The following is a 140,909-nucleotide window of genomic DNA, read 5'->3' as shown; positions in this document are numbered from 1 at the left end:
CGCCTCACGCAACAGCACCTGATCAATGCAGATCGGAACACCGACCGAGACGCATTAACATTCTGTAAAAACTCAATTCTTTACGCCACGCCAACACAAAGTTAGACGCTACCAGCTTGCCCCTACAAGCGGACAGCTCAGGAAGCAGTAAGCTTCCCTATAAATATCCTCTCGGTCATCAAAAAGAGGGGGGGAGACATACACACAAAAAATACTTCTTCATCTGAAACCGCCTTCACATCTGCTAACTTGATTGTCGGAGGGGTCGGGCCGAGCGCCTCGGCTCTACCTTTGTGCAAATGCGAAGCCGAAGGTCCCCTCCAGAGGCGCGGGCGAGGAGTTCCTGCCCAGAGGAGACAGCTACATCGTCCCGATCGGACACCGCATCCGATCGCCTCAGCGGGCTCGAGAAACGCCCCAGGGAGATCCCCGGCGTCCAGACCCGAACCGAGCCGCGTCGACCCCGAGGCCACAGCTCAAAGTTGTTTCACACATGTTACGTACAACTATTTTTAACAGAGATGGATTGATGTGATGAAGTATTTATATTAAAAACAGTTCGTTCTTTCTTCTCTGATATTCTGACCTTCGTGATTTGATTCAAGTAGAAGTTTCCTGAAAACAAATTAAGGAGATACCAGTCCCTATTAATTCGGAGTTCATTAGATCTGACAGAGAAGTAAATTATTAGTACTCTGACTGCACATTTATCTGCTACTGCGAATTAAAGCTGGCATGTCCTATAGTCTATCCATAACCACAGTGCTACAGGTTGATCATCAGCGGCACAAGGAGTATCCTTAAGCTTCTGTTCTCAGAGAAAGGCTGTGAGAGTTTTAAGGGTAAATCCAGTAAGTTTTGGATGATGGAAATGAGAACTTATGCAGGGAAGACCCCTCTCTTTCTGCTCCTGTAGTCCAAGATCTGATACAAGAAAGCTGAGACGACACCACCAAGAGGCAACACAGGTAGGTGACTTCATAATTCAAACATTTAAGGAGGCGTCACGCTGTCTTCATTAACTCCCGATTGATGGCGCATACGGTGACACAGATACTGAAATTAAATGGCCACACGGCATTCTGTTCGCCATCGAAAGCTGGGTATAAATGTAGCAATGTCTTTGTAAGAGAAGATGTTGTTCCCAAGCCAAATCCTGTTCGCAACAATGTGTTTGGGTGCTTAAATGCACTCTGCTGCACTGCACCAACTATCCGCTATTCTCATCTGACTGTATTCATTTCCATAGGCGATGCTACATTCTCCTGTGTATAAATGGGCACTCGAGCCTCCTCCTACTCGCCACTGTGATTTCGTTGGAGCTGGGTTCAGTAGAGCATGGGGAGCGAGAAGAAAATGAAGGCTCTTGTGATGTGGTTTCTATTGATATGGTATGTTTCTCAGCAAGCTGTCATCACTCCGGCAATGAATAGGAGCCTCGAAGGTGGCACAGCTGACGAGAAGAACTACTACCCTCCTGACCCTCACGGAGGGAGTAAGCGTCTCTTTCGCATGTTGTACGAATCCATGGAAGCTATGTCTTGCATGCTACATCAAACGCTTGTTGATTTGCGTGGTGCAGATTCGAATGGGACTCCATGCACGACGCCGCCGTCGACGCATGGTTCGCCGCCGTCGACGCATGGTACGCCACTACCTCCGTCTCCTGGTGGTGGTGGTGGTGGTGGTGGTGGTCACTACAACCCACCTTCCACACCGGCCATCACCACCCCTCTCTCTCCTCCGGTGCCTCTCGCCCCGCCTGCACCGCCATACCAAGTGATCCCCACTCCTCCGGCGACGCCCATGGACCCCGATCCCAACACCCCACCCTTCTCTTGCGAGTACGCCGTCGATACCTCACCCTAGTCGCTTTAGCACACATTTTACTCTCGGACTTCTTCCATCATGTTGTCTCACCTGCTGTGCAGCTACTGGAGAACTCATCCTACAGCGATCTGGGCTTTGCTCGGGTTCTGGTGCCCTCTCAGCCAAATCTTCGGCATGCCGGCCGCCTCATTCTTCGGGAGCAACCCCAGTTTAGTAGAGGCAATGTCGGACGCACGCTCCGACGGGATCGGAGCTCTGTACCGAGAGGGGACGGCGTCGTTCCTCAACTCGCTGGTGGACAGAGACTTCTTCTTCACCACGCAGCAAGTGAGGGATGCAGTCAACGCCGCGGTTGTCTCAGACGAGGCCGCCCCCGCCCAAGCCGAGCTCTTCAAGAAGGCCAACAAGGGCCACCTCAAGCACCATTAGACTACTCGCATCACGTTCCATGGTCTCATTTGTGTACTAGTTAGTCATCTTCCTCGTTGTTTCATGTGCGCCTGCAATTTTCGTCTTTCTCGTTCGTTGCAGTAATCTTTGGTTATGAGTTCTTCAGGTTTACCATGTCATGCCTGTGTTTCTTCACGGAGTTAATCTCTACTTATTATTAAGTGCAACTATTTGTGATGGCTAAAGTTTGACCATATAAATCCGGTCAGCGTCCTGTGTGATCTACGAGTACGCACTTGGGCTTGTCAATTGAATCCAAGCGGTGCCCACCGTATCAAGTAATAATGAACGGTCCTTGTTGTGTCACGCATTCAATTCCACGAGTCAGATCGTACAATCGATGTTCTTAAGACTGAACCGGAATCGAACCGGATCGACACCATAAAACAATGCAGGAAAAATCTAGTAGGGCAGAACAATACATAAGACTTTTCGTATCCATTTCCCTCAAAGTCTTCACGAAGACTTTCGATGATGCCTTTGTCCCTTCAGCTTCCGTCAACACCTTATCCGCTAATTTTGAGATGCTTCGGGCCGTCCCCACAGAATCTTAGTGGTCTCTGATTTCTGCATGAATTATGAGTTTGGATTATCTGTTTCTTTTAGCATTGGAGGAGTAGATTCGTAGAAACGTTCAAACTACGAACTCGAATTGTGACTGCACGTAGATCAACAAGTCAGGCTGAGCAATTACTTCCATACGGAACAAGTAACGTTACAGCCGAATCCCATGGGGGAAAAGAGATTGTATGAAGTCAAACCTTGTGAAGGATATTCGAAACTGCTTAGAGAAGAGTATACCATATGTCATCTTAGCTTTGTCTCAGTCCGCATTCTGAAACTTATCTGATTCATTAGCAAATTATTACTGCTGCATCATCGCTGTTAGATTCTTTGACTCGGTCTAGATTTCATCATGTCCACGACACCCAAACCGGAAGCCGTAGGCTTCCCTGATAAGATTTAGACGAATAAACATGTGACCAAAATATTAAACTCTTTTAGATCACGACAATATCCATAACTGTGACCTGGAGCTGAGTGTAGCAGATGACGTATTACTCGACCCGTGTGGTGCCGACGCAGCGTTTGCAGTGGTTTCTTAAGTTTGCCGATGACTTCGATTCATCTGTCGCGTGCGGTAAACGAGTCCATTGTTTGTGAACGAAGATAATTTACTTGGTGGACGCGATCGTTAGCTTTAGAACTCATGAACCGCATGCTCGCATCAGTACGTCCATCCTCCAAAGTTTTCACATATAATGCAAGAGCACCTGATCAGAGTTTTCCTTCAAAAGACGCATCACCTGCAATCCGGCACACAATCTTGTGGACTATGAACAACATACGTGGTTTCGTGTCAAAATCTCATGTTGCACTTGCTCACGATTCTGCATGACAATCCTCAAAGTCAACTCTCTCTCTCTCTTTCTCTCTGGCTTTTTCTGAGGGTTATAATATATCTAAACAATTTTGAAGTAATAAACAAATCCTAGGAAGAACAAGCTCGGCTCGGTGTAATCACAGAATGAAGGGAGGAAAAAAGAGCTTCTTGATCAGACATGTATCATCTCTCCAGGAATCCAGTCATCCGCAGGATGGAGTTCCGGACTTGGCTGAGATCCCGTCCCTTGAGCGTCCTGCCGATGCCGACGCACATCGAGAAGGCCATCTTATCCGCAACCCTCCGGGCCACAATGAGGTGTGGCGGAATCGTATCGCTTTTCCTGCCGCCCTCGTTATCATCACTATCGTCGTCGTCGTCGTCACAGTTTGCAGCGTAGGCGAAGCCCGGCGTCCAAGAATGAACAGCTCGAGGCCTGGAAGGGATCCTGACGGGGCTGGACGCCTTCCGGTGAGCTCCGAGTCCGGCGTGCCACTCCTCGGTATCCTCGTCTCCGTCTCGATCGCGGTCGGGCCACAATACATCAGCCTCTTGGAATTCTTCCATCCGCTCTATCGGTGAATTCTTGGGAGACGAAGCTGCAGAGACTCTCTTATAGAAAGAGGGAAGGATTTAGCGTAGGGAGTCCGCAGCTGGTGCACTGCCGCGTGGCTCCAGCTAGACCATGCGGACCCACCACCACGTTAAAATTGTTGAACTCGCTAGGAATCTTACCATTGGACGTCTTCGACAAAGAAAGCTGCTATTATTGGCTTGGCATGATGTGCGAACTTGAAGTCATGGCTTCAATGTACGTGGGTGTGGATTAGGTTTGGTGGCCGTCATGGAATTAGGTTGAAAACCACGTTCAGCTGAACTCGTCGATCCGGATGACGATGACGCCCGGTGGTTTTGTTTATATCACTACACTCCAATTCCGAGGCATACTTTTGGATGCTAAAAAGAACAAGTCTTCTTTCTACAGAAGAAAGCGTACAAAATAGCAGGTGATCTACCGGCCACGACCTCCCGTAACAATATAAGCCGAGAGCTTGCACTTCAAGGTAGACCAGCATGAACTCTTCTGCAATTATATGAACATCAAGAATCTGCAGCTGACCGCTAATTACTTTAATATTTGTTGTGAGATTATTTTTCTCTCTTTTGCTTCCAATTGCAACTGGATGAGCGCTTGTGTGCATGAAGAAATCTCTCAGATGTGGGGGACAAGGAATCTTGATCCGCGTTTCCCTCACTCCCAACCATGGCCTGTTTGATCTCACATCTAGCAATCCAAGCAACGGCAAGTCACAGTTCTTTTCCCTCTCTGAACGCCTCCATGAAGCCCGTCGATGAAACCTTGCACGGTGGCAGTCTGTAGCCTGCAAAACGCCAGCTGCCTGTTTCTTGTCTCCTCGTCATTCCCTCGAGCAAGGTCTTGACATTCGAGATACTGCATGCCTGCACGCACACGCCATTAAGCTTACAAGGAAAGAGACCTCGTTCACAATCATTGAGTTCTGGAGGGAGGGAATAACTTGGAATGTACTACGACATTCTCGGTTTTGGATCACAAAGACGATTGCATCTTTTGACTTCTAGAGAGAGATTTTTGTAGTAGCAGATGGTGATACCTTCAACCCGACTCATAAATAGGTGGAGACAGTGTGATCAGCCCTACTTAATTCATGGACGTTCCGTCATTGTCGATCGATTGTCGGACAAGTTATTTAGGGTTTGTCCATCTTCAATCAAGCGTTCCATTTCTCTACAAGCCACTCCTCGGGGGAAAAAGACACATCTGGCATCAAGCTGATGCTAAGGGAAAAGTCATAATAAGACACAGGTAAGTCATTTCGTTTGACTTTTTGGAGACACATTAGTCAATATGCATTCGATGTTCTTTAAATTTGTATTCTACTGCTTCTTTGTTTTCTGGAACAAATTTGTCTTTTAGGGTAATCATCTTAAATTAAATGTACACATAATGCCTTTTTATTATGCATATATTCTTATGAAGTATCAGAGAGAGAGAGAGTACATGAAATTGGTGCAACGATTTCAATGAATATTCTGATGTCGCATCTCATCGAGCGATCTGATACTTGCAGGAGTACTGCTCCAACAGCAGAGAAGATTACAAGAAGATAAACATGCAATGTACAATAAGGGAAACCGGTCGTTGACGAAACCATAATGCTATTCCGTCATTTTCAACACCTTTTATGAGGATAACCTCAGCTGGTTTTGGACTTTATTACTGAAGAAAGAAAAACAAGGAGAAAGAGAGACACAGAGAAAGATAGAAAGAAAGGGATAGTTATGAACTTCGCTGACCGTCCTGAGATGAGGTGAGACCATATCCTCTTTCTTTTCCATCTGGATAAGCTGCTTAGATTCTGCCGATCCAATGGTTTCGTTTCCTCTCATGATTGTTGATCATACCAAAATCAAACACGACTACGCCGAATTGACTTCAGCATTAATGTTAAAAAGTTGAAAAGGGACATTTGCAAGTCATTATCGAGTTCAAGAGAGATCTCCGTGTACGTGACACCAATCCATCACGAACAGCTGCAGCGAAGAAAGATCAAGCAAGGGACACCACGATTGGGCTTCGGACGACGTGGGTCCCGTCGGACCACGTATACGAACCAGCTACGTAGTCTCCGCTTGGTTTGTCCCTCCTCCCTCGCACCTTGAGCGTCACCGAGAAGCGCCTCCTCTCACCCGATCTCTTGAACCTCAATTTTTGTGGTGAGATGTGGACCGAGACACCGGTCGGCTCGGTGGCGGTAACTCGGTACCGGGCCGGGCATCGGCCCACATTGGTCACGGTTCTACGGACGGTGACGGAGCCGTTGAGATTGGAGACGGCGATCGACGGATAGTTGAGATCGGAAGTAGGTGGCGGGGTCTCAGGGCAGGGGAAGGAGGGGTCCATCTTTGCACCGATGCTGGAGCATGCAAAGAGCAGGTAGTCTTCGTAGCCGGCGTCGTAGACGAGGCCCGGGTCCGACGCATGGGTGGGTCGGATGTGACCCGAACCGTAGTCCATCGGCCCCGCAACTCGCCCTGATGCATCCGTCAGCGCCTCTCCTCGGGCGTTTTCCACAGTGGCTGCGAAGAAGGAAAGCCGATGGCTTAAATGAGAAGACAGGAAGAACGAGATCGCATGCGCGTGTACCAGTGGTCATCATGGCCGATCTAATGGCCGCCGAACTCCAATCGGGGTGCAGGGACTTGATCAGGGCCGCCACGGCCGACACATGGGGACACGACATCGACGTCCCCGAGGAAAGATCATACTTGACGCGACGGTGATCGTCCTCGAGCTTGGTGGGCGACGACGACTCACTCCATGCAGCCAGGATGTTCAACCCCGGCGCCGTGATGTCGGGCTGCGCGAGTCGCAAAGCTTTACTCGTTGCCCTCGATCATAACATCTCGAGCTCAATCGAAATTACCTTGAGAATGTTGGGCTCGACTCGATTCGGACCGCGGGACGAGAAGGCGGCCATGGCGGGCGCCGGCGTGACGCTCAAAACGGTCCTAGCCGAGCCTACCTTTGCGCTCGGCCTGCGGGTTGCGTCGATGTACTTAAGGATGGCTATTGCGTCGTCGGATGACACAGCGGTCCCCGGGAGGACGTGGGCGTCCACAGGGATCTCGTTGCCATTGGCGACCGCATTCCCCAGTATGATGGCCGCGCCACCCGCCCGCTTCACCTCCAATCCTTTGGCCACCCTTGACCCGCTCCCTCTCAAGCACAATACTACCTTTCCTCTCACCTTATCGCCATCAAGAGAATTGGGTAAACATTGCCTGTTCGATGTCAAGAATAAATTCAGTATAGAAGCTAACACATAGCTATATAAGGAAGCAAAAGACGTACCCAGAAATATTGCTCGGAGTGCCAGGAAGTACAGCATCGCGGGCATAAACGAAGGGGTAGAAGTCCGAGCTATTTAGCACATACGGCGTCACGGTTTGGCCCTGACGCAAGTTTATAAGCAGAGTGAGATCTCGATCTATGTCGCTCTGGATTGGTAGCAGGCGTGTATGAGCTGTATACCTTGATGGTCACTCCGTTCCCGAGTAGCACCAGCGAATCGAAAGCGCGGTCGATGCTGCTAGCGCCGACGGTGATCGTCCATGGCGCAAGGTTCGTCACGGTGGCCGGCCCCGGGCCATCGTTACCGGCGCTGCATACCACGACAATATCACGCTTCGCCGCGTGCAACGCGCCGATGGCCATGCTGTCCTGCGAGTAATCGGGCTGCTCTCCGGTCGCACCGATCGACATGCTGATCACGTGGACGCCGTCGGCGATGGCGTCGTCGAAGGCCGCGAGCATGTCGGCGTCGAAGCAGGTGTTCTCGATGTTGGGGTTGGGCCCGGGGATGGGCCAGCAGACTTTGTAGATGGCGAGGCGGGCGAGCGGGGCGCCGCCGGTGGCCGTTCCCCAAGCGAAACCGCCGAGGGCGGAGACGTTGCGGACCACCCGTCCGGCGACTGTGGAGGCGGTGTGCGTGCCGTGGCCGTCGTTGTCTCGTGGGGAGCGGTAGGCATAGGTTCTGTTCAGAGGTCCGTAGTAGTACTCATAGGACTTCACGTAGTACCGAGCTCCGATTATTTTGCTGCCATTAACGATATGCAACAGTAAAGATCATGACACGCATTATGGTGTACATGAATTCAGAAAGTAGATGACGACTAAATGATCGTAGGCATTTTATGCTTCTTTTAAGCGGAAATATTGACAGGCAAAGTCAAAACTCATCTCCAGAGAGAGAGAGAGAGAGAGAGAGAGATGAAAGAACTCACTTGTTGCAATGGGAAGAGTTGAAGGCATCTCCTTCTTGACAGATGCCCTTCCACCGTTTGGGGAAATGTCTTATCCCTCTGTCACTGAAACTTTGGGACTCCGGCCATATCCCTACCAAACCAAGCAGATCTTTCCATTGAGATCGTTACCATCTCATCGGATACGCAGTTAAGCCATCCGAACCCAATATGTAACGCATTATTGACTTTGATCATATAAGCAAGCAAAATTTGTGTTCCATATGACGAGAAAGTAAGAAAGCAAACCGGAATCCAACATGCCGACGATCACATTCTTCCCGCACTTTGCTTTCGAGCCTATTAAGTTCTTCTCCGAACCCTTCGATCCTTCTTCCTGCGTTATGAACTTCCATGACCTCGTCGTATGTGGAGACGACCTTCCTTCACTTGGGAAGGCTGAGACCACTTCATCCATCTCTGATGAACACGGTGAAGGTGAGAGACAAAGAAAACGAACGAACGATGAAAGGAAAATATATTACTGTACTCGTCGGCTCCTACTTACGGGACAGCTTTGTTGCTTCCTCCTCGGTGAGCAGTGCAGCAAAGCCATTGATGCTGTGCTTGTAGCTGTATAGTATAGCACCCGATGCCTCTTCTTCGCTGGTCAACCTCGAGAAGAGTTGAAATCCATCAAAGATTGAGATAGCAAGTGAAACAGCAGGAAATCATCAACCTGCAGATGCTACCATAAGTGGTTACCTGTTCTTGACAGAGAACAACAAGGAGTGGTGGCCCTCTAGGATTTCTTGAGGGGATTTAAGCCCCTTGTGCTCTCCTAGATACACAATGTAGATCTGTTCCATGGAAACAAACACGCGGCTTTGTTAAATCTCATCCAATTCCGATTTCTCGTATGCGTCATCATGAAACTATGAAGATAACAAAGATCCAAGAGAAATAAACAACGATCAAATCTCACCCGGCGTTGCTCATTGCAATAAGCAGTGAAGCAAAAGACACAGAAGAAGATAGGTAGAAGAATACTGCGAGATGCCGTCCTCATTCTTGTTCTCTCTTTCTCTCTCTCTCTCTCTCTCTCTCTCTCTCTCTCTATCTCTCTCTCTCTTGGAGTACGCTGGTGTGTCATATATAAGAGGGAGGGAATCGAGATGGGATGTTGTTGATCTCTGCTGGAATAAGCTACTTTTCTCTATGTATGGAAAAGGAAGAAGAAACAAAGCTGGCGCAGTATGTGTCGATGGCTAATATTAAAGCTACTTTTCTCTATACATAGAAATGGTAGGTGGAAAAACATGATCGTTCTTCTTCTTCGTCTTCTTCTAATCTCTCCAGTTGAGTGGAGAAATGTTTGCGTATATGAAGAGGAAAATTAATATTAACCTCCCTCAAAGGAGGAATTATATCAACAGTAATGAAATGTGGATGCTCACATTTCTGAACAAGATCCTAAAATCAGCATCATGTGTGTTTACTAGAGATCTTCTTCTAATTTGTTTTGATTTCTTAAGAATCACTGATATATTTGTTTCCTTGAGAAACTTCATTCCTAATATTAATTAGTCGTAAATCTTGTCATTCTTGCCTTTTTACTCATTAATCATGGTTGGAGTGATCACTCGTATCTCTTGCTTCTAACATATCCTATCCCAAATGAAGATAATGGTTACCTCTGACTGCTTACGCAAAAGCTGGAAGGTAGTATCGAGATATGTGTTAGAATTTTTAGCGTCATGTATAATTAAATATATTAAGTCATTATTTTTATTAGTCAACATTAAAGTAATCTAATTAAAGTAAAAATTATTTGACTAACATAATTACTATAAAAATTAATTATGTGAATATCATCATTAATATTTCTAACTCGGAAAGACAAGTTAGAAACATTAAATATCTTAGGGCATAACTGTAAATACAGTTCTCAATATAAATAGTATTACGGTCACCGATTGTAGTATTAAATTCAGATTTCTCATAATCCATCAAAGAGAAACCAAAAGGTTCTTAAGGATACTCTGCAGAAAAACTAATTTGCTGATTAATTTAAAAAAAATACTCCATTGAATTTATATTCCGTATTAATGTGTTTCTTAATTATTATAGGATTTCATGTATATTATTATGGATTTAATAAATTTTATGAAAATATTCTAAAATTTAATTTTGGATCTATAAAGATCCATATTTGTTATATTAAATTACCAACTCTTGGTATGAAGCCATCCTATAATGATTACTAAACATCTAGGCTTATTTTTCATGCATTTTAATGATTTATTTAGTATTTTGGTGTGATTCGGTTTTATCATTATCGAGGAAGATGATGGTTTTATATAATCACACTATAGCATGCTTTCATGCCTTCGTGCTGCATAAACCTCCTCGCTACAACGTGTCCTCTAGTTTATTTTTTAAAATGTTTCTTCTTCTTTGATATAGCGGCATAACTACTCACTACAGTGCCTTTGGATTTTATGTAATTAATTAAATTCATATAAATTTAATTAATAATAGTTGGTTTACACATAATATTGATTCTATAAAATTGTTTGTTGACACAAATTGAATCAACAAATTAAGGTCAAGCTAATTTGACTAATATATTTCAAATTTAATTAGTGATTATATAGTTGTTTAATATTAGATTGAGTAATTTGATGCGTGAAGTTGTCCAAGTTATCTCTTATGTATAACATTTCTTATGAAAATATTAAATGTAGTGTATATTTACATCCATGCGGTAATTACTCGGTCCAAAAGAAGGTTAATGGATGGTAGAATTTTATACACACCTATAATGGTAAACATGTGATAATTATAAAATTAGGTAAATTAATCTAAAAATGGGTTTATCATTTTACATGCCTTGTTATTAGTGTTTGATCATTATAATAAGACTATAATTAGTAATTAATATTGAAGTCCAAAGATAACATATTAATGTTACACTTGGTATTTTGAGATGTATTATATCATTATTTTAATTTACTTAAGTTTATGATAATATATATGAGCATAATTTATGGTTATCTATTATTCTTTTATTTAGGTTATCTTGTTACAATATCTGTTAACCTCAGTTTAGTACCGGTCCTAAATGAAACCAATTTTAAGGATTTAAAGAAGAACATTCTGATTGTTTTGGGCTACATGGATCTAGACCTTGCATTAAGAGAAGACCAACTCTCTTCTCTTATGGAAACTAGTACTTTTGATGAAAGGAGATCATATGAGAAGTATGATAGGTCTAATCGCATGAGTCTCGTAATCATTAAGCATTACATTCTGGAAGCCTTTAGGGGTACAGTATTCGAAGGGATTACCAAGGCTAAAGATTTCCTTACCAAAATACAAAAGTATTTTCTTAAAAATGATAAGGCAAAAATAAATACTGTGCTTCAGAGCTTGATTTCCATGAGGTACGATAAAGGAAATATAAGGGAGTACATCATGGAGATGTCTAAACTTGTTTTAAAGCTTAAAGCATTAAAACTTGACTTATCAGAAGACTTACTTATCCATTTAGTTCTGATATCTCTCCCTACATAATTTAGTTAGTCTAAGGTCAATTATAATTGTCAAAAGGATAAATAGTCTCTTAATAAGCTCATTTCATATTGTGTGTGGAAGGTTGAAGTAAGAAAAAACTGAAAGTGCCAACTTTGTAGAATGAGGCTGATAAGGGTCCAACATAGAAGAAACAAAATAAAGACGATACTTATTTTTTCTATAAAAAATATGGGCAATTGGATGATTGTGCCAAATATCATGCTTGGCGTCCAAATAGCAACCCCTAGGGCTAGGGTTTGAAGTCCTATATAAGTATGTAGCCTCCATCTATTTGAGAACAAGATTTATCTACAATTGTAGCTATATGGTCAACTTCTAACTAAAGCAACTGTAAAAACACCTTATAAGCAAACTTTGGACTAGGAGAAAACCTAGTCTAAGGCACTTTCATGTATAGGGTTGTCCAACTAAGGCAAAGCCTTATAAGCCTAATGAAAAGAAATTGGAAGCTCGAACAGTGAGCAGTTACTTTATTGATTATTTTAAGTGATCTAAGAGGTATAAATTTTATGATCTTAAATCAAGAAATCTTTTTGAGATGGGTATTGTTGCATTCTTTGAGAATATTGATTTTGGAGGGAGAAATAAGATTAAAGACTTTACCTTTGAGGATAATTTATTTAGTATAATCTAATTCATATAGTTGCCACTTATGTGGCAAACTCAGTATCTCAAAAGAATATAGTCATTTCAACTCGCATATAGTATGAGGAAATTATTTATGAGGAACAAACTTAACATCCTCAAGAACCCAGGCCACAAGAGCTAGCACCTTTGCAACGATCCACTAGGGAAAGGAGGAGTGCCATTTCAGATAATTATATAGTATTTTTTTAAGAACATAAAGAAAGTAGTAGTATGATGGAAGATGATCTAATAAGTAAATTCCAGTTTGAATAAGTGGATTGAAGTAATGAATCAAGAGTATAAGTTTATGCAAGACAATAAAGTTTAGAAACTTATCTCAAAGGTATAAAACTCATTTATTGTAAATAGATTTTTAAAACCAAAAGATATTCTGATAGTAATATGGAGAGGTATAAGGTACGTCTTATAGAAAATAGCTATACTCAAAAGGAAGGGACTGACTTTAAAGAGATGTTCTCTCCGATTTCAATGAAATATTCTTTTAGGACAATTATGGCTCTAGCTACATTTTTTGATTTGAAGCTTCGTTAGATGGATGTCAAAACAACGTATTTTAATAGAAACATTGATGAAATAATTTATATAGTACAATCATAATACTTTATGTCAGGAGACCGAAAGAAAATAGTTTGTAAATTGATAAAATCCATGTATGGTTTAAAACACGCATCTCATCAATAGTATTATAAATTTCACTAAGTAATTTACTCATTTGGTTTTAAGTTGAATGATGTTGATGATAGCGTGTATCATAAGTTCAATGGGAGCAAATTTATTTTTCTAATATTATATGTTGATGATATTATGCTTGCACAAATGATATAGGCATATTGTACGAAACCAAGGGATTTCTATTAAGAAATTTTGAGATGAAATATCTTAATAACATTTCTTTTGTATTAAGAATCCAGATACACTGGGATAGATCTCGATATATTCTAGGATTATCACAAATGGGCTATATCGATAAGGTACTCAAAAGGTTTGGCATGCAAGATTACAAACCAAGAGACACCCCTATTGCAAAGGGAGACAGGTTCAGTCTCAATTAGTGCCCTAAAGGAAATATAGAAACTTAAGAAACATAGAAGATTTCCTATGTATCATCTATAGGGAATCTAATGTATGCATATGTTTATACGCATCCGAATATAATATATATTATTGAAGTATTAGGCATATACTTAAGAAATCCTAAAATGGATTAATGGATGTCAATCAAGGTGATATTTAAAAAGGATAAAAGATTATATGCTCATATATAGGATATTAGTCCATTTGGAGATCATTAGATATTCTGACTCTGATTTTGCCGGATGCCAAGACCGTAGGAATTTCATTTCGGACTATATTTATATGTTGGCTAGTAGGGCGATTTCTTGGCGTAGTGCCAAGCAATCTCTTATTACTTCTTCTACCGTGGTAGCGAAATTTATAGCATGTTTGGAGGTGTCCAGTCATGGAATTTGATTGAGAAATTTTGTCACAAGACTACAAAAAGTACAAAGGATTAAAAGACTACTAAACATATACTGTGGTAATAAATCAGTTCTTTTATAATCCAACTATAATAGGAGCTTGATGAAGTCAAATCACATTAACATCAAGTTCCTAGTTGTGAAAGAAAGGGATAAACTTTATGTTCACATATCTTTTCATAAAAGGTGTATCACCCAAGGTCTTTCATAAGTATATTTCTCATATGCGTATATTAGAATTTGATAAAACTTCAGTTTAGTGAGAGTTTGTTATATGTTTATTGTATATTCTATGTTAGATTTTATATATGTATAGATATTTTCTGATGAGAAATAAAGCTTCAATTTATTATAGTTTGTACATTATAACTATAGTTATTAATAATCTCATAAAGATAAAGTTGGACTAGTTAAAAATTAACATGCGTAGATCACATTCATGTAATTTTTAAACTACACATTTCATGATTGATCTATCTCATGAAATTAGTGATCATTAATGGATTTAGCTATAATTGATATAGTAAAGATCGTTTTGGTCTTATACTAATATGATCAATGGATGACAATAGTTATAAGCTCATAAAGTATAGCATATTTATAAGGATATGATCCTGTGGAAAATTTTTAGAATATTTAGGATTACTGTTAGTGCAAACAACTTTATGCCGTGGCCTTGGGGTCGACGCGGCTTGGTTTGGGTCCGAATGCGCGGGGATCTTGCGCGGCGTTCCTCGGGACAACTGAGGTGGCTGGTTACGATGGTCCGGGCGGGATGTTGCGTGGGGAGTAAAACTTTTCCGTGGCGCTGGGAAGCTACAACCTCGCCCTTGTCCCTGCACAAAGGTCGGGTCGGAAGCTCGGCCCGACCCCTCCGACGATCAAGTTAGATCATGTGGAAGGAGTTTTTTCTTAGTGAAGAAGTGTCCCCCCCCCCTCTATTTAGCACTCGGGGGTATTTATAGGGTGATTTAATATTACCTGACGTGCCTGCCTACGGGGGGCAGGATCGTACCTCTGATTGCATCTGACATCGTCATTGACGTTGCGTGGGGAACCGAACTGCCGCAGGGTATGAGCGTGCCTCGGTGGTCTTTCTCCTTTGCCTCGGTGGAGCGCGTTGGGTCAGACAACGATGGAGTCTTCGTCTGAGAGCGGGTGACGTCAGTGCCCATCGTGTCGGCATTATTGCCCTCTTCCAGGCAGAGTGTCATCTAATCGTGGCTGACGTCATGGCGCGTCATGTTGCCATTATTACCCTCATCATATTCCCCCCCGGAAGAAGCTATGCGTCGGTCACTGCGATAGGGGGGAGTTCGAGGCATGGCTTTGTCCTTCGGTGCCGCAGGAGTCTCAAGCGACGTGGGGTCGAGCTCGCCTCGGGCGGGCAGGCTACGGCGAGGGAGGTGGTCTCGGGGAATAAGGAGCCGAGGAGCGCGACGCAGGAGGACTGACCGCGCAGGTGTGTCTCGGGGAGCATAGAGCCGAGGAGCACGACACAGGCGGGCTGACCGCGCAGGTGTGTCCCGGGGAGTATGGGCCGAGGAGCACGACGCAGGCAGGCTGACCGCGCAGGTGTGTCTCGGGGAGCATAGAGCTGAGGAGCACGACGCAAGCGGGCTGGCCGCGCAGGTGTGTCTCGGGAACATGGGGCCAAGGAGCACGACGCAGGCAGACAGGCCGCACAGGTGTGTCTCGGGGAGCATGGGGCCGAGGAGCACGACGCAGGTGGGCTGGCCGCGCAGGTGTGGTCTCGGGCATCATGCAGCCGAGGAGCACGATGCAGGCGGGCAGACCGTGCAGGCGTGGTCACGAGGGTCATGCGGCCGAGTAGCACGATGCAGGCAGGCAAGCTACGCAGGTGTGGTCTCGGGCATCACGCGGTCGAGTAGCACGACGTAGGCGGGCAAGCCGCGCAGGTGTGGTCTCAGGCATCATGCGACCGAGCAGCATGACACGGTCTGGTGGCCCGAGAAGCCACTTGTGTTTCTTTCCCTCCTTGCCTACTTAGTGGTAGCGGGAGTCGAAAAGCTGCCGTATTTGATTTCCTTTCTGAGGGGACTAGTTACTTTTGCCGCAAGCTTTCGAGCATTGAGATCGAGGCATCAGGGCGTTGCCGCTTTAGCGGGGCTGCCACGTTAGGCTTTCATTAAGGCGGGCCGTCTTTTGGCGTTTCTGACGTGACGTGATGGTCATGCACGTGCGTGGGTGGGTTGCCGCCGATTCTTAGGAGACGAAGGGGCACTGGTTCTGGCGGGATATCCCCTTTAAGTAGCGAACGCCTAGCTTCGCTTTTATCTTTCACCGTCGAGTTCTCTTTCTTCGGATCTTGCCATCTTCCTCATCCTCCTCGCCTCCTGCGTTGCCCTTCCTTTTCCGTAGCACCCTCAGTCAAGGTCAATGAGGATGACATCCTCTCCTTCCTCCTCTTCTACCCCTTCCTACGGAGCTAGGGAGGGACATCCCCCTCTGTCCCCTATTGAATCCTCTGATGGGGAAGCGGCGCGGGCCCTCGAGGCCTTGATGTGGCCGCATGACCTAGACTCCTCCATGAGTGGGTCATCGCTGGGGGGACTCCGGGAGCGTTATGGTATCCCGAAGGATTATATCCTTAGCGCGCCTGAATCGGGACAACGGGCGTATGACCCGGTCCCGAAGGGTTTCACCTTGACTCTAGACGCCCTGGAGGCGGGTTTGCGTTTTCCCCTTCACCCCCTCATTGTGTCCTGTATCTCCCTCTGGCGGATTTCGCCATCCCAGGTGGCGCCGAACTCTTAGCGCTACCTAGTGGTGTTTCTAGGGGAATGCCATCATTTCAACATCACCCCCACCCTCAATCTGTTCCGTTCCTGTTACCGTCTCTCCAAGGGGCCGGGGGGTTATTTTTATCTGCCCGGGCAGGCTTCCGAGTCGGGGGGGCCCCTTCCAACAACAAAGGGTGGAAGGGGAGGTTTTTTTTTTTTATATCAGCCGTGCAAGGGATTGGGGCTTCGGAGTCCGGTGGTCCGCGAGGAGGGTCGATAACACCGTCCCGAGACTGAGCGAAGCAGAGCGCCGGGATCTGCGAAGACTTAGAGAGGTTCTCCCCAACTCCCAGGCCCTTCGGAATATGACCGAGCGATGGCTCGTCGAGGCGGGTCTCAGCCCGATGCCTCCGGGTACGTCAGTAACGCTAGGTTCGGACATTGCGTGGGTCAATTATGGTACTAATGCTTTTCCTATTCCTTGCAGAGATGGTAAAGCTTCGATCGCTCCTGGGCGGTCAGGCGTCGTAGGCCCCCCTTCCAGCACCGTTGGCCGATTCGCAGCCCGACTCGAAGGATGCACCGTTGGAGGTCGAGGCTGAGCGTCCTCGGAAAAAGGCGAAGGCAACACCTTCAAAGGGGGCTGAAGTGGGCCCTCGATGGGGCGAGGCCGGGCCTAGTCGGCGGGCGGCTGGGAAGGGCCCGCGCCCCCCCTTCGTGCGCCACCTATGCCGGCTGCTTGCTGGGGACGAGGAGTCATTTCTGACGCGACTGGTGGGTGAGATCCCGACCGGGGAGGCAAGCGACCCCCTGGTCGCCCGTTGGGGAGGCCTGTCCCGAGGGGACAAGGTGTGGGCCGGAGGGGACTCCTCCGCGTCGTTCCTTCGAGGCGCACTTCATCCCGACATTACTCGGGATTTGTATACCCTGCCCTCGGAGGCTTTGCTTGGCAAATCTGCCAAGTCCTTGACCTGGGTAAGTGCTTTTCCTTCTTCCCGTTTGGGGTTGTTTTCCCGACGCTGTTCTTCCTAACCTGTCTTTCTTCTTGTAGGGCCTTCACTACGCGAAGGCCCTAATGGATAGGGTGCGTGACGCTGGCCGGGTCATTGGGGGCCTCGGCAGTCGCAATGCCGAACTCCGCCGCCAGGTCGAGGAGGCCCGAGCCAGGGCCGGTCCGGAGGCAATAGCGGCCGCCGAGAAGCGCGCAGCGGACTTTGAGGCGGAGGCGGCTCACCTCAGGTCAGAGCTTGAGGCCTCCAGGAAGTCGAACGAGGAGCTCCAGAAAACAATAAAGTTGGAGTGGACCGAGCTCCGCCTATCGAAGACGGAGGCGAGCACCCTTAGCAAAAAGCTGGAGGAGGCGAAGGCCGAGATGAGAGCGGCCTCGGAAGCGCTGGCGGAGGAGGTCCATCTCCGACCCGTCAAGGATAAGGAGCTCCTCGAGGCGTATAAAAAGTCCGAGGGGTTCGAACTTGGGCTGACGTGGATGGGACGGGTGTCCTTTGAATCGCCACGTCCCGCTTCCACGCTCGTCATCATGGCCTCGAGGTGGAGGAGGATCCCTTCACTCCCCACCCCGAGGATCTGGAGGTAGACATGCCTGAGGACGTCCCCTTTGACGACTGCCTGGACGTCCCATTGTAAGCGACACATCGATGTGATAGGAAAGCTTCTTCTCGTGTATTGCTCAGTTTCTTTTTTAGCGCAAGCGAACAACTTCTTCTTCCCTCAAGCGGAAAGCTTCTTCTTCCTTGGAGGAGAAACTTCCTCTTTCCTAGACGAAAAGCTTCTTTTTCCTCAGACGAAAAAACTTTTTCTTTCATTATGCCAAAGAAAGAAACTCCTTCAAAGAAACTCCTTTCTCAAACGAAAAATTTCTTAAGGTTCTGGACGTTCCAAGTTCTCGGTAAAGGAGAACCATTCATTGTCGCGAGTCGGCATGTACCCGGTCGGATTACCTCGACGACCCGATAAGGTCCCTCCCATTTGGGGGCCAGCTTCACCCTCGCTCGGGTCAGGTCGCTGACCTCTGTCTTGCGCACGACTAGGTCGCTCAACTTAATTGGTCGGGGTTGTACCTTCCTATTGTAGACCCTTGCGACGGCTCTCTTATAAGAGAGGGCCTTCAAGTGCGCGTCGGCACGTCGCTCCTCGAGCACGTCGAGGCTGGCTCGAAGTCCTTCGTTCGAGACTTTCTCGTCATAACTTCTAGTTCGAAGGGTGGCAATGGCTACCTTGGGCGGCAGGACAGCTTCGGTTCTGAACGCGAGGCTGTAGGTGGACTCTCCAGTCGCGGTCTTTGGGGTGGTGCGTAGTGACCATAAGACGCTCGGGAGTTCGTCCGCCCAGACTGATCGGGCTACGGACACTCTTCTTCTGAGCCCATCTAGGATGGATCGATTGGTTACCTCCGCTAGCCCGTTCGTATGAGGGTAAGCTACCGAGCTGAACCTTAGCTGGATGCCGTGGCTGGCACAAAACTCTCGGAATCTTCTACCGGTGAACTGAGGCCCGTTATCTGTAATGATGGTTTTGGGCAAACCGAACCGAGTTACTAGGTTCCTCCACACGAATCTTTTAATTTAATGCTCCGTGATTGTCGCCAAGGGCTCGGCCTCAACCCACTTTGTGAAATAATCCACCCCCACGATGATATACTTCCGCTGTCCCGAGGCTGGCGGGAAGGGTCCGAGTAGGTCCAAACCCCACTGCGCGAATGGCCATGCGCAATCGATGGGGGTGAGCGGGACCGCGGGCTGCCGGGGCGTGCAGGCGTATTCTTGGCACGAACTGCACCGCTGTACATAAGCCTTCGCGTCCCGGCACATGGTCGGCCAGTAGTAACCTTGGCGAAGTATTTTGTGCGCTAGGGTTCGCCCGCCGATATGTTCCCCGCAGACTCCCTCGTGAACCTCGGCCAGAACCATCTGAGCTTCGTCGGGCTCCAAACACCATAGGAGGGGGTATGTGAAGGACCGCTTATAGAACCGTCCGCTCACCTCGGAGTACCACGCATGCGTACGACGCAGGCGCCGAGCCGCAACCTCATCGGGAGGAAGGATCTCGTCCCGCTTAAAGCATAGCAACTCCTGTACCCATGTGGTCGACGCACTTCCCGAGGCCGCAGCTGCGATTTTGATGGCACGAGCAGGGAGCTCCTCGAACTCGGGCCGGGCTTCGGGGGCTGGCCTTGACGCCAGCTTGGCTAGCGTGTCGGCTCGCTCGTTCTCTTCCCTCGAAACATTAGATAATGTAAAATGAGGGAATTTGGTGGTCAAGTTCCTTACCTGTGCTAGGTACTTTGCCATGGTTGGGTCCTGAGCCTCGTATCCGCCGTTGAATTGCTCGGCTACCAGTTGCGAGTCGGTGAGGACGTGTATGGCAGCCACTTGCATTTCGAGGGCCAACCTGAGTCCTGCTAAGAGCGCCTCGTATTCCGCCTCATTATTAGTGGCTTGGAACCCGAAGCGGAGGGAACGCTCGAACGAGCATCCATTAGGAGCTAGTAGAACCAACCCTGCGCAGGCGCCCTTTGAGTTAGTCGATCCGTCCACGTGTAGGACCCATGCTTCGGGAGGTTGCTCGAGATCCCCGTCCGCGATCTGGGTTAGTTCTGCGATGAAGTCGGCCACGGACTGGGCTTTGATGGCGGTCCTGGGTACGTATTGGATGTCATGCTCACCGAGCTCCACCGCCCACTTGAGAAGGCGTCCTGCAACATCAAATTTAGACAAGATCTGCCGAAGTGGTTGGTCGGTGATGACCTCCACTGGGTGAGCCTGGAAGTAAGGGCGTAGTTTCCGGGCGGACAGGACGAGCGCGAGTGCCAATTTTTCAATCAGTGGGTATCGCTCCTCGGGCCCGTTCAGGACGTGGCTGACATAGTAGACCGAATGCTGTTCGCCGGAGTTTTCTTTGACCAGGACGGAATTGACTGCGTGCTGGGAGGCAGCCAGGTAGAGGCATAGCCTCTCCCTAGGAGAGACTGAGGCAAGGCGGGGGAGGCTGGCCAAGTGTTGCTTCATTTGTTTGAAAGCTTCCTCGCATTTGGTCGTCCATCGAAAATTTTCGGGTTCTTCAGCGCCCTGAAGAAGGGGAGGCAACGATCACCTGATCGGGCAAGGAAACGAGAAATGGCGACAAGCCTCCCGTTAAGGCGTTGTAGGTCTTTGATCATCTTAGGCGACTGCATGTTGATTATTGCCTGGACCTTTTCCGGGTTGGCGTCAATTCCTCTTTTGTGTATGACGAACCCAAGGAACTTTCTCGAGGTGACGCCGAAAGCACACTTCACGGGGTTGAGTCGCATGCCGAACTTGCGCAGGGTGGTGAATGCCTCGGCCAGGTCGGCAAGGTGAGCTCCTGCTTCTTGGCTTTTTACGATCATGTCGTCCATGTAAACTTCCATGTTCCGCCCGATCTGGTGGGCGAACATCTTGTTCATCGTTCTCTGGTATGTAGCCCCAGTGTTTTTTAATCCGAAAGGCATGACCTTATAAAAATATACCCCTTGATCGGTGAGAAAGGCCGTATGCTCTTGGTCTTTGGGCGCCATTCTGATCTGGTTGTATCCCGAGAAGGCGTCCATAAAAGAGTCGGGCGTATCCGGTCGTTGCGTCGACCAACTGGTCGACCTTCGGGAGGGGGTATCAATCTTTTGGGCATGCATTGTTGAGACTGGTGTAATCAACGCACATCCTCTAGCTTCCATTGGGTTTTCTTACGAGGACTACATTGAATAGCTATCGCGGGTATCTGACTTCTTCTATGAAGCCTGCCGCTAAAAGTCAACCCACTTCTTCTCGTACGACGAGTTGCCGATCAGGGGCCTGCCATCTGGGTTTTTGGTTTATCGGGCGAGCGTCGGGCGAAATGTTGAGGTGATGTTGTGCGACCTTCGGATCGACGCCCATCATGTCAGATGGCGACCAAGCGAAGACGTCGGTATTTTCCTGTAGGAGACCGACAAGCTACCTTCGTTTTTGCTCGGGTAGCTCCGATCCGATCTTGACCGTCTGGTCTGGCTGACCCTCTAGTAGTGGCAAGTCGATGGTGGACCCTCTCGGCTCAGGATGGGGGGCTGGCTTCTTCGCCTCCCGGGGGTCCGCCAATGGTGGCTCGACCCTAGCTTTCTGGTGTAACGAAACGGCGGTCAGGTAGCAGCGCCTGGATTCTCGGGGGCTTCCCGTGACCTCTCCAGTTCCGGCGTGGGTCGGGAACTTCACGGTTTGGTAGTAAGTTGAGACGACGGCTCTAACTTTGTTGAGGGTCGGCCGGCCGAGAATGGCGTTGAATGCAGCGGGGAGGTCGATCACTAAGAAGGTAGTCATTACTGTCTTCGACCTTGGTGGGGCTCCCAAAGTCAAGGGCAAAGTGATTGCCCCCAGTGGTGAGATCGAATCACCGGTGAATCCAGTGAGTGCCGAGAATATCGGCTTCATGTTGTCTCCGGACAAGCCGAGCTTTTGGAAGGCGTTGAAGTAGAGTATGTCGACCGAGCTCCTGGTATCGACCATGATCCTTCTTACTTGCGCATTGGCGATCCTGGCCGATATCACGAGCGCATCGTCGTGCTCGGATTGGTCAGATGCTCCGACCGGGAAAGTAACCTTGGGCTCGGGTCCATGCTTAGGAGCTTCGGCCAGGGCGGCTCGGGCGTATGCCTTTCTTCTGGTCATGGAATCCCCGCCAGATGCGGGGCCGCTAGCTATCACATCGATGTATCGTTCGATGGGACCTTCCGGGCGCGGAGAAAGTTCCTTGTCCGGCTGAAGGTACTGGCCGAGATGTCCTCTACGAATGAGATCCTCGATCTGCCTTTTCAACTCCCGACACTGCTCAGTGTCATGCCCATGCTGCCGGTGGAAGCGACAGTACTTCGATCGGTCCGCTAGCTCCCGCGGACTCCTCATCGGGTAGGGCTCTTTGAGCAGTCCCTTCTCCCTTATGTAGAGAAATATTTCTGTTCAGGACGAGTTCAAGGCGGGGAGAGGGGGCCTCGGTGCCGGCGGGTCGGATCTGTCCAACCTACGCCGAGACAAGGCGGATTGTTGCTGCCGGGGCGGCTCTAGCTTGACCCTCTTGTGCTCTTCGTGCCTCCCGGCCATCCATGTCTCTGCGGCGACGAACTGGCTCGCTCGCTGGAGCATCTCGGGTACCGTCGTGGGGGGTCGCTCCACCAGAGATCAGAAGAACCTGGAAGGCCGCAGGCCTATCATGAACGCTTGCATCAACGGAGAGGGGTGAGCGTCTGAGAGCCCTCAGATCTGCGTCGTAAAACAGTTCACAAAATGGGAGAGGGGCTCATCCTCCCTTTGGTTGAGTCCGAGGAGCAACGCCACAGACGGCTTCGGTTGAGCATAGGTTAGGAAGTTAAGCTCAAAGTCTTTGGCGAGCTGATCGAAGGAAGTGATGGTCCCGGTCTTCAGGCCGCTGTACCATGCGCGGGCCGACCCCCTCAAAGTCGTTGGGAATGCCCTGCACATCAAGGCGTCAGAAGTCCCATATAGCGTCATTTGGGTGCGAAATGTGGCTACGTGGTCCGCGGGGTCAGTAGCGCCGTCATAGGCATCCAGCGAGGGGAGCCGGAAGTGTGGTGGAATCACTTGATCTTGTATTTCGGGTGTGAATGGGGACCCTTGGTGCCCGTCCGCTTCGAGCTCTCCTTTTGACATGCGAACCTCCTATTGTACTTCGTCGAGGCGTTGACTAACGAGGCGCAATTGGGCTCGCAAGGCGTTCGTCGAGTCCGTGGATAGCGCCTCAGGCTCTGGGTGACTCGACGTGCCTTCCGCCTCTTGGTTCCCGGGCTGGGCTGTTCGGTTTCGAGGCGAAGTAGGGAGCTCGGGAAGTGGTGCATGAGTCCGAGTAGGGGGCTCCCGCTGTTGCAGAGGCTTAGTTACATGTGGGGGCGTCGGGTGGGAGACGAGCGGGATGATAGTCTGCACCGCGTCCGCTAGTGCTCGAACCTGATGAGCGAGGTCGTGGAAGGCTTCGGCCGACGGGGGCGTCGGGTGGCGACAAACCCGGGTCGTTGAACAGCCGCCAGTAGCGCTCCGATGTCATAGCAGGGCGTTCGTCTCGAGGTTCCTCACGCAGGAGATGTTCTTCTGGGGTGTTGACCGGATGCAACCCCGTAGCTGCGGGTTCGCCATAGTGGATCTGCTGATCACTCGACATTCGGGGCCCTCCTTCTAGCGCCAAAAATGTTAGTGCAAACAACTTTATGCCGTGGCCTCGGGGCCGACGCGACTTGGTTTGGGTCCGAATGCACGGGGATCTTGCGCGGCGTTCCTCGGGACAACTGAGGTGGCTGGTTACAATGGTCCGGGCAGGATGTTGCGTGGGGAGTAAAGCTTTTTCGCAGCGCTAGGAAGCTACAACCTCGCCCTTGTCCCTACACAAAGGTCGGGTCGGAAGCTCGGCCCGACCCCTCCGACGATTAAGTTAGATCATGTTGAAGGAGTTTTTTCTTAGTGAAGAAGTGTCCCCCCCCCCCCCCCCCCCCTCTCTGTTTAGCACTCGACGGTATTTATAGGGCGATTTAATGTTACCTGACGTGCCTGCCTGCGGGGGGTAGGATCGTACCTCTGATGGCATCTGACATTGTCATTGATGTTGCGTGGGGAACCGAACTACCGTAGGGTATGGGCGTGCCTCGGTGGTCGTTCTCCTCTGCCTCGGTGGAGCGCGTTGGGTCAGACAACGATGGAGTCTTCGTCTGAGAGCGGGTGACGTCAGCGCCCATCGTGTCGGCATTATTGCCCTCTTCCAAGCAAAGTGCCGTCTAGTCGTGGCTGACGTCGTGGCGCGTCATGTCGCCATTATTATCCTCATCAATTACACACATATAATTAAATATATTAAATCATTATTTTGATTAGTCAAAATTAAAATGATATAATTAAAATAAAATTATTTGGCTAAGGGACATAATTGTCATGAAAATTAATTATATGGATACCATTAGTAAAATTCGAGATAAATTAGAAATATTAAACATGCTAAGCATAACTATAAATATAATTATGAATATAAATAGGGTTATAGTAGTAATATCAAATTCAGATTTTTCTTCACCAAGAAACCAAAAGATTCTTAAAGATACTCCGAAAGATTAATTCATCGATTAATAAAAAAAAATACTTCGATTAATTCATCGTGTTAATGTTTCTTAATTATTATACGATTTGATGTATATTATTATGAATTTAATAAGTTTTATGGAACATTGTTTTGGGTCTATAAAACTATGTTTGATCCTTCAAATTACCGACGAGAATGAACTCTTTATGAACCGCACAAACGACACACTTGTTGTTGCTTTATTCGACGTTGCTCTTTGACCTGCGGTGTGCATTAGGAGAGCACAGGAGGAAGCAAAACAGGGCAAAGAGATCAAGCGACGGAAACCACGATCGGGCTTCGGACGACGTGTGCCCCATCGGACCACGTATAGGAACCCGCCACGTACACCTTGCTTGGTGTGTCCCTCGCTTTGAGCGTCACCGTGAAGCTCTTCTTCTGGCCTACTCTCTTGAAGCTCAACACTCCCGGTGAAATGCGCACCGAGACACCGGTCGGCTCGGTGACGGTGACTCGGTATCGGGCTGGGCCGCGGCCCACATTGGTCACGGTTCTACGGACGGTAACGGAGCCGTTGAGATCGGAGACGGCGATCGATGGATAGTTGAGGTCGGAAGGAGACGGTGAGGTCTCGGGGCAGGGGAAGGAAGGGTCCATCTGTGCTCCGATGCTGGAGCATGCAAAGAGCAGGTAGTCTTCGTAGGAGGCGTCGTAGACGAGCCCCGGGTCCGATGCATGGTTGGGTCGTACGTGACCCGACCCGAACTCCAGCGGCCCGGCAGCTTGGCCTGCCGCATCCGTTAGCGGCCCTCCTCGGGTGTTCACCACAGCAGCTGAGAAGGAAGAAAGCCAATGGCTTGCATGAGAAGACGGGCAGAACGAGTGTTCTAAGCCGTGCAAGCATGAGGGTGTACCGGTGGTCATCATGGCCGATCTAATGGCCGCCGAACTCCAAGAGGGGTGCAGGGACTTGAGCAGGGCCGCCACGGCCGACACATGGGGGCACGACATCGACGTCCCCGAGTAAAGATTGTACTTGACGCTACGGTGATCGTCCTCGAGCTTGGTGGGTGACGACGATTCACTCCATGCAGCCAGGATGTTCAACCCTGGTGCCGTGATGTCGGGCTGCGCGAGTCGCAAAGCTTTAATCGTTACCCTGGATCATCTCGAGTTCAATCGAAATTACCTTGAGAATGTTGGGTTCGACGCGGTTGGGACCGCGGGACGAGAAGGCGGCCATGACGGGCGCCGGCGTGACGCCCAAAACGGTCCGAGCCGAGCCTATCTTTGCGCTCGGCCTGCGGGCTGCTTCGATGTACTTTAGGATGGCTATTGCGTCATCGGACGACACAGCGGTCCCCGGGAGGACGTGGGCGTCCACAGGGATCTCGTTGCCATTGGCCACCGCATTCCCCAGTATGATAGCCGCGCCACCCGCCCGCTTTACCTCCAATCCTTTGGCCACTCTGAGCCCACTCCCTCTCAGGCAAACCACTATCTTCCCTCTCACCTTCTTGGCATCCAGAGAATTGGGCAGGCACTGCCTGTTGGATGGATATCAACGTCGAAGACTTGAAATCATCATCGAGCAATTGATCATTATATAGGAAGCGGAAAATGTACCCAGAGACATTGCCGGGAGTGCCAGGAACCACAGCGTCGCCTGCATAAACTAGAGGGTAGAACTCCGAACTCTTCAACACAGATGGTGTCACGGTTTGGCCCTGACGCAGATCAGTAGGTAGAGTGAGGAGGCCATTTATTTGGCAGCTTCGCTAGTCGCAGGTGATGCATGCACGAGTCTTCGTACCTTGATGGTCACTCCATTACCGAGTAGGACCAGAGAATCGAAAGCGCGGTCGATGCTGCTGGCGCCGACGGTGATCATCCATGGCGCGAGGTTCGACACTGTGGCCGGCGCCGGGCCGTCGTTCCCGGCGCTACATGCCACGACGATATCATGCTTCGCGGCGTGGAGCGCGCCGATCGCGATGCCGTCGTTCGAGTACTTGGGAGGCACTCCGGTCGCACCGATCGACACGCTGAGCACGTGGACGCCATCGCCGATGGCGTCGTCGAAGGCCGCGAGCATGTCGGCGTCGAAGCAGGTGTTCTCGATGTTGGGGTTGGGGCCGGGAATCGGCCAGCAGACCTTATATATGGCGAGACGGGCGAGCGGGACGCCGCCGGCGGCCGTCCCCCTGGCGAAGCCGCCCAGGGCGGAGACGCCGGGGACCACCCGTCCGGCGACGGTGGAGGCGGTGTGGGTACCGTGGCCGTCGTGATCGCGTGGGGAGAGGTAAGCGTATGTTCGATTGAGGGAGCCGTAGTACGCCTCGTAGCCCTTAAGGTAGTAGCGAGCTCCAATTATTTTTCTGCCATGCACCACCAGAAAGTCAACATGTTGAGTCAAACAAATAGTAGAACGGAACAGAATATATAGGAATCAAGAGACAATACGTCATTATTAACAAAGTGGAAGGCACCGTATTATCTCACGATAGTAATTATGATAAGATTCAGCTAACGTTAGATGACGCCTCACGCAACAGCACCTGATCAATGCAGATCGAAACGTCGACCGAGACGCTCAATTCTTCACGCCACCCCAACACAAAGTTAGACGTTACCAGCCTGCCCCCTACAAGCGGGCAGCTCAAGAAGCAGTATGCTTTCTTATAAATACCCTCTCGTTCATTAAAAGAGGGGGGAGAGACAGACACACAAAAATACTTCTTCATCTGAAACCCACTCCACATCTGCTAACTCGATCGTCGGAGGGGTCGGGCCGAGCACCTCGGCCCGACCTTTGTGCAGGTGCGAAGCCGAAGGTCCCCTCCGGACGCGCAGGCGAGGAGTTCCTGCCCGGAGGAGACGGCTACACCGTCCCGATCGGACACCGCACTCGACCGCCTCAGCGGGCTCGAGGAACGCCCCAGGGAGATCCCCGTCGTCCGGACCCGAACCGAGCCGCGTCGGCCCCGAGGCCACGGCTCAAAGTTGTTTCCCACAACACATTAAATCAAGATTTAAAACATCAAAGAGATATTATATATATATATATATATATATTTGCATGGACCAGTTGGATGGCCATTGATTCCCGAGAAGATGCCAGGCTCGAACAGCCACAAGAGTCCGGCGCTCGCAGTTGGACAAACAAAGCTGTCCTATCAGCAGGAAGCCGCCGAGCTGTGGCAAATAATTTAGATGGTCAGCCAGCCTATCATGTCTGTTCTATTCATGTAGTTTCGATCCAGAGTTTTCTTTCATTTTCCTCTTGGACGTCAGTGAGGAAGGTGATCATCTTGTGTGTGTCCCGTGCAGGGGTTCACGGGTGCTTCTTCTCCGTAGAGAAATCACACCTTGGTTGTTTGTTTTGGGAAGGGTCTCTTTCTACTAGCAAGTCAAGAGAGAATCTTTCTGATCCTAAGAAGAAGTAAAACCCTTTTCCAGCTCCTACTTCACCTCCATCTTCTCCGAGATAAGAGAAATTGATTTGATTTGACGGTGCTCTTTTAAGGAATCTTTTAGGAGTGCTCCTCTCATATTTCTCTTCAAGACAAAAAGAATTGATGCAATTGCTACTCTCCTAATCTAATGGTCCAATCTATGCAAAGAGAACGTAATATCAAATTGAACTTTATGATTAGATGGAATCTTAGTTTAAGAGTCAAATAACGATGCTATAGTGAGAATAAGGAACACAAATGTTGCCAACCGACATTTTTATAAGAGAAAGGGAGAGAGAGAGAGAGAGAGTGGGGAGAGATTCAATTGAAGTCGAATGTATTATCTTCTTGAGAGAGACTTACTTATTGCAATTAGAAAAGTTGAAGATATTACCAAAGAGAGAGAGACTCATTTATTATAATTAGAGGAATTGAGTGCATCATCTTTTTGATAGAGAGAGAGAGGAGGAGAAATTCAATTATTGTAATTGGAGAAGTCGAAGATATTACTTTCTTGAGAGAGAGAGAGAGAAGAGGAGAGGAGACTCACTTATTACAATCCAAGGAGTCAAATGCATCACCTTCTTGACACAAAAAGAAAGAGGAAGAGAGAGAATGTGGGAGAGAGAGATTCACTTATTGTAATTGGAAAAGTCGAAGATATCACCTTCTTGAGAGAGAGAGAGAGAGAGAGAGAGAGAGAGAGAGGTAGGGGTGGGGGCGATTCACTTATTGTAATTGGAGGAGTCAAAGGCATCATCTTCTTGACACAGAGAGAGAGAAAGAAAGAGGGGGGGGGAGGAAGAGATTTACTTATTGTAATTAAAGGAGTCGAAGGCATCACCTTCTTGAGAGAGAGAGAGAGAGAGAGAGAAAAAAAAAAGGGGGGAGAGGCTCATTATAATTGGAGGAATCGAAGGCATCACCTTCTTGACAGACAGAGGGGGGGCGGGGGCGAGACTTACTTATTACAATAGAAGGAATCGAATATATCACCTTCTTGACACAAAGAGAGAGGGGCGGGGGGGAGACTTACTTATTACAATAGAAGGAATCGAATACATCACCTTCTTGACACAAAGAGAGAGGGGTGGGGGGAGGGGAGAGATTCACTTATTGTAATTGAAGGAGTCGAAGACATCATCTTCTTGACACAGAGAGAGAAAGAGAGAGGGGGGGATGGGGGAGACTCACTTATTACAATTGGAGGAGTCAAATACATCATCTTCTTGAGTGAGAGAGAAAGAGAGAGGTGGGGGATAGAGAGATTCACTTATTGTAATTGGAGGAGTCGGAGACATCACCTTCTTGGCAGAGAGAGAGAAAGAAAGAAGGTGGAGACTCACTTATTACAATTGGAGGAGTCAAAGACATCACATTCTTGAGAGAGAGAGAGAGAGAGAGAGAGGGGTGGGGGAGATTCACTTATTGTAATTAGAGAAGTTGAAAGCATCACCTTCTTGAGAGAGAAAGAGAGATAGAGGGGAGGGAGAGCGAGAGACTCACTTATTGCAATTAGAAAAGTCAAAGGTATCACCTTCGTGACATAGAGAGAGAGAGAGAGAGAGAGAGAGAGAGAGAGAGAGAGAGAGGAGGAGGGGGGGGGAGGAGATTTACCTATTACAATTAGAGGAGTCGAAGGAATCACTTTCTTGACAAAGAGAGAAATAGAGAGAAAGAGGGGGGAAAGACTCACTTATTGTAATTGGAGGAGTCGAAGATATCACCTTCTTGACAGAGAAAGAGAGGTACTAGGATGAGAGATTCACTTGTTGTAATTGAAGGAGTTGAAAACAGTACCTTCTTAACACATATAGAGAGAGGGGGGAGGGGAGATTCACTTTTTACAATTGAAGGAGTCGAAGATATCACCTTCTTGAGAGAGAGAGAAGGGGGGGGAGAGATTCACTTATTGTAATTTGAAGAGTCAAATATATTTTCTTGAAGTAGAAAAAAAGAAACAGAAGAAAGAGATTCAGAGTCGAAGATATCATATTTTTTATTAAAAAAAAGAGAGAGAGAGAAGGAGAGAGATCTATTTATTATAATTAGAGGAGCAGAAGACGTCACCTTATTGAGATATATATATATATATATATATATATATATATATATATAGAGAGAGAGAGAGAGAGAGAGAGAGACACACACACACACACACTTATGGAAGAGTCGAATATATCATTTTCTCGACATAAAAAGAGAGAAGAGAGGAGAGAAACTCACTTATTGCAATTGAGTGAGTCGAAGGCATCACCTTCTTCGCAGATGCCTTTCCACCGTTCTGGGATGGGACCCATCCCTGCGTCACTGAAGCTTTGGGACTCCGGCCACACACCTGTAAAGCCAAGCAAAGCAAAGCCTTTGCATTGAGAACTCGGCCCTCTCAGCTCTCCTACGGGAGAGACATGCAGATGTGCCGTCCAAGCCAACATGTACTATTCTGACTTGAATCCTAAAGTAAGCAATCATGGAAAGTTGCAGAGCATGCGGTTCCTCCTCTCGGACGAGAGAGTGAGACATCAAATCATTAATCGAGCGAACCTGAATCCACCACGCCCACGATGACCTCCTTCCCAAGCTTCGCTTTTGAGGTCATCCACTCCATCTCCCAACCTCGGAGTCCCTCTTCCTGCATGATGAACTCCCAAGACCTCGTGGTGTGTGGAGACCACCTCGCTTCACCTGGAAAGGCAGAAACCACCTCCTCCATCGCTGGTGACAAAAAGCCAAGGTTACATACAGGAAGACGAAGCTGGAGACATGACTGAGACAAAGCACTCACCGGATAGCTTCGCTGCTTCCTCTTCAGTAAGCAATGCAGCAAAGCCATTGATGCTGTGCTTGTAGCTGTACACCAAGGAATTCAGCGCCTCTTCTTCGCTGCTCAATGTTGACGAGAGTCGAAACGAATCAGAGACTCGGGTAGTAGAAGGAAGAAGAAGAAGAAGAAGAAGAAGAAGAAGAAGAAAGGATGAGGTTGACTTCGAATCGGTGCACCTGTTCTTAACAGAACGCAACAGGGAATGGTGGTCTTCTAGGATTTCCTGGCCGGTTCTAAGTCCCTTGTGCTGTCCTAAGTACACAATATACACCTGCCCAAGAAATGGTATGAATACATTACCGTGCTTAAACTAAGCCAATCCAAGGAAGAAACCATCCTAATTACCCGGCGTTGCTCGCTGCAGGAAGCGGTGAAGCAAAAGATGAGGAAAAAGACAGGTAGAACAAGATAGGGAGAAGGCCCTCTCATCGTTCTTCTTCTTCTTCTTCTTCTTTCTCACGTTCTTGGTCTCCCTTGGACTAGACTGGTGCTCTATATATAGGAGGGAGAAGATGGGGACAGAGTGTGGAAAGCATCAACAACTCACGCTGAAACGAATCGGTATCTTCGACAGTTTTGGAAGGAGTAAATGGAGAAGGCCGTCAGCAGCGGTCGATCATTGGCTTTGAGATCAAACCTTTTGGTACAACCATCTGTATTACTATTACTTGCCGCTGTGCTCATCATCCTTCATATTTACTTGAGACAGTACCGATCATGGAGTACGTGTGCCAGCAACTCGGGGATTAGCGTTATGGTATCAACAACGGACAAGGCTCCACTGTCTCTGCTGTTCCGTACCTCAGGAACACACTGCCGTAATTCTGCACAGGAACTGAAACCTATTGCAACGTTACTTAGCTGAGTCGCCTTAGAGAATCGATTTAGCTCGATCTCGATGGTGACTCCTCAAGTTGGCACAAGTCGTAGGGCGACGGGACGAGTACTGATTTGACTACGGTTTGAGGATCTATTTCCTTGTCAGTTCTGGGAACTTGATTCCGTTTTGTGCGGGGAGGGTGAGTGGAGCAGCAGCGGAAGGTGAAGGGATCCTCTTTGGTCAAGTTGTTCCTTTCGAGTTTCTGAAAGCGTCCAAGAAGAAGCAGCTCTTGCAACTACCGAGAAGCAAACATAAAAAAGCCACCGCCATCTGCCGGGCGGAGCAGGGTGCGCATGCCCGCGATGGATACGACGTCCCATCCCGGCCATGAGATCCGACGCGGACATCCACTAGCTCTCCGTCTCTCCATCTTAGAAGAATTGAGTACTTGTGCCATACTAATTTGTACATGTTTTCTTTGTCTTATTGATTTGTACTGTTCGAGTCAACTTCTAGACTCCACCCAGCGTCAAATGGCAATCCATATCAAGGAGGAGCCTTGGTGGGTGAAGGCGAAGGTGAAGCTCTGACAAAGAATGTGATTGAGACGAATCTAAGGTCTGGCTTAGGTACCACTAAGTTGGAAAGATCAATTATTATATGCGGGAAAGGTCAATGACTCCCAGTTGTGTCTCCTGTGCTTTCGCTTGAATAATCTTCCCAGCCGGTCGGTCCCTCTAGTGCAATAAGCTCCATCATGTATTATGTCAGGACCATTTAAACGACGGTCCTTCTTAATGATGGACGATCATCAATCATTCTCTCTCTGGTATCGCGACTTGGTACCTACGAGAGGCAAATGGCACGGCCTAATTGTATGTTTCGCCCGTCTTTCACCAGGTAGTGCAGTTATCTATCGTCCCCCATGGACCATCCATCGTCTATGTTGGTGGTTCCTTTCGAGCTTGCGAATACCTTTTTACACGTCCCTCCCTTGATCATGCATGCCTCCCGGTTCAACTCTTTAAGGAATTCAACTCTGTTCCGTATGCATCTTTCCTTATCTTGCGTCATGCACACTGTTAAAGATTGTGCAGACTGGTCTGGTTGGGTGACGGGTGCTTCCTAAACCAGATTCTCCACCTTTGCAAAGAGAGGAGCCGCAGTTGGATGTCGTTGTCACTGCTCTGCTAGTATGATGGTGGTACCACTGTTTATGGGGGCGGAGGAGCCCTTTAGTTCAGTAAACCTGTTTCAGCGTTACTACAATCAAGGTAATGATTACCGAAACCAATCTGCCGATCTTGAGAATTACAACTACTGTTGAGGTGCGAGAGATTTGCTTGAATCATCAGCCTTTTTTCCAAATTAGCTGCATCACCGGAGAGCACAACAGGGCCTCACTATGATGGATGATATCATGTACAGGTGCGCTCTTATGATGTTCAATTAGCATCTAACAAACGTCAGATATAAAAGAAACCCGTATAGACACGTGAGAGAGAGAGAGAGAGAGAACAACAGGGCCTCACTATCCTAACTCTCCTGGATTGATGACTATGATGGATGATATCATGTACAGGTACGCTCTTATGATGTTCAATTAGCATCTAACAAACGTCAGATATAAAAGAAACCTTGGTTAAAATAATGCAGCAAGAGAACCTTGACAAGCTGCCTCAGCCATCTCTCTGAGGAAGACCACTACATCATCAGATGTATTTAGCAGATACCTTGCATTTGAACGCTTCCGCCCGACAGCACAAGAGAAGTAGTTGTCACCCTTGAGATCAAGCACCGATGACCCTTCACGCCATGACATGGTCTCTTGCGGAGATCGCCATCCGGTCAGGATGTTATGATTTGCTGGCATCCTCCTTTCAGATCCAACTGGAGCCCTTTGAGGCCTAACATGTGACATCCTTGAGTTGTTCCTAATGTTTGATGATCTTCCAGTAGACCTCTTGTCAGGAGATGCTTTACTGGTCTCAGATATTTTCATTCTGGTGGAACTTGCAGGCTCGGCTGGAAGCTCTGGCTCAAAGAAAGTATAGATATCCTCGTCCTGCAAGAGAGAACTATCTTCCTATTAAATAACAATTTCCAAAATTGTGCTGTCCACGTGCAAAAAATGAGAGGAGTAAATTAGAAAACTATGCACAAGTGTCAAGTCATATTCAGGGATGGATCTATAGGATTAAAAGCCTCCAAACATAACAGCCAAAAATGTATAAATTTCATATTCCGAAGACGTTTGCCACTAACCTACTAGTGTGACATCATACCCTGAAGTTTCAGAAGCATCACCATGCAATATGATTGAGCCTATAATTTAAAGTCTCACCACTAGTGGAGAATCATCATTAGTTAGTGATCCCAAATGCAGCACTGGCAACTTGATGTCCTGTTATTGTCTAGATAACAGAAAATGAACATTACCTCTATGTTATCTAAAATTTGTATCAGGTGGCAAGAAGAGTCCTTTAGAAATACTGTATTCTTTTTTTCTTTCTCAAGATGTTCACCATGCAAAGACAAAACTAGTAACAACGACTATATGCAACACCAAACTTAGTTACCAGTCCAAACATGTCGACTTCAGCAGCCAGAAAAGACGCAAGACATAATTAAATATCAAGTACAATAAAGTTTAAATTTAGAATGTTGGTTCCCCATAGCTTTAGTTTATCTGTAATGATCCCTGAATATGACTTGACACTTGTGCATAGTTTTCTAATTTACTCTCATAGTTTTCTAATTTTCTCCAACATAGTACAAACAACTGGAGAAAAATGCCTTTCTCTATTTCTAGGGGAGTCAAATGTACTTAGATAGGATTCTAAGCAATAGCAAGAAAAACAGGGTGAATAGGGTAAGCCTATCATCAGAAAAGAAATACATTTACATTTTTTCAATAACTATACAATCTTATATTATATTGAAAATATCTTGTAAAGATTAGACTAACCATACTATCAAAAAGATAAGATTAACCTATTTACTACATTACACTTCTTTTATAGAGATCTCATGTTCAGTGCTGAGATACAGTATTATACAACATAACTGATATGTGTCTATGTACATGCTAACATCACATCAGACATTGGATGTCAGATCCAACACTCATAATAGAAACAACCCCTATAGAACATGGATTTTGTTACACTCTAACTAACCACAGGCCACGTTCCACCCTAGGATTGTCAATGAATTGGAAGCAAACCAATCTGATCCCTTCAGAAAATGATATAGATTTTTATGATGTAGTGACTCAAATGGAAAGATAATCCAGTATCAGATGATTAACTTGATTAGATGGAGATCAAACCTAGACGGAAAAGGATCCAATTTTCTTATAAGCACAGAAAACCATTGTATCACTCTATCATACACCAATAGTTAGGAAGTCGATAACTAAATACTACAAGGTAACCTGTTATTAATCTTGGATAGGAGCCACTTAGCTTCTAAACACATGAAGTACATGGAGGAAAGATCTTTTCACAACCTTGTTCCCACCTGAATATCTAATTAATTCAGAGACTACAAAAGCAGGAGAAATGGAAAGTTAAGCTTGACAAACGCCAAAAAATGGAGGCCCTGCACAGAGTTGATTGGTTTTGCAAGGAGAATGGCTTTGCTAACCCAAGAAATTAAGATGAAAGGCCGAAAAGGGTGCCTATTCTTATCACTTATAAACCACATTTGCCTTCACAAAACCCAATGATTACTAATGCTAACTGACACATTGATCACAACAAAGCAATTTGGTGCAAAACGTTCCATATAACTTCTATTCTTTCTTTCTTAATGTATCAAAAACCTTTTTGTTCTACTATTCTAAGTATAATCAGGCAGATATGGAACAATAAGAAAAAGACAACAATAAAAGCAAATCTTTGTCCAAACATCATTCTGCAATCTCAACTATTTAAGAATGAGTTACCTTCCCCAGAAAATGGCCAACACATAAAACATAATCAATTGGTGTAACCATGCTTTTGCTATGAACTATTTCTCCCAATATACGATCAATTGCAGCACCCTGCACAAGTACATAAAAGAATCAAATAAAAAATTATGACCTTTACAGGTTTAGAGCTTTTTTGATCCCCTAGCTAATACCTACATATTGATGTTACACAACCATACTCATGTGCCAAGTTAACATTGTTTTGCAGCAATAACTTCTACAACAATCCTAAATGATGCAAAGTGAATTAGAAAATGCTGCATCTTCTGTAGTTTATCATTGGTACAAGTGAATATACAACCAGTTATGGTTTTCTGTAACCTATTTGACACATGATCAGCCTCACATGAATGCATGCTATTTTACTTTGCAATACCAACAGCAGGTAAAATATCAAACCCAGAAGTGCTGACTAATTTTCAGCACATGTATTCTTTCATGAAAAGAACCAGACATTCGTCTAAAACCAATATGTACCAACTAATCCAATACAAAAAATATTGTGAAATTTTTATCAAAGAAAACATAATTTTCTTCCATGTCACCTTTGTAACACCAACAGATCGAACCTCAACTGATCTGCTACCTTGGACCACGTCAACTGCAGTATTTGAAATTGGACCTGTCCACAAATGCTGCAACATATCTCGTGCCTGAAGCCTCCCAAACTCCACATCTGCCAAAAAAAATTGAGTAAAGAAAGAGAAATAACACAAACAAAACTGTGAGCAGGTAACTTTTTTTAGGCAAGTGACCAGTTGAACATGTTATGATACTCTACCTGCATACTTGTAGTTCCAAACAAGTGATGTCTCACGATGCTCAAAATGAGACCTAGGTGTTCTCTCAGTGAAATACTCAAACACATGCTGCAAAGTTCCAGTCAGTTACAAATCTAGTTCATCAAACAATGTGAGGAAAGAAATGGAAGCCTCAACAGTATAAATACCTTTACACTGTCAACCCAATCCATATTTAGATGCTCTGGCATTGTTGTCATCCAGTCTCCACCTGTGTGACGCAAAAACATTCCATTTTCTGCAGCAAGCCACATACTGTACTCTCCAAAGTTCTGTGAAAGAATAATGATGTTATCTAGATAGATAGATAATAAACATCAAACAACCATAATGAGGAAATACATCATCCAAGACACTTCTGTCACTTCCACTGAGAACAACTACTGTTGTCTGTGCATCATTGCAAAGAGTTGTCAAAGGCACTTTCAGCTCTGGATGCAACTTAAGCTCCATTTCTTTAATTTGATCACCTCCTCTTCTTCCAGAAGACTCAACAGATTCAGTCAATGTTGCATTGAAACCCTAAAATTAGACAACAAACATTACAAAAACTATTAGTCATGTTTGAGAAGTTAGACATCAAAAGAGTACGCATGTAAAATTTCTACCATGGAAACAAAAAAAAAAGTTACTGATAATTGTGCTATAATAAACTTATAGAACTAGAGAGCAAGCAATTTTTAGCCAATAGCCATATGACAGGTTACTTCTATTTATTATTAAACTTTAAGCTAGATTAAGATTCGAATAAATGGCTCCCTTATCTTGCATTACAGACAGTTAAAAACAAAAACTGAACTGATCTATTACCATAATACTTGGCAGTACTAATTGTTGTAGACATTAGGTTAAATCGAAGACATTAGGTATAATCATTAGGCTAATCACATGAAATTATGAAAAAACAAACACGCATAAGTAAATTGCTTAAATCAAAGACAACTTCCATCCGATCTCGAGATTCCCAGTTTCTTTAATCCAAATCACCCTCCACTAATTGCAATTTGAAATCAAAAGAGAGAGAAAGAGGGTGAGAAGTGAGAAAGAGTGGGTGAGAGTTAGAGGGGGAGAGGAGGCAGCCAAGAAGGGGGTTAAATAACAACCCCCTAAAAGTGGGCCAGTAGTCAATTTTGGTCAAATTTGACCATTGGCACTTGGCACTGGTTGAAATTCGACTGTCACCACCAGTACAGGAAGAGAGAAATAAGAGTGAGAAAGAGTGTGTGAGAGAGAGTGACTGAATGAGAATGGGAGAGGAGAAAGCCAAGAGGGGGTTAAATAACCCCCAAAAGTGGGAAATGGTCAAATTTGACTGTTGGAACTTGGTACTGGTAGAAACTGGACCAGTACCGGCCGGTAACCGTCAAATCTGCCTGTACCAACAGGAACAGTAGGAAACTAGGCATACCAGCTGGTACACCTTATACCACAGTGATTTAGCCCAAAATTGACTGGTACCCTACTGTTTTGGATGAAATTGCAGTCCTTACTTGGTATAGAGATGAATAAAATCGTAGGTTATGAGATGTCAACAACAGGAATTGTAACAGAAAAATCGATAGGGTGCTCCAGTTGAATAGATCAGAAGAATAAAATTTATGTTTCTTGTATTAAAATTCACAATTTATATTAAAGATCAGATGATGTTGGCAATCGAACAACTTGGCAATTCACAATTTAACTGCTGGTATGAACAACTTGGCAATCGATTAGAGCAATGTACATCTAGGAAGCTCTGATTGCTTTTTAGAAATGTTCACACTATAAGAGCTTAGAAGTCAGCATCTACATAAGCAGAATATTTCAGAAACTACCAAGGGAATTATGATTTCTATCCATAAAATAAGTTGGAGACAAGAAAAGCCAGGGCAAGCAGCTTATCAGTTTATCATTTATTCCAAGAAAGCTCCAAATACAAGAAGAAGAAGAATACCAGTATAAGCAATCGATTCATGGATTGCAAGTACCGCTCAATGGCTATATTGGTAGGAAGTAGTGGTGGAACTTGTCTTGTTCTAAGCTGAGCTTCAACAACAGTATCATTAAGTTCACTATAGTAAGAAAAGAAAATGGTCAAAAATCAAAATAATCCAAAATAAGTACAAGATAAAAGGTTTAATTAGTTCACTCTAACTCAAGAAGCAAAAAGAACATGCCTTTATGTATAGGTTACAAAGGAGATGTAAATGTTCTGAACAAAGAGATTTACAATTTATAGAAACATGAAAGAAACTACAAAGAACTGATGATAACTTGATCAAACAAAAAGGCAAATATGTTCCTCAAATTAGGTCCCTAACAGACAATATATTGTTATTTTGAAAAAAAACAACATAGTAAATGATAGTTGTTTTGCTATAAGCATGCAGCATGACATGAAAAATGCTAAGATAACTCAAATATAAAGCAAGAACCATTTAGTCTAAAGAAAAAAATTACAGGTTATAAGCTTATAGTTAATAGTAGACTTCAGAAGAACTACTATGTTGTAATCGACTAAAAGGTTTCTGCAGTAATTAAAAATCGTATGCAGTAATTAAATGATTAAAGAAATTAGTCTTTGTAAAGTCAACCAAAACCACAAAAGAATCCTGTTGGACAGGATATTGAATGCCAATACAGATGAGTTCATGGACCACCATTGCAACAGGTCATAAACAGGCTCACAAAAGATGACCTTATATAAATTTATCATAACTAAAAGACACTCCATTAGACATTTAAAACAGGACTCAGCCAATTATTTACAACACACTGAGCTAAAATTTACCATCATATTATATTGGTTTGCTTATAATTTTTATCTTTTGCCAGGGTTCGTCGTACCACGGTATAATGCCAAGTATGTGTGGTACATATAGGGCCGATAGGGAATCGATACATGGACCACCTTGTATTTACCAAACGACTCTGTATCGCCTATTACGGGCGTATATCACTCAATAATAGTCGAAATCTATCTGTTACTGACCTGTACCTATCGATAACGATCATATTTCGATCGTTACCGACGGATGGCTTGGATTTGGCCCTTTCTAGTGATTAAATCCATTTGGAAGGGTTTTTCGATCATATCCATAGACACATGCTTGAATAAGGTATATTCAATCATACTTACCTCAGGAGTCGCCTTGGACACATGGTTCACGATAATCAAACTATGACCATCATCACATTGATGCACAATGGCATATGATGGATCAGTATACTATGTTGTAGGATCAATTTCAGGATTGGGTCCGACAAACACATCAAATTGATATGTTCATCGTTGAGTTTCGTCATTCTTTTTAGTGGTGGAACAAGGTATATCCATAGATTGATTACTTAGTTCATTTGAATCTTGAAGTTTAAATTGTTTAACAAATAACCTAATGATTCAAATAATTTCTTTGTAGATAATTCAATATCAACAAAAGGATAGTCTGAAACGTATTATGAAGTTACTCCTCAAAGTTTTAAAAAAATATATGTTACTATTCTTTCCTAATTTAGAATATTTTTGCTAAAATTATACTAAATTTATATTTATTTTTAACTTAAAAATCCTAATCTTATTTTTTTTATTTTAAAAGAATTTTTGGAGCTATTTTTTATCATGTTTTTTTGTGTCATTTATCGCCCATCGTACCAACTCATGGTACGTTGGTACGGAGTGGTACGTATCATATCGTCAGCCGACCGATACACCGGTTCCAACTGGTAAGGTGAACCTTGACTTCTACATCTAGCGACAAGCCCCTTAAGTAGTTTCAAGTGAGAAAATTCTTCATGATGAAACATAGACACAATTATAAGATACTAACATGAAATAAGTAATTACATATCTAACAAAAAAGTACTTCCAAGAATATAGAAAGGATGCTAAGAACTTGTGACAAACAGCATGACACAATTATTTTAATTTCATTAATCAAAATTTAATGCTCACTATAAATCACAAAGACTAATCAAATAATATAGTATAAATATCAAAAATAAAAAGAACAAAATTCTAGATAACCAAAGTTCCCCTAAGTAGTATTTGTGAAGTATCAATCTTTCTAACAATTATTCAAAATGTCAAATATTTAGATAAATTTTGGATACTAAACCGAATATAAGCATCCAACATGGATTCATGAATTACCTTCAACGATGAATACAATTCTAAGATACGAGGTGTCAACAACAGAAATTGCAACAGAAAAGACAATCGGTAGATTCTAGATGAGTAGAACCGAAAAATATAATCTATATTTTGCTATAAAATGCTAATATCTATTGCTATTAAATGCTAGTATCTATTAGATAATTCTGATAACTAGAACAACAAAACAGATGCTAAACACGATTATCGCTATCATGGATATACACAAAAATATTTTTTGGTTACTTCATTATGGAAAATATATGCATACATTAATGATTTGCATAAATCACAGAAATAGCTGTAAAAATTGTGGGTATGCCAGCCTAATAACAAGTTTGAGCTCTGTTGTTATATTGTGTGACATCCTTTATGTTAACACAAGATAGAGAAGTTTCAAAGTTAGGCCAACCCACACCTCACAAAGGTTTCTGCCCAGTCTTGGGCAGTGTGTGTAGTCACATGGGCGTAGTTATGCCTGTGCCTCTTCTCTCTCTCATCAGGAGACATGTCCAATGCATAACCTATAGAAGCAGCAACTTCTGTAATGTTCCAAGGGTTTACTAAAAGTGCACCAGCCCCTAGGGATTGTGCTGCTCCTGCAAACTAGATTAGGGGGACAAAAAAAGATGCATAAGTCAACTTCACATAAGATAAAGTAGATGGAAAGAGAATTGCTAAATTAGCAAGTGGAACACATTGAACCCAAGGAAAATAACTGATGATTCCGAGAGTTGCAAGATACAATAATGGGTAAGACAAATAATAGCACAATTTCCCTGTTTCTTTGTTTCCTACACTTGGAAACTCTAGAAGTAATGAAATACAAAGGGCATCCAAAATTCAAAACTCCATTTCATTTACCTTTCTCATCACCTCCCTTCCATAAAATGGCACTTATGAATATGGCCAAGTACTTCTCCAACTGTTTTCCCAGATGGACCTAGCAACACAATTCACTCTGCAGAGAGTTTCTGTCTTCAACTTTTCACCATGCATAAATGGACCCAAGGAAACTGGAACTCGAACTTTTTTATTTTAACATTTGTTTCAACACTAATTAATATTGGAAAACAATATCAATTGTAGAAAATCCACAGATTATTGTTGAAATTCCCAATAACTATGTATAGGAAATATCTAATGGGATTTTTCACTCAGATTTTCTGGGATAATGCTCATAGTGTTCTGTCAATACCAAGCTCTCTTATTTGCAATTCATAGCCTTGATAGATATTATGCATAAGCAGCCATTAAAAACTGGATGTAGATTAGTTCTGTAAAGTAACATCTGAAACAAAATCTTCAAAAAAAATGATAACACCATAAAAGAGGCCATGGCAGCCTCATTAATGCATGAGGAACTTATTCCATAGAAGTATGCAACAAGCGACAAAAGGAACCTGCCATTAGAACAGTAAATGCAGTTGAATTTGCAACTAGGATGTAAGAATAGAAACTAAGATCACTGAATGCTAGAAAATCAAAAAAACTTTAGATAACAAGATTCAAGATTTACTTCACTTAAAATGAGAACTCCTTTTTTTGAGCCCTGGCATGCTACAAACTCATAGCTTACAAGATTCATCCCATCTCTCAATGATGTTACTAAAGCCACATCTGAAAAAAAATGGAAAATGTAAACTTGTTAAATGGAATTGAATGATGAACAAAAGCAATTGAAAGTGAAATAAAGAGAACTAGAGTAAATATGTTATATTAAGTTAAAATAAGGCAGCAGTCAAGCCAAAACAATATGCACAAGCTATGAACTTCTATAAATGTGGAACTTCAATGCAAGAACTCAAAGAAAAGAATAAGATGAAATATTAACCAAAATACTACATCACAGGTAAAGGAAATGCCAGTCTAAGATTTTCAGGCCACTAAATTGTGCATAAGAATAATTAATATTTACATGTTACATACAGATAAAGATGTGTGTAGCCAAAAGGAATCATTGTCGTTTCCTTATTTATCCTCCATAAACTACCATGAAAAGAAATGCATTGCATAATCAACTGAAAGCAAATTCCAAGGGTGTAAACAATCACCTGTAACTGCGTATAGAGCACATAATGCATGGAAGTCAAGAGAACGATCCTGCAGGAAAGTAAAATCTCCATTAGGAGACACAAGTCATTTCAAGATACAAACAAGCTAATTAATAAGAATAAAGTAACAAAAATGTCAGAATTCAAGAGTTGTGCCGGAGCATTGCCGAGAGTTCGTCGGAAGTACGCCGAAAGCGTGCAAGATTAACTACGATAGTAATAAGACATAAAGCAGGTGTTGTGCCGGAGTCAAGATTGAGATCACGTTGGGAGTTCGAGAGTTCGCCGAAAGTTTTGTCGGAACCAACCGAGAAGTCCACAAGCTTGCCAAGAAGATCGTCGTAAAGTCCAGGAGCTTGCCGGGAGTCCGCCGGAGCATTACCGAGAGTTCGTCGAATGTTTGCTGGAAGTATGCCGAAAGCTCGCCGGAAGAGCAATTGACGCATCGGAACAAGAAGTGTAGTAAACATGTCTTAATTGTCATAGTTAGAGCGTAAATTAAGTTAGGATTGGGAGGTAATCCCGCTAACTTAATTAGGGGCCAATTGGGCCCTTAACAGGGCTGAATTGGGCCGAATTGAGCACCCAATTCAGCCCCTGAATTCTTGGCTGGCGATGGCACCAGGCCGGTGGTGGCACCGCCTGGAAAGCAGTGCCCCAAGAAATATGGGTGGTGGTACCGCCGGCAGTTATTATTGCCAGAGGTGGTACCGCCCAGACTGAGCGATAGTACTGCCCAGTGTCAGGTGTCAAGCGATGGTACTGCCCAGTAATGGCGGTGGTATCGCCAGGACCCTGAAAATTCGGGATTAAACAATTTTTGGCTCCATTTTTGAAGCCATTGGAGCCTATAAAAACCCCACCCTTTTCTGCATGAAAAGGCACGAAAACATTGAGATAATCTTGAGTTGTTGGGGTGTAAAAGTGTTGTAAACAAGTGCTAGAGTTCTCCTCCTCCCTTTCTAAGTTTTGAGATCATTCAAGAGAGGTGTGAGACTTGTAAGGGTTCTCTCCTAAACCCGTGAAAAGGAGAAAGCGTTGTAAAAGAGGTGGTTGGTATTCACCTATTGAAGTAAGGCCTTTAGTGGACGCTGGTGACCTCGTTGTCGGAGGAATCCGAAAGTGGATGTAGGTCACATTGACCGAACCACTCTAAAACTCGATTTGCATTTACTTTGAGCAATTTACTTTTATATCAAACTGCCTCTCCTCCTTACTGTGCTTTTACTACGCCTACGTCTTATATACGCTTTCAAGTAAACACCTTGTGAGATCGTTTTTAATCGTACGAAGATTTAATGAAACCGACGCTTTTCATTTGTGCAATTTGCATTACTACAAATCTCTTTAATCTTCTTCTACACTTTTACGAAAAGCTTTCAAGTTCAAATTCTCTCCAAAACGGATTGAATCAAAACCATTTTCGTCGGAATCGATTTTAATCGAAACAAAGTCTTTTGAATTCGAAAAGTTTTCCGCTGCACTAATTCACCCCCCTTCTTAGTACCGCTCTTGATCCTAACATAATCATGATATCAATAACAAATTTTTTAAATAACAAAAAGAATGAATATTAAAAATAAATAGAGGAGGGTGGAAGGATAGGATGAAATTAGGGATTTTGGAACACAACGGTCCACCAGGAAGAACTTATAATGTCAATTTCCATAAGTGTCTTTTGCAATACAGTAATAAGTGGATTTGGAAATCCTTGCATAGATATATTCCATCAGCCATCCTAACATGCATGCTTTTGTAATTTGGTGTCTTCAATTTTTGGTCGATAACTTGGAAGTTTCAGTTGACATTCATTAACAAGGCTTAAATGTCTAAATTATAATTTACAATATGTCAACCTAATTTTGTATTTTCTTTTTCATATATTTGCTGGGTTATAAATTTCAAGCATGACAACTTTCTAGGACATAATCCACCAATAATTATATCCTTAAAGTATGTACATCTCTGATAGTCAAATTCAATAAATTATCTATATTTACCTAAACAGTTTCTCATGTTATAATTCATTAACTGTTTATACTTTATAGCTACCTCCCTTGTTGCTCAAATATTAATAAGAGGAAGTCAAATGCAAAAATGAGGAACAAGATAATCTTAAAACAATATCGTGGCTTCATTAAGAAATAAGCAAACATTTGTCAAATAGTTTACTCAAAAGTTAAGCAATGATTTTCAAAAGCGCTCAGGCGCTCGGGTGAGGCGAGGCGAGGCCCAAGCGCCCCGTTTACTATCCAGGCGATGCACTTCAAAGAGGCACCGCATGGGCGCTCACTCGAGCCCAAGCATCGGGCGCTGCGGCGAGCGCCCGGGTTAAATCAGGCGACCAAACCAGCGTGTTAGGTTTGGTTCGGTCGCATTTGCGTTAGTTGGTTCAATCGAACCAACTAAAGCACCGATATCAGCCTCTCTCTGCAGCCCCTCACGACTTCCCCAACCCTAACCAGACTCTCGTTGTCGATTACATTTTCTTTCTACTGTCGCTACCGCTGCCGTTGTCGCTACTCTCTGCTCTGCCTCTCTCTACTACTGCTGCCGCTACTCTTCGCTGTCGTTGCTCTTCGCCCTGCCTCTCTCCGCTATCGCTGCTCACCGTTGCTCTCAGTCAGCAGTCTCTGCTATCAGTCAACAGTCTCGGTCTCTTCTCTTCTTACACTAATAGTATATTGTTAACAGTATACTATTAACAAGATTTTTTATTTATCAGATTAATAATATATTATTTTGATTTTAATACTGCTAACTTTATTTATTGTTTTGAATTTTGAGACTTTGTTAATATGACATTGTAACTTTATACTTAAGATTTTCTTAATTTAATACCATATTTTTATTTAAATAATTATATTTATTGATTATATTATATATTTTTTATATTTTAACGTCTCACTTCACTCGGGCAAGTGCCTAACGCTTCGGGCGTTTTGGAACCTTGGCGCCTTTTGACACCCAGCGCTTTTTAAAATCATTGTAGTTAAGTAGTTACTGAGCTCTCAAGCTTGAACATTATGCGCAAATTCTCCATCAAAAGTATCAAGAACCAATTTATGAGCAGGATTTAAGTTGCAAATTCATAAAAAAATTCTCAACCATATTAAATTATCCCGAACAATGATGGAAACAAATAAATCTCCAAAAAAGTACATCAAATTTAAAACTCCAATCGGAACAATTTGGTGAACATTTCTCAGTAACAAGAATCAGGAACCACATGATCTTGATACAAATGAGCTATGTAGAGATTAACAAAATTCTTGTCCTGTCTGGTTGTTTTAGTGAAAAGAGTGCATTTTTGTTAACATGCAACTACAACTACTAGCAGATGATCAACATCAATGTTCTAGGGACTTAAAGCATATAATGGCCAGAACACTTTAGTAGACAAGAGTAGATATAGATCTTACCAAGTATGTTTCATCCAGGATAAGCTTATATAGTAAATCCATCATTAATATAAAAAATGTAAGCTGTTTAACGATCATAGAGTGATTCTAAATGTCAAATGAGGCAATCCATCTTAAGTTTCTAAGTAACTAAAGACCTTTCAGGTCAATAATTATCAATATTTGTCTTCAAATATGTACATATTTATTGTTAAGAATGTTTTGTATTGCTAATGATAATTAACTCAATATCCCTTTAGTACAGAAGCTCTATCAAGTTTGTATCTTGCTTGGGTTGGTAAAAAAGGGCCACACAATATGGATCTAGGGTCACTAAAAGAGGGTCACATTGCTTTTCCAGGAACTACTCAACGTATTACAGGGGATTTCAGACATACAAGAAAACACAGATGTCATTAAATTTCTCACCGACTAACATACATGCTTAAAGCATATATGCCAATGTGATATCATTCAAATTTCAAACAACTGATCTATGTAGTTCTTCAAAATTTTAACAAGTTGCATTGGAGCTGAGCTAACATCTTTTCTGTGGGAAAATAAGCAAGCTACCCTAATAAAAAAAATCAATGTCTGCAAGTCATGATTAAAAGCAATTCCTGGTATGTCTATTGTAAGATTTTATCAGGAAAATGACATTATAATTACTATAGACCTGAGCAACAGCAGTAACAACAGTAACAGATATTTTGTGTTAATATAGAACAGTTGCTACAAGTAGTAATGCCAACGAAGCATATCGGACTCTCTTCCAGTGTACAACTAAATGAATAGATAGAAGTGATGAGATATTAAAACCATAAGAATAGTGGTTGAAACAAACCAGATGATGTATCGGAACAGCAGTAAGTGTTCCAAATCGACCATTTATACGACCCACAATTTCATGAACCTGGCTAGTAAGCTTTTGATCTGTTTCACAAAAAGGAGCAATTTAGAATACAGTTACTTAGAACCAAAAATCAGTGAAGTAATGTTGTTTATTGCCATAAATTTCCTATACAAGTTGCTCTTGCATAGGAAATTTCAAGTTCCTCTCTTTCCTTCCTCCTTCCTCCTCGTCTTCCTACACCGCTATGCACTACCTTTGTCATGCACAGCCACACACCTCAGTGATGCACAGCCACACACCTCCGCATCGAGCTCATCGTAGACATCAACCCCACACAGATGCCTACTGGTATGCCTCTTCCTCCTTCCTCTTCCTCCTTCACCATCTCCTCTCTTTCCTTTCACCTTCCTCTTCCTACAGGTATGCCTACAGGTATACCGATACTGAGTGGTATGTACTGGTCTAACTATATCACCGAAATGGGTTCGATACTCGAAATGACAATCCTTGCTAAATACTAAAGTATAACGATTAGAATTTACCAAAAGATTAAAAATGACAGATAAAACATATGAATATAACATGTCTAATAAGAAAAAGTAGCAATTAGAAACTAAGATATGATACAAAATCTAATATTTCAAAAGAATAAACATGAAGAGCTAGTGAACATAATATACTGTTTGTACTATACCAAGAGCTAGCAAACATAATATAATGGTTTTCAATTTCAAATTGTGTGCATGGTTGATTCAAACTAAATAAGTATGTAAGAAAGAAGTATACGAGCCATTTGTCAAGTTTCTTAACTTAAAACATCTACCTGGTGCCTAATTTAAATTGTGATTCAATGAATGGTCAGTTTAGGACTAATGAATGTGTACATTAGCCTTTCCCATACATCCACATAAAAGGCATCTATTAACTCTCCTCTTACGTGACAAGTTATGGTAAAATGTAATAAAAAGTATAGAGAATGTTGAGGATACACACACAAGCATCTCCCGACGAATGACAAAGTAGCATGGCGAGAGGTCATATGCCAAGATCCATCCAACGACACAATCTTGTGTCATATAAGTCGGCAAGCTCATTTGCCAGCTGACCTAGGCCAAAAGTTGGCCGAGCCATGCATCACCTCCATCCCAATCCACCATATACAGAAGCCCCTCCAGCACAAATACATTCCAAGTTGTGTTCATCGGCATCACAATCCTTAGTTGACATAGTTAATTCCCAAGGAAAACCAGGTAAAACTGATTTTCCATAAAATCTAACAGTAAGTTCTGGGGTTGCCATGGGAAATGGAGACCTTATAAGAAATGTAAATCATAGTATTGGTACCAAAGACAAATGGCTCGAGAGAACTGTGCTATTATGTAGAACCAAACAAATTAGTTAGAAGAAAAGACACATACATTCAGGGACATCAGTTCTTGTCGGCACAGCAATTTGCAGCAGAACTACTTTATCACGCCAAGATGGATTCTCTTCTAGGAACTTCTCAAATGCCAAAATTTTCTGTGGAATCCCCTTAATCATGTCAAGACGATCAACACCCAGCATTACCTACCAATAAATAGTTGATTTACTGATAATACAAAGTAACTGGAATATGACAAAATTTAGGGCTACGATCAAGAGATTAAACTAACAATTAAAGGGAAAACAAGTACTAAATCATCACTAATGACTCAACATTAGAAAAATACAAAGAACATGTGAGAACCTTTGAAGGCAAGGTTTCTGAAAGAATAACAATGATCATCATTAAATATTCACAATCCTGATAAAGAAAACAGAAATGAACCTTAGACCAAGAATTCAAGCTTAGTTAATTATTCCACTGAATCTATGTAATAGGCCTCACAAATCAAAGTATCAAAGCATAATCTATTGAGACATAGATACATTGTATTTTGCTATATCCACATTAGACGTATGCAAGATAATACTTTTTAATAATAGTTCTATAAAATGTCATACTTAAGGACACCTAGATATACTTCATAGATACCTTCTGCCAGATACTCTTTAAAAAAAAAAAGGTAATCCTTTAAGATACCTAGGAATACTTCATTGCTACCTTCTGGCTGAACCATTAAATGTTTGTTCAGACAAACTGATTATAATTATACTAAGAATAAATTTACAACTGATGAAATTAAAAGGATGATCCTGATACATTCGTCAAATGTTTTTGCTATCTTTTCTACCTCATTACGGTATCACTTAACATAATTTCTTTAATTATGGGTATGAGACTGCTAGTTAATTATTCGTTATTATATATCATGTTACATATCTTTATATTCCAACACTGCAAGTAAATTTTATATAATGAAATATTTCAATTTTCAAATCTTTCTATCCAGGCATCCAAATTATGTCGTAACAATATAAAGTAACTATATCCACACTTCATAAAGTATAAGTTGAAATTATAAGAAAAACAATTTTCAGATAATTGAGCCAGAAGCATAGGCTTACAATGTGAAAAAAATTTGCTCATTCAAGCCCCTGTTTTACTCCTCCAGAACCAAGGTCAACATCCCAACATCTGTAAATAATTTAAGTTTTACTGGAATGATTGTAAGGAAAACCTTGATAAGAACAGATACTTGATTGTCACTTTTCTTTATTTAAGTTCCTTAGAGCTTAGGAATATATGCTTTGCACAAAATTTTCCTTCACCAAGGTGACAATTACTAACAAAACAAAACAGTCAAAACTAAGCTCTACCTTTGAATTTTACTGCTATTCATGGAAACGTAGCACTTGGGACCCTTTGAGCTGGAGGTTGATATTGCGCAACTCCAACATAGTAATGAATATGTAAACAACATCAAGAATAAAGGAACGAATTTTGAGGGATAAGGCTTTAATATAGAAAGCCAGAAACCTGAATGGTCATAGAATACTTAAATATATGCTACGAAATTTTGAGAGAGATGAGAATTCATGTTGCTCTTATCAAATGACCACAAGGCAGAAGTGAGTGGGCCTAATTTGTGATTGCTGAGAAACAATTAATTTGTCACAATAAACAAATTCCAATTGTGACAAATTTCAGAAAATGCCAAGTGCATTTGACGGAAAACGATGCAAAATCACCAGTGAAGTAGATCCATTACACCCAAAAAAAAGGTGCAAATTTTTACAAGGTTTTGATAACCAGAAGTTTGTAAGAGAAAACAGAGATGAGAAGGCTCACAACAAAGTTACCCCAGTAATTGCATTCAATCCCTTAATACAACTAGATCTAGCACATGAGATGCATGTGAATTTATCCAAACATAGAGTGGTCTGGATGTCCAAATCTTATAATCTGATAGGCAGTTATCATAATTGTTATTGATTGTGCAAAACTTAGAATGTAGTTTTTACATGTTTGGCTCAATAAATAGGGTTTACCAATTGGATTAATCCCATGAAGTGTTGTCATATTGCATTGTTTCAAACTATAAAATGCTTCCGACTTCACACATGTTATTCAAATCAACAAATTAATCTCAGATTGCTTTGTTCTCATGAATCATGGCAGATGTTAGACTGCATTCCTAATCAAATCATTTTTTTACTATTGCACTCTAATTGCAATTGAACATTTTTCTTGTCAGTTCATTTTCGTGCTAGTTCAATATGAAGATGGTCATTTGCTCTAATTAGATTTATTGCACTAGGGAACTCTCTAATTTAACTAAAGCCACAGTATATCTGGAGTACTTCTCACCAGGGTCCCCCTCATACTTTGACTCGGACACACATAATTGGACTGTACTAGTCCTAGAACTATCCAAAGGCAATATAACAAAACAAAAAAGGGTCATAAAGTAGGGCATGTTTTCACTTTAAAAATTTTTTTGCCAAAAATGTAAGATCATAACAAGAAAAAGTAACCTTGGCAATCTTAAAATGAGTGGTCCAGAAGAATTGGCAAGTTTGTGATTCAAACTAATTTTACAATGTCACTGGCTTGTCATGTCAAGCATCTAACTAACAACATTGGTGAGATTGCATTGGCTATTTGAAAATCCTGCTCGCTGGGACCTATAAAATTTAATAAATTATGTAGGTTGCGGAGATAAATGATCCTGCTGCTTACCTTTCGACCTGCAAATCTGTGTGTCAGCTCGTTGATGTGCTCTTTGACAGCTGGAAGCTCAAGTGCTCGTTTAAACCGGTCGGAGTCTATTCCAATTGGAAACTGAGGTTTCAAAATAAAAATTAGAAGGAAAAAAAACACCAACTCGAGCAATTATTTGTAACCAAAACTATCAATGCATTTGTTTTTTCCTTGGTTGAAACCTAGCCAACAAACAAAGTAATGATACGTCACACTTTGGAATACTGATGGAAGAGTCAAATGCCATCAGAAATTAAGCAATTCAACTATACCGCAGCCACCCTAGTCAGCCGTCCTTGATCTTCCACCCCTTCAGGTGTGCCCTCCAGCCCAAGAATGCGAGTGCAAGCACTAACAAAATGCCTAGCATAATCATATGTGTGGAACCTGCAGTAACAATTTACATGATGAAACCACTGGCTGGTGAAAAAAGCTCATGAGGCAGGCACTGAACAATAATGACCTTCAACCCTGGCCAAAACAAATGCAAGGGAAAGAATAAAATTCTAATTGAACTCCTGAAGAAAAGAAAATAAACAAAAGTGAAACTCATGGCTTATCTGGTAAGATGTCATGCAGTGTTAGTAATACAAATATACATATAAAATGAGCCAAAATCAAAGGCAGCGGTTGTATGCCTTTAATCATTAGTCTATTAATCTCCTGAAAAATTCCAATGCCACAGAGAACACATTCCTTATCTGGAAACAAACAATCACCATCAACCATGCCATCGATGAATCAGAAGAGAACCACAGAACTCTGTACAGTACATGTAAAGCACAAGTACTCTAATAGCAAATTTGTCAAATGAAAATTTCTGCACGATGTTAGCACCATTATTAATCAAAATTTGTCACATCATAACACAGTAAGATTTATGCAAATTTTTGGTCTGAAGAAAGGACAAAATTGTATGCATATGATGCAGAATGTCATATGCATCTCAATTCAAAACCAAAATAATCTGTCACAGAGGCAAGAGAATAAGTCAGGAAACAGCAGAGGTGACTTTCTCATTCATTCAAAAACAAAAATTTTGAAGTGATGTTTGGAAATTCATACATTCAATAAACTACATGTAGATCGCTAGTTCTATGAGAGAAAAGCAAAAGTGATCCTTTCTTCTGCTCACGCAATTAAGATTTAGTCATACACAAAAAACAAATTAGTTTCTTCCAACTATCAAACAAGCATTATAAAATTGCAGAAGTAATCCAAAGATCTAGAATTCTTGCTGCAGTTAGCAAGAGCTGCACAAGTTAAATCTAATTGAAACAAACCAAGAAAAGATCAATCACTAAAGGGGCAAGGATGCCACCATTTGCAAGTTGCAACCATCAATCTTAATCTAAATGTTAGCCAAAAAAAACTGTCTAACATTGGCCATAACTATGTATATGCCATTTTCTGTAAAAACAAAAAAAAGACTACAATCTTCACAAATGCAAGTTAATACAATGATGACAAAAGAGAGAGATTATTAATCTCATGCTGCACTATAATGAATGATAGATAAATCCATGATCCTTTTACGTGCAAGAGTTCAATAAGACATTATATATTAACTTTGGTTTTAAACTTTTCAACACAAAAGAATCATGTTATTTTTTGAAAAAAAAATTGAAAGATACTTTAAGCTCTAAATCATCATCAACACTTTCAGCCTAATCAATTATCACTTTATCCACACTCAGCTCATTAACTTTCCTCAAGTCATGTGTTATCCTTTTAGACTCTATCCTCTTCGCCTTCTCCTTTAAAACAGAGGGATCTATGCATGTGCATGTCAGTTGCATTGAAGTGCCAGATAATTCATCCATTAGGTTATTCATTGGCAATTGAAAAAAAAAATTATATGTAATTTGGCCCATATGAATCTATGGATAACTATTCTAATCATTACTCTCAAGAAGAGCAAATCCAATGAGCAAAAGATTTTATCGTATATTCTCCTAAGGGAGAAAAACATCCTCCAACAAAATGTTAGATAACAATGGTAATCAAAAGTTACCTGCTATAAATAATTAGTAAAATAAGACAAAAAGTCTCCATAACAATAAAAATGAAGAAATGAAACCAAAAAGATGAGAAGGAAGCTGCTTTAAATTCTGGAGCAGAATTTAGTTTTCCAAATACCACTCGTTTGTCAGAATGTTAACTGACAACAATCCTCACCATGAACTAGTGCTAGTTTTCCTTCATTCCGAATCATGTTACACCAAATCCATTGAATCTAAACCTTAATAGAGCAAAATAAACCAGAAAAGACAATACACATAACTGCACTAACATCACAAGCATGAGACGAAGACTGCATTCCTAGCATTCCAAAATTGGGAGTGCATGGAAATTCAATGTTATAACATTATACGAAGTGCATCAAGATGGAAAATGCCTGCTTACCCGACCAGATCAGCTGCAAGAACTGATCTTAGTAACTCAGACCGAGACGGCAGGGTTCTGTGGATTTCTGAGGAAGGGAAAGGAGTGTGAAGAAACCAACCCACTTTCATCTTGCTATTGTATTCCTTAAGACACTTAGGAAGAAACATGAGATGATAATCATGGCACCAAACAACATCCCCTTCTTGGTAATGCTTGTTCACAACATCAGCAAACATCTGGTTTGCCCGCTTATAAGCATCAAACTGAGATTGGAAACTACGAGTGGTCGCTAGACGATCTTCTTGTGGAAGCCCAAGGTAATGAAAGAGAGGCCAAAGTATGTTGTTGCAGTAGCCATTGTAATACTGATGTACTATTTCTTCATCAAGAAAAACTGGAATGCATCTCTGCTTGAAATAAACAACTCGTTATAGTAATGATTTTGTAGCCCTTTATCAGGAAAACTAACAGGCATCTATGCTCAAAAGAAAAGCATAGGCCACCTGAGTGAAATCCGATTATTTTGTATGGTTTCAGGGGCAGAATCATCAAAATCTAAAACAGGAGAGGCAGATACTCAAGTTTAGACAGGACCTTTTCAGCCAATGCCTTTGTGAGTGCTCTCTGCCCAACTTCATCTGGCACACTGACACCGGCCCATCCAATCCACTTAGCATCAACATCCTTTACACCTACGATGTTGAAGAAACAAGAAAAATAAGCTTTCCCTTTTCTGAAGAACATGCATTATGTCAAACGGAGCACCTGATAACCATGTCAATTGTGCTCTTCTTTGCATGCATGAACAAGACAAATATGTGAACAAGATGGAGTATCTCATATGCACGAGTTCCAAAAAAACATGCAAAAAAATTGTGTGGCTTTAACCTAAATTCATATACAAAAACAATATCTCGTTCTACAATCGTTATTTTCTTCAAAGAAAAGGGATTCCAAGGTGCAGCGGCAACAGCAGAAAACTAACGATCGATATAGTGCACCTATCATACATCCCAGAGAGCATTTGGAAACTGAGAGAGCAGACTTACCGAGCAGAGCGCTGACAAGTCCACCGGCACTGATCTCCAACGACCAGGAATCCTCCCCTCGCCGGACCGCAGAGACGGGCAGCCTATTTGCCACAACCAGCAGCCGCTGCTTCATGGGTCTTCCCCCGCTCCTCCTACCTCCCTGTCCCGTTGTGATCACCGGCGCCAAGGACCCATCGACAATCTCTTCATCGGGCTCACCCCCGACCTCCCTTCCACAATCCTCCGGCAGATGCTCAGAGGACTCAGCCTCCCGGCCACCGTTGCCGCCAGCCTCGTCTTGCTGGAACGCTCTATTTATCTTCCTAAGCTCTCTGTCGCGCAGCAGCCGCTCGACCCGCGTGGGGTTCCGGCTGCCGCCGTACTTGGACCCCTGCATGCCCCGCTGCTCGTCCGGCGGCTGCCCGGATGCCGGCCTCATTCAAGCAGATGCCGGCCGCCCTGCATTCGGACAGGGATGAGCGCCGTTAGCCGCTGTCCAGCACACGCGACAGACACAAACAAATTCGTCATCGACAAAGGAAGCCCGGGGAGTTCTATCCGTCGACGGCAGGCGGCTCGGCGAAGGTGCCCTTCGGTGGCCACATTACTAACTCTCTGTGCGGATGTCGATGATCTATTGTCTTCTCAAGTGTCCGCTTCCTCCTCCTCTCGGTACGGACTAATCCTAGTCCAGGTTATGTGATCGTCGAGGAACGTGACAAAGAACGAGGGGAATCGGGATGGGGTCGGTTACGGGAGGGAGTGGTGCGGAAGCGGTGGTCCCGCTACGGGTCTCTTGAGGCCCACCCTCCCATCTCACCTGTTCCATTCGACGAACACGCGAGTTGCTCGAAATCAATCAATGGCGATTCAAAGAGATCAAGAACCACGAGACCAACCGCCGTAGACCCACAACTCAAACCCAAGAAGCAAGAAAGAACACGGAGAAAACCCTACGGCGATGAGAAGGATCGATCGCAAACACAGGTAAAAGAAAGAAGGACCAGCGCACAAGGATCAGAGAGAAGCCAATCCCGCCTCGATCTGCACCAAAACAAGGGGCGAAACAAAAAATCTTGGCCAAGTCAGGGTAGGGTGGATTCAAGAAGTGGGTTCTTGACGGATTCGCAAGCTAAGGCCGAGCGGTTCGACGCAAGATGGAGGAAAACGAAAGCGAGGGAGAGGAGAGAAGAAACGAGGGTCGGAAGGATTTCTCGTACCACCTGATCTCCTATTTCCTCCTCCGAACCGCGAGGGATGCGACGGGGAAGCGAGGCGGGGTTGGGGGTTGGGGTGGGGGGAGAGGTGCTGCGGGATGCAATGTCTCTCCGGTAATCTGCCCCCCTTTTATACCTGTCAGTGAGTGGTGTAATGGCATGCAGGCGAGGACACCACTTCGCACGCCCGTCAAAAGTGTATCCATACATACGGTACAGCGCACAGCGACCATGGCCGCACCGACTTCTGTATGTACGTGCGTGTGTGAGGAACACATTTGAGATGGCGACCGGCAAGTCAACAGAAGCGAGGTAGTTACGATGATAAGAATCATGAGTACACGTGGACGGTTAAGAGTCAGCTGTAATCCGCGTTGGTGACTTGGGGGTGTCACGCACGAGAAGGAAGCCGCTACGGAAAGCAATCAATTGACTGGGCGTTTTGTTGTATTGGGTGATCGATGTGGTGAGCGGGAGGGGAGGTGGCGTTGCTGTTGAGCCCCACAAACGTGGACGGTTCGGTTGGGGGTTGGAAGGAGGGCGAGCGAGTCAGGGGCTGCTCGTGACGTTGGTTTTGATCCACGGGGACGACAGCTCGACACTCGCTCCCCAACCTACCCAGGATTATATCTGCTGCAATACCTCTCTCAGGCTGCAGGTTCTGATGGGGATTACGTGTCTCATATATATATCATGTTAGAATTCGTTAGTCTATCAAATCTGGATAGTAACATTACACCCAAAACAAGATTAGGATCGAATATAATTATTATATATTTGATCATATATTAAAATTATACTTATATTTTTATATTAACTTGAAAAGGAGTGAAATATCTTTTATTTCTCGATTTTTTTGGAGAAATAATTGACATCATGTTTTTACCAATGATGACGTCAGAGGAGCTCTACGTATCAAATTTGAGTAGTGACATGAAAGTTGCGGACGTGCTTGAAAAATATAAATGAAATTGATGAGAGTCCGACAAATCGGTGCAGTAAGGAAGGCTCCGTGAGCCGTCTTGGGACTGTCTGTTTAATGATGTTTGAATGGTTGTCTAAAAGTAGGCAAGCTTTGTAGAATGAAGTAATTGGAGGAAAACTTGGAAGCAACTCTTAAAGTCCGATCATGCTTTTCTGACAAATATAGTCCAAAGAAAAGACCTCATTAAATTGTTGACTGATACAAAAAGATAGCGATTGAATCGGTCAATTTCATATTGCATTTTTAAGTTACATTGTGAAAAATGCCTACATTTTCGTGATTTCAAGGATAGGCAACTTTGACTTGTCATGATCATTTATGTATGTATGTATATATATAGATAGATAAAGCAAGAAAAGAGATTATACGAAGTTTTTGTAGTACCGTAAAGAAGCAAGAAACAATGATTAGTTACAGCTTGGTATAATAATTAAGTATGAAATATATTAAAAAATAATTAGATTTCAATTAAAATTATGACAAATAGGGAAGTTTATATCGTAGAAAATTTGGAAGATAACATTCTAGTAATTATATTTTTGAACATTCTTATCTACATCATGACAGAATGATAGTAACTTCTCAGGATATCTCACGAAGAGAGTGAAGTAGAAAGAGAACATAAGGGTTTAGCTTTTTGATCTACGACATAGTGTTTTTTTAATATCCAAAGTTTCCTATTGATTATAATACTTGAAGATTTAGCATTAAAGTTTTTTTTCTATTAAAATAATTACTTCAAATGTTTTCTTTTATTATCGTACAATAATAATTCATGGTGTTAAACGTTCACTGATAAGTAGAGAGAGAGAGAGAGAGAGAGAGAGAGATTAAGGAGGTATAGATAATATTGACAGTGGCTAAAAAGAAGAATATTGTTTTCGAGAGGTCATCTGCTGAATATGATGAGATAATGATGAATGTTTTCCTTTCTGAATAGCATTCGTCAAAAGCAAAATGAATGGTCACCTTCCATCGGTGATGCTCTGTCTGTGCTGCAAATGGATGGATTGGCATCTAAAACACTAGGAGATGGAGGTAAAGCGTGTTCGTCACATACGTGCAACTTTATCGCCTCCCTTAGGCCTTTCTTTACACATCTTTATTGACTGCGAGAGGAATATGTACATGCATATATACATATTTATACCCACACACACGCCTTGAAAGGCTAAGGATAGAGCATGGAAAGGGAATTCCCCAGCTGACGACGACATTCACAAATCCAGATTTGGGATCACAAGCTGGAGCTGTCAAACCAAAGCCAAAAAGGTAGGAATGTGATGCCCAATTGATAATAGTAGAGATTCATTTTTATTCCTTGCTTTTGGCTGCATCCAAGCGATGGACGCTTTCGGACCATTCCTTTTCCTTGGAGATTAGGAGGGTCCTGGCGATAGAAATATCTCGCGAGCTTCACCATTCTTTCCATTCTTATCGTGAGATCGATCAAGGCTAAAATTAACCTTCGATCCAACTAGAGCCTCACGTCTAAAGGAGCAGCTTTCGTTTGGACGATAACGTCGGCCCCCGAAGCAATCATGCAAACATGAAAAGCTGCTCGAGAGAGCTTTGCAGGCTGAAAGCCAAGCCACATGCTGTTGCTGGGAGTGGGAGTGGGATACAGGGTTGCTTCTTTGTTGACTCCGTTCGCACTCCAAGAACAAGACGAACTGGTGAGGTCCACGCAATGGAGAGTCAACTGGGAGTCCAAAGCAAGCTCACCCAAGAGCCTGATGGTGGCTTTGTTGCCTTTGTTATCTCCAATATATGATCCAGTCATGCTTTGTTGTACCATGCTGTTGAGAGAGAGAGAGAGAGAGAGAGGTAGTGCTTCTTCCCGAAGCAAGAAGCGGATTCTTCATGTCAGCGTTGCCAAACAAAAGGTGCAAAGCTGGAGATCTCATTCCTTCTATGTTTTGGTCCACAATGTCTTTTTCTTTCACTATGTATTGGGTTCTAAAGATGCTCATCTCACTGACTACCACAAAGTAGCACTGTGGCAAGAGAATCCTGGAGGCGCTGCACATCCATATCATGACAGCCATTTCTGGAGCCCCCCACAAGTGGCTTTTGCCTCTCTCAGAGGTTCTTCTCCCACGCTGCAAACTTGTGGTTGATTAGGCCACTCTTGAACCTAATTACTGGGGAATGCAAAAGAAGAAGGTCAACTTTCCCATGAAATTTTAGTTGATGTGCATGAATTTATGAGCACGCACAGCAACATAGAAACGGTGGAGACTGCAAAGCCTTTGCTCGGAGGCTAAGGCAGCAGTAGCTGATGATGATTGATGATGGATTAAGAGGCAAAGGAGGGCATTTTTGCGTGCGTGCGTGCATGGGCCATGCACGAAGGCGGTGGCGCCACTTTAAAAAGCGCACAAAGTTGGCGCATTGCTGCCATCCACTTTGGCCAGAAGGCTCTGATGCCCCTCTCCGACCCCTTTTCTCGACACCATACTATCACCAGAGAGCCATCCATGGATGCTGCCACCATCTCTCTCTCCACAAAGCTTGATTGATTGGGTCGGTACTCTCGATGAATCCGGACTTCACTCGTGGGGTAAATCAACTAAGATCGTCGATTGATGTGGTCAATTAAGTTACCATGAGCATGACATCCGAACAATAATAGTTCTTTCTTATGGCCAATTATTACCGCATTTATCGACACCTCCTGATTAAAAGCTTCTGAAACACTCTAAAAACCTTCTCGGTACTTTGTTACCCAACTCGAACAAACGCTGCCTTAAGCATTAGAAGGTCATTTATGTTAGAAAAATATTCATGTACGAGATGAAAATAAAAAAGAGAGAGACAAGCTTTTAACTTTTTAGGTTGGATCGGCATCAATTTTGCACAATTTGATTTATTATTATTATTTGAATTTTAAAAATATATGTATGTTAATAGTAAACGGTTTGATTCATCTCATCGTTATTTGATTTTTAAGAAATATTAACATAATTGTATATGCATGGGGAGGGGTTTGAAATTTAATTAGGTTTCTTTTAGCTTTAAGCATACTTAGAGATTACGATTCCATGTGATAAATTATGATGGTGTAAAAATGTTTTTATTTTTTATTTTTTTTATCTCCATGGATGCTTTGACTAGAAGATAAACACTAATTTATTTAGATTTGTGATGTTGCACTCATGACCTGATCGACAAAGAGAATATAATTTTTTTGACCTTCAACGAACACAAAGTCAACTTTATATTTGAAACGAAATGATCTTCCTCTCTAAAGGAAGAAAGCACCAAAAGCCAACACTTTGACTAATAATAACAATAAAAAGTTTGTCTTTACGCTAAAATATTAAGTGAATCAAAGTGCCATTAAACAATAGAGCTAACCACTGATTGCTTAAAGTGCATCATCATCATCATCATCATCATCATCATGTGTTTACGAAGATGTTATCTAGCTGAGTCGATAAAAATCTTGACTGAGAAGGAATAACAAGTGAAGTATAAATTTGATGGCCAAAAAAGCTTGTGTTAATGAACGTGAAGTTAGGTCTAAACTTGGACGAAGGGATTCTATGTTTGCTTAAGGAGATCGATGTTCCCTATTTCCAATCTCAAATTGACTTCCAAGATGTGGTCAAAGTATTCCACAAAAGGCCTCCAAATCCACGCGTCCGGTGGAATGCAAGTAAATTAGTGGCGAACACAAGATGGAGGAGAGCTTCGCCAGGCACAACTCCAACACGAGGCCACCAAACAGCGTTACATGCTCCAACATGTTCTCCGTATGCTCACCACCTCCATCCATGCATGCATGCATGAATCACGGGTTAGCAACAATTTTCTTCGTCGTCGTCGTCTTCTTCTTCTTGTCTGAATTCTATTCATGCAAAGACCACTGTACAAAGCGAGAGGAATCAGACGTTCCTTTTCAACAAAGTGCGCGTGCCTTCTTTTCTCGAGGGATGAAAAATCGCTACAGATTACGTGACCCGGCTTTTGGGCAGAGAATAAAGCGGTGGCTGTTAGTGATGTCGCACGAGGCGGCCCACTCGGGATACAATATCTCCAGATGTGATCGCCAAGGAATTTGGAAGATAGCAGTAGGTAGCGAATCTTTCTACGTTTCTTGCGTGTGCTAAACATGGGGAAATCTTACTATCGTCCCTTTTGTCTTGGACGACACAGTTACATTGGAAGCTCACCTGCATGTGGCAGGTCTGCGATGGAGATCGCCGTGCCAAGCTGGGAGATGCGGGACGATGGACCAGACAAGATAGCGAGAGAAGCACGAAGGAGAGAGATGATGGCGGATCCGAAATCCACAAAGAGGATCCGGGGTGCCGGGCTTTTGGAGAACAGCGTGGGTGAGGAGGACAGCAGAATGGCAATCTGTGGATGATGGGTACTCCTGCTTTGAACAGAGATGGACCTCAGGACATGAGCAAGCGACATGTCATGTTGCTGCTGCCGCCGCCTACGTTACTGGTGGTGTGATCGTTCTTTTCAGTGCCAAAGATCCGGAGAATCCATGGTCGCATGAGGAGGAAGAGAGAGGAGGAGGAAAGCTGTGTCGCGGGCATTTGTTCCGAAGCATATATGCTGCAGTGGCCATGGCGGTGGAGGCAAGCGATGAGGGCAGCGGAGATTTGGCTTTCTGCTTTGCGAGATCTGCGCTGTCCTCGGGGACGACTGCATCTGTTCCTTTTGGCCTGTGGTCAACACCTCGACGTCACACCGCCCGCCAGTGGGTCAGTCGGCAATTTAGTGCTTCCCGGAGGTCGGTGGGGCACATCAAAGCTTTGGGGATTTTGCTGGGGACACAGCTCGCAGTGGAAGTCTTCTTTTTTGTCTCTCAGTTGCAGCTGCTGTGGACGCAGCAGCCTCCACTAGATTGCGTGCCAAACGTTGTTCCACTACTAGATTAAATCTCTACACTGCTAAGACTAATGAAATTTTACGTAACCCTGCCAACTTCTTCTTCTGCAATCTCATGATCGTACGCTGCTCATAACCAATGAGAAAGAATAGTGAAGTTTAATGTAATATCCAACGTAATCTCAACAAACAAATGCAGCTCAAAACCAAGGAAAATAGTCACACTCCTGCAAAAATAACACCAGATTTATTTTCCATGACCCTTTCCAATTCCAGCAATAATAACACCCATTTTACCCCACATATCGAGTGAAAGAAACCACAGAATTCAACCGTTTACACAGTTTGTAATGAAGATTTACAGCTCTCCAGAAACACTGCCAGGAAAAAGGGAGGTGAGAAAACATGGAACAACCGTAGTACAAATACAGTCAAAAGATGCTGTGGAGAGAAAGGTAGATCAGACTTGGCATCACATAAAGTAAGATGGATTAGAGAATCAAAGATTTTGCACTAAAAGTCGGATAACCACAAGCCATGTGATCACGATACGTGCTTTTTTTTCATTTAAGCAGAAATCAATGATCGAAGCAAATGGCTCGGATGTCTTCTTATTGGAAATTATTCACCGGTGGGCTGCATCACATGGGGGACGTAGTTCCCTTATTTTATTTGTTGGGTGTGGAATTTTGAGCTTCACCAGATTCGGGTCCCCTCACTTCATCCGACGTTGAATCACCGATCTCTTTGCCAGTTTCCCCGCCACTGTTGTCTTCTTCATCCTCATCAACAAGGGACTTCGCTCGCAAGAGTTCTTTGACCTTATGGAATTCATCATAGTGAGCCTTCCGGTGCTCCGTGAAACTCAACCTTGCAACATCCACTTCAGAATCTGAATCGATGAACATATTAAATGATCTTGGTTAGCTATAGTTTCTGCTTCCTAATATAAATTGTTATAAAAAAGAAAAAAAAACATACACCTTTAAAGCTTGTCAAACATTGTTGATATAAACAACTGAATTGGATGAGATATGTAACGAAGATGAAAAAAGCAGAACATATAATAAAAGATGCATAAAAGTGTTATCCTCCACATGTAACAGCATTCGGAGGAGGTATAAGCACATGATGGGGTTCTCTTCCTAACAAGCTTAGATGGAAGACGACAGGTCAATGAACCATTTCAAAGATGCAGCATATCATATAATTAATGCAACACATGAGTAAATAGGAAAACCTTGAAAACCCCAAGAAACTCTACTCTCAAATGTGCTATCCATCTCTAGATTTAGTCAGTACAAACCTTGCTCGATAAATGCAGGCTTTAGTGTGCAAGTGACTGGTCATTTAACGCATTTGAATGACAAAAGTGACACGGGTGTTTTACAGACTGGTAATATGATATCATAACACACAGGCATTAAAAAGCAAAGAGAAATGAGACAGGCGGCTACATTATCCCAATCATAAACAGACATACAATTACCTGAATTAAGCTTAATTTGTCTGATATGGGCATAAATAAAGAAATCATGCAAAAAATATAAGGTACTTATTAAAAAAAATAAAAAACCAAAAAAATTAATATGCCATTATGTATAAATGAGATTCTCTTACAAAAGTACCTCAACAGAAAACAGTTCTAAAACACACCAAGGTGGCCTGATAGGAGAGCACAAGAACATCATTAGCAACAAAACAAACTAAGCAAAACGTTGGACAGAGTCCATAGTAAAAAAAAAAAAGGCAGACCCGGTGCATGACACTCTCACATTGTCTGGGGAGAGTCAACGTATGAAGGCCAATAAAGAGTCCATAATAACAAAGACTTAAAAATGATGTCATATAATGCATTGGCAAAAAAGAAACAATCAAAGGAGATTAAAATTGGTGTTGATATTAGTGATGTTGAAGATCCATGTTACACCAGTTGAATGATAAATGTTAACTGAAACATATTGTACCATTTCATCAATGTATCTCACCAAATCTAGCACATACTATCAAGTCACTTTTTAACGCTTCACCTCCTAAATCACCAAGACAGATGTATTTGACCCCAGTCCATAACGAAACTTCCTGGAGAGCAATAAAGTTTTCACGGGTTTCAATGCTTGGCCATATCAGGAATCCCAACTGCACTCCATCTTCTCTCCTATTGTGATGCCAGAACAGATCATCATGGTCACATAGATTCATCAACAAGCCCATCATAACATCTTATACTTTCTAAAACTTCCAGCTAACTCAAAGAAACTAGAAAGAAGCTCGGAGCAAGAAATAAACATTCCAACCATAGCATCCCATTACCCTAACATTTTAGTGCTATATCACTTAATCTCCTTGTAGTTTCTATTTTTCTCCTTTCCTAAAAAACAAGGTTAGAATTCCATATTTTCCTCGAGGTAGGCAAATGCATTAGCCTCATTTTCCACAAATTACACATCACTCACCGGCAAATATACAAGTCATTCAAACCAAAGCTTCAACAGGAATCACTTTTAAATCTCATGCAACTGATTTCACTCTTCCATGCTATAGATCATCACTTAGTCTGCATTCCCACCAATAAAGAACCTTTTTCACCATTCAACAATGATTTGAACCAATGTTTTTAATAGCAGTTATATAAGATGCAAATTTATAAAGAAAGAAAATTCAGCTATTCTTATTTTGCTAGTATGAGTTTGATTTGCAAGAAAAAATAGAAAAGACAGGAGAAACAGGTAAATTCCAAGTAGGTAGGAGCACTAAGCAGGAAGCAATGGGCAACCATCATCTTGCTCCATGGCATCAGTTTCATCTTCAGAAGATGTCCAATCCCCGTTAGGGCTTCTGCTTGAAGATGCTACATCATTCAAAGCAGTCATAAGAGCTTCAGCATGAGCAGAATTATCCAAGCATTCGTTGAAAGCAAGTCTCGGTGATACAGCACCTACAAGTCAAAACAATGCATTAAAGTTACTCTTCACCAAAATTAACACGACATAAGATGAAATATAACAGATGTCTTACCATCATCTTCGATCATAGGGTGATAAGGTGTCTTAGGCTCTGTTATTTTCTGCCTCACTGGTTTATTTGCTTCAATCTCATCCAAGTTTGCTTCATTCCATCTAACTCGACTCTTTCTAAGAAACAAGCATGAAACAAACAAGCTGATCATATGCTGGATGCACATCAATGATCACATGTCTAAAGGAATGGAATGCATAAATGGAAAATTACTTTTTATTGAACTAAGTACATTTATATGTAATTAAAGAGAGGGGCCGGGGGAGAAGAAAACATGATGATGAAAGTTCTGCTTTATTATGATACTGTATTCTGAATAATTTTCCTTTTGCTATCATGTATAAATTTTCTGCTGGATTTCATATAAAAGACTAGAAAACCAAAGGTAAAAACTATATAAACAAAAAATATAAAAAAATTAAAATAGTATATAGATTGGTCTTCAGTTCCTCTTTTAGAAGCAACACATATGTACAATTCTACAAAAAATAAAAAGAGGGGAAATATACATACATACAAAATCAGGCAACCATGGTGTGTGTGTGTGTATACACACACACACACACATACATATATATATATATATATATATATATATATATATATATATATATATATATATAGTTTCTATAATTAAAATTGTTTTCTATGAGTAATTTGGTGTGTGAACACTATATCTCAAGAATATAATGCATCAATGAGGGCAAAAGGCTATATCTCACAGTGTGCTCATATGGTAACAAGTAAATATCTGCAGAAACAAGATATCATCAACAGAAATATATCTAATACTAAAGGTAATGCTACTAACCTCATAATTTGTAAGTGTTGTATCTTCTTCATCAACCAGAAAACTTAAGGAACTACTAAAACCAACCTACAACCAAAAGACCTCCAAAAACTAAAAATCCAACTATCGATATGTATCAAAAGTAAATCGGCAACATGAGATGGTTTTTGGACATTTCACACATATAAATTATATCATTTATATACATAAAAAAGGAAACATATAGAACTCCTAGCAAAAGAAATTCAAAATTCTAAAAGAACTTCTCCAGGTGATAAAAGAGAGGCCCATATAATGTGACACATGGACAACAATATTATCAGTACCATAGGAGCCAGGCTTAACTGAATCATGCAACATTTGACAAAAATGAGCACTACCAAGACAGAAATTTCTCCAGATACTTGAATCATCTTGAAGTTTAATGATCAGAGCAAGAGAACAGTAAGCCTCATACCTAGCTCTACCAATTGTCAACAACAATAAGATTCGATCATAAGATAAATCACATCTTTCTGCTCTTCGATCCCACAAAAATCCAGTTTTAACTCTTCCACAACCTATAGTAACTACAAGTACTTAAATAGTTGGCGACAAATCAGATATCGATGCATAGCAACTAGTAAATGTCAAAATACAAGTGTAAACACCAATCATTTCTCTGTTCACGTAAATAACATAGCTATAGTGAACAATATACAATTTGTGAAAGCAAAATTTATTGGTCAGACTAGAACATTTGAAAAGGAAACACAATACAAACTAATAGGAAAACATAAATAACTAATGAAAAAAGAAGTCTTGTGACCATAGAGAAAAAAACCATCCCTTCCAAGAAGTCTTGTGCACTCATCGGTCCCGACTATCCATCAAAATTTTTCTCTGTCGTCACCATAAATTAGAAGAAACTTCCTGTGCTAATACAGTTAAAAGCAACCAACGATTGCACAAAAACAGTAGTTTTGCACCACCAACTGGAGACTTCGAAATCAACATAATTGACTAACAAGATGATCCACAGTATCAAGAAACTAGACTTTAGCACAAAGAAATCAATAACACAAAAGTTAGAGCGAAGAGGAAATAGAAGGCGATACGTAACATTTGATCTTAGGCCGTCTAAAGTTCTCCATAGAACGTCTTTAGGGTCACGATCAAACAAAACAGCGAAGCAACGGATATTATAATCCATAATATCTTTGTTATTGCGATCGAACTCAAAGATCGACGGTCCGACCCCTGCAGAAGTTAGGGTTTCTATTGGAGCCCCCAATCAGCAGGTCGATCGTAATGGCCGACAAAATATGGTGATATCCGGCGGGTCAAGGGTTGTGCTCCTCTTCTCTCACCCACCACCCAAGGCACCGTAGCGATCATGTGACAGGCTGTGTCGATGGCGGCGCGATAGGAAAAAGGGCTAAAGAAAGCGACGACATGAACGAGAGACGCCGGGGGGAAGCAAGGCGTACCGGCGAGCGGCAGCGCACGGGGGAGGGGAAGCGCCGGCGACGGCGGTATAGCGCGCGAGGAGGCGGTCCGTGGCGGGCGATGGGCCGGCGGGACTTTTTGCTGCTGCGACTGTCCGACCAACGTACACGCGCCCACGAAACTACCAAATCTGGTCCGCGTAATGACGTCACGAACCATTATGCTCATTCGTCTGTGACGTGGCTTCTACTTAAATGTGCCGATTTCAAGTCAATTTTACTCGCTCGCTATAATACATTCCTAAACACGAATCACTTCGTGTTCGACTTGTTGGGTTTGAAATGGCCCAAATAGAGCCCATTCGTATCGGCCCAAATACTACACTGGTGGGCGGCCCAAATACTATCCGCCCATTTACCATTTCCCGGTGAGCGGGAGTGACGCTGGCGGCCACCGACGGCAGCGCCTCGGCCGCTTGCCCTGCTCCTCACGATCGGTACGCTCTCGTTAGTGCCAGAAGCCCCGGCGTAGGGTTCGTTGTTGTGATCAAGGTTTGATTTTGATCATGTTTGAGGGGTCAGATGGTGTTGGTGCCGCACAGGGAGGCGGCTGAGGAGGGGGGAGGGGGGTTGCTCAAGAACTGTTCGGAGATCGGTGCTAAACACCTGGAGGGCTCGCTTCGGGTCTGTCGTTCTTCTCCCCCATCATTTCTCTCTCTGCGAGTTGGATGTGCTTCCGTGGTGCAGTGATGGCAGCGATGGCTCGTCCCATGCAATCCAGATCGAATCATGTCATGCGGAGGACACCACCCAAGTTTTATTGCCGAACATGGAGGAGGGAGTGCCGAAGCTCCTCTCCCTCTCTTCATTTACTTCCATCACCGGCGCCCATATCCTTCGCCCTCGTAAATGCAGTTGGACTTTGGACAGTGAGTGTCAGGCACTTGCTCTGACAGCCTTTCGGAGATCGAATTCCAGCCTCGATTGCTTCCCGAGGCGTATTGATGATGGTTGGTTGGCTTCATAAAGGATCGGCCTGATGAGCACCCAAATTTGGTTGATTGATGGTGAGCTGCCTAATTCGGTATGAGAAGACATCATTCGCATTGCACAAGCAGATTCACATTACGATGCAGCCGATCTAATCACCACGAAGCATTGTGTTGGGATGGATTCACTTCAATTATGAGTCAAAGCCTGTCTTTTTCTTGTGTGATGGATGTTGTCAACATCTAACATCCATATCCATCAGATGTCTTTGTTCACGAGGCATGACGAAGGAGAAGAAGACCTCTCATCTGTTTCGACCGACTACTCTATCATGAGACTGCATTAATGGTAATCACAACTGGCTGCTAAATCTACGATGAACTCCACATATATGTTCTCACTCTAAACTCGAGAAGAACAAGTGTGGGGACTCATCACTCCCACTTGCTGTTACCACCATTGAATTGGAAGGCAAGGATTAGATGAAGTGCTCCACAGCCTAATTTATTGCCTCGATTCAAGTCGCCCACATTATGATGCAAGTGTCACGCGGATATCCAACCCAACAAGCTGTGGAATCACAGCGTGAAATGAATCCTTTGACCTCAAGATTGAGGTATGAATGAAATCCAAATAAGAACGAAAATTATTGGTCTTCGTTGATAGATATAGAGTTTCTTTCTTCTTCCTCTGCCCATCATTTTTGTCTCTTAGTTCCACAAGAAGCAGACAACCTACTCCACACATGGTTTCTAATGTTCTCTGTCACAACTTGGAAGGCTCAGTGAATGAGCCGGTAAATGTAGATGGTGTACATGTCTCTCTTGCATTATTAGCTGACGTTTATGACCATTATTACTACTTCAGCTACATACAGCAGGCCATTTACTTGGTACTGCTCAAGTTAGGACAGCAGATCATATACAGATCGAACATGAGCTCACGGTTGGTGCATATATAGTACTTCTTCCTATGTTTGCATGAAGTCTGTACTCTCGACTTTGTTGGCCATGCACCATTTGATGATAAAACCTAATCTGTCGGCATTGAACTATTGATCTCAATTGATTATTAAAGAGATCGATTTAGACTTGACGAGTGAAATGTATACGATTATTATTTTTAATGTCATTTTAAAGACTTAATTAGGTGATCATAATCTCATACATGTAAGCTATTATTTCTGAGGAAGGTTGCAGGAACTCCCGTCTCAACTCCGAGACTGTGCTCGCCTCTGCGTCCACGTTAAGCTCGCGAGGGCTTTAATGCACTGGACCAACCCTACTCTCCCAACCGATACCCTAATCCTTGTCTCCTTCCTTGCTTCCCTTATATATCTCCCTCCATGTGGCCTTTTACTTCCCACCTCCCCATCGCCTCCTATTCCTGCTTCATGGCTCACGTTGAGCTGAGAAGGACGATGCTGGGCGCGCGGTGGCTGCTGCTCTGGGCGGCGTTCGTGTCGGTGCGATCGGAGCCGCAGGTCCCGTGCTACTTCATCTTCGGCGACTCGCTCGTCGACAACGGCAACAACAACAACATCGCGTCGTTGGCCGTCGCCAATTACCCGCCGTACGGCATCGACTTCCCCAGCGGCCCGAGCGGGAGGTTCACCAATGGCTTGACCACCGTGGACGTTATTGGTATGGCGTTCTACGTATGCCAAGTATAGTTTTCCGCTTCTGTTCTTAGTCGCTCAAGTAATGCTGCAACAGTGTCTGCCATAATGACAACTGATACTTCTCTACATCGAGAAGATGTCGTACCCCATTCGCCATCATTGGTCGTGCAGGAGAATGGTAGAATCTTGCTCGCCATCGTTCGCTTCTAAACCTTAATGAAACATGTCATCTTGATCATTCTATCCAAACCAGAAAGCATAGGTAGTTTAGTGGCCGGCACACACGAGTCACCGCACTGAGTCCGGAACACGTGAATCGGGCGGCGGCGGCGTCCATGCTATGCCATTAAGCTTGCAGTGGTGGGAGCCTCGTGGTCTGAGCTATATCTTTTATGCTGCAGCCAAGTAATAGTTTGTCTGTGACAAATTCCATGTTCTTGTGCTCTTACCATATTAAGCAAGCCAGGATGTGGTACGTTCTGCGTCTGGTGGCAGGCCGCAGTCACGTACTTGAACAGAGCATAGGGATGAATCGGCTTCGACTGCGAGGCTCAGAACAGTAAATGCAGGATATGAGTATACTCGGTCATCGGATCGGGTGCTCCTAACTCCATTTATTATCTTCACGTGATCACTATTTAGGTTTGCTTTCCTTCTGGTGACCCTATCCGCTTGGGGAAGAGTAGCAACTTTAGAACCAGTTAGGAATGCTCTGCTTCGATATTTGGTAAGAGTATGTAATGTTCTAACACCATGAACAGATGGATCATTGGGAATTGGAGGCTAAAGTTATGATTGATTTGTGCAGCTCAACAGCTGGGTTTCGACGATTTCGTCCCACCTTACGCAAGCACGAGAGGGCAAGCGCTTCTCGCCGGTGTAAACTTCGCCTCCGCGGCCGCCGGAATAAGGGAGGAAACCGGCCAACAACTGGTACGCCTTCCCTGAAAGGTTGCTTGACACCTAGAGATCTACATGGAGAAGAGAACTAACTTGTCTAGGCTTGGGCTTGCAGGGTGGGAGGATTCCTTTCGGGGGACAACTGCGGAACTATCAATCGGCGGTGCAGGAGATGGTCAGCATACTGGGAGATGAGGACTCTGCAGCTAATTACCTCAGCAAATGCATCTTCTCCGTCGGCTTGGGGAGCAACGATTACCTCAACAACTACTTCATGCCGGCGTTCTACTCGACCGGTCAACAGTACACCCCGGAACAGTACGCCGACGAGCTGATCCAACAGTATTCGCAGCAGCTCAGGGTTAGTCTTTCTTTTCCGGTTCAACTATGGCAGCATCAATGGCAGATCTCGACATGATACCGATGAGTTCGTTGCTCGTTCTTTTAGACTCTGTACAACTACGGAGCGAGGAAGGTGGTGTTGATAGGAGTGGGACAGGTGGGGTGCAGCCCGAACGAGTTGGCTCAACGGAGCCCCAACGGCGTCGCCTGCGTCGAGGAGATCAACAGCGCGATCAGAATCTTTAACGCGAAGCTGATCGATCTGGTGGATGAGTTCAACGCCTTGGACGGAGCGCACTTCATTTACATCAATGGCTACGGCATATTCGAAGATATCTTGCGGAACCCGGCAGCCAACGGTGAGGAACATCGGTCGCCTGCCTTCATCGTCATTTCATCAAACACTTACGATACGTTGTTGTTGGTTGCATCACGTCGTGGGTCTGTGTGCTTCAGGGTTGAGCGTGACGAACAGGGGATGCTGCGGGGTGGGGAGGAACAATGGCCAGATTACATGTCTGCCTTACCAAGCCCCGTGTCCGAACAGGGATGAGTACCTCTTCTTCGACGCGTTCCATCCAACCGAAGCTGCAAACATCATCATTGGCAAAAGATCTTACAGCGCGCGGTCTCCTGGTGACGCCTACCCCATGGATATCCGTCGCCTTGCTCGAGTCTGATGTCGCATCGGCGTCAAGGAGCCGTCGGTGTTCCCCCTCCCCCCAACCCCATCTGTACTGTAGCCTACTAAGTGCGTGGAACTAATATGTGTGGGTATTATTTGCCGTCTGTCTGTCGACTGAAAACCCCAAATAAGGCTCATATTCCGTGCCTTTTGTTTTCCTTGGAACTGTTTCACCTGCCATACATATGATTGCTGGAGACTGCATTCCAGCCATAAATCGAAGACGATTTCTACTTGCTTAAACATAAAGATCAAGCATCCTTAGTCAACTTGCTATGAAAATTTTCAATCAGAGAGTAACAGCGATACAAACCATGATGGATTTCAGCCACTCCATATGTTCCAAGAGATTATACATGGGTCAATACGAGAATCAAAAGTCACATATCATCCTTATATACGCATGCATGCGGACAAAGAATAAAATGATCATCGTCACATGGCAAGGTATGTGTTATCACGAAGGAAGGCCCCAACACAATTGCAATGATACATTTTACCTATCACCAGACAATCCAAAGCTACGAGTCATGAGATGATCTCAGCAAAAACAAAAAAGTGATTAGATGATTCCTGTAAGCACCAAAAAATCAACCATGAAAAAGACATATTACATTAGTTTGGCAAAGGGCCTTGCGGCTGTATAACATTGTATGCCGTTTAACAGTAGATTACACCAAACCGAACTAGCATCTTGGTATCTTACTCTTATTTGGAACATCCGATAGAAGTTACAAGTTTGTGGTGGATGAATGGGATGAGCGGGTGCTACCGCCGTCTTTCTTCCATATGGCCTCAAAATTCTGGAAACATTTTAATGGCGTCACCTGGCAATGCAACAAGAAAGTGACAAAACCAGTACTTTTTAAGTTCATAACTGTCAGAGAAAGTATGTGGTGCAGCTACTGAAAACCAAATGTAATTTTGATGCAGCCAAATTAAGTTGCATGAGGTTCTCTGTTGAAACAGGGGCAGTCAAAATAAGAATACAATGATCAAAATAAATACTCACAAACCAAATTGGTCACTTACATCTCCAATTTATTTTTCAATTTTTAGCACACTTAAAAAGTATTTCCCTATGAAAACTGAAAAAGGTGTAAGAGTAAGAAACTTTGTAATGTTTTTATGTACACCTAAAACAATTTTGTCCACTGCACTATGCCATGTCGATTATTATATTACAGTTTGATTATATCATAAACGTTGTGGTAAGATGGATTTTTTAGGTTACCAGAAAGGACAGAGTGAGAAACATTTACATCCATCAACAATTGCAATTACTCAAATAGAAGATAAAACAAGAAAAAACCATTTAAGAAAATAATCATGCCCAAAGAAGACCTACAGATGCTTCTGAAGAAACAGGATAGAGTTATTTAAAATTAGTAGTATGATGATAAAAGAAGGAAGCTTAAGAAAATTTCATTAGAAACAATAATAGGAGATTCAACAGCTTTTAATTTGACAATTGATACTACCCAAAAACAGAACTCAGTGGTATAAAAAGATTTATGCAGTCGATCACGAATAATTGACATTATGGTTTACTGTTGAGTTTATGATTATGTTCTCCGCAATATATCTATATGTTCGTGGTTCCAGTATTTGCAAGAAATCAAGTATGGGTACAAGCGCCACTGAAGAATTAAGACTAGTACAACTGAATGCTCTTGCATCGCAAGAACTAAAAGTATAATCTTTTTACCGCATGGAACTTTAAGTCGACATCGATTTTTAAGCTTCATAATGTTCTGATAAAAATGTGATTAATTTTTTTAAATTTGCTTCCCTCCAGCAATTCAGAGGTAGTAGGAATCCACAATGTTATGCATTTGTACTTCCTAGAGATGACCATCTGCACTATGTGCATACATAGGTGGAAATTGAATCAAACCTTCACCAAAAAATGATTTAGATAGGACTGATCTAAATTCTCCTGGTATTTTGAAAACTCAGCTAATCAGTAGCACAATTCTGAAGGAGTAACAGAAAATAGTAATTGTTTTTTTGTACTTTCTGAACTAAGTAGCAAGAGTATATAGAAAATACTAGTTCCAGAAAACATGGGAAGCCAATTACAAGGAAAAAAGCTGCAACCCGAAGTAGAAATTGAACAAACTTACCTTCCAACGGCGTTTTTGAGCAATATGGTTTTGAATTTTTGACAACCGATCAATTATTTCTCTAAATGTTGGTCTGTCAGCAGGATTTTCACTCCAGCAATGCTCAATCAACCTATAAGGGGGAAAGATGATGTATCAGATCCAGTCAATCTTCTGTGATAACAAAAGCAACAGCAATAAGAAACTAATTCTGGACAAGCATGGAGTCTTCTTTGTTGGCATTAATTAGAGGCATAATCAACACCAAGATCTAGGACAGTGGTATTCAGAAACATGGAAAATGAATCAAACCGGATAAGTTATTTAACAAAAAACGCCAACTACATTATTATAACCATGAAAATCAAAGATTTGGCAGAGCAACCCTTGTTCGTCATAGAGGTTATAACAACAATTACAACAACAACAAATTGTAATGTTCCAACTATTTGGGAAATATGCATACTTTTTTTGGATATGGCTCAAGATATACATATTTTGCTTACTTAATGTCTATATGTTGTTTTTTATTTTATCAAGTAACCTCATCTCTGTGACAAACAATCATATGAACTAGAGCATGTTGTGGCTGGAATAACGACAAATGGGATGGTGGGAAAAAGTGCTGAAAGGTTTACAAGAAGAGGAAAACAGGAAATTCTCATGGATTAGGCCCCTGCATAAAGCATATATTGCATGACTTATTGATTCCACAGTATTGTTTTGTGTGTTAAATTTGCTCATTGCATAATATCATCCAGGCTCCAAATGATCACGTGAATCCTACAAATTCTTGTTTTGAAACAAATATGTGGAATTTTCTCCTTAAAATCTTTTATAACAACATCTGAAATTTACCAAGACAAAGGAATCATCAAACAACAAAGATGCATCTTTCTTCATATTTTGCCCCTTGATATACATAAAAGATATTCTTAGCAAAAGATCCCAAAATTTATTACAATAAATGCTAAATTGTAGCTACTCGTTCAAAAATTTTCGGAGCTCCTATTGCGAAACACTGAAGCTCAAAAAGTTTCCCAAAGCATAGTATCACATTTTTCTCTAAGGAACTTAAGCGTACCATCGAGGACATTCATCAAACTGATGCAACTAGCCTCAAGACTTAGTTTCATTCAGGCCAAATAAAATTACAATGGACCACGGTACTGGTAGTAATTAAATTTTTAGTTTAATATTTAAAATTGCTACCATAGCTGAAATCAATTTTATAGTTGAATAGAGCTTTGGTCGATAGGCCTTAGTTTAGAGTTCATGAAATTAAAATTGGACTAGGCAAAAACTTAATAAAAATGACGTGTCTTAGATTTTACAACACATAAAGAAACGAGAGTAAATCTTTCTATATTTAAAGACAAAAATTGACTAGAGAAAGAGAAACAAATGGCAATATATAGGTGAAGGTACTAGGTGGGTTATGGCAACTGAAAGTAAAAAATGACAAACAAAAATGGTATAACAATGGGAAGGTTGATTGATACTCTGGTAGTATGTATCACACCTATCACATGACCTCCCTCTCATCATGCAAAACCCACCTGGCTCTTGTGTCATACCATTGAAAAGCCGATTATATTTGTCCTCATTCATCCAAAAGATCCCTGAGCAAGGTTCGCTGTACCATACCATATCGGCGTTTCGACCTGGCTCGAAACGGTACGGTACCAATGTACCGGGCAGTACATCAGGGCATACCGAGCGGTACACCCTGTTGTGGTACCGGGCGGTCCGCGTACTGGTAACCTGTCGGACCGGTATGTACTGCCCGATATGGGTGGTACGCTTCGGTATGACAGATCTTGTCCCTGAGTATATATCTCTTTTCTGAATTTATGACCACTCCAAGGCAACTTGCCAAAGAAAATGAAAAGAAGAAAAAAATTAGGGGAATGAAGATTCTCCACAATTCCTTATTCTTTGATTTGAGATAAATAATGTCCATAGTAAAACATATCTTATGATCATCATTACTGATTAATCAAAATACCTGATTCTATAGCCTCAAGCTTTAGAAGTCAACTTAAGTTGATAGTAAAGAGAAGGATATTTCAAATGAGATTCCCTAGCAACAAGAAAATGTATTTGTTTATGATTGAATAAAACTAATGAGTGTTATCAGGCTTGAGCAAAAACTAGCAAATAACTGTTGAAATACAAGATAAAATATAGTGTGCAACTGATACTACAATTGTATTATCTGAGAATATTATACTCCTAACAGATAAAATGAGATCAATGAAGCCAACACAAATCAGTTTATGATGTAAATGCTGCTTCATGTAGATCATGCATTTGCACATCAAAGTGGGAAATCCATTCTTCGAGGGAGACAATAACTTATCACATAGCAAACCTAAGTGTTAAATGTGCATGTTAATTGGTTTTACCATCCAAAAGCAAAACAAAGAACAAAGCTAATCAGCATCATCAAATCTAAACAATAAAGCATTGCTGGTTGTGCCCAAAAAAGTAATATAATAATGAAAATAATAAATTAGACCAACTAAAGAATATCAAAGTAAGAACAAAACTTACTCTTTTAATCCATGACCATACTGTTTTGGTGGAGCCCTAAAAGGTGGTCTCTGTTTAGACACATATGCTTTTGGAACTTCATTATCTTGTTTATAGGAAAAAGGTGGGCATCCTTCAATCATCTAGAGAAATGATAAAGGGTTGAAAATGTTAATGCGATATGACAATGCATTGGCCTTAGCCACAAGTGACTAGTAAGATAAAATATATCCATAATAATCATATACCCAAGTGCAATTTTATCACAATTACACAAAGAAATAATCTCAGTATATATTAAATTATTTAGGTGTATCGAGTCTCAAAGATAGCTTAGATAGCCAATTTCAACTAGAAAACTTAGTTCCGCACCTCCACTCGATTTTAAGTTGGCATGAGTATTAAATGTCAAATTGGTGCATAACAAATGTAAGGGGAAGAAGCAGTAATATGGTACTTAACAATTTAAAGGAAGCTTAGAGTCTAAAGCCAAAAGAACATTTATTACAATAACAACAGGCTCTTAGTTTCTCAAGCTTCACAAGAATCCTTCATGGTCAATCAAGTATCAGACTAACTTGTGTTAATAGTAAATAAGAAAGTATATCTCCATGAGATGAGATAAACAGAGAGTAAGAAAGGACAAGAAAGCAAAAGTACTATAACTGAAATTTAGCATACTTCATAGTTCAAACTTCAAACTACTACTACTAAACTATAAAGTCATGTAGCCGAACCTGTCACAATTGTCGAAGTTCAATCACAATACACCTCATGCATATAAAAAAAGACAGACAAAAAGGATAGATCCTAAACATTTGTTGGTGCAGTAGCTTATTTCTCGCAACAGATTCACGTTCAAATCCGTGACTAAAATAAGTTCTTGAAATTAAATGAAAGCAAATCCTTTACCTCTTGCAGGATCAAAGCAAATGAAAAGACATCCACTTTTGTATCATACTCCTCGTTGAGGAAGACTTCTGGTGCCACATACCTGCCTGTATATAGTGAAACCATAGAAGAATAAGAATGATACAACCAAATCATGATATACTGGAATTCTTTAGTGAGTGGCGACACAAAACATGAACAGGCACCAAAATGTCAGAAAAAAGTAGCTAAATCTTTTCTCCACAATCCCAACTAACTTTTAATGCTTGATTAACAAACTAGACTCAACAGTCCATAATATGCTTGTATTCTGTTTTGTAGCATGCTTTATTAGATAGGCATATAGAAGATCTCATATGTCGGTGGATATTTACTAAACTTTGACGAAACCATATTTTTCATGTTCAAAGAGAAGATCAAAGTCTAGCAAGATATAGGTTCACAAAGATCCAGAGCCAGTAGCCTAACGGAAAATTAACTATTGTCTGAATAAAATTAAAAAAGCATAAGAGAATATTGCCACACTCACATGCAGTGTCAAGACATGTCAATGGTCTTTCCTCTTTTACAGTCTTTGCCACTTTTAACAACTTGCTAACTCCAAAATCTGCAACTTTCAGATGCACAGAATCATCTCGCAAGATATTTCTGATGCAAAAATGTTTAGACAATAGAGGCTGTCAGGCAAATAATAAGATAAACACACAATTCAGATCAGAGAGCAAACGATAAGTATCTGGACACTTACGAAGGCTCAAGATCACGGTGAATTATGGCTTCAGGTTTATGCTCGTGTAAATAATTCATCCCTCTAATATATTTGTTTAAAAAATATTAGTTTATGCTCAATTAACTGAAGATAAAAATTTGAATTATGGTAAGAAATAACCACTAAAGAATTTGCATTTCCATTGGCATTCCTCAAAAATACACACAAATAATACAATAATAAGAAAATAAAAAGTGAACCAACCTAGCAATATCAAGCGCAAATAGCACTGCTGAGGATGGGCTTAGAGTTCGTTTCCGATTCAGATAGGCCCGTAGATCACCCTGCATATGAATGAGAACTAATGATCTGAATGACATCTTCACTCAAGCAAAAAAAGTTTTCTGTCTGTAAAAGAAAAGGTAACCAATCACTGGAAAAGCAAATAGGTGGTTTGCAAAGAAATCGTTCACTGAACTGATACGTTGGCAACATGCACTCATCTATTCTGGTGAACAACATGAAAGTAGACCCTTCTTAATATAGACATGTCAATACTTGGGGTCAAACAAGGTCACGCTTCTCATGTAGAGAATCATTGATAGTTACCTAGCATACATGTGAAATTGAGACAAAGTTCACTGATGCATGTCAGGATAGCTTTCATTTTCATCTTAATGCATGATAGTCTCTGTTTTCTTGTCTTTTCCCCAGTCTCTTTCTCCCTTGCCCATCCCTCCAACTCGTATATGTACATGAAATACAAAAGCTAGGTTCATACTTCATACTTGACATACTAACAATGTATGCATTTCAAAGGAATCACTCAGCATGAGGAGATAATTGAGCAGCCAATTTGGTCATTGCTCTCATGCCACTTTCATGAAAATGGAAGAACAAGAAAGTAAGAAAATATTGAGCAACCAGGTTTATATAGCCAGCTAGAATCCATTTAGCTACCAAGCTGAGTATTTCACACTTAGAGTAACAACCTTGCGCAAATATTCTGTGACAATCATCATTGGACTACTTTGAGTAACAGCACCCAAAAACTGGACAACATTTGGATGCCGTATTTGCTGAAGCAATGCAAGCTCATCCCTGAATGCCCTTCTGCAAAATATAAAGAAATCCTAACCAACAAATAAATGAACCAAAACCTGACTGCAACAGGTACATCAAGTAGACATTACAATTTGCAAACATAAAAATATGCAGAAAAAAAATAGGACCAACCCACAATTTATCCTCATCAGCCATTACATCATCACTGAACTTCTTCACAGCGACTTGAATTCCTCGCCATTTTGCTATAATAAATGTTCCCTAAAAGATGACATTGGTAAAAAATGGGGAGGTAATAAGTTGTATTAACAGGAGAAGTTACATCAACTTTCGACTTCAGAAAAAACAGGATAAGTTTAAATCATTAATATAATGTCAATTACAAAGACAAATTTCTGCAGAGCTGAAAGTCATTTAATAGGAGTTATTTTAGTTATTTCAGAGCAGCTTGAATGTAAATGAAGCGAAAATCCCTAGATTGCAGAATAACAGTGGTCATACGACGTTAAAACAGCAATGAAAGAAGTCATAAGCTCCCAACTATTTAAGTCAGCTACATAAATCTTCTATCAGCATTAACCACTAGTCAAACTAGGAGCCATCATTTCTAATGAATTTGTCTTAGATATTTCTCTCTCTGCACATCAATAATCCTAATTCACTCACCTTGTTTAACTAGTGCATCTACAGGTGCAGCTCTAAGTACAATAAGACTTGACCTGCTTTGACCAGCACACAACTAGATACATGTGAACGTTTCCATGAACAGAATATAAACAAAGTTTATCTATCATATGAGATACAGTAATATATGATAGAACAAATAACTTGGAGGGTGCAAGTATTAGGATAAACTAGGGACTACTAAGGTTGCTTTCACATACACAAAGGAGATCATGAAATGCACCAACAACGAGTCCAGGGAATTATTACATGTGGGAGGAGCCACAAGGAAGATTGAAGCTTAAGAAAACTTGGAAAGTCAATGGAGGCAGAAGAAAGAGACATGACAACCCTTAATAGGTCGATTGAGCATAAGCAGAGATCAAAGCAGAAAAGATATTCATGCAGTCAACAACTTAAGCAGTTGGATTTTGAGCTCCAATTGGCATTATTATTTTTTATTTAGCTTTCAACAATTTGTAAATATCTTCATTCAAATGCCAATACTAAAACATAGAAGAAGTATACAGTGTTAAATAATTGGAAAAACTATTCTGATTAAGGACAGAAAGTTAAAAGCCAAATAACAGAGATTAATGCTAAACATGTTACTACCATGCACTGACTGATTGAACATAAGAAAAGGAAAACAACACAAAGTTACAGTTAAGGACATATGTTATCAGAGTTGCAGATGAACATGAGAAAATGTACCTTAGTTATGTTAACACTGTTAGTGAAATCAAGTTCGCTGGGGTCAATCTCATATTCAGGGACTTCACGGGCATTCTCAACACGCATAGGAGTCACCTGCAGAAGATACAAAACAACAAGAACTAATGCCACAAGAATTTATTAAAAGAAAAGATAACTGCCTTCTCATCAAACTGGAAAGACTAATAGGTCTTCAATGATGTACCCGTAGCTTGGCACCATGCTTCTCAAAAAGCTTGATCACTTCATGGTTATTGTAATGAACTGCATCTGCAAGTGGCTGTTTAGCAGGAGCAATAGTGATGAAATTTGACTTAAGACTAAAACCAAACAATAAACTTTCATTATGCATACACCATGTGGATAATCATCATTGATAAAAAATTCATTTAACTCAATCCAGATATTATGACCTCACTACCAAGTTCAAACAGAATTATGACTTTCAGCCAATATGCTCAACAGTTCTCCTCACAATGAATCAATGCTTCACCTGGATGTCATGTCCATCCAGATTCATTTGGTTCTCGTAAAATTTTGTTGAAACCAACTAGTTTCAGCAAAAAATAACCAGCATTGGCTAAGGAGAAACTAGTTTCAGCTAAAACTAACAAGCATTGGCTAAAGAGCATTATGTGAAAAAAATTACTAATATTTTAACTCTTATGTTAAAAGTTTTAGTAGATTATTTCTTCAGATCTTGATGGTACCATACTCCAGAATATCACTTGCAATCATCAGCTTGAATTTAACTAGCTTCAATGATTTTTAGCTTGTCCTGTGATAACTCACTTATTAAATTCTTCATGCACCAAGTCTTGCTCCACTACTCTCTGAACACAAACTCAAACTTCCATGTAAGAATTATATATATATATATATGTGTATGTGTGTGGGTGTGTGTGTATTATAATATGTATGTATGTATGTATATACATATATGTACCTATGCACACACACACACATATATATATATATGTATATGTATACACACACGCACACACACATGCACATATATATACATATATGTATATGTATACACACACGCACACACACACGCACATATATATACATATATATATTATGTATGTCTATGCATGTGTATGCATGTGTATGTGTATGTATATGTGTGTGTGTGTGCATATATATATATATATATATATATATATATATATATATATATATATATATAATATTTAGAACATGCAAACATGAATGAAGTAGGTCTATGGTTAAATTTCATTCAACAAGTTAATTAAGAATGTTTATGACTTCTGTTTTTCTTAGTCTTAAACCTTTGGATGACGAGTGTTATTCTGCCATCATATTATTTTAGCTATTTCTCAATGTTACAATTTCTATTAAATCACACTGTCTATATAACTGAATGGTTGATAACTCGGGAAGCTATATTCTTACGCATACTCAGTTGTAGCCAATGGTTATAATATAAACTGTGTGATGTAGACAACTACAGATCCTAAGTAGAATATGCTCTAGCATTAAAAGATAACAAACTAACTTTGCAAGATAAATTTTCTTCTATTTCTTCCATTTTTTTCAATAATTTTCCTAAACCTTCACACAAAACAAAGGGATTTGTTAGCAAAATATTTGTCATTCATGCATTCGTTTCTCTTAATTAAACTACATCCCAACAATCAAGGAACAATTATGAGAATCCATTTTCGGAAGTCTTGAATCGAACTAACAAAATCTGACTGCAAGAATTAAAGCACCAAAGAGAAACAACAAGATGCTACAGGGATCCAGCAACTTGCAAAGGGAAATATTGCAGCACCTATTGTTCGGTTCAAAGTTTTAAATTGTCCTGACTCTAGCTCGTCTACTTAATTTTTACCAACACGAATTTTGGAGCGGCAACTAATTCGGCCACAATGCACGATGCACATGTATGCAAGTCTAGCATGGTCATCTTAGCCACAATTCAAAATCCTAGCAATGACCAAGATTCGTATATTAGTCTTCCCACCAAAAGTCCATAAAAAATAAGAAAGAATCAATAGTTAATTCACAACAAAGAAACTGAAGAAGAAACAGTGTCACGCACCGTACTGCCCCACCGATCCTCCGGGTCGACCTGAGCCCCGCTGTCGAGCAGCAGCTGGACGACGTCAGCGAAGCCCTGGCAGGCAGCGACATGGAGGGCAGTGCGGTCGTCGATGTCCCGGAAGTTCACGTCGACCCCAGAGGCAAGGGTCTCCTCGATCCCGGCGAGATCGCCCTCGTTGGCAAGGTACATGAGGCGGATGTTGGCGTCGACCTCCTCCGGGACCTGCAGCCCATCGAGGTCCCCGGATCGAAGGGCCTGGAGCTCGCCGTCGTCGCGATCCGGCGCGAGCGACGACTGCTTCCCGAGAGTGAATCGCCCCGTTGACTTGGCCTCCATTCCCCAAAGTCAGACTCCAAGCGTTGGGCGTATCGAATCCAACCCTAGGCGAAAGCACGGAGAATAGGATCGATCAGGGCTTCCGATGTTTGGGGGAAGACGAATCTGAATCGAGGTAAAGAAACGAGCGCTTCGTCGTCGCTGGCGGCGAATACTTATCACAAGAAAGCAGGAAAAGGACACGCTGATTCCTCGACACGAATCGTGACGCAAGTTCGGTAAGAAATCGTGGTGGGGACTCATCTTCCCGTGTGACTCTTACTTTTCGCCGGCGCATCAGCCGCTGGCACGACGCTTTCCACGAAGGGTGGAGGGTTTTTGTTGTGTCGGCCGAGTCAGGGAGCACGGAATTTGCCCCTCTTCATCTGACGTCTAATGTATCCAGTACATCTAATCTTAGTGTGTTCCGTGTCTCGAACGGAAACGAGCAAGCTACTTATCATTGGAGAGGTGGCAGAGCTCCACGACCTCCCACGACTCCAAGTTCTGGTCCTCGGTGTCCGTCTTGGAAAGGGCGAGCGCCGAGACCTCGAAGCTGAGGCCGAGGATCCCCTTATCCAAAGCATCGACCCTCTGCCGAGCCCTCTCGTTCTCCTCGTCCGCGAAATCCCCGTACAAAAGGCATCGAGTCAGCTTTTTGAATCGATGTCTCAGAACAAATTAATGCACTTGATCTCAGAAAAGGGATCAAGGTAGGGAGAGAGGGCAGCGCAGGTTGAGCGGAAGCGGCGGAGGGCATCATCGGGGGCGAGGCCAATGGAGCCGACGACGGTGATGTGGGGCTCGAAAGCGGGGCCGCCGAACTCGGATCGGAGGGGGGACACGAGGCGCTTGAGCCGGTCCCGGACATCGTCCGGCTGGAGCGCCCACACCGAGTAGACCTTCGTCGACGCCTTCATTGGAGCTCCAGCCATCGCTGCGGGGAAGGAGGGAGGACGGTCGACGCCGGCTGTGATGAGGATAAGCGAGCAAAGTGGCACCAACATGCGCCTGCGACATTTGCAGCTCAGGAGATTGTAACCCTTTTTGCTACATAAACAGGCATATAAGCCGAGATATAAAAGAATGAATACCGAGCTGTTTGCATGAAAGACAAATAATTAGGTCAAATAAAGGAGTCGCTTTTGGCCTAAGCGGAGACATTTATTATTGTATGCAATCGTCTTAAAGAATAATAAGTTTCACAGGTAAGCTGTAACACATGGTTGGAGACACAACACCATCAAAGCTTCAACATCAAGAACTGTTTCTAATGTTACACATCACACTAACCATCTTGAACAAAAGAAACAACAAAAGAAGACGAATGAGAAAAAGGAAGACATCAACAAAAACCCTGTGATAAACAACATTTTATGTCTAGAAATGTACAGGAAGAACAAAACAACGCATGCTACCCATAGAAAGAATGCCTTACAGGAAGGTGAATACAACAAGCAAGATTTGGACAAGTAACATCAGTATCAATAGTTCAACAAGGAATACTTTACACGGACAACAATCTTCCCCTTTTCAACCCCTAGCTTAGCTCCTGTGACTAACCAGTGGCCTGGTACATCTTGTGGCCCCTTCAACATCTCTGTCATGTCAACAATCTTTGCAAGCTTGGAATTGTCCCCTGAAGTGGAAGATGAAGTGTCATCTAATTTCTGGGCGAAGGTAGGGCATGGATTATGATCCCATACTGATCTCCGTATGGTGCACCCAGGGACCTTGGAAAACAATAGTTTGAGGTGTAGGACACTCTTGGCACCGAAATCCCATACCCCCAGCTGAGCTCCTGTTACTATGTAGACGCCAGATAGATCACCAATGTTTGTTTCGGTACTCTCAATCGGAGCGGTGCTAACATGTGCAAAGTTCTTCCATTTAATGGGTTCAAACCAGCGGCAATCTTGCTCCTCGGGGCCGTGCCACTTAGGCGGGCCAATTGCAACATGGGAGTCCCAGTGAGGTAGGAATATCTTTGGTAAGGTTGCGAGATGCTGCAAATGGATGGCTAGTCGGTTTTGTTTGCTTCCTTCAAGGCTTAGCCTGAGGCCAGTGACGGGTTTACGGCCAACAGATACCTGCATCAAGTTATAAAAGTCAGCTACGAAGAACATATGTAGTTCGTACCTATTAAGGTGCCATCAGTTTGCATTAAATAACATAGAATACCACTATAAATAAGGCAATAAGAGAGTTTACGGAGAATATAGCTAACACAATATATTAATTATGTCAATCTTCCAGTGCTTTTTTCCTCCACTATTGTGTGCCGGTAATTTATACTATAGATATATACCAGTGTGCTATAAAGATCCAAGAAATCACTCGATTTCCATATAGGTAATAGAATTAATGAAGACATTGTTAAAGTTTTTTTAAGTTTGCACTCTTCTTTAGTAGGAGTTGTGTGTTCATACATGTGTGTGTGTGGTGGGGCGAACAAGACTCGCTCCAATTAGAATTTCTCTATTTCATATATTACTGAAGCCTAGAACAAGGGATCCAACTTAAAGAATAAGTTCTCTCAGGCTTTGCAACCAGCAACTACTACATTTTACGATGCATCAGCAAATTCAGAGAAAATAAACAGATCGGATAAATTTTTTTACTTCTTCAGGAAGTTGAAGTTCTGCTCACTGAAGCTATAGGGTAGAATTCTATCCAAAACTGGGTTTAGTCAATCTGCACAATAGTGCACAGAAGAAATGATGATCAGATGTTATACCACTCATACTATGCTCACATGCAAGCAATTCCTCCACTAACTGAAGCTTTATTACTACAATAATATGAATAATCATGGGAAATTAAATTTAGTCTGTTTGCTGATCCATAATCGAAAATATTTCATCTCGCATATGAAAGATGAGAGAGGAATATGCTAAACCATAAGATGGCAATGTTGGTGAGAAATTAAGTAGGATTCATAATTCTCATACGACTGATACAAGATAAATTTTGTAAAATTTGTTTATTGAAAACAATAAAGAATTTGTATCCCATTACCTGTTCTGCGCTAATGTAGAGCTTGGGGCCCATTAAGCTGAACTGAAGAGAAGGGCATACAGGTTCCTTTCTCTGGTGTCCAGGAATGTTAACAGGTGCTGGAGCCCAAACTCTCTGTACTTGAAACTCCAAAAAATACTGCAGTTCCTCTATGGGGGGCTTATCTGGAGAAAGGTGTTCTATAAATATAAACATGAAATGGCAACCCCCAAAAATTGCCAAAAACACATGCACACACAACTCATCAACTCACCAATCAAGGTTCACAAAGTACAAAATTTCAAGTCATAAATATTTGGTTGCTGAATTAATAGTAGATTTTGAAATCCCCATATTATGAAAGTCATGTTCACTGATAAGTTGCTTCCCTATACATCCTCTATTATGTAAGAATTATTCTAATTTGACCTCGAAGTACTGATCTCATCAAAGTTTCAAAGCTTCAAATGGGGTATATGTTCTTCTCAATACAAGTTAAGAATAACAAAGCTAAGTTCAATCAGATGAGAAAATTCTAGTAGAAAAATGTATTCAAAAGTAAAATCATCCTTGCGATAAATGCATCTTCAGTGAGTTCAACTATATATTATATGTTGCTAAGATTATACACCAGCTTTAGATAATGCTGCACATAAATATGATCTCCTCTGTTACCAAAACTAATTCAGCAAGTCTAATTAAGCACTATATAGGTCAATTAATTTTTTCTTCTCAAAAGCTTGAAGTACCATGACAACATATCATTTACCATGTAGTGGCATAGAAACTACTCCCAATTTAAACCTCTAGACTCCTTAAAGTTCAAATTTTGTAGAAAATCTTCCCAAAAAATGAATTATTCAGGCTATCCAGATGTCAATATTAAACAACAGAGGTGCAACAAAGAATTAACTAGCACTTACACTCCAAATATAAGTCAACAGCACGAGATAGATTCTGAATTCCAGGTAGTCCATTCAGAAGAGAAACAATAGGAAGAAAAGTCATATTGATGACATCTGGTGCTGAAGAAATGGTGTGCACCCACTCTGCATGATTTTGGACAAGATCATCACCGCCCCTCCTTCTAAAGATTACAGTAACATCCTGCAAAAGAGGAAGCATCACCTTAGTGATATTAAAAGAAATACTATTTACAGTATAGTATAGAATAGTGACAGACTTCCAGCAAACGGCTATTGCTTTGCAATCTCTCTAACAGCTAAAGATTACTATTTATATGCATGAATAATCTTGACATAAGATTGAGAACAGGGACATGCCTATTAAGTGTGGCGAACAGGCCCAACACAATTAACTTTTCTATTACATTAGTACCTAGCAATCACAAAATACTGACAATACTTTGCTTGAAAGGGAAAAAGATTTTAAAAATCTACTGTAGTTTGCTCCTGATTAGATTTATCAATCATTGTAGAGACGAGTATACTCTTTGGTTTGATATCCACTTCATAAGAATCTTCTTTTAGAAGCCCTTCTCCAAGTTTCTATCAATTGAAACCTAAACCATTAGTCCATGATTCAATTGCCTAAATTGAAGCCAGTTTCATATATCCTTTTCCATGCCTACATACCTCACTCCAAACTACCTTCACCTTTATGCCCCAATATTTCTTAATTCTTCTGTAAAAATCATGATCCTCTCTTTGCCAATGCTATGGTATATCACTATTTACTCTCACATACCAGTTCAATCAATTATTCATCATTTTATCCTTCAGAAAAACAATCTTATGCCAAGAACAGAACCCAAAAAAAAACATAAATAATATTGCAATTTTCTTTTGCTCTGGTTCTCTCCATATGGCAAATCTATTGAGGATGGGACTAAAGAATAGTACAACAGGCAGATAAAAAGTTCAGCAAGAAAATTTCTAGAATCAAATATTCCTTCTTATAATTTTATAAGCACCAAGAATACCCTATTCCATGGGATCTTCCTGTTGCCACAGCCCTCATTTTTTCTTAGTAGATGTCTCTTCTCGACCACTGGGCACCCTACTGCTTTAACTTCACAATTCAGTTCTCTGACCCTAGGTTGCCCATAGCACTAGAAGGTGCCAAACAAGAAGCAACACATGATTGAATTATAGAAGATTCAGAATCAGTATAAATTTCATTGCTCAAAATTCAAATACCTCAGCTTTAACATGAGGATATTCTAAGCAATATCAAAATACAAAGACCACAAAATATAATAACTGGATTTGAGCATCTGGTGAGGTTAATTCTATAAAATGAGGTTCCTTCCAATCTTATGTATGACATGTAAAATGTGAAAATATCTCCATAGCATGCACATGGAAGCCCTTTGAGAATAATGTATATCAATAACCAAATAAAAGTAGATGAATAAAGAAATAATTAACCTACGTATGATCCAGCTGGTTTTTAAGATATTACATTTTAGTTCATCACTTTGTGGGGTTAATAAATTGCAAATATATGTATCAGACAGAAGCTCTAGAACATTTTCCTCAGAGATGCAGCCCTAGATAGATGAGCTGGCATGTCAATGTTACTAATAGAAGATGGATATAGTATGACAATAATACATATGATGTAATACAGTATGGTATTTAAGACTACAGAAGGCACTGACCTTCTCTTTGTAATTCAAGGGGGCATTAAGCGTTTGGTGTTCCATGTTCAAGAATCTCTGATCCCCAATGTCCTTAACATACTTCTCAATTTCTGATTCTGATAACTGAGATGAATGGTGTTGCTTGATATACAATTCATCTTTACCACCAATAGTAACTGATGTGATAATATGGGTGCCAAAATTCTCAATGAAGCTGAACGAGGGGTAAATGAAAAACCCAACAATCAGATGAGATGAATTAAGTTCATTTCAGACGGTTGATAACTTCCCTATGGAAGCCAAGAAAATATACAATGGAAAAAAAAGCTAGATATCCACCAAACAGAGAAAAAATCAAAATCTAGTTTTACAATACCTAGTCATGATGAAAACAAGTCTATTACCTACTAACCTAGCCAACAGTGGTGGATCCCAACTGTGAGGAACAGCACGCTTGACATCATCCCGGAGCAATAAATCATCACTTGTAAGTTTGGCTTTATATAAAGGAAAATAAAAACCATCCATGGCAAGGGCTTTCGTTGCTGCAGCATCGACTTTCCATGATCCAGTGAAACTGAACATTGAGTTAAAGCTACCAAGAGGTACTGTTCCAGATAAACCTGACTTCTTATTGAAATGCTCAGCCATCTGACAAAACAAAACAGCAGTAGTAGGTGGTTGCAGGGGGCACAAATGTGTTTATAGTAAAAAGTAATCCACAAGATGCAAAAACCGCTCTGAATCACACATGAAAATGGTATGAGCAAGTGTGTTAAATAAGAGATAATACTATTGCTTATTCTTACATTTGTAGATGAAACTGGCTCCAGTATATAGAACTGAAACAATAAAGCAAACAGCTAGTAGAAGTGTATCACACCAAAGTAAAAGCAACAAAACCGATGTTACTATGAATCTACTAAATCAATATATTGTACAGGATGGAATTATTCTTCACAAATCTGCACAAGCACTTAGGCTCTTTGCAATCTCATTATCAATAGAATGTCAATGACCACTTTAACTTCTCATCTCTTTTTCAATGAAAGTTCTTATTTTAATGTAAAAAAATTTGTGTCTACAAATTTCAGTTCCCAAAAGGTTAATAGGCATGAATATCATATGTTCCAATATAGGTTACCATACATCAGAGAGAGCAGACTTGGTAATTAGCATATGGATTCTCATCTTTCTCATAGAGGCATAGATTTTGTCATGGAGTTGTTTGTATTAGAACAAGTCATAATGCATCAAATAACCTTGGTTACTTTGGAGAGCCTAGTAGCCAATTTGCAACAAATGACATATATACTGCTCCTTCCTAAGACCATAAAAATGTTCTTCATTACTTCTGCTAACATTAGGTCTAACTGCGAGCCAAAAACTCATCAGACAAGGAAAAATGGCATATTGATACCTATGAGTAATCACCATTACTTGGAAAAGGCATTGATACTCATTCTCTGCTCAATCTAGAGACTGCTTGCATATGGAACCTATCAATATCGCTATTAATCCATTGCTATAACAAGCATTTATTCTCAGCAACAAGAAGAACAATTTTTACCCTCAAATACTTGTATATGCCATGATTATTTCCTATTATTAACTCTGAAGAGGACAAAATCTTCGATTATCCAACAATCATCATGCCCTTAACTATTCCTAATCAAGTTTTTTTTTCCGTAATTCTCTGTCTCCCTGTAACAGCTGATTTTAGAATGAGATCTTTCCCAACTGGTTTACAGAAAATTCATTTTGCACATATCCAAACCACAAACGTTTTTCTTCAGAAAATCTACCTCGAGATGCCTCTTTATGCAATTTTGATCCATGATCATACCCACCACAGACTATCCCTGCAGTCATCAGTTTTCTGCAAACCAGAATTGACTATTACATGCATAAAAAAACTCAGGTCTGAAAAATGACATCAAAACATACATTTCGATGAAAGCAAAATCCTTCCCCCAATTATTTGGTTCAATAGAGAAATAAGTTTCTCTCATCATTTGGTTTTTGTTGAAGCCAATGTCATTAGAAATGGTTATGATCTTGGTTATTTGGTATTCCTTTCTTACAAACCCTCTACCATTTCCTGTTTCTTTGAGGCACCTCAATATGATTCGATTCGCTTCTGTGTCAGTGCATACAGAGATCTGTCCAAGTTCTGATCATATCTAAACTCTCCTAGATCAAGTTCCCCTTACTCTACCTTATTTGGCACTATTCCTAGCTTTCAGCTAATACTATCACTAGAACTACATATTTCAGAAGCAGGTCTCAACATTCTGCAATAGACACCTTAAATTATGATTTATTATCCTTAATCTTTGTGCACAGCCACTGGTTCAAATACGTTCTACTTCAATTAACTTCCTTAGAAGAATGCTCTAGTATATACATGATCCAGGGTAACAAATTTGTGCAACAACACCCACAACAGAAGTTCCAGTGCCACCTATCCCCAACGCTCAAAGTAAATAACTTATCGCTTATTGCAGAGTCACAGACCTTTCCATTAGTACAGCCTAAAGTAAAACAATAAAAGTTCTCTTAAGGAACTCATTTCTTCCTGATGACTACATACTCAGGACCTAGTGATGAATTAAGGAAGCCTATTGTTTGCATATGAGTCTATAAAGATGCATCAACTTTCAGACAAAGATGATCTATCATAGGGGAGGGCCCCTAAATAGAACATTCTACCTTTCTTTGTTCCTATCAACTCTCTCTAAATCTACACACATGGCAATAAAGAAGCTTGTCTAAGCATCAAACTCTCTTTAAATTCGCCACATTCCAATAGTGGGCATAAAAGGGTTATCTGCGGAACAATGTCATCCTTGAAGCAAAAAGGTTCCTAATAATTAGTCCAAGTCTTCAGTAGATACTCTGAAATGTGCCGATTGATCTCTTTTTTCCTTCTTAGCACAGTAACAGTTGGACTCGTTCAACATTGGAGATGCTTCTCTCGGACATCGGACCCCATTTCATGAGTCAATGAGTAGAATTGATCAATATGCTTACTATGCTCCTTTTCATGTGCGATTCCTTTTCATTTTTCCTTAAGAAGGAGATGCATCGTAGAAATTATGAGATATGTGGAGAACTTAAGATATGCAACATTAGGCACTCTTCTTCTTCTGGTGAGTGAAAGTTTTATGTCCAGAACACTGTCCTCGAAGATATATAAGAACAGTAAAACAAAATCTCATGCAATTTACAAGCAGAATTTCTCAGATTAAATGGAAAAGAGAAAGTTCACATACAAACAAAAAACATCAAGCATTTCATTTCAGAAAAAAAAAATCAGAATCGACCAACACCTGATCTAAAAAAAAAGAAGCCCTAAAGAGGATTATTCCTGTCCCTGAGCGCAAGAACAGACCAGACCATATGACAAATCCCGAAAACTACGAATCCATTAGATGAGCCGGAATTACCTGTTGGAAATTACAGACGCGAGAGGGTTCCCGCCGGTCCCTCTCCCTGCAGATCTTGACGTCCAAGAGGACATCCGGGAGAACGATCTGGCCGATGCTGCTGCCGCTGCCGCCGTCGTCTGCAATGACCAAGCTCCTCGTCCGCGTGTCGTCGAGCAGGACGAGGCGTGACCCGGGCGCTCCCTTGCAGTAGAGGAGCCGCGCGTCGGAGGTGACGTCGAATCCCCGGCCGAGCGCCTGCACCGCGTTCGTTAGCGTCGCGATCAGAGCGTCCGATCCCCCGGCTGCCGCCGCCGCCCGTGCCCTCTCCATTCGAACAGCTCCGCCTGACTCGACGCAGTAGCAGTGCTAAAGCGCATCACACAAGGGTTCGATCTCATCTCATGTCGTCTCTCTACCTTCTCCGCGCCCCCGTCCACCGCGCCACCCTCCTTCCTGAAAAGGAACGAGCTTTGTTCTTCCAAGGGAGAGCGCGAGACGAGAGACGGCGAAAGATAGGTTGGGGAAGAAGGGCGATCGACGACGGGGAATGGAATGGGGGGCAGCGAGGCGCGAGAGAGAGAGAAGGGGGATTGGTTTCTATGGAGTGCAGAGGGGGTGGACTTTTTGACCGCCGGTATCGTCAGAAACAAAATAAAAAGAACGCGTTTTCTAAGGAGGATTAGGAGTTGACCGGTCCGCACAAACAAATGACCAACTACGCATCCCATCGCTCCCTCGCTTCGGTGGACATCCCTCGAGGGTTTGGTGGTGCGTATCCAATCAGCAAAGTTCACGATCTCCATTGGTCTGATCTAAAGCTCAGACTGTGGGACCCACGGTATGGACGGACGAGAAGGATTTCTTTCCTGGTTGATGCCTCGACCGAGGCAGCTGATGTGTACCATGTTTCGGTCGGACCGATCGCCCGGCAAGCGAGGACTCATGCATGGTTGGGTCGCATTCCAACGCTTGGTCGGCTCTCCACGCAAAGCTGCAGGCGACCCACACTTTTCCTCTGGCAATGCAAAGACAGATTAGACAAGATTGACCGGGAACTGTGTATGTAGAAGCCACTCCGGCAAGGAGAAACGTACGGTCAACAAACAAATACACGTCTCGTGATCCGCTTCTTCAACCGAGGCACAAAAAAAATAAAGGTAAGAAGTCAACCACCCCTTGCAGCCATTTACATTTATCGAGAATGTCCACCAGCATCTATCTCCCTTCTTCAGATCTGCGCGCCACGACATGCGTCCATCGTCCTCGAACTAGATCGAAGCAGGTGGCAGCATCAGCGCCGCAAAAGACTCCGTCATGCCTTGTGTGCATCGCAGTGAAACATCAAAGCAACTCAGGACGATACAAAGTAAGCATGAAAGGTTCGAACCTTATTCAATATAAGCACGAATGATCGGATTGTCTGTCTTACACTACATACTGCAAATTTCAAACAGAATGGAGTATCTACTCGACAAGTTCTCCTGATTCAGGTTTAGCACATCCCGATCGAGTCTTTTTAGCATCTTCGGTTCCGATAAAGTGAATCTAAATTGAGGGGGTACAGATCGGATGATGATGATGTGGTAGAACCATGGACAGATCCCCCCCCCTCAACTAAGAAGCTCTTGGTCTGGCTGTCTCCTGAACTTGGGTATCGTTTTCCACTTACCTGGATCTCGAAATCATCAGTCGAGAAGATCTGCTCTGGCGTGGCATCTACAATACTTGTTTGGGCTTCCACCAGCATGCTTACCACAGCAGACATGGGTGGTCTTGGCAATGGTGATGAATTTATGCATAGCAGACCTACATTTATCAACCGAATCGCCTCTTCCTGGTTGAAATCCGTTCCCAGTCTCGGATCCACAAATTTCTCCAGCTTGCCTTCCTCTCGCAGGATTTGCACCTGAATCACCAGGGTGAAAAGAATGTGGTAAAGGTTATTTCTAGACATAGTAGCTAGTCTCTTAAATCAACAATCAAAGATGTGGTACAGACCGTTTCTATCAACAATCAAAGATGTGGTACAGATTATTTCTATACATAATAACTAGTCTCTTAAATCCACAATCAAAGAAAATACTGGAAGTCAGATGGGAAATTGGACAGCTATGCTTACAATCAAAGATGTGGTACAGATTATTTCTACACATAATAGCTAATCTCTTAAATCAACAATCAAAGAAAGTACTGGAAGTCGATGGGAAATTGGACAACTATGCTTACCCAGTCCAGAAGATGCATGCTGCCTTCCTTTCTGAAACTCATGACGCTGGTTCCACTGACAAGTTCCAAAGTGACAACCCCGAAGCTGTATACATCTGCTTTTTCAGTCAGGTAACCGCGGGTAGCATATTCCGGTGCCATGTATCCTCTGAGACACCAAAATTAGTCTATAAGGCTTGCTGAATGATGCCACAAACCAGAAATAGTGCTTTTTGTAAATTAAACAGGCGCCACAGAAAACGATTCCTTCAAATACTGTTGAACTGATAACTTGATAAAACATTAGCTCTTCAGCATGGCAGTTCAGACCAGAACTTCAAGTTAGATCTAAGCAAGCATGGGAAAATTGATCATAAGCTAGGAACAGATTTTACTTGTAAGCTAAGCCTCACCTTTGTGAAGCTTTCATTTGAGGACCATGTTTGGTGCAAACCAGGGCATCTGAGTTAGCTACCAATAATTGAATGTAAATCTACTTCACATATAGTATGGAGATTGATTTAATTCTTTTTTGAGGTCCGGTGGCTTGCAGATGAATCACAAGTTGAGAATAGAATAAAAATATATAAAATACAAGTGAGAAGAGAACAACTAAAAGCATAGGCTATGTTTCCTATGAGATTTAGCGAAACAGAAACACGAATATAGCTTTTGAAGTAGATTGTTTTGGATCCAAAGAAAGCTGGTGCAACAACTTTGTTATATCAAATTAAATTAGTTAAACAAAGTGAAGGCATTTTCAGTTTCAATGACAAAAAATAAGGATCGAAATATAACCCAACAATATGGCGAATTAAAATTTAATCCATCGTCCAAAGGCAAGAGGAATAACAAAGTATTGAAATATATTTAATAATTAAATATAACAAAGGCAAGAGGAATAACATAAAAAGACTGCAAGCTGAATTCACTACACGAAATCTAATTTTATCTTTTATGGATGGCTTCACCCCATAAATGTCCAAGGCCATAAATCCAGTTTACTTTCTCTTAATCAAACAATTGGGTTGACTTCTTTTACATAGACCATTATCACATTATTTAGCACCACAATCTTTTCTTTAAACATTCAGGACCATTTATTGTTGTTCTTCTCAACCTGTCATTTTGTCCTACTAGCAGATATAATGGTCTCAATCTTAGTTCATAATGCAGCACATGAAAAACAAAATCATGCGCCAGTACTAGATTTGATGAGGAACAATTTTAGAAATATTGATTTTAGCACTAATAGCCCATAAAAATACCCCATGAAATCTCACCTGAGCAAGTATCAGTGAATATTGCTAATGCATAGAAGTGTGTGAATGAATCACTAACAATAATTTATCTATTAGTTGTACTTGTATGTTGATGTTCCATGCAAAATGACAAAATGATCCCATTATCAGTATGAAAAGCTCAAAAAGATAAAGTGAAAAATTAAATGAACTTCACCAATTTCTTCTTCCAATAGTTTCAAGGATCAATACTGTAGGACCAAAGTTATGTTCATTGGTGGAGATACACAAGTATACCAGGGCTTCGATGAGATAGAGTAGTGTTGATTGCTTACACAGTTCCAGCTATTCGTGTGCTGATATGAGTGTTTTCCTCTTCATCAAGCCGAGCCAAACCAAAGTCGGATATCTTAGCATTAAGATCTTTGTCTAGCAATATATTGGTTGCTTTTATGTCTCTGTGAACAACCTTCAGTCTCGACTCCTCGTGGATATATGCAAGGCCTTTTGCTATGCCAATGCAAATGTTTTTCCTTGTTGACCAATCAAGTTTCAGTTGATATTCTTCACTCCCTGTAACATTAAATTTATCGAACTCAAATATGTTCTACTCTTTTGTTAAATATAGCAATTATCATATGCAAAGGTTAGAAAAGGAAAAGAATTCCACTGACCAAAAAGAGCACGAGCAAGACTGTTATTTTCCATATACTCATACACTAATAATAACTGATTTCCTTCAATGCAGCAACCATGAAGTTTTACAAGATTTGGATGCTGCAATGCAGAAATCATGCCTAACTCATTTAAAAATTCACGATTTCCTTGTTTTGATTTGGAAGAAAGTTGCTTCACAGCAACTATTGTGCCATCTGGTAACAAGCCCTGCATTGAATACAGAATGAATATTCATATCATGTTCACAGCACTAGTAAAGAAGACAGGCATACTTTTTAAGTTACAACTCTATAAAGGTGGGAGAATAGTCTAAAAGAGTTTGGACATATTATATATCAGTTATGCAAATTGAGTAGATTTACAGTAGAGGTGAAAGGAGAAATAAGAACAAAAATATTGATTAGGATCAAATGACGTCAAGACGCTTGAATCATTTAGTTAAATTCCATTGAATTGACCCACATCAGGAGTTGAAGTTAGGCAAAATCAGTATGCAGGATCAGATTGACCTAACTTGTGGTTAAAACTTAAACGGCCCATTGTAATCAACATTTTGGCCAATAAGTTTTTATGTTAGTTGGTGACAATTGACATCAGAGCATTAGTCTTTCCAGGTATGTTGACACCTGGCAAGGTGAATGTTGCCTTGTGCATACTGAGATGGGTGTTATGCTTAGATTGGTCCTACCAAGGATTTAATTTTTGGCATATTTCAGCCATAATTATGGAACATAAACATATTAAAATGTATGTACACTCGGAATGAGAGGTATCGGTATTTGTTTAAGGAGAACAATTTGTCTTACTTTCTTGTTTTGGTTGTAACTTCAGTACCAACTCAAAAAAATAGATCAGTACAGGGAGCTAATTGACTAAATTAACTCCTTTTGTGTATAAAGTTTGTCAAGACTTCAACTTGATTCACCCCAAAATTAGACAATCTATATGGGTACAAAGGCTAAAGTGGATTGGATGTAGAAAGAGGAAGTAAAAGAAACAGACAAGAGGATTCGATGAAAGCATGCTAGAGAAAGAAAATTGCGAAGAAAAATAAAAATTAAAGATATACATTTGATGCAATCCTTCCCAGCTACCTCTAGTCACTTCAGGTTGCTCTGCATGTCTTGTTGTATATTTTTCCTATTATTGAAGTAAAATTACCATCATGGTTCCAGACCAGAGTTTTGACTCTCCTCTCCTTGAGTTGATTGAAAGTTTGAATGAGTTAATTTGTTTAGATTTTGTGTAAACTCAGTACCTGATGCAGCTGCCTAAGTCAAACTTCATCTGACTCAACGAGTTATTCGGAACAACAGAACAAGTTATTGAACTGAGCTGAGTTGAAATGGCTAATATCACATAAGTAATTAGAAAATGTGTCGAGCATTTATTAGGATAGAACTAGTCTTCTATGAAGGATGTTTAACATATAAGAAAGTTGATTTTATCATCCCATTACAAGTTAGAAAAACAAATACAACTTTTTTTCCTCACTTGGAGACTTCAACTCATCTTCCAAATTCCAAGTGATGAAATACAAGTCAAATTAATTTGCTTCATGGTATTTGGCTGAACTCTTATATATTGCCTTTCCTATTTCCTCGTATTTGTCATAGGATGGTTATGAAGAATTTGCAATTCAATTTTCAGTTTTGGGAACATAATTATGCAAATCATTAAAAACATACAGAAAACTTATCTATAATTTTTATAATTAAGACTTGAACTTAGTCAAGACTGAGTCAACTGAACTCAAACAAAAGTCGAGTCAAGTTTCTGTGATTTTGAACATAGTTCTAGACATAGTGACTCAACAATTACCTTATAAACTGGTCCGAAACCACCTTCTCCAATCTTGTTAGAAGCACTGAAGTTCCTGGTAGCCATTTTTATTTGCCTTAAGGTAAAACGTCCAGTCCGCAGATCTAAAGCCCTCAGCTCTGTCCAACAGGAAGAAACTAGCATTATCAAAATAAGTCACACAGCTTTTGAAGCAGTGATAGCAGACATGACCATAAAAGCCAAAGAAAAGCAATGAAAGAAAAAAGTCATAGAAATAATCGAAAACAGTCGCTTCCATGCGACACATAATCAAACAAATTATCTGTTATAGAGCATAAGCATATTTATAACAAGTACTTATTGGAAATAAAACCTCTGAGAAATTGCACTTAAAAATAGCAAACATTACATATACAATCTGCATCAGACTTTCACAAACATTTGCTCTAAAAAAAATTGATTTATGATGAAAGCCACAAAGATTGTAGAATGGGATACTGTCCCGTAATTCTCAAACAAACCAAAATAATGCTATCTTATTTTCTTTGAATCTATAAAGTATAAACACCATAATTAGAACTTCATGAAAGATATAAATTTGTTTATCAATTGATGTTATGAATGAATGTGGATTTATATTTAGTTCTAAAATTGAACTGAAGAAATAACAAGAAAAAATGTTCCCATCACTTAAAAGACTATAAACTTGCTCTAGCAGATATCACCTTATAACTGATAAAGAGAAGTCAAAAGTGTATTTTGTCCCACATATTTAGAAAGTGCTTCAATCTTACCTCTATCTTTTGCAGTTTGGCCTCCAAGCCAGCCTTTCTTCCACAATATACTCAATAACAAGAAGATCAGGCATGATACTGAAACAATGATACCTACAATAATTTTGGTACGCCTTCCACTACTTAGCGAGAAATCTGCAGTATTGAAAGCACATCAAGCTGGGAAGAACACCATCATCTCATATGATGATCCATCCAAATAATCGAAAACACAACTCATCTTAATATAACTTAATTGTAAAACAAAGTTGCATGGTAAAAGAGAACAACAGTCCATTAAGTACATATATAAGTAGAAAGGAGACAGAAAAACTCAATCAGTAACGTGTAAGAATGAGTCTTGCACATGGAAAACCAGAAAGTGTCTTGCTCTTAAAGTCGTATTCAATGTAGGTATTGTCTAAGATAACTAACTGATTGGCATATAAGTTCATAAAGTAGATCTTTTAATTTACACATTAACCAAAAATCATCAACCAATCAACATTTAAAAGCCAATACATGTGGAGATTAAGAGAGGTGACACAAATTTTCATTTTGTTCTGCCACTTAGATTAGTAAGGAAGAACAATCTTCAGTTTAGTTGTACCAGAAAAACTTCACACAGTGCTCATAATCAGCAAATAATAAGAATATGCACTCAGATGTTTAGAAAATACTACATACTAGGTTCCACTGAAATAGCTGATATCAGAGGACCATAGGTCCCACGAACCGGAAGAGATTGTGTTCCATTGCCAGCCCAATATAAATGAATCTCAAGTTTGTCTGTAACCATCACATTAGTACTCTTGATAATAGCATTACCAGACCCATTAGCCTCATCCCTGATATTGAAGTCCTTCCAAACAAGGTTTCCCTGTACAAACAAATATTATTGGACTAAAATCTGAGTATGTTTATGCGGGTTGGTATCCATACGACGTGTATGGATATTCATGATTTTATGTATTTATGTATCTATGTCCTACATATGTCTAGAATATAGACAAATAGATCAATTGATCCGATGAAGACCTGAATGTAAATATCAAAAATCCGTTTGCCAAGACTGCCATATCCATCATTAGTGATCTGTATCTCTGCAAAGTGAAGTTTGACAGAGTAATTCCCTTCTAATAAACAAAGCCCATAATAAGTAAGGGAGACAGGAGAAATGCGTGCTTCTTTATACAAATCTGAGTCAGGCATCGAAAGCTTCAAAGAACTTGTTGCTACCACATACTCATCATTGTCATTATTATTGTCCATGAAGACACCTGTGCTACTAAATGCCCAGTTTTTGTTAGAACTCACAAAGAAATTTGATGCACCATCAGACTCACTATCTTCTTCATATGTTGTCCCTTTCTTATTTATATGTACAGTGTGTCCTCCACAGTTTATGTATAACGATGATTGACCTGTAGCAAATAAAATGATTAAAAAGATAAATGTTAATCAAATGCAATTTAGAAAAAGAAACATCACAACCAAATACGATGGTTACATTTAGTATATCATATTTGCCTAATCAGGCAAATGCAAATTCTCAGAAATTTATTTTGTTTGAGACATCTCAATAATCTTCAACATTAGTACAGATCTTTTTCAAATTATGATGAGTTGCATGAGCCGAGGAATGGAACCACAATCTTATACCAAGCATACCAAGTCCACATCAAACTTGAATGTGAACCAGCCATTTTTTACTGGCTTAGTTGGATCAAGTTTAATCTTCAAGGTTAGAACAGTCCTTTTTCAAAGTAATGAAAGATGAGTTGCATAAGCCAGGGGATGCAACCACGGTCTATACCAAGCACACCAAGTCTGCACCAAACTGGCATGGGAGCTAGCCAAGTTTGCTTGCCTATAGTCAGATCAAGTTTAAAGTCCTGTGTATATAACCCTGCCTCTTTGGAGGGTGGAGATGATGATGCTCATCCAAAAGCTGATAAATAGAATTATCGCATCCTTGAGTCAGATGCATGAGCAGCCTTAACCACATTGCTTTGAGCCCCTTGTCTTATGATTAAAGAACAATAATGGTAATGGTATCACATATAGAACAAAGGAGTATCAGCAATATATGAAGAACATATACAAGAGGTCCCACTGAACACCTCTTGATCATACCTAGGTGGAAGGCACACAAGAATAAGGTTTGTTTATGACTTGATTTGTTGAGTGATGTTGTACAATCTTTATATAAACTAACTCATGGTAGTCATTATTCATGCCATCATTGCTTAATATTTATTCATGTTATATGACAATTCCATCTAGTTATATCATGTCATTGACTTGTTTTGGTAGTGTTAGCCCCCTAAAAGGCATATGATAACCATCTAGAAGTTCATATGCACGACACTCCTTACTGGACAGTAAACAAGTGGCAATTATTAACCACAACCATTCTTTATTTCTCAAAGATTTAGATAAATTGTTTGAAAAATAAGATAGGTATTTTTATTTTGATATAATTCATGGTCCTAAATAGAGCTCAATAGCAAGAAAGAATAACTGATACCATGGCATGCTGCTTTTGTACGATTTGTATTTGCCATGCCAGTGGTACAACCAACATAGATGATACTAGATATCTTAAAGCAAGACCTTCAGGACAAAATCACAGCTCCAAGAAAAGGAAAACCACAAGAATAAGAAAATCTACCGGCATTTATGATGCATGAGATTCTTAAGACTGACCAGTGAACAACATAACATTTTGTTAGGATTCCTTTATTTTCTGAGTTTTTAAATAATGTTTATTGAGTTTATTTAGTCCAGTTAAAATCGGATAGAGGTTTATTTATTATTTATTTATTATTAAGAGTCCAAGTCCTGATGGACTCTGGGTGGAACTCTATAAATAGGGATATAACTGTTTCTTTTCGGCAAGCAATGAAATGTTATTCAGTCTTTTGATAAATCCTAGGAGGCCGATCCCCTCGAAGTGATCAAGAAGGTCGATCCCCTCGAAGTGATTAAGAAGGTCGATCCCCTCAAAGTGATCATCCCCTTTTCTCTCCTTTCTTCCATGATAAAACCCTAAGGTCTTATCACATTTAAAGAAAAACTTGACTAGTAGCTTCTTTTTGTCCTAAATTATAAAACAACTAACTAAATAAATTTCCTTGAGCATTTCGTAGGCTAATAGACTTGACATTATGACCATCTGTTGTGTGACATAGCAGAGCGGATGCCAAATTTGACGTGGGACAAGTTAAGGAAAAAACCATGAATATTCATGGTTCAAAGATGATTGACAGAGTCAAAATTAAATAACTTCTCCAATAAAGTTTAGACTTGAAAATCTAAGATCTAACACTTAATTTTACATTTAAAAGAAGAGAGTCAGGCTAGTCTCAATCTGGTCACTGAAACTGTCATAACTTGATCTCAATTTTCCCACAAAAGTTTCAGTAAGGTATTGTCATGGACAAAGCTATAAAAAGAGTTTACAATAAAATGTTCGTGTATATCTGTGTCTTTCGGTCTTGTTCATGCTTTGCATAGCATGTAGAGGGCTTATAGTAGGCTTGATAGCCCCATTTTGGTTGGCTTTTGTGATCGTTTCAGGCTCGTAAACGTAAGTTATGTGTAGTCGTCATGTAGAGGCAAAACTGCCTAGAAATAAGCCATCCAGTCATTTTGGAGGTTAGCTTCGTATAGTGGTACGGAGTGTCAACCAACATAGCACCTAGGAGCTACCCGAGTGGCACATGGCTAGATGGGCCTTTGAGGTAGTGTCTAGAGCTGGTTCGCTGTCTTGTTCCATAGCAAGGTCATGTGGGCACTTCTAGGGATTTTTGGCTGCGACGAACCACCTTAGACCTTTTATCACATGACCATTCAGAGCTTACGAAGTCTATGGTTGTAATTTGTATTGCTTTTCAAGTGTTTGCGGAAATGGTTGCTTGTGGGATCCCGAGTTAAATGCTTTCTCTAACCCGTCTTCTCTTTTATAGATTTTTAACGGACCATAAGAGGTTTCGGGGAGACTGACCCTTTGCAGATGGACATGAAAGGGTACCGCATGACTTAAGCAAAACTAGCTAAGTTCGTTATAGAAAGTATCAGAGCGGGATAAACACATATAGAAATACTTGGCAAGCAAAAGTGGGTGACTTAGCAGCTCTGCATTGAGGGCAGCCAGCACGTGTGACCGATTGAGAAAAATGGGTATTGAGATGTAGAGAAAAGAGTCGCTCAGAGGAGCTGGCATCCAAGATTGACATTTAGAGGAATAACTAACCCTTCGCACGAGAGGCACCACAAAGACAAGCGAGCTGGGAACTAAGAGGAACACGTAGCACACAAAGGTTGGGATGACAGAGTACGAGTTATGACTCGACATTGGCAACCAAACTTGATGGTACTCAAGGCAAGCGGGGTGCTTAGCAAAGAATGAGACTATATAAGGAGGGAAGGGTTTCTTGGTGACCGTAAGAGTTGTGCAAAGCTCACAAAGGTAAGGGGAATTGCTAACTCGAAGAATTCGATACTCATGCAAGGGTTTGTATGCCAATAATGGACTATCCGTGGTCGTTCCAAGGAGACTAAAACTCAGTGCCATGGAGCATTGAAACTTTCTCTTCGGTATGGAAAGAAAGTTCGTAGGAGGCTAAAGTGTGCAACAAGTTCAATATGGGACTTTAGATCGATACAAGAGTTCTCGACCAAGGAACGAAGTAAGCAATACGCGATGTTATACCTATTCTACTCAGAGGAGTAAGTGACAGAAATGATGAAGAAGATGGTACAATCCCAGAGGCAACCAAAACTATTTGGGACTTGCTCCAAGTTAAGGTAAAATTTTGCTCTTTTCGGGCAAAGCTTCTTGTATTTCGAAAGTTCGATGGCAATGAGAAAGTGAATAACAGTAGCTAACTCAACACAATGAATGCAAACACTTTGAGTGCTTTGAAAATGTGAACAAAGAGCAAGCAAAGGATAATAACCAGCTCGATGCATGAAGTACAACTCTCGAGAAGGTGGGTGAAATCTAGTTACCTTTACCTTCTAAACTCTCAAGAGAACGGGGGAAACTGAATACCCCCAGTTCTCTTATTTATCGAGCAACAAAGCTTTGTATAGGTTCAAAGATTCTTTTAAGAAACATAGTGAAAGACAACAGTTGTCAAATCCTCACCAATAATGATTGATGCTACCGAGATTAGACTATCCGCTTCATTTCCTAATAAAATACCAATCGAAAACAAAAGTGAGATGAACCTACTTGGAGGCGACAACTAAGTGGAAGAGGAATCGATAGGCAAATTTTGTGGAGGAAAGACTTCAAAGTCTGCGAGACGATGCTCGTTAATGCTCCAACAAACATCCACCCAGTTCATGCAACGCGAGACGTTTGAGAAACTGGCGCATAACAAAGAAGGTCTTTTCCTTCATCTAAATGATCCGCAGGAACCAACAAAAATCAAAACAACTCAACCAACCCCACACCAAAGTTAGTTGTTGGCAAGTTGAAACAACATAGCGGATCAAAGTTCGACTACTCAATAACAGCGGTAACGAGCAGTTGGGAGCCAAGAGATGTGTTGCAATTAAAGCAGAGGATTGAAGATTCAACAAAGACGAAGAGATGTAGTATCCGTAAAGACTTCGACAAGGACATCAACGGAATAAGTGGGGGAGAATATCATGGGCAAAGTTGTAAATAGGGCGTTCGATGTAATGCTCATCTATGTCCATATCTTTCAATTTTGTTCATGCTTTGTATAGAATGTAGAAGGCTTGCAGTATGGTTGGCAACCTCATTTTGATTAGCTTCTACAGTCATTTCAAGCTTAAACATAGGTTGTGTACAATCGTCGCACAACAGCAAAACTGCCTTGAAACTGGCCATTCAAGTAGCTATTTTGGGAGTTTTCTAACTCTGCAAAGTGATACAGAGTGTCAACCAGCACAGCACCCAAGAGCTACTCGGGTGGCACATGGCTAGATGGGCCTTTGGGTTTAGTGTCTAGGGTTGATTCATTGCCTTGTTCTACAGTAGTGTAATGTGGGCACTTGTGGGGACTCTTGACCATAGCGGATCACGTTAGACCCTTTATCACGCAACCATTCAGAACTTGCGAAGTCCATGATTGTAATTTGCTATCAAATATTTGCTAAAATGATTGCTTGTGGGATCTCGAGTTAAACGCTTCCTCTAACCCGTCTTCTCTTTTGCGGTAAGGGACCATAAGAGGTTTCAACGAGGCTGACCCTTTGCGGAAAGACACGTAAGGGTACCACACGACTTAGGCAAAACCAGCTAAGTCCATGATAATACAGTTAAACTTGAGGAGTTAGTGGTGATATTCATGTTGAGAACTAAAGGTATTCAAATTTCAAAATATATTAATGACCATGTCATTTCATGCAATAGTACAGAGCAAAATCTTAATATGTCAAGGTAAATGGCATCAACAAGGAGGTCCCAAGTCCACACTATTTGGAGTTGGCTATATGTATTTTATTCTGCACTAAGCTCTAAGCTCTGGTGAAGGTAATCACTAGTTGCAGAAGGTGACAACAAATCTCTTTTTATTGTTTCTACTAAAGCTAACACCACTTTTCTTTTAGCTCTCCTTGCACCACTAGCCCTAAATAGGTTTCATTTGCGAATGTCCATCAAAGTTTGCAATATTGCATTGTATGGTAATACCGGTTCGACAACCTACACGAACAAGCGTAAAATGGGAAGTATGCATGGTACAGGGCTAGCATTGTCCGATACACCTGGTACAGGCCCTAATGATGCCCTGTAGCAGACAATTTCCTTTATTCCAGCCTTTTTCAGATCTTTTCCGAAACTCGATATATACTCTCATTACCAACAGTTGGTGACTAGTGTAGTACTGGTTCAAGCCTTGACCAAAACACTATAGGAACACGAAATTACAAACCTTGATGTTCATAACAACTTCAGCAATTTTTCCTCTTGTATTCTTCATCAATATTGCCCCTAATTATAAAATATTAAAATACACATTCATTTTGATATTTTAATGTTAGCACTTAGCACTACTAACTTTTTGTAAATTTTTTTTTTTTTTGAACACCATTCTAATCTATAAACTATAAAGGATAACCGACCTTATAATTATGTTATAGATTTGTCTTTTAAATCTAAGAGACACACAATAATCACACAACAACAGTTGTTCCTCTCTTCCTTAGCCATTTCTTCAACTTTGTGAATAATGTTTTAATCGGTCTTCCCATAATCCCATGCTGCTGAAAATAAAATCAAATATGCTTCAAAACGTGTTAATTATGTATCAAATCATCCGCAAGAAAAAACTTGCAGAAACAAGAAATGATCCAATCTCACTTGCTTGTCTAGGATTCCTACCTATTAGCATGTTCTCACACCATATATCGCATTACGACATAACAAAATGACTCAGCTTTATTTCTGGAACCATATATTATACGGAACATGCATGAATATGATTAAAGGTCCAATTTTGTTTATCAACAATAAGGTTGTCATTACATTGAAATGATTCATGTTGCCTAGTTGATATACACTGAGGAATGTGAAACCATAGATATTGATACACCAAGGAATACCAGAGACAGTACAATACAAATAATATGCTTCATGCATGATGAGATCCAACAAGCACATTTAACTTCTATGATTAACATAAAGAATATATTGACATTCAAAAACTATAAATGGTCAAGCAAGCCATTCCCCCCCACCCCCAACTTATTTATTTTCTAATGTTTTCTTATGCCTACCAAAATTAGATATTAGGACTTCCTATACTACAAAACAGTTTTAAATGGCATATGGTTTCCATTTTTTATGATGTCATTGTTCAGCCAATTATGAGGCATAACAAAGACACAAAAACTAAAATCTTCACCAATATCCATTCACAAATAATGAAATATCCACTTGTAGGAGAATACATACGTTGAGTACACAGAAGTAACTCTAGGCATGGGGTAGCTGGTTGCCTAAATAAATATGAGATGATCATTAGCAATATAATATTTCTATTTGCTTAGAAGTATGATGCTACAGATTAGCTTAGCTCGAGTAGTCTTCTGCCACACAAATGGCTATTCAAGACTCAAAAAAATAAGAAACTTACAAGTTACTAACTTTGACTGAGTTCCCAACCAAGTTCCTGGATCAAGAAGAGTAACAGACTAAGAGATAGTTGTAGGACAAAGACTGAAAAAGACTTCTTTCAGCTATTTTAAGAATTCTTACATTTTTCCTTTTTGGCAGTCAAGGGAATTATGGCTTGTCCAAGTTAAGTTGTTGTAAGAAAGATCACTGCAAAGTGCAAACCACCAATTAAAAAGAAATATTTTCAGAAAGAGAGAAAAAAGAAAAATTACTTGTATAATCAGCCAGACTAAGAATTAGTTAATAAGATGGTTTAGATTTTTGAAGATCAATCTATTTTCTGATCATATATTTCTTACAGAAAATTAAAAAAATATATAAGACCATTGAATGCCATATTCCATTGTGTTCAAAAAACTTGACACTCAGGAAGCAACACCTTGGATGTCAAAATTCAGCTTGAAGTGAAAAATCTAGTGTTAACAAAAAGATAAAACCAGCAAAATGACAGATAAATCACCAAAGATAGATGGTGACTCTATGAGAACCTTAGATATGACAAAAGGCACTTTGTTAGCTTACATGAATTCTATTGTAAGTGCGACATATATCTTGGTCATAAGTCATAACCTTAGAATTGATTCATAGCTTCATAGCTTGAATTTTCATTAAAATAAGATTATATGATAGTAAATAGAGCAAGCTTATAAAGGCTCCATAACTGTTGAGCAAACAACCACTTATTGGAAAAAAGTAGATGACGATATTATAGTATGAAGCTATATATAAAAGAAAAATGATATGACAGATGCAAAGTATAAAGAAGTATCTCCTTGTCATTGCTGGGATTGACAAGTATCTTCTTGAGATTCCTAGAGCTAGTGTCAAAGAAAGACAAGGAGAATCCTAGTACGTCCCTGTGAATGAAGAAAACATTACAAATTAGCATTTTATTCTTATATAAATATTTAATATAACAAAACAAAACTGTAAGTCTCAACTATTTGAGGTCGGCTACATGGATCTTTTGTCACCATTGAAATATGTAAAAATCCATATATTTAGTTAAGTTTAGAGTATTTAAATCTTTATTTATAATTTCTAATGAGGTCTTGTTAGATCTTCCTTTGCCTCTCCTCATACAAATACTATTAATCTTTTCACTTTATCTAACAACAAAATCCATAGGTCTCCAAGCACATGTTCATACTATCTTAAATGATTTTATCTCATATTATCCTCTATCGAAGTGATATCTAGTTGTTCACAAATAAAAATATTTCTTTTCATATATTTTTCAGTAACTCCACAAATCCATCTCAACATTTTCATCTCATCTCAGCAACATAAACTTTTTATATATGTTGTTTTTTAATTTCTCAACACTCAAATCCATAAAATATTACTGATCTTACAATTGTGTTATAAAATTTTTCTTTTAATCTCAAATATATTCGGTGATTACATGAAACTCCTGAAATCCCTTATCATTTTAACCATCCTATTTTTACTCTATGAATAATATACTCATCAACCTCTCCATCTTGTAAAATTAGTTAAGATCCATGTTCATGAGATCTGACATAGTTTTACACAGGTTGTCAATGACCTAACGCTCTTTCCACCTTTTTCATTTGGGATTAAGACTGACATTGGCGATGTTCAATTTTAATAAGGTAAGAGCAAGATATAAGGAATACTTTGTTGAATCTCGGATTTTGATAATAAAACCAATTGATAATGTTATGATCTAATCTGCGTTTTGAGTGATGTAGGACTAGCTTCGATCAGGAGAGGCAAATTGATTAAAGCAGGAGGAATCGGATGTTGAGCCGGAGTTGAACATGTCAGAAGATTAAACGTCGGGCCAAAGGATCGATCGACGTATTGGCAGAAGGCTTCGTGTTGTGAATTCGGGCATCGGGTCGAAGGATCGGACATTGCGCTAAAGAGATTAGAAGTTGCAGGAGTCAACATGCCAATTGAGCAATACGCCGAAGAAGAGGACGATGTGCCAAAGGATCGGACGAAGCGCCGAAAGAACCAATGACATGTCGGACAACAGATGATTCGTGCTTTGTAATAATTTGTCTAGATCGAGTTAGTTTAGGTCGTAATTGGGTTGGTTTAGAATATAATTAAGCCAACTCAATTAGGGGCCAATTGGGCCAAAAGTGAGGCTATTTTGGGCCAAGAGAAAGGCCCATTCAGTGACCCAAAGGTTGGGTCAGGCAGTGGCACCGCCAAAGGCTCAGTCTCCAAGACACAATCTCCGAGACTGTGTCAAGCGGTAGTACTGCCAAACTGGGTGGTGGTACCGCCCAGTGTCAGTGCTGCAGGCAATGGTACCGTCCAGCATAGGCGGTGGTACCGCCAAGACCCGGGAAACCCGGGATGAGACCTTTTTTTGCTCCAATTTTGAAGCAATTTGGGGTCTATAAATACCCCAGTTATTCCTGCATGGAGTAGCAAGAATTGAGCACGAAATTAAGTTGAAAAGGGGGAAAGAATATTTGAGAAAAATTGTGTAATCTCTCTTAGGATTTAGAGTCCACTCTTCCTAGTATTTAGAGAGTTTTTCTAAATGAAGGAGTGAGGTCTAAGAAAGAGAGGTTGTAAGGGTTGTCTCTTAAACCCGTGAAAAGGAGAAAGAGTGCAAAAAGGTAGTTGATCTTCTCCCATTGAAGGAAGATCGATAGTGGAAGTCGGTGGCCTCGAGTGAAGAGGAATCGGGAGTGGATGTAGATCACGATGACCAAACCACTATAAAAATCTGGTTTGCATTTACTTTAAGCTTTTCATTTTAATTGCAAACTGATTTCTTACTTTCACTACGCTTACGAATGTGTTTCAAGTTAACATCTTTCCGATATCGATTTTCATCGAACGTATGAAGTTTCAAAAACAGCATTTTTATCGTAAGCACTAATTCACCCCCAGTACGCGGACCACCCGCTACCGGACGGAACATGATACAGTGCTAAAGTGCTACAGTAAGAGGAAGAAATATCTAAAACCGCTCAGTAACAGTGATACAGTGCTCCAACAGTTAAATTGATCGCTGAAACCCTTTCTCATAGTATTTTAAACCCTTCTTCTCCCATATTTCACTCCATTACATTCTCATACTCTCTTAAACTATCTCAAACTCTTTTTTTCTCACATTTGTGCTCTCCTAAACTCTACAAAACAACGATTTGTGAATTGAATCGAGGCTAATTTGGGAATATTAAGAGGAAGAACTTTCTAATCAACATGTATGTTTACATAAGGACAATCCATAATAGACTGAAATACGAACCTTGCACAATATATTCTTCAAAGCCCGAAAAAGATATATGATACTATTCTTACCTAATTTACATTGATTTTGCTAAACTTATGTTATTACTATATTTATTTCTAACTTAAAAATCCCATCCTAACTTTTTTTTTTCAGGTATTTTCGGAGGGTTTTACACCTAAATTAGGTGTACCGCTCGGTACGCCCTGGCGTATCGCTCAGTACATGGTACCGTACCGTACCGAGCCAACCTCGAAACACCGGTATGATACGGTATTGCATACCTTGATAGATTTACCAATGAATATTTGCAACTATTACATAATGTGGCCCAACCATTTGCAATTGGGAAAAGGAAAGATATATGAAAGACACGAATTTGCACAAATGGCCATGCTAAAAGCTCTCTTAACCTTCTAAAGAAAAAGGTCGCCAGATCATTAAATCACAGGTTCATTTGCACTTAGTTTTTATTAAAGAAAATTTCTTAACTTATTGATTTATTCAACATTACCTATTTTCCCACACGATCTAAACAACAGAGCAAGAATCTGAATTTCAGCCCAAACTTCTGATTTTGACACCCCTCCTTGTATATAGCTAAAAGTTGTAGGAAAGTGCACCAATTCTAATGGATCAAATCTGTCAGTTCAATCTAAATCTAACTAAAAAGAGTTATGACAGTTCTTCATCTCAAAATTTAGGTTTTAACAGAAATTCCCCGGTTATTGCTTTGCTACCGGAGAAACTTTATCAGTTCATTCATCTAATCACCAAAAGTGACATCAAAGAAGGGAAGAGGTGCAGCATTTTGACATTTCCTTAGCATAACAGTTTAAAATCGAGAGTTCTTTTTCTCCCTCCCTCCATCTCTCTCTCCATACTACCAAAAATACACCGCGTGTAGACTGGAGTTGGCAATGGTTAGCAGGCTGCATGCACAGCAATAGAATAGTTAAATTTTCCACAAGATATATTAGTTTCTGCCTTCTATAGAACTCGACTGAAGCTCTTATCTAATGCAATATTTGTTACCATCAATTTTAAAAATTCTATTATGTGCTACACATAACATGATTCATCCAAAGAGGCCTTGATTACAAAACCAGCAAGCCCTCTTAAGGGTATAAAAAGAGAGAGAATTATCGACTTCTAGTTGTGGGGAGAGCTCTCCCTTGACCCCCTTGCCTACAACAAACTCAAAAAAGTAGCCCTGCAGATCTCTGCCTGAAACCCCGAACTTGGGACCAGAGTTCGTTGCTCCCACCCGACCACCAGTCCCTCAGACACTCTAGCTTATGATCAGTCATTCATGAGGGCAAGTTCATGTCCAAGCCCCGAACAGAATGGACAAGTCAATTGTTTGGGAGAATGAAATGACCAAGTCAATCTGCTTGAGGAAAATGAAATGACAGTCAATTCTCTAAGCAACTGAAACTAGTACTGTAATGCTGAGACAGTAATGGGTATACATGTATGTGTCTTCTAATTCAGGTGATGTTAGTGGAGACCTCGACTCCTATTGAGTTACAGATCAGATTAAACCAACCATTACATACACTGATGTTAAAAATGTGAACAAAAATTCATGGTAGGGACCACCAGGCACCTAACAAAAGTCAGGTGGGCCCAAAGGCATGAAAACTGCAACCAGACATACTGTATTTTATCCTTATTTCCTCGAATGCCATTCTTTCTTGTATATAAAAACTGAATCATGTTGGACTACCGCTGCATGCAGCTAAAATAGTTTTGAATCAAAATCTGGGTTTATCTTTCTCAGTAGAGTGGATGGGGTTGGAGTTGAATGTCTTCAATTGTTCTTAGTTCCTTGAAACTTAAACAAACCAAGGAACTTGAAGTGGAGATCAGAGCATATTGGTCTTCAGCTTAGGTCATGCAACCGAAACCACAGTGTGCAAGTCACATCAAACAGAAAAAAAAAAACCGTCCTTAATGGCATATTTGGTAAGTCTCAGTTTGGGACTTTTCTTCAGTGGGGTTATCACAGCATGCCTATGATGTTTGAGTTGGGACTGTTACATGGGCAAACAGCTGCAGAACTCACTTCAAAGTGAAATATCAGAGCAAGATGCTTCAAGTTCCCATAAATGCCACAGGCCCACAATAATAATAATAATAATAATATTATTATTATTATTATTATTATTATTATTATTATTATTATTATTATTATTATTATTACAATATGAAGAATATGACAGTCAAAATGTGACAACATGCACACAGAAATTTCAATTTATATTATAAACTTATAATCTGAAATAAACATCAAAATTGATCGTACATGTGTTTTGGTTTTCCAGTAGATATCCAGTCAGGGACAGGGCCAGATAAATTATTGTTGTTCAGAAACCTGACAATAAAATCGTAGTAGGTAATAAGTATCATGAAGGATGACTTCTACTACCAACAAATTGCGGTGATGAAATAACAAAAAGTATTTCAGTAGGTTACTTACATGGAGTCTGAGACTCTCAAGTTCTGAAATGTAGTTGGAATTGCACCCGATAGATAATTAAAACTAAGGTCCCTGATGAAAGAAACAGTCAGAGAAGTCATAGTTGAGTAACATCCAAGCGAGCGTATCTTTTTTGGAATATTAACAGTAAGAGAAGTCCTCAGTAATTGAAGTAGCAAAGCAAATGAGAAAATTGATAATCTTTGTACCACAATCAAGGACAGAGAGGAACCATTTTTTGGAATATTAAGATTCACCTATTATAAAAAATGGACTAGTATCGCATACATATTTGTGTATAGAATAAAAAAAGGCAATAGACATACCACTCAATATATTTTTGGTATTGAATACTTTACCAGGTGATACGCCACTACATTAACCTTGCTCAATAATTGCCTAGTAACAGAACGGATTGAGTGAAAATGCTCGATCCATGTGTTGAATGGCCATTGGATCAGCATATTGACGAGTACAGTCAAAACTGGATTCCATGATTCCATCTACCTTTCTAGAGAGCAAAAAATATTTAAGTATAATTATTTCATCCCTTATAAGTAATCAAACTAAATCCTACTTGTTTTTCTCTCCACATCCAATACTCCCATGCCCTCCTTTAGTTATCACTATTTTCTCTCTTTATATGATCAATTCCCTCTCAACTTATATACTTTCATCTAAATTTCCCAAATTCCATTATGGTTTTAGAATAAATAACATATCCATTAAAAGATCAGGTAAATTTACATAAGGGAATATCTAAAACAAATAACAAGGAATTTCTCCATTGACCAAAACTTTTACTGAAGCAGAATAAACACCTAGTCTCTAAAAACATCTAGTGCAGTGAAGTTAACCACATAAATAGACTAAATTAAATGATCACTAAATATTTCTACTTTCATGTCTCAATTATCATGCAGTTAGACCAGAATATGCTAACACCGAAAATTGTTAGTAAAAGGATGAAATTCCAAAATAATTGTTACACACTGCAAGATAACAAACCGCAAGACAAGTGACTACCACTTGGCAATCATTTTCAGAAGGAACCAAGCTAAAGTTACAAGCATGCAGCACAAAATCTTTTCATCATAGCTGCTGTTACAACCTTGGCTTAAGTTCAACATTAAACAATCCTATCCAACTCAATTGTTGAAATTAAAAAATGGGTTAGAGATGGCCCCAAAACTAATGCAAGCCCAGTCCAACTCAAACATGTATTCAATTAATAATGGTTTGCAGATATATATGTATGTATGTATATATATGTATGTATGTATATGTATGTATGTATATGTATGTATACATATGTATATTTATATTTATATATGTATATATGTATTATGTATATCTATATATATATATATATATATATATATATATATATATATCTATATATATATATATATATATATATATATATATATTTATTTATTTATTTATTTATTTATGTTTGCATATATACATATATATATATATATATACACATGGTATGCAGTACCGAATGGTACCGCCCGGTATGGGCAGTACATACCGGTCCGACGACATACCGGTACGCGGATCGCCCAGTATCAAACGGAACGTGCTACAGTACTATAGTATTATACTGTAGCATTGCTACAGTGCTACGGTAAAGAAGAAAATATATAAAACTGCTCGGTACGCCCTGGTGTACCGCTCGGTATGCCCTGATGTACCGCTCGGTACGCCGATACTATACCGTACCGAACCAATCTCGAAACATCGGTACGATACGGTATTGCATACCTTGTGTGTGTGTATGTATATACATACATACATACATACATATATATATAACATAGAAAATTATGCATTACCACTTTGTAGTTGCTGATTTAACCTCAAGATTTAGCAATGTATACAGCATGATCAATCTGACCAAGAGATCAACCCTATCTAAATTGGATTATGACAGGATTTAAATAACCTCAGTCTGAGGTCAGCTTGATGGGATCACTCTTATATCCAGAATCATGATTTCAGTTCAGCATATTTATTCATGTTATTCTTGAATATTGTATCATTATCTGACATAATTTAGAGTATCAAAATTGGGTGGCATTTAAATTTCTACAAACGCTCCTATTCTAGTATCCTTCAACGAGGTGGCATTTAAATTAACCTTCAACATGACCAACCGGATCTAGTTGCAATCATAATCACAGCCAAGTATGATAAACTATGATAAGATCTACTCGAAAGAAAATTCCATCTCATAAGTGATTCTTTCTACTGATATATTCGCTTCTATCAAGAGATTGATTGTACCATCTTTCTACTGATATATTAGCACATAACTCTTGGCCAAATAGTTACTCTAAACATCAACCCACTGCCCAAAAGACTCAACATGCTCTTGGCCAAAAAGCCCTTGGCATTGAAGTCTAAACTGTCTTCACCCAGTCACTATTCATGACCAGAAAGGAACTTCTTCCTCCCGTGCAGGCTGTTATAGTTTGTCGCTCTATCCAGGCCCTGTTAAGGTCATGGTTGCTAGAGCATCACTCTCCAACCAAGGATAGTCGAAGACTTGCTCTCTTGAACAATACACTCCTTATTATAGAAGTCCTTCAATGATTACAGGACACGCTATATTATCTAGTCATTGTTTTGATATATCTTCCTCACCTTAGTGACTTAAGCAAACAGGGAACCACATTGAAAACTTTCCTGACACCATTTAGACAGTGTTCATCGTGTAAGCTCTTGATCCTTAAAATACCTACCACTCCCCTTCCATTTATGCAGTCGGCAACATTAGGAAGGCCAAGTTTCCCAAAAAAAAACCTGCTTAACAAGGCACTAAATCTCATCTTATGTGAATAACTCTTCTCACGCCCCACTTAACATATATCCATGCCAACATGTTTCATTCTAACTCATACTAGATGAGACCTTATATTAGTGAATGAGCAATATTTGAGTAGAAATATTTTTCCCTTCTTTGCAAACAGTCTCTTGAGATAGCAATCCAACTTGTTTTGACTTAATCTAGGTGAGCTTGAGCTTCACCGGTAATCCTAGTCGAGCTTGTAAATGATTTCGAGCTCAGCTTGGCTTTTCCAGGAGAGTTCAAGATCAGCTGAAGATTAGCCTCATCAGTAGTTTGTTTATCCTGTCAAATGAGTGGAGTTTGATCTCGTATATGGAATGAGCCGAGCTCAAGCTCAGATTATCAGAAACCTAGCTACAATTTCATAGAGGTAAAGAATTAATTTAGTAGGCATAATCTTTCAAGAAAATAAACAGAAATGAAATAAATAAGAAAAGCTAGAATAAAAACAACATCATTAATTATACTCAATACATATCTGAACTTCAAATACATATGATCCACTAACTATTATAGTATCATACTATGAAATATGCTCCATTGTGCATTCTCGGCGATCCTTCCACCATCACATGCATATATAGCTTGTACATCTATTTTTAATTGTTAAGTGAAGCAACAATCAACAGAAATAAGAGCTTAATACATTTGTACAAAAAAGATATAAATTTTTCTTTTTAGGTTTGCAATTACTTAATCAATAATAACCACATGTCTATGTACAAGCCTTATTATTAGTTTATAAGGTTAGCGAGATTATAAAATAATTTTAATGACAACTATATGGATTTATCAACCAGGAATGATGATTTCAATCTAAACCTATGTTGTACTTACTTGATCCAGTTGGATTTAATTAACTCTGACAACGGACTGTCACGGACAAAACTGTAAACAGGGTTTTAATGTAATGATTATGTATGCCCATGCCTTTTGGTTTGTTCATGCGTTGCACAGCAAGTAGAGAGATGATCGAAGGCTTAACAGCCCCATTTTAGTTTAGTTTGGTGGCCGTTTTAGGCTTGTAAATAAAGGTTGTGTCATGTGGACACTTGGGAGAGATATTCGGCCTGTAATGGACCATTTTGAACCCTTTGTTGTGTAACCATTCAAAGCTTGTAAAGTCTGTTTGTAATTTGCATTGGCTATGAAGTGTTTTCTAAAATGTTTGCTTGTAGATCCCGAGTAAGGCGCTTTCTCTAACCCGTTTTCTCTTTTGTAGGTCCTAAGGGACCATGAGAGGTTTCGGGGAGGCTGACCTTTGCGGATGGACACACAACGGTGTCGCACGACTTAGGCAAAACCAGCTAAGTCTGCGACAGATGGTTTCGGAGCGGGACAAGCACTCATAGAAACATTTGGCATGCAAACGTGGGGGACCTAGCGGGGCTGCATTGAGGGCAACCAGCACGCGCAACCGTTTAGGGGAAAATAGGCATGGAGATGTAGGGAAAAAGAGTCGCTCAGAGGAGCGGGCATCTAAGATTGACATTCAGAGGAATGGCCAACCCTTCGCGCAACAGGCACCACGAGGACAAGCAAGCTGGGAAGAATACGTAGCGCACAAAGGTTGAGATGACTGAGTTTGAGCTATGGCTCAACATTGGCAACCATACTTGATGGTGCTCAAGGTAAGCGAGGCGCTTGGTAAAGAATGAGACCATGTATAGTGGAATGGGTTGTTCAGCGACCGAAGGAGTTGTGCAAAGCTCACAGAGGTGAGGGGAATTGCTAACTCGAAGAATTTGGTACTCATGCAAAGGCTTGTATGCGAACGATGGAATGTTCGTAGCCATCCCAAGATGACTGAAACTCAGCACCCTAGAGCATTGAAACTTTCTATTCAGTATGAGAAGGATGCGTCCGTAGGAGGCTGAAGTGTGCAGCGAGTTCAACATATTGCTAGGACTTGAGGGGTGCAGCGGGGGCTGTATTGACATGGAGTCGCAATCTAGCAAGTGCATTTGCAGGAGGCAGAACAATGCATAGTTTGTTCAGCAAGGCGGAGTAGTCCAAGGGGATGGTGATCTCCGAAACTTTCAGAGAGAAGGAAGCGAAGAGAGAAGTTGCTCCAATGGGATAGACATCCAGAAGGGGTAAGTCCCGGCACTCCAGAGGGAGAACCATGTGCAACGGACCGCACATGTTGAGGAGTACCTTAAAAACAACTTCACAAAGCTCAACGGATCGAGCGAGCGGCGAGGAGTTGTCGTATGATCTCGCTTGAGATAATGCATTGGGGGGATGCATTGCGAGATCAAGTGGGGAAGCGATCCAAGGCAACGCAAATAAAGGCACACTTGGAGTTGACATGGAGATCGGACTCAATGAAGGGCTGACCCGTGGAATGGTGGGCGTGAGGACCATCATCAACTCAATGCAAATCGAGGAGCGGAGCAACTTGGGTGTAACTTGGCGAAGTACCCAAGCCGTATGAAGGGAGCCGACATAGAAGATGGAATATGGAGCGGAGGCACAGAGCTTTCGTTAGATAGAGGTCAAAAACATGAACTCTTGTAGAGGCAAGAGCGGGATCATGTCGTTCCATGGGTCCCGTATTCTGATGGAGCGGGCTCATCCTGCATGGTGCCACAAACGAAGAGAGCTTCGAGGCATATGCACCTTACCTCAGAGAAGTATTTGACGGAGGAACTAAGGCGACTCAACTTACAGATGTGAAGTTGGGTTCAAAAGACCTTGGCACGGGGCAAGAGGACACGGAGGCAGGTACACTTGAAGAATATGCCACAGTGCTGCCATGAAGGAAGCGATGCACAGCGGATATTGTGCTGGTAAGGGCAGAGGCCCAAGATCCAGATAATGGTGTACCAATTTCTACGAAGTCGGTGGACTTCGGGAGCTACTAGGCGACGGACTGTCCTAGAGCAGTGTTTCGTCTAGGTGTGACCCGAGAGCGGGTGGACAAAGGTCGATTGTCAAATAAGCGAACACAATCGAAGGTGGAAAGGCTCTACGATGTGTTGGTAGAGGCCGAGGGATCACAATCCGAGTTCATCCCACAATGATCAGAATGCACTGGAGATGTCACCAGGAGGCGATACAGTGCAACGGATTGTGGTGGAACAGTTCGTGGCAATGCAAGACACACGAATATTGTCCCGTGAGGGACTATATCATACGGAGGTATGATCGGGAGCTACTGGAAGCTCCACTTCAGTGAACAACACAACGGCAAGAAGGGCTATGGATTCAAGGAGTGAAGGTCATGGTACCGCAGAGGCGAGTCTTCCGTTCGTGCATCAAATTTTGCATCAGATGAAAGCCTTGGTCATCAGCATATGGGGGATGTGTACTACCGAGGAAAAAGTTTGAATGCAAGTACCAGTGAGTCTCATAGGAGGGACCTGATCATGCAGAGGTATGATCGGAGCGGTTGTAGAGTTGGACTACTTCAGAGCTCATATTCGCTTAAGGAAGCCCGACAAGTCATAGAACAAGGCCGAGTAAGCGAACGTTGCTACCAAGGAAGCTAAGGAAAACAGAATCGATGCGAACCCTGCAACATGATGGCAGAGGCCATGCATGGGAGTTGCAGTCTGTCTTTCCATCGACCAAGGGGAACTGTTTGGAGAACATAGAGGTGTTGAAGCAGGGGGTTGAAAGGGGCGAGGAAGCGACGACAAATCCAGAGAGACTTAGCTACCCAAAATCAAGCATCGATTAGAATGGAGGTGGACTCGGAGGAGTGTCACAGTGCCACAAAGGCAGATTTACCGATCGTGAAGTAAGGGATGCAGATGTGAGGCGACGGATAATAGGGCCATGGGCATGGCAACACCATGGTACCGCAGAGGCGGGACTTCCATGAAGTCATCGATCCCTTGCTCTCATGGAGGGAGAGCGCTTGGACGTGAAAGGCGCCGAGGAGGTGGTGCATGCAGAAGCAAACACCAAGTACCAAGACAAGGCTGAAGGGAAAAGGCCAAGGAACTTCGTAAGACCGGTGTCAACGAGCTTTTCATCAAGATAGCCGAAAGTAAAGAACTTCAGGTCATACAAGAGTGCATGACCAAGGAACGAAGTAGGCAGTACGCGGTGTTGTACCTTTGCTACTCTGTGGAGTAGGCGGCAGGGTTGATGGAGAAGACGGTACAATCCCAGAGGTGACCAAAACTATTTAAGACTTACTCTAAGTTGGGGTGAAAACTTCCTGCATTCCAGAAGTTCGATGGCATTGAGAAGGTGAATCATAGTAGCTAACTCAACGCAAGGAGTGCAAACACTTCAAGTGCTTCAGAAGTGTGAGCAAAGAGCAAGCGAAGGCCAGTAACCAGCTCGATGCATGGAGTACAACCCTCAAGGAGGCGAGCGAAGTCAAGTAACCTTTGTCTTCTAAACTCTTAAGAGAATGGGCGAAACCGAGTACCCTAATTCTCTTATCTATCCAGCAGAGGAGCTCTGCACATGTTCAAAGACCCTTCGAAGAAACCAAATAGAAGACAATAGTTATTAAATCCTCACCAACGATAATCAGTGCTACTGAGAGTAGATTATCCGCTTCATTTCCCAACGGAATGTTAATCGAAAACGGAAGTGATGCGAACCAACTTGAAAGTGACATCTAAGTGAAAGAAAAGTCGATGGGCAAATTTTGTGGAGGAAGGACCAAAAAATTTCACAAGTTTACGAGGCGATGCTCATTTAAGCTCCAACAAGCATCCACCTAGTTCAAGCAGCATGAGACATTTAAGAGACTCGCACATAATAAGGATGGTCTTTTTCTTCATCTGAAGGATCCGTAGGAACCAACAGAGATCAACACAACTCTACCAACCCCACACTAGAGTTATAGTCATTGGCGAGTTGAAGCAGCATGGTGGATCAAAAGTTCGACTACACAACAACAGCAGCGGAGAGCAGCTGGAGCAGAAGATTGAAGACTCGACAAAAGCAAGGAGTTGCAGTATCGACAAAGGCTTCGACGAGGACGTCGAAGGAATAAGTGGGGGAGAATGTCACGGACAAAACTGTAAACAAAGTTTTTAATATAATGCTTATGTATGTTTGTGTCTTTTGGTTTGTTCATGCGTTGCACAACATGTAGAGGGGCAGTTGAAGGCTTAACAGTCTCATTTTAGTTGGGTTTGATAGTCGTTTTAGGCTTGTAAATAAAGGTTGTGTCATGTGGACACTTAAGAGAGATATTCGATTTGTAGTAGACTATTTTGGATCCTTTGTTGTGCGACCGTTCAGAGCCTGTAAAGTCTGTTTGTAATTTGCATTGGCTATGAAGTATTTTCCGAAATGTTTGCTTGTGGATCCCGAGTGAGGCGCTTTCTCTAACCCGTTTTCGTTTTTGTAGGTCTTAAGGGACTATGGGAGATTTCGAAGAGGCTGACCTTTGCGAACGGACACGCAACGATGCCGCACGACTTAGGCAAAACCAGCTAAGTCCCTAACAGGACAGGGCAGAGTTGCACATAACTTCTAAAATTTGAATTGGGCTAGGGATGGGATGATATCATTTCCCAATCCAAAGCCTTATCGTTCTATATAGAAATAGTTTCCTTTGTATTATTAAAATATATTTACACACATTCACATAATTTATTCTCATAAATCAGGATGAAGAACAACCAAGGTGGTAACTCTTTAACATAGTTCAGGGATGGTATTGTATTTTTTAACATGTGTTAGCGATGAGGTGGGAGCATGGTGGGATGGGAATGGTTGGGCAAAATCTGCCCCACCCTACCGTGCCTCATAGTCATCATTAGTACTGCCTTATGTAGATTCGCCACTTATAAGCTTATAAGTGAACTCGTTCACAAGTCTAGACATGAGTTTGCTCAAGTCTACAGGAATGCTTATTCACAATGTTATTAGTGAGTTAGCTCACAAACCTAAACGAGCCATGTTTTTGCCATGTTCATGAACAGTTTGAATCATTTGTAACCCCAGTCTAGATTGGTGTAACATTCAAATGTGCATTTAATTTTTTCCATCAAATGAACGAATTTATGATCCATGATCTATTCCAGTCCGAGTCCATCTACAATGTCCGATTCAAATCTTGATTGAGGGCAACTGTTAGAGATATTAATTCCCTATCCATATACAAGGAAGCAGGAATCAGGGAAACTGAGACAAGTATTGCCTTGCAAGTATTTTGAACTGCATCAGATACTGGTGCAATAGCAAGGCAACAATTGTAATATATTAAGTCCAAAAAAGGGTGAACCAAGTGTAATGCACAAAGATAGTCAACTTACAAGTACTTACAAGTACTTAAGATCAAAATTTCCAATATATTCAGGGATTCTTCCAGACAGTCCGCAATTTCTTAAAATCCTGTAACAAAAATCAAACCAAAAAGGTGACCCCTCTAAACTGATAATTTAAAATTATGAATTAATTAAACATTAGAGATCATTAAGCTCACAATGAGCGCCATTTTTTGGAGGCACTTAGCTGTGGAAAGCTCATGGTTCCATTTATATCACTGATCCGTCTGCAAGTAAAAACAGTTCCAACAAATAAGTCTGTCGCAATTTCAGGTCCCGAAATTACATAGTGGAAATGAACCCTAAATGTTACTCTGGATAATGGAGTCCTAAGTTTCACTCACAATTCAGTTAAATTCTTTAAAAACGCAATTCCAGAAGGACTTGGACCTTCAAAGCCACTTGCTTGCATCTCTCTACCATCCAAAGAAGGACAAATATTGGGTATCAATAATTCATGCATGGAAGATACCATCCGGAAAAAGAGATATCACATTTATATAAGAACTTCAAAATGTTTGATGACACATTGATACAAGAATTTCAAAATAAATGACGACTTACAATCTGTAAAGATATGTCCAGTTTTGAAAAATCTGCTCTGGTATCTTTCCATTAAAGCGGTTATCATTGATCCTGCTGCAATGGTTTTTTTTTTTAATGAAATAGCCTACCAAGAAAAACTATAATATAATAGGATTTATAAAACTTTATTACATACAAGTCTTGTATCTTGTTGAGCTTTGCGAGATCCACAGGCAAGTTCCCAGAAAATGTATTTGAAGACAAGTGCCTGCAAAGCAAACCAGATATATCAAACAATCACAAAAGCTGATATTCAAAATTTGTATAACAAAGAAGAAAAACTAAATGCTTAAGAAAAGGTCTCACAATGTCTCTAAGTTGAGTAACTCCCCAAGTTCTTGAGGTAAATGTCCTGTAAACTGATTAGCTTCCAGATCTCTTCGTAAAAACAATCAAGCAAGTCATGAACCCAAATTATCATATTTTGACATAAACAAGTGGAAAAATGTTAAACCTACAGATTTTTCAAATTTGAAAGATTTCCAATCCATTGTGGAATTTCTCCAGAGAGGCGATTTCCCATTAGAGAACTGCAGAAATTCCATATCCAACCAGTTGATAGAAAACAGGGAAACCATTCTTTAGAAAATTTAATGGCAGAAAAGGAAAAGTCAAACTTACAGATTCATTAGAGGCAAAGTTGCCCACTCAACAGGTATTGTACCATTAAGGCAGTTTCGAGTAAAGTCTCTATTCAAGACAGCATAAATACAGGTTAGTGATACGGAGAAAAGGCTTAATTGAACAAGTTCAACCATTTTGAAGATATAGAACAACCCACATTATTTTGAGATTGCGAAGCCGAGCCATTTCTGGTGGTAGAGTTCCTGAAAGATTCTGGGATTTGAGGATTCTGTAAATTCAAAGAATTCGTTAGGTGGTGCCGCCCATGACTTAAGTGGTGGGACCCATGGGATTAATTAAAAACTCCTAACCCTAATCTTACATGACTTAGATGGGAAAAACCTAAAAGGTGACCGTCATAGAGAAGAAAAGAGACTTTCATCTGGGAGAAAAAAGATTCGACTATTGGTCGAGAGAAATTGGTTCTGATTGTCATGATTTTTTGGTATGTTGATCTAGACACAATGCTCTCTGAATTGATCAAGGTAGATCTTTAAAATTTCTTCTTCTGCTTAGTCTTTTTTCCTAGTTTCTTGAAACTCATCTGAATGCCTGGTTTTATATGATATTGATATCCTCTTGTTAATATAGAGAGAGTGACATTGTAATCCCATTATTTTATAGTGGAAGATTGATCTGGTTTGGCCGTGATTTTTTTGTTCTTCTTCAAGTTGAAGGGTTTTTTCACATAAATCTTGTCTCGTGATTTGCTTAGGATTCTGTCACTAATCCGATTGACCTGCACTGTTAGATTATTTACAATATATTTGGTGTTAAACTATGTCTTATTTGATTCACATAAAAAGGAGAAAAAGAAGATTATGATGTTTGTCACTTTCGCAGATTCAGGACTCCATATCTAATCTTTTCCCAACAGAATTAACAACATGAATACTAATTAAAAATCAAGCAGCACCGGCAGTTCAAAACTCCATAAACAAAAGAAAATCATCCTAGACCAATTTCTAACTTAGTTATGATTGCAGACAGTCAAATAAATTCTTAGGAATGCACTCAGAATCTGCTAGCTTTTCTGCAGTAATACTATAGTTTTCAAGAAAAAGAAAAAAAATGTGTAATTAATTCAATGATCAATTTTGATCAATGGCCGCAAGAAACATGATCAACTTTAGTGTCAGCTATCCAAAATAAAATCTTAGTCATGGTGAAGTTAAAAATCAACAAAAGCATCAATTATTTAACAACTGCATAGAACAAGAAAAAAAACCTATGACGAGAGCAAAACCATTGTCCAACCAATCTCGGGTACTGGGGACCCTCACATTGTTGTGATATGGCAGACGGTGTTGTTGTTGTAGTTACAATTGCACGTGACATTGTCATCCTTTCCGGTGATCCAGCTCGTTTCATTGTTACATGGGTCCACGTTGAAATCCCAGCCGGTTTTGCCCAAAGTCACCGCGATCTTCTTGAGCGCATCCACTAATCAAACCAGAGTAACACTTGGATCATTGAGCAATCAGAGAATCGGATAACTCCACCAAGAAATATCGATAAATAAAAAACACAAGGTGAACAAACATTCCGGAAACAACCCCCTAGATTAGGTAAAACCATCATAAATCTCATCAAGACGCAACGTAGTAATTCAACCCAAAAAGGAGGGAGTCAACGGAGAAAGAATCAAGAATCAATTACCGAATCACCTGAAACTCCAAAACATGGGTTGGTGATCGATTCCAAACAGGAGGTATCTTTTCCTTCTGCCTTCCCGCCGCAACCACGCCATCAAGTAATCGGTTTCGCACTCGGAAAATGTAAAGACTTACTCCTGATGTTAATGGAGTCGTGGCGGATAAGCATCTGAATGCGGTCCGGAACATCTCAAACAGTAGGTAGGGTTTCGGAGACAGGCTTCGTCTCGTCGTCCCCTTCCCGCGACCGGAGGCGATTTAGGATTCTCTCTTCTAATGTTTCTTCCCTTCCGCGAAATAAATATATTTATATACATATATATATATATATATATATATATTTGACACATCTTTTTTAATTTTTCATACCTCCATAAAAATACTATCAAGTATATAAAAAATAATTTATGCAAAGATAACGCCGTAACGAACTTTGAATCCAATACAAAATAATTTATCAACTTTAGTTAAGTTTCAAATAAACATTATTATTAATCTAAGAATAAGACCTTTTTTTAAGAGTAAATAACGAATCTTAAAACCTTATAATAAGGTGACAAAAGTATTTGCCAATCAAACTAGTCAATATATTTTGCACGCAATAAATTGAGTTATATATTAGTTATAATTTTTTAGAAAAAGGTTACATAAAAAATATTATAGCTGACATCACAATAGACCAATTCACCCAATGGATGAAGCTTTTTCTTTTCTACTGATCCTCTCAAAAGCAATTTTTTGAGAATTGTACATTAAGACAACTCTTTATGATATTGTAGTTACTACCTAAGCTAAATCTCCTATACAAGTTCCTCCGATGTCTAAATTAATTTATATTAAAAATAAAAAATTTTAAATTATATATATATCAAATAATTGAAGGATAAAGTGTTAAGAAATATATGCATAGTAATTAATACCTTATCATCCATCAATAAAAGCCACAGCATGATTCGCGACACAACAAATAAAATCAAATTTGCAGTGCTGTTTTTTGTTTTCTTGTTGCTATTTAAATATTTTAATTCTAATTTGAAGTCAACTCTCAATCATGAAAACAAAAATTAATCCGATTCGAACAATTCAATCTCTGATTAGATGTCTAATAGTCAAATCGACTAGAATTAGACTCGATCTACTAAAATTTAGTAGACCGATAAATCTTCTACTTTTTATATGAACTCAATAATAGAGTAGATAGAAAAAAAGATGGGAGTAAGAGGAGCTCGTTGTACCCTCATCATCCGGTAGACGAGTCAGATTGGATCCGATCGCGGGGAAGCTAAGCAATGCGAGGACCAAAGAGGATGTAAGCAGCCTCCAGCACATCTTTCTTCTTCTTCTTCTTCTTCTTCTTCTTCTTCTTCTTCCTCCTCCTGCTGAGTTTGCTGCAATTTGCTCGGTCTCAGGAGAGACTATGAAATTTTATAGAAGAAAGCTGACTTATATTCGTATCTACAGATGACATATCAGTTTCATCTATATCTGTAGCATTAATCAACCATGAGGATGATGAATTTGTGGAAGATTGCTCTGCATCCATGCTACTGATACAAGAGTCAGCAAAAGGCAGCTTTCGGTCTCCGATCCTATATCTGTAATTATTTTGCTGACTCTCATATCATTGATGTATCTACAGATGACATATCAGTTTCATCTGTAGCATTAATCAACCATGAGGATCATGAATTTGTGGAAGATTACTCTGCATCCATGCTACTGATACAAGAGTCAGCAAAAGGCAGCTTTCGGTCTCCGATCCTATATCTGTAATTATTTTGCTGACTCTCATATCATTGATGTAGTGCAATTTTCCACAAATTTGATGATCCTCATGTCTCCAATGGTGACATCGATCCACATAAATATTAATTTTCTATGCGACATAATATTTTTATGATTAACTTTCATCATCAATGATGTGTCTGACGCCAACTTGACGAGAGCGAAATGTCTATGGATGTGAATCTCTCCTTTAAATTTTTAAAAAGTAGTGGACTCTTCACGAGGGTGATAATTACGATAAGACTTGTGTGACATCAGCTGACATCCCATGTCTCTGTCGGGCTGATAGCGCCTGGCCGACACGGGCTGAAATGCCAACCGAGGCCCATTAATGATCACTCAGGCTCGATTCCTCACGTCATGCCAACAGCAAGGTCAGACGTCATCAAAAGGTACTGCGAGCCAACACGTCAGGTGACACTAAACTCCCATATAAATATCCTTGCGTTCTGACCGAAAGAGAGAGGAAAAAAGGTAGAAAACGATAGCAAACACGGAAAAAACTCCTACGACCCCTGACTAACTTAATCATCAGAGGGGTCGGGTCGAGCATCCCGACCCAACCTGTGTCCAGGAACGAAGACAATGTGCCTCTCACCGGATGCATTGGCGAGGAGCCCCTTTCCCGCAGGAAACGACGACCCACCTCCACGATCGAATCGACCCGAGCCAGCAATCTCTGCAGTCCTGAGGAATCCCCCCTCGAGAGATCTCTCGTCATCTGGATCTGAACCGAACCACGTCGGCCTCGAGGCCACGACTTCAAATTCTTTACGCAACAACTCTAACTCAGTCTTTCATCATGATTATTTTGACCTATGAGATTCTTGCAAATTAGTGTGGAGAGTATGCCCTCCGGATTATTTATGTATACGAGGTTCTTATAATTCGATCCGAATTCCAAACATATACAATTCAATCAATCTATCGATCACATAATTCGATCTATAATTTAAATTCGATTCACTTACGGATCGAGTCAATGATTGGATTGTGAACGAACATATGTTACCTACCCAACCACTCCCTAAGACTACTGAAAGGCTTTCGATGAAATTTTATAGACTATTAAACAGCCGCCGGCATATCTTTCTTCTTCTTCTTCTTTTTCTTCTTCTTCCATGAAATTTTACAGAAGAAAGTCAACTCTTATATCGTTTACGATGGGTGATGACATTGATGTCATTATCTTCTAATGGCAAGAAATGCCTCTTCTTCCGATTGTTTAATCTTCGGGTAGTAGGAACCTATTTAAGACCAGTTTTTTTTTTTTTTTTTTTCCTTCAAGATTCACACACTATGTGATGTATATGTTCAAATTAGTGCGAGAAAGATTTTTTAATCTTAGTTAAGAACACATGAGAATGAATCCAACTGACTAGGATTAATATAGATTATATCAATTCAATCTAAAAATTTATGTGAGTAGATTGTTGAACAAATTTAATGTATATCATCCGAGATAGTTATTTGTGTTCCTCTTTCAATTTTTTAAGTTTGAAATTACCCACGATGTTTTTGACGTAATTATCTAAAAACAATAATCACCTAGTAAATACGAGTAATTATGTATTTGAAATATTAAGAGGCATAAGGTATTGGGATACGATGCTAAACTTACATTTACGAGTTGGACTATTGACTTGTCACTCATTCTTGATATATTTTTTACGATAAATCGAGGTAGATCAACCAAATATAACCTTAACATATCTAGGATTTCAAATGAATGTTGAATTGATTTACCAACTTGGTTCTGGCTCGACCCCAACCTATTAATTCGGTTCACTCAATTAAAATCTTGACATCATTTTTTTTTTTATATTATAAAATATAAATAGGTAAAAAAAACATGAAACCAATTGATTTAGCCTATCGTAATATTGTGCCCTCCATTATCCATATACTTTATATAAACTTAGCCTATTGTAATTATGAGATTGATAGTTTCCGATAGGATTGGAAACCGAAGGCTGCCTTTTGCTGGCTCTTGTATCCAAGAAAACGAAAACATGGAAGAACCCATGAAAAGTTGCACTCGAGTCATCACGTTACATCATGTCCTTATATAATCTAATATAATATAATGATATAGGAATAGATTCTAATGATCATCTCTTCCAACCGATGAACCAATAATTAATTTCCACTTCAATATAATTCATGTAGACTAAATATTCAAACACTATAAACCTAATCCGGTCCACCAAACACATGTAACATTGCCGAATCCGGTCCGCCCAATTTTATCTACCAAGTAAATATTCCAAACATACAATTCAATCAATCTATAGATCACATGATTTGACCCATAATTCATATTCGATTCATTTACGGATGGAGTCAATCATTTCTTGCGATTGGATTTGAACGAACATATGTTACCTACCCAATTATGACTATCGAAAGACTTTCAATAAAAAAACATAAAAAGAGAGAGACTATTGAAAGGCTATGGATATATTAAACTATTTTCAGTCTTATTGAGTGGCTTCACCTTCCCCTTTTATATATTTATTATTTTTATGCATTATCCCATCAAAATAATATATATATATATGTTAAATAAGTGTATTATTATAAAATTAAATCATATTGATAAGATCATACTTAATCTCTTATTGATTGGAGAGTTTAAGATATAATAAAACTACACATCAGTATTAAAGGGTTTGGGATGATATAGTAACGAAAACTCTAAATGGTTTTTGTCCAAATTATGACTCTTTACAGGGACTTGGGAAAGTGCTTACCATACCTACCACTTCAGCTATTAAAAATGTCATGAAATCTATTAGGCATGTCATGTCAACTTAACATTCTTTTCTCACGTTTTATCTTCAATTTTAATAAATGAATTCTCTATCCGATTTTTAATGCAAACTAAAACATAGTAATCTTATTGGACATACTCTCGGTATAGTTTAATTAATTAATTAATTTAAAAAACTCTCGATATAATTTTTTTAAAAAATAAAACTAAGATACATAAATATATATATATATATATATATATATATATATATATATATATATATATATATATATATATCCCTCAAAGTGGGACATTTATTTTCTCTAATAAAATATTTCTTTTTTTCCTCTTTTTTTCTCTTTTAAACATGATAATACTAAAATAAAAAAGCTAAAATCGATTTCATTAATTGGAATGGCCAATCGAATTTGATCATATCATATTATATATATATATATATATATATATATATATATATATATATATATATATATAATCATTCAAAGAATTAGTTATATAAGCATATATATCCCATTCAAATTACCTATTTTATTGTTTGAATTTAAAACTTATTGAAGGGTAGATATGCTATTAATAGACCTAAGAGGGTAAGATGATTGCTTCCTACTTCAGCATTAAAATAAAAATACTGCGTCCACTTGCCGCCCATTCCGATCGACCGGGAAAAGACGCGTGACATGTTGGTAACTTCCTTCACACCGGCAAAGAAGGCTGTTCAATCAACCTTCCCTTTCCGCCATCGTCAGCTCGTCAACTCCGAATGCTTTCTTTATAGGACGAGCCGCACTGTTCGATCTCGTTCTGCATCTTGGAATCCTTGCTAGATCGGGACGATCCGGAGAGAGCGAGCGCGAAAGAAGTGCAGAGAGATGAGAGCACTCGGTGGGACGCGTCCCTCATTTCTCCCACGTCACTTCCCTCTTGTGCTCGTCTTGCTCGTGCTGTGGAGCTTCCCCGATCTGGGCTGCGACGCCCAGAAACTGGCCCCGGATGAAGGTGCGCTGCCTCCCCACTTTGCTTTTAGTCAGAATGCCTCAGATTATAAGCATGAATCGATGGTTCCTTTGTGAGGTCATAGAATAGCTTGGCCACCACACTTCCCTTTTGAGCTCAAGTGCGTCGCTGTAGTTTTCGTCGGAATACCTTGGGTTTGCCAGAAACATTCATATTTGAGTATTCTAAGCATGAATCGATGCGATTAATGTTGATAAAAGCTTCAGATCTAAAGGGGACCGAGGTATCCTTACTCGACCCAAGTAGCCGCCACAGCTTTCCGAATATCTCCGGTCGTTTCTTCATTTCGAATAGGGTTTTGTTTCTTCTTTATTCGAAGAAGAATATTGTCTTCTCCACTGCTATGGATAATTTGTGTCACAAATTTCTGTCATTCCTGAATTGGCACCGGTCGTCATCCTCCGCAATAAATTACCGGTGCTTATTGCTTGCGTTCCTCTTTGTTCTCATCACTTCTGTACCCACAAGAAAAGTTTATATCCATCTTTAAGGGCTAATTTTTGGGTATCCAAACCCATCTTTTTCTGGGGATGGGGGCGGCGGCACTGTCGATGTACAAATAATTGTTATCCCGCGCGGGTACAAATAATTGTTATCCCGCCGAACTCGTTTACTTACATCGGACCGCGTGTCCCGTCAAAGTGATGGGTATCGGCCTCAACAATTGGTAAAAGATCGGAGTTTGACCGATCCTGACCGTGGGATTGGTCGTCCTATATGAACTCAAGGAGTAAAGAGTCTAGTTGCATTCGAAGGAAAGCTAACCTGGTCAACCTAAGTTTGCTCTCTTCTTGTATGAAGAATTTATGCTCTAGAAATGATAGAAATAATATGTAGGTATTCTTTTTATTCAATGCTAAAAAACCAATTGGTTTCTACGGGGAATTGAAGATTGTACAAACTACAAAGTGTATATCTGTGTTTGTGGCCAACTTATCCAATACGATCATCAATGTATAATACAATGCTTACCTCTGAGATGATGGGAGGTAAGAGAACAAAAGCGTATATGTAGGACCTAATAGTCGCATATTCCAAAAACAGTTGCAGCATTGCGAGTGATTGCATCCAAGTTGGAAAAGAAGTGGGACTTTTCTGTGGATCCCTGCAGTCAAACCAATGGATGGGTCGTTCCAGGTCGAAGTGACATGCCTGTCTTTACTGACAATGTCACCTGCGACTGTAATCGTACCTCCAACGTTTGTCATGTTACTAGCATGTAAGTTTTATTGAATAAAGGCCGATCTACACAATCATACATCTTTTTTCGTCATTTATTTAGTAGATATGGTCATGTTTGTTCTTTCTTTTTTGGCTGCAGTAAACTCAAGGGTCAGAACTTAACCGGCACCCTGCCAGCTGAGTTCTCTAAGCTTCCCTTCTTAACAGATATGTAAGTCTACAGTGACTTTCTCTTATCACTCTATCAAGACAGAAGTTAAAGGCTGTTGCAAGATGTGGCTCATGTTACTTTTACTCTTTTTACAGTGATTTAACCTGGAATTATCTGAATGGAACTATTCCAGCTACATGGGCTTCTCTTCCTCTCGTCCATCTGTAATTTACTTCATTTCAGTTATTAACTTATGTTTATTCTTTTTTCTCTTTTCTTGTTGCTGGATACAACATACCACATTGTTGCTTGACTTGGAAACCAGTTTTTTTCATTCTTAATGAAAATCTGGTCCACTGTGTCCTTACTAGATAAAAAAATTCTTGTCGGCAGAAAAAATTCTTCTCAACATTTTCACTTTCTTGTCTATAAACTCATCGGTCTATCATTGCCATAAATGAAACCATCTCTTGGTTCGCCACCCTATTTCTTTCATCGTTATGTATGTGATTTGCCACTACCATCTCTTCTTCCTCTTCCCATCTCTTCTAGATACCAGTTGCCATTTCCTAGCTACACCCAGTTTTATCTAGTCGACAACTGCAACTATCATCCTGCCACCAATCATCATTGCCTCTTCCTCCACCAACAGCCTCTACTATCCACTTCTCATGCACTCTCTGTTGATAGTAAATTGTATTTTAATTATAAGTTTAATACATCCAGAGAATGATCCTTAATAGTTTTAAAAAGTAGACACAAGTATTAGCTTATTGACTAGGTTGGCATTTCTTTTAAAATTGTGGAGTTCAGTGATCTAGGTATGGTTTTTATGATGACTATAGAATTATATAAAACCGGAAGAAAATTTATGTATTGTAATTCTTTGCAGGTCCCTCCTTGGAAATCGGGTTTCTGGGCCAATTCCTGAGGAATTCGCAAAAATGATCACACTTGAAGAATTGTAACATTATACCTTCCATCTTTATTTACTCTTAATCACCAATTCTTTTCCTTCTTTGCTCATGGTGGAATCTCATCTCATCGGTCAGGGTTCTTGAAGGTAATCAGCTGCAAGGACCCATACCTGCGGCGCTCGGTAAACTTGCTAATTTAAAACGATTGTAAGGCTATGCAAAAACTCTTATCCTAGCCTGTAGGATGCCTTCTGTTTAAGTTATGTGATGAGATTCTCTTTTCTAGTTTATTTGGTTGAATGGTTCAACCCTTCTTTCTTTTCCTACAGCCTTGCCAATGGGAATAACCTAAGTGGGGAGTTGCCAGAATCACTTGGGAACCTGAAAAACCTCATAATGTTGTATGTCTCACAAAGTCTTTTAATCTTTGCAAGTTACTGTGTGGGTCCATGGTCTCTGCAATGGTTTTTTAGCAGCCAGCAGATGGCCATTGCATAAGACAATGGGCCTAACCTATGTTCAGAAGAAGCAATAGACACCTAATCACTTCTAAACCTTTGCAGTTTGATTGATGGGAATCCAATCTCTGGGAAAATTCCAAGCTTCATCGGGAACTGGACACAGCTCCAGAGGCTGTACTGATCACTGACTACTATTTTCTTTTACTTAGATGTTAATTCTTTTGTTGTAATTAACAAATTGATCTTTTATATTTCTACAGAGACATGCAGGGCACGGCTATGGAGGGGCCATTTCCTCCCAGATTCTTGGCATTAAAAAATTTAAAAGAACTGTGAGAGAATAACTTACCCAATCCAATTCAAGATGTTTCATGCATCCAATAATTACAACCAAATTAGCTTGTCTGGTACTGCAGGAGGGTGTCTGACTTGAAAGGAGGAATTGGTTCATTTCCACAGCTGCAGAATATGAGGAACATGACAAAGCTGTATGTTTAAAAGAAAGTCAAATGCCCCAAACATCATGATCTGGTCTGATTTTTTTTTTTTTTTACTTTAACCAGTTTGTACTGATTGGTGCCATGATGTAGGGTCTTGAGAAACTTGTCAATATCGGGTGAACTTCCTGACTATATTGGAGAGATGAAAGCTCTTAACAGCTTGTAAGTTTATCAGCGGGTATATTTGACAGGTTTTAGCTTCATTAGCTTCTTTGGGACAGAGCTCCACTTAACTTCTTCAGGAGAAGAAACTTAGTGTCCTGATTTTGTAACCGACCTGCCACCAATAAAATTGATTATTAAGATTGTCTCCATGGTTTTCTTGCAGGGACGTGAGCTTTAACAACTTGTCAGGTCCAATTCCGGGGACCTATGCAGCATTGACGAGTTCACTAAATTTCATGTAAGCAATTATTGTCATTGTCGGTGTTCATGCAATAAGGATAGCAAGTACATCCAATCTCATATCTTATTGTGCTGTTTGTAATTTATCTGAAATCCATTTCTTACCTTTTCTTGTATAGGTACCTTTCAAATAACAACCTGAATGGAAAAATACCTGATTGGATCTTGAACAGCGCTCAGAAATTGTATGCAATGTCTACTTCAGTTATTAGTATGCATTTCCTTCAGCTATAAAGATTGTCAAACATCGGCATGTTTATTCATCATGACACGGATTTTCTGCAGTGATATTTCTTATAACTCCTTTACGGGATCACCTGCACCAGCTATTTGTCAGCGTGGTAGTGTGTGAGTAGTCAATGGTCTGAAATCCATTGGTTATCTAATTTGCCAAACTTTTCTTCCTTTTTAATAACTGGTTCTCTTGCCTGTAGTAACCTAGTCTCGAGCTATTCTTCCACGAATTCCGATACGTAAGCTTTCAATATACTTGCTTCCTTCCTTCTTTTTTCTTCACAACTTCCAATTATTGATTCTGCTTTCACCATAGAAGGATGCTGGTGTAATTTGACTGCTCCTTTTTACAGGACACTTTCATGTTTAAGAAGAAACCTACCATGTTCTGGAGAATCTAGAAGTGAGTATGATAACTTGCAAAAGTATTTTCGCTTTGTGATAACCTTTGAGCTCATAATTCAGGTTCTGAGAAGATGGCAAAAAAAAAAAGTTTCATGACTTATTGTGTCTGGATTTTATGTCTGTCACAGATTACAACTTGTTTATAAATTGTGGTGGTCCAAAGATGAGAATTGACGACATTGAGTATGAAGGCGACATACTAGATCTGGGTACATCTGAATTTTATGATTCTGAAAGTGGAAAATGGGCCTATAGCTCCACGGGAGACTTTGTTGACAATCAGAATCCAAAATTCATAACTGCAAACACAACGGCACTAGATATCACCAAGCCAGAGTTGTACATGACTGCTAGGCTTAGTCCGCTTTCGCTCAAATATTATGGGCTTTGTTTATACAAAGGAAACTACACAGTAAATCTGCATTTTGCAGAGATTATGTTTACAGATGATGAAACATATAGCAGCAACGGTAGACGCTTGTTTGATGTGTCAATCCAGGTGATTGATTCCCTCATCAAAATCTTTAATCTCGCTGGAATTTTTCTGTTGTTTTATCTGCACTAACAAAATTTAGTGCTGTATTATCTATCATTTGTCTGTGCTAAAACTAGTTGGAATCTAGTATGTTTCATCACTAGGTCATAGTTTTTCCTCTTTGAGCCACATATTTCTTTTTCTCCTTACTTTCAATTAAATTATTGGAATAATAGTTGTCTCATAATGATTTAATATTGCAGGGCCGAAAAGTTCTGAAGGACTTTAATATTGCCAAGGAAGCTAATGGGACTGGTAAGGAAATTATTAAGTCCTTTACCGTCATGGTAGATGGCACTTTGGAAATTCATTTTTATTGGGCTGGGAAAGGCACAAACTCTGTTCCACTGAGAGGTGTATATGGGCCTCTTATATCAGCCATTTCTGTTACACCAAGTGAGCCTATGGAAGCCTGTTCCTATTTTATTGTGCATTAGTTACATGTCAATGCTCTAAATCGTTTGCTTTTGTGTAGATTTCAAGATTGATACAGGTGAAAACAAGCTAACTGTTGGAACTATTTTGGCAATTGTTGCTGCTGCTTGCATTATAGTTCTGCTGATTTTATGCCTTATTTTCCTGTATATCAGAAGGAAAAATTCCAAGAATAATGGTAAGGACATTATTTATGCATTTTCTGCTTTTTGTTCTTCAATCATAATATCATATCAAAAGAGGGGTTTTGTATCAGCAAGAATAATTCTTCTTTTTGTATTAGCAAATTCACTTCGAATGCATATAGAAAACCAAAATGTTTCAAGAACATTTCTACTGTTGCAATCCAAGCAATCACTAACCTATGTGTAGTCTTGTCCAACGATACCCCAATAACATTTCTACTGTTGCAGTCCAAGCAATCACTAGCCTATGTGGAGTTAGTCTTAGCCAACGATACCAAAATGCTTAAACCTAAATTATCAATACTGCTCTAACTCTATACATACAAATCCTTGCTCTTATTATGTCTTGATAATGAGATTACTTGGGTATCAGAATTTCTCTTGCTAAAAAATTTGACATTATAGGGTGTCACATAGTCAGAGTCCTCACTTAAGCAGGGATGAACCAAGCTTACATCGAGAGTGAAGGAGACACAATGCTAGATGTTAATTGAGGAAGCACAAGAACATACCTTATTCATGTATCGTAATACCAACAGTGTATTTACATTATCCGAACAATAGAACATGTAATGAATTTTTTGCTGATGAAAAATGAACATATTGAACATCATGATGAGATAATTATGACAGATTGCTCTTGAAATGAGTTCAAATTACATAATTAACCATTATACTGGTGATGTATCATTAAACTATGTCTCAAGTATAAAAAAGAGATTGGCTTCATTTTAGGTGTGATTTTCTTTGTTACATAGGTGATTGATTTGTGTCTCTAAATGTTAATTGATTTTTTTATATATTAAACTACCTGTTTTTGTTTAGGAACTTGTCATATTATATTTTATCACCTCACATGAAAGTTTTTCTTTTTTTTTGGCATGGAAGATTCATAAAATGGTTTTGTCACCATTTATCATCAGCTAGATGTTCAACAGGCCTCATACTTAGTGGATTGTCCGAAGATGCTTACACCTAAGCCAGTAGTAGAATTGTATTCCATGGTTAATTCCATCTGTTTGTTATATCGTTATGTGTTGATGGTCATGATATATAGTCCAAAGTCATCCTCTAAGGTTCCAAATGTGGGATTAACAGTCTGTAACACCTAGACACCTCAAATACTATGTCTTGTGAATTATCACCTGGTCTCGCCACCCACGCCACTCATCTTTAACATGTCTTGTGAAGTCCTGAACTACTATTTGATTGTTTCTAACAAATAGCTTACAGTATTCTCTCTGCTGTTAGAAGCTTATGTGAAATATGTAAGATTACATTTCATTATATTTTGATTTTTGATTGAATCAGCGAACAGAATCTAGTGATAATTACCAAAATGAAATTCGTATTGAAGATCATTGTCTGCCTTGCATGAAATAATTCGAGGACCAGTCAGTTTAACATTTGTTATTTTCAAATGAAACACTTGCATGCAGAGCTCAGAGGTCTAGAATTGCAAACTGGACAGTTCAGTTTGAGGCATATCAAAGCTGCCACCAAGAACTTTCATCCTGCAAATAAGATAGGGGAAGGTGGATTTGGTCCAGTTTACAAGGTAAGATATGTGTTGAAAAAATTGAACTTAAATTTCTCACCATTGATCGGTTTCACTTGACTTTTCTTAGCATTGGCCTTACTATTGTAATATTTTTTGTTGCTTGACTCAGGGAGTGTTGCCAGATGGTTCCGAAATTGCCGTCAAACAACTCTCTTCAAAGTCTAAGCAAGGGAACCGTGAATTTGTCAATGAGATAGGTGTGATATCTGCTTTGCAGCACCCAAACCTCGTGAAACTTTATGGATGCTGCATTGAGGGAAACCAATTATTGCTTGTTTATGAATATATGGAAAATAATAGTCTTGCTCGTGGCCTACATGGTAGGTGCTTCTCTAATTATGCTAAAATAACTTTCTCATATATCGCGTTTAATCTCTCCTCTACTATCTTCATTTTTTTGCTAATAGTTATTTATACCAAACAAAATTAACAAAAGTTTCAACATCAATAGGTCCTGAGGGATACCGATTGGGATTGGACTGGCAAACCAGGTGGAAGATTTGCCTAGGAATAGCAAGAGGTTTAGCGTATCTCCATGAGGAGTCAAGGTTGAAGATTGTTCATCGAGATATCAAGGCGACAAATATTCTTCTAGACAAGGATCTCAATGCAAAAATATCAGATTTTGGCCTGGCTAAACTTAATGAAGAAGAGAATACCCACATTAGCACTAGAATTGCTGGCACTTTGTGAGTATCTATTAGTTGTTTTGAGAAAGCAATATTTTTCTGTCAATATTCAGAATTCTTTTGCCATGCTGTACATGTGTAATAAACCATTAAAGAATCTGCATAGCGTATCGAAAAGCAATTCCAAAGTATCACATGTGACTTCAATTAAACATACAGACTGCTATTTGCCAAATCAGTTCTGGTGATACTTTAAGAGTGTCTTCATCAATCCTTTTTTATTAACCAAAATGAAACACATTAAAGGTATGAATTATCGTTCTCAATTTCTTGGAAACACCTCCCAATACTAGGAGTTGGATGCTTTTCTAAAGACTGACTGCAGGGCTAGATGCCTTTTGGTAGATAATAGATGCGTATACATGCTTATCTAATCAACATATGTAGATGCACACCAGAGGAATGTAATATCATCATATAGTACAATTCAAAACAGATACATGTCAGGGTATGGACGTCCAGAGAAAGATTGATTTTCTTTTGCAAAAATGCCTGTTAAGAGCTTAGTGTTCAAGACTTGTGATATTGGAAACTAACTTCATATAGATCGCTTCCTTGGCAGTTGAACTTCACAATATGCTCTATTTTTGTGAGGTTGTTGATTATCCGCATTTGCTTCACTAATTAAATTTTATTAATAATCAACAAAAATATCTTATCAATGATCAACGTGTTTGTGGTACTAGAACTATTAATAGAACAAGAATAGATTGATCGTGTAAGTAGCATTTTGTGGCACAGAATTGCAGATCCTAGTTGTTGCTATTCTTAAAGCAAGAGTTTCAATATATGCAGCATATGGAGTTAAACCAAGTACAAGCTAAACATAATTTTGCATTATCTGCTTTGGAAGAACTACAGTAAAGGATATTGCTTTTCTAACAGTGGGTTCTTCCTCAAAGTCAATATCTGGGAAAGAGTGGCTAACAAGATTCTAGTATGATGTATGACAGCCACATAGGTGGCAACAATTTATTAATTACTGGCATGAATATTATTAGTTTTCATTCTTTATAGGACAGTCTTTTGTATTTCACAAAATAGTCTGAGCTTCCTTATAGTAAATGCCTAATGATAATTTCTGATGAATCACAAGTTCAGTGACTCCTAATAATATATGCATTCAGTTGATAATAGACAATCTAGAATAGAAAAATGAAGAAACTTTTTTGCTGGGTTTTTTTAGCATATTTTACCATCTTTATGATCTTTTTGATGATGAATTTGATCATGCAGAGGATATATGGCTCCTGAATATGCAATGAGGGGTTACTTAACCGATAAAGCAGATGTTTACAGCTTTGGAGTTGTCGCATTGGAAATTGTCAGTGGCATGAGCAACACAAAGTATAGGCCAGAGGAAGACTGTGTCTACCTTCTTGATTGGGTGAGTATAAGCACTCTAAACATATGACATAACATTGTCTGATGACAACCAAAAAATAATAATGCAACTACAATGTGATGACCGAACTTATCCGGTTGGCTCTCGGTCACCAATTAAAATAGTAATTTTGCTTCAGGCACTGATCCAGATGTTCATTTTTGTTACATTTTGACCATCTTGTGTTGATAATGTTATATCTAGAGAAGCAGTGGGAGCATTATTTACATAACGATTTTGTTTCAAACGAAGGCTGCTCAACTCGATTCACTTTATTTGCCTTGCACCATTTCAAGAAGCAAAATGATTGTCTCATTCACATTTGCTTGAATCTTAGAGGGTCCTATTACATTCCTTCAAGAAAACCACTGTGCTTATTTTTTATTATAAAATTTTGGTATTAGGAACATATCATATCAGTGCATCAAGTTGATCAAGCAATAGAAGTCTTCCACAACTATCTCATTTAACCAAAGACCTGCTCCCAAGGTTTCTTGGGACCTTCTCGTCAATTGATTGCTTTTGTGAACTGCTTCTAAATGCTTTCAAATTATTGTGGTGTTCTAATGAGCTTGCCGGTTCCTTTCTCTTCTCTAGGCCTATGTTTGTCATGAGAAGGGAAATCTTCTTGAACTGGTCGACCCTGCACTTGGCTCCAGCTTCTCAACAGAAGAAGCCCTGCAAATGTTGAAGTTGGCTCTTCTATGCACCAACATATCTCCGACTCTCAGGCCCAACATGTCGGCCGTGGTCAGCATGCTCGAGGGGAAGACACCCATAGAGCTCCTCTCTGTGCAGAGCTCAATCACCAAAGGTGATGATCTAAGATTCAAGGCTTTTGAGAAGCTATCGCGTGATAGCCAAACAGAGATCAACTCGACAGATTGGCCATGGCCTGATTCGTCGGTGTCTGCCCAGAGTACCAAAGGAGATACCAGTCTGCTTCATTGAGAAGAACTTCGCTGATTATACATGAGAAAGGTCCGCCCGTCCACTGCTCATTTTGATTTCACTGTCAAGATATATAGATGGTGATCTTAGTATATGTACATCATGCAAGTAGAAGATGTAACTTGTTGCTTAATTAAATACGGAACATCAAAATGCAGTCAACAATAAAATATGGAAGCTAAAATTTTCCAGACTGAAATTGTGATGAATAAAACTTCAGCAGTTTTTGTCTCTCTAGATTGTGGTTTTTTTGGGCTGATAAAAAGTTGTAGATATGAATGGCAAGCTGATGAACCAAACGCCATTCATATATCATCATGATCATATTTTTGGTATTTTGGCCTTTGAGGGAGTATGATTAGATCTTTGGTAGGTGATGGATTGAGAAGATCCATTTAAAAAATGGAGAAAATTTTTGAAGAATTTGGTCTCTTTTTGCCTTCAGATATAACTTTGTTGGCTAAATTGCTTAAGAATCCATTTTGCTCGTCTTTTGTTATTCTTGTTTTCACCTCCGGTGAGTTTATCTCACCAGAGGGTGACAAAATGACAAAAAGAATCAAACAGTGCCAAATCGCTGAATACTGTGTTCTTTCTTTTTGCTGAAAATAGACATCTATTACCATTGCAAAATAATTTAGTACACGGAAACTTTCCAAAATAAGACCAACCATTACCCTCTAAATTGTACAACAATATGAGGTGAGTTTATCTCACCAGAGGGTGACAAAATGACAAAAAGAATCAAACAGTGCCAAATCGCTGAATACTGTGTTCTTTCTTTTTGCTGAAAATAGACATCTATTACCATTGCAAAATAATTTAGTACACGGAAACTTTCCAAAATAAGACCAACCATTACCCTCTAAATTGTACAACAATATGAGGTGAGTTTATCTCACCAGAGGGTGACAAAATGACAAAAAGAATCAAACAGTGCCAAAACGCTGAATACTGTGTTCTTTCTTTTTGCTGAAAATAGACATCCATTACCATTGCAAAATAATTTAGTACACGGAAACTTTCCAAAATAAGACCAACCA

At 40.6% G+C, this 140,909-nt stretch overlaps 13 protein-coding genes, 1 long non-coding RNA gene and 1 pseudogene across 25 annotated transcripts; 4 read left to right on the top strand and 11 right to left on the bottom strand.

The window, feature by feature from the left end:
- The first annotated feature begins 1,321 nt into the window (after window positions 1-1,321).
- Window positions 1,322-2,441, top strand: LOC135613634 (protodermal factor 1-like). The gene is made up of 3 exons (XM_065110664.1): window positions 1,322-1,495; window positions 1,583-1,844; window positions 1,932-2,441. Exons 1-3 carry the CDS (start codon window positions 1,339-1,341, stop codon window positions 2,257-2,259), a joined length of 747 nt encoding a protein of 248 aa, XP_064966736.1. The 5' UTR covers window positions 1,322-1,338; the 3' UTR covers window positions 2,260-2,441.
- An 806-nt stretch (window positions 2,442-3,247) lies between these two features.
- Window positions 3,248-4,257, bottom strand: LOC135613633 (protein S40-1-like). The gene has a single exon (XM_065110663.1). The coding sequence runs from the start codon at window positions 4,229-4,231 to the stop codon at window positions 3,848-3,850; it is 384 nt and encodes a 127-aa protein (XP_064966735.1). The 5' UTR covers window positions 4,232-4,257; the 3' UTR covers window positions 3,248-3,847.
- A 1,644-nt stretch (window positions 4,258-5,901) lies between these two features.
- LOC103989792 (subtilisin-like protease SBT5.6) lies at window positions 5,902-9,318 on the bottom strand. Its single transcript, XM_065110948.1, has 9 exons — window positions 9,215-9,318; window positions 9,018-9,115; window positions 8,759-8,929; window positions 8,492-8,603; window positions 7,740-8,304; window positions 7,560-7,660; window positions 7,132-7,489; window positions 6,852-7,065; window positions 5,902-6,784 (listed from the first exon to the last, which is right to left on the bottom strand). Exons 1-9 carry the CDS (start codon window positions 9,316-9,318, stop codon window positions 6,255-6,257), a joined length of 2,253 nt encoding a protein of 750 aa, XP_064967020.1. The 3' UTR covers window positions 5,902-6,254.
- Window positions 9,319-19,498: 10,180 nt separating this feature from the next.
- Window positions 19,499-20,941, bottom strand: LOC135613950 (uncharacterized). Its single transcript, XM_065110947.1, has one exon. It carries the CDS (start codon window positions 20,939-20,941, stop codon window positions 19,499-19,501), a length of 1,443 nt encoding a protein of 480 aa, XP_064967019.1.
- Window positions 20,942-21,886: 945 nt separating this feature from the next.
- On the bottom strand, window positions 21,887-22,828 carry LOC135613949 (uncharacterized). The gene has a single exon (XM_065110946.1). The coding sequence runs from the start codon at window positions 22,826-22,828 to the stop codon at window positions 21,887-21,889; it is 942 nt and encodes a 313-aa protein (XP_064967018.1).
- Window positions 22,829-25,111: 2,283 nt separating this feature from the next.
- Window positions 25,112-32,064, bottom strand: LOC103989791 (subtilisin-like protease SBT5.6). The gene is made up of 10 exons (XM_065113935.1): window positions 31,626-32,064; window positions 31,457-31,551; window positions 31,242-31,339; window positions 31,001-31,171; window positions 30,683-30,794; window positions 26,815-27,379; window positions 26,628-26,728; window positions 26,191-26,548; window positions 25,916-26,129; window positions 25,112-25,834 (listed from the first exon to the last, which is right to left on the bottom strand). Exons 1-10 carry the CDS (start codon window positions 31,707-31,709, stop codon window positions 25,314-25,316), a joined length of 2,319 nt encoding a protein of 772 aa, XP_064970007.1. The 5' UTR covers window positions 31,710-32,064; the 3' UTR covers window positions 25,112-25,313.
- A 1,449-nt stretch (window positions 32,065-33,513) lies between these two features.
- Window positions 33,514-56,183, bottom strand: LOC103989119 (alpha,alpha-trehalose-phosphate synthase [UDP-forming] 1). Of its 2 annotated transcripts, none has more exons than XM_018828030.2 (18): window positions 56,082-56,183; window positions 54,877-55,317; window positions 54,422-54,519; window positions 53,846-54,234; window positions 51,712-51,826; window positions 51,419-51,520; window positions 48,732-48,882; window positions 47,305-47,393; window positions 43,060-43,108; window positions 42,525-42,625; window positions 41,424-41,611; window positions 38,810-38,927; window positions 37,219-37,398; window positions 37,026-37,148; window positions 36,858-36,945; window positions 36,622-36,752; window positions 36,050-36,148; window positions 33,514-34,165 (listed from the first exon to the last, which is right to left on the bottom strand). In XM_018828030.2, exons 2-18 carry the CDS (start codon window positions 55,295-55,297, stop codon window positions 33,743-33,745), a joined length of 2,865 nt encoding a protein of 954 aa, XP_018683575.2. In that variant the 5' UTR covers window positions 55,298-55,317; window positions 56,082-56,183; the 3' UTR covers window positions 33,514-33,742. The 2 variants fall into 2 exon arrangements, with proteins under 2 accessions (XP_018683575.2, XP_009406159.2); XM_009407884.3 differs by having other exon boundaries at window positions 56,079-56,182.
- A 6,033-nt stretch (window positions 56,184-62,216) lies between these two features.
- LOC135615440 (protein phosphatase inhibitor 2-like) lies at window positions 62,217-67,666 on the bottom strand. Of its 4 annotated transcripts, none has more exons than XM_065113931.1 (5): window positions 67,189-67,666; window positions 65,741-65,806; window positions 64,930-65,072; window positions 64,688-64,849; window positions 62,217-62,803 (listed from the first exon to the last, which is right to left on the bottom strand). In XM_065113931.1, exons 2-5 carry the CDS (start codon window positions 65,770-65,772, stop codon window positions 62,580-62,582), a joined length of 561 nt encoding a protein of 186 aa, XP_064970003.1. In that variant the 5' UTR covers window positions 65,773-65,806; window positions 67,189-67,666; the 3' UTR covers window positions 62,217-62,579. The 4 variants fall into 4 exon arrangements, with proteins under 4 accessions (XP_064970003.1, XP_064970005.1, XP_064970006.1 ...); XM_065113933.1 differs by having other exon boundaries at window positions 64,930-65,045; window positions 67,189-67,661; XM_065113934.1 differs by lacking the exon at window positions 65,741-65,806 and having other exon boundaries at window positions 64,930-65,045; window positions 67,189-67,657.
- Window positions 67,667-69,492: 1,826 nt separating this feature from the next.
- Window positions 69,493-71,842, top strand: LOC103989117 (GDSL esterase/lipase At5g45670-like). The gene is made up of 5 exons (XM_009407881.3): window positions 69,493-69,779; window positions 70,566-70,690; window positions 70,773-71,018; window positions 71,106-71,358; window positions 71,456-71,842. Exons 1-5 carry the CDS (start codon window positions 69,530-69,532, stop codon window positions 71,677-71,679), a joined length of 1,098 nt encoding a protein of 365 aa, XP_009406156.3. The 5' UTR covers window positions 69,493-69,529; the 3' UTR covers window positions 71,680-71,842.
- A 439-nt stretch (window positions 71,843-72,281) lies between these two features.
- Window positions 72,282-82,788, bottom strand: LOC135615439 (serine/threonine-protein kinase 12-like). The gene is made up of 12 exons (XM_065113929.1): window positions 82,438-82,788; window positions 80,572-80,646; window positions 80,367-80,462; window positions 79,165-79,250; window positions 78,917-79,037; window positions 78,189-78,268; window positions 77,964-78,026; window positions 77,745-77,863; window positions 77,237-77,322; window positions 76,346-76,467; window positions 73,811-73,922; window positions 72,282-72,511 (listed from the first exon to the last, which is right to left on the bottom strand). The coding sequence occupies exons 1-12, from the start codon at window positions 82,774-82,776 to the stop codon at window positions 72,416-72,418; spliced, it is 1,395 nt and encodes a 464-aa protein (XP_064970001.1). The 5' UTR covers window positions 82,777-82,788; the 3' UTR covers window positions 72,282-72,415.
- Window positions 82,789-83,201: 413 nt separating this feature from the next.
- On the bottom strand, window positions 83,202-83,791 carry LOC103989115 (cyclic phosphodiesterase-like; annotated as a pseudogene).
- Window positions 83,792-84,083: 292 nt separating this feature from the next.
- LOC135615438 (MACPF domain-containing protein CAD1-like) lies at window positions 84,084-92,419 on the bottom strand. The gene is made up of 6 exons (XM_065113928.1): window positions 91,807-92,419; window positions 88,770-89,008; window positions 88,376-88,571; window positions 86,676-86,859; window positions 85,774-85,937; window positions 84,084-84,845 (listed from the first exon to the last, which is right to left on the bottom strand). The coding sequence occupies exons 1-6, from the start codon at window positions 92,116-92,118 to the stop codon at window positions 84,240-84,242; spliced, it is 1,701 nt and encodes a 566-aa protein (XP_064970000.1). The 5' UTR covers window positions 92,119-92,419; the 3' UTR covers window positions 84,084-84,239.
- Window positions 92,420-92,918: 499 nt separating this feature from the next.
- On the top strand, window positions 92,919-93,349 carry LOC135615437 (uncharacterized). The gene is made up of 2 exons (XR_010488025.1): window positions 92,919-93,154; window positions 93,243-93,349. It is a non-coding gene; the product is annotated as an uncharacterized LOC135615437 (long non-coding RNA).
- On the bottom strand, window positions 93,156-125,916 carry LOC103989113 (probable LRR receptor-like serine/threonine-protein kinase At1g07650). Of its 7 annotated transcripts, none has more exons than XM_065113920.1 (25): window positions 125,799-125,916; window positions 125,532-125,684; window positions 123,925-124,084; window positions 122,799-122,870; window positions 122,639-122,707; window positions 122,476-122,547; window positions 122,324-122,395; window positions 122,154-122,225; window positions 121,997-122,071; window positions 121,777-121,848; window positions 121,591-121,659; window positions 121,431-121,499; window positions 112,331-112,402; window positions 112,157-112,225; window positions 106,707-106,772; window positions 106,585-106,620; window positions 106,404-106,447; window positions 99,506-99,891; window positions 99,155-99,347; window positions 98,489-98,623; window positions 97,734-97,852; window positions 95,909-96,119; window positions 95,570-95,807; window positions 94,015-94,162; window positions 93,156-93,694 (listed from the first exon to the last, which is right to left on the bottom strand). In XM_065113920.1, exons 1-25 carry the CDS (start codon window positions 125,914-125,916, stop codon window positions 93,305-93,307), a joined length of 3,180 nt encoding a protein of 1,059 aa, XP_064969992.1. In that variant the 3' UTR covers window positions 93,156-93,304. The 7 variants fall into 7 exon arrangements, with proteins under 7 accessions (XP_064969992.1, XP_064969993.1, XP_064969994.1 ...); XM_065113921.1 differs by having other exon boundaries at window positions 121,997-122,068; XM_065113922.1 differs by lacking the exon at window positions 125,799-125,916 and having other exon boundaries at window positions 125,532-125,724.
- A 3,600-nt stretch (window positions 125,917-129,516) lies between these two features.
- Window positions 129,517-140,097, top strand: LOC103989112 (probable LRR receptor-like serine/threonine-protein kinase At1g53440). 2 transcript variants are annotated; one of them, XM_065113918.1, is made up of 24 exons: window positions 129,517-129,853; window positions 130,916-131,090; window positions 131,193-131,264; window positions 131,360-131,428; window positions 132,097-132,168; window positions 132,257-132,328; window positions 132,451-132,522; window positions 132,685-132,756; window positions 132,843-132,914; window positions 132,999-133,070; window positions 133,173-133,244; window positions 133,411-133,485; window positions 133,607-133,672; window positions 133,773-133,835; window positions 133,922-133,960; window positions 134,075-134,124; window positions 134,255-134,625; window positions 134,865-135,057; window positions 135,137-135,274; window positions 136,721-136,839; window positions 136,952-137,162; window positions 137,294-137,531; window positions 138,768-138,918; window positions 139,513-140,097. In XM_065113918.1, exons 1-24 carry the CDS (start codon window positions 129,727-129,729, stop codon window positions 139,864-139,866), a joined length of 3,015 nt encoding a protein of 1,004 aa, XP_064969990.1. In that variant the 5' UTR covers window positions 129,517-129,726; the 3' UTR covers window positions 139,867-140,097. The 2 variants fall into 2 exon arrangements, with proteins under 2 accessions (XP_064969990.1, XP_064969991.1); XM_065113919.1 differs by lacking the exon at window positions 130,916-131,090 and having other exon boundaries at window positions 129,740-129,853.
- Window positions 140,098-140,909: the final 812 nt, after the last annotated feature.

The sequence above is a fragment of the Musa acuminata genome, chromosome BXJ2-6 (genome assembly GCF_036884655.1).
Source record: "Musa acuminata AAA Group cultivar baxijiao chromosome BXJ2-6, Cavendish_Baxijiao_AAA, whole genome shotgun sequence".
Taxonomy (NCBI): domain Eukaryota; kingdom Viridiplantae; phylum Streptophyta; class Magnoliopsida; order Zingiberales; family Musaceae; genus Musa; species Musa acuminata.
This window is presented reverse-complemented; position numbering and strand designations above follow the sequence as displayed.

Bases quoted from the DNA above. Each gene is read 5' to 3' on its own strand.
- LOC135613634 (XM_065110664.1), top strand. From the start codon at position 1,339: ATGGGGAGCGAGAAGAAAATGAAGGCTCTTGTGATGTGGTTTCTATTG. The intron at 1,496-1,582 runs GTAAGCGTCTCT...TGCGTGGTGCAG, and splicing joins TCCTGACCCTCACGGAGGGA to ATTCGAATGGGACTCCATGC. The intron at 1,845-1,931 runs GTACGCCGTCGA...CCTGCTGTGCAG, and splicing joins ACCCCACCCTTCTCTTGCGA to CTACTGGAGAACTCATCCTA.
- LOC135613633 (XM_065110663.1), bottom strand. From the start codon at position 4,231: ATGGAAGAATTCCAAGAGGCTGATGTATTGTGGCCCGACCGCGATCGA.
- LOC103989792 (XM_065110948.1), bottom strand. From the start codon at position 9,318: ATGGAACAGATCTACATTGTGTATCTAGGAGAGCACAAGGGGCTTAAA. The intron at 8,604-8,758 runs GTTTGCTTTCTT...TTGGTTTGGTAG, and splicing joins CGTCGGCATGTTGGATTCCG to GGATATGGCCGGAGTCCCAA. The intron at 8,305-8,491 runs GTGAGTTCTTTC...CGTTAATGGCAG, and splicing joins AACTCTTCCCATTGCAACAA to CAAAATAATCGGAGCTCGGT.
- LOC135613950 (XM_065110947.1), bottom strand. From the start codon at position 20,941: ATGAAGCAACACTTGGCCAGCCTCCCCCGCCTTGCCTCAGTCTCTCCT.
- LOC135613949 (XM_065110946.1), bottom strand. From the start codon at position 22,828: ATGAGGAGTCCGCGGGAGCTAGCGGACCGATCGAAGTACTGTCGCTTC.
- LOC103989791 (XM_065113935.1), bottom strand. From the start codon at position 31,709: ATGAGAGGGCCTTCTCCCTATCTTGTTCTACCTGTCTTTTTCCTCATC. The intron at 31,552-31,625 runs GTAATTAGGATG...TTTCTTGGGCAG, and splicing joins CCTGCAGCGAGCAACGCCGG to GTGTATATTGTGTACTTAGG. The intron at 26,130-26,190 runs GTAATTTCGATT...CGACTCGCGCAG, and splicing joins TCGAACCCAACATTCTCAAG to CCCGACATCACGGCACCAGG.
- LOC103989119 (XM_018828030.2), bottom strand. From the start codon at position 55,297: ATGAGGCCGGCATCCGGGCAGCCGCCGGACGAGCAGCGGGGCATGCAG. The intron at 38,928-41,423 runs GTGTGGGTTGGC...TTCTTACTATAG, and splicing joins TGGGCAGAAACCTTTGTGAG to TGAACTTAATGATACTGTTG. The intron at 34,166-36,049 runs GTAACTCATTCT...TCTCTCTTGCAG, and splicing joins TTGGCCATTTTCTGGGGAAG to GACGAGGATATCTATACTTT.
- LOC135615440 (XM_065113931.1), bottom strand. From the start codon at position 65,772: ATGAAGAAGATACAACACTTACAAATTATGAG. The intron at 65,073-65,740 runs GTTAGTAGCATT...GCATATGATCAG, and splicing joins CAACACTTACAAATTATGAG to CTTGTTTGTTTCATGCTTGT. The intron at 64,850-64,929 runs GTAAGACATCTG...TTTGACTTGTAG, and splicing joins CCCTATGATCGAAGATGATG to GTGCTGTATCACCGAGACTT.
- LOC103989117 (XM_009407881.3), top strand. From the start codon at position 69,530: ATGGCTCACGTTGAGCTGAGAAGGACGATGCTGGGCGCGCGGTGGCTG. The intron at 70,691-70,772 runs GTACGCCTTCCC...TTGGGCTTGCAG, and splicing joins AGGAAACCGGCCAACAACTG to GGTGGGAGGATTCCTTTCGG. The intron at 71,019-71,105 runs GTTAGTCTTTCT...TCGTTCTTTTAG, and splicing joins AGTATTCGCAGCAGCTCAGG to ACTCTGTACAACTACGGAGC.
- LOC135615439 (XM_065113929.1), bottom strand. From the start codon at position 82,776: ATGGAGGCCAAGTCAACGGGGCGATTCACTCTCGGGAAGCAGTCGTCG. The intron at 80,463-80,571 runs GTACATCATTGA...TATCTTCTGCAG, and splicing joins AGCATGGTGCCAAGCTACGG to GTGACTCCTATGCGTGTTGA. The intron at 77,323-77,744 runs GTGAGTGTGGCA...CACTATATACAG, and splicing joins GACATGTCTTGACACTGCAT to GCAGGTATGTGGCACCAGAA.
- LOC135615438 (XM_065113928.1), bottom strand. From the start codon at position 92,118: ATGGAGAGGGCACGGGCGGCGGCGGCAGCCGGGGGATCGGACGCTCTG. The intron at 88,572-88,769 runs GTTAGTAGGTAA...CCCCTCGTTCAG, and splicing joins GATCCACCACTGTTGGCTAG to CTTCATTGAGAATTTTGGCA. The intron at 85,938-86,675 runs GTAAGTGCTAGT...ACCTTTCTCCAG, and splicing joins TGTTGACTTATATTTGGAGT to ATAAGCCCCCCATAGAGGAA.
- LOC103989113 (XM_065113920.1), bottom strand. From the start codon at position 125,916: ATGAGAGTCAGCAAAATAATTACAGATATAGGATCGGAGACCGAAAGC. The intron at 122,548-122,638 runs GTAAGTTTGACT...GAATTTCTGCAG, and splicing joins ACTTTGCCTCTAATGAATCT to TTCTCTAATGGGAAATCGCC. The intron at 121,500-121,590 runs GTGAGCTTAATG...TTTTTGTTACAG, and splicing joins TCCAAAAAATGGCGCTCATT to GATTTTAAGAAATTGCGGAC.
- LOC103989112 (XM_065113918.1), top strand. From the start codon at position 129,727: ATGAGAGCACTCGGTGGGACGCGTCCCTCATTTCTCCCACGTCACTTC. The intron at 132,169-132,256 runs GTAACATTATAC...CTCATCGGTCAG, and splicing joins ATGATCACACTTGAAGAATT to GGTTCTTGAAGGTAATCAGC. The intron at 136,840-136,951 runs GTAAGATATGTG...TGCTTGACTCAG, and splicing joins GATTTGGTCCAGTTTACAAG to GGAGTGTTGCCAGATGGTTC.